At 43.7% G+C, this 115,614-nt stretch overlaps 4 protein-coding genes across 5 annotated transcripts in view; 2 read left to right on the top strand and 2 right to left on the bottom strand.

Moving 5' to 3' along the window:
• The window catches only part of KDM3B (lysine demethylase 3B), a 53,989-nt gene extending 15,084 nt beyond the window's left edge, over positions 1-38,905 (bottom strand). The window contains 12 exon segments of the mRNA XM_080920182.1: positions 1,991-2,098; positions 7,117-7,269; positions 8,246-8,460; positions 10,282-10,483; positions 11,244-12,480; positions 16,259-16,858; positions 20,429-20,503; positions 22,398-22,522; positions 23,428-23,533; positions 24,606-24,719; positions 25,965-26,132; positions 38,693-38,905. Coding sequence (XP_080776308.1) covers positions 1,991-2,098; positions 7,117-7,269; positions 8,246-8,460; positions 10,282-10,483; positions 11,244-12,480; positions 16,259-16,858; positions 20,429-20,503; positions 22,398-22,522; positions 23,428-23,533; positions 24,606-24,719; positions 25,965-26,132; positions 38,693-38,887 — 3,298 coding nt within the window. The 5' untranslated portion in view covers positions 38,888-38,905.
• A 3,406-nt stretch (positions 38,906-42,311) lies between these two features.
• On the bottom strand, positions 42,312-55,770 carry FAM53C (family with sequence similarity 53 member C). Of its 2 annotated transcripts, none has more exons than XM_080920180.1 (5): positions 55,722-55,770; positions 52,188-52,417; positions 51,780-51,837; positions 46,493-47,277; positions 42,312-45,313 (listed from the first exon to the last, which is right to left on the bottom strand). In XM_080920180.1, exons 2-5 carry the CDS (start codon positions 52,263-52,265, stop codon positions 45,056-45,058), a joined length of 1,179 nt encoding a protein of 392 aa, XP_080776306.1. In that variant the 5' UTR covers positions 52,266-52,417; positions 55,722-55,770; the 3' UTR covers positions 42,312-45,055. The 2 variants fall into 2 exon arrangements, with proteins under 2 accessions (XP_080776306.1, XP_080776305.1); XM_080920179.1 differs by lacking the exon at positions 55,722-55,770 and adding an exon at positions 55,268-55,325.
• Positions 55,771-63,280: 7,510 nt separating this feature from the next.
• CDC25C (cell division cycle 25C) lies at positions 63,281-81,095 on the top strand (the record flags this gene model as incomplete). Its single annotated transcript, XM_080920181.1, has 13 exons — positions 63,281-63,471; positions 64,623-64,702; positions 66,326-66,371; positions 67,586-67,619; positions 67,971-68,060; positions 69,786-69,881; positions 70,613-70,762; positions 74,970-75,068; positions 77,363-77,425; positions 79,115-79,213; positions 79,708-79,841; positions 80,645-80,756; positions 80,943-81,095. 13 exons carry the CDS (start codon positions 63,281-63,283, stop codon positions 81,093-81,095), a joined length of 1,347 nt encoding a protein of 448 aa, XP_080776307.1.
• A 7,903-nt stretch (positions 81,096-88,998) lies between these two features.
• GFRA3 (GDNF family receptor alpha 3) lies at positions 88,999-112,098 on the top strand (the record flags this gene model as incomplete). The annotated part of the gene is made up of 8 exons (XM_080920563.1): positions 88,999-89,080; positions 96,456-96,743; positions 102,052-102,144; positions 107,784-108,096; positions 110,990-111,093; positions 111,242-111,376; positions 111,737-111,825; positions 112,009-112,098. 8 exons carry the CDS (start codon positions 88,999-89,001, stop codon positions 112,096-112,098), a joined length of 1,194 nt encoding a protein of 397 aa, XP_080776689.1.
• Positions 112,099-115,614: the final 3,516 nt, after the last annotated feature.

Here is a 115,614-nt window from a genome sequence, read left to right as displayed (position 1 = left end):
GAAGAGGGGACAGTAAGCACCATTGGAACACTTGTTCTGTTTTGAGACCAGGACCCGTGGGCCTAGGTTGCCTTTGAAGTCCTGAGGAAGACTTGGTGTAGAGAGCTGGAATTATGACCTACACATGCCATCTTCATAGATTCAAGGCTTGGTTATGTGAGTGGGATATCCCCCATCCCCAGGAAGCTGAGAATTGAACCCAAACAGGCCTTGCATTGAGCTAAATTCCCAACCCGTTAGCCAGATAATTTTATATTGTTTTTGTGACCTGGATTTTACTATGGGAGCCTAGGGTAGCCTCCAACCCATTGTAGCCTCCTACCTACTTAAGCTTCCTGAGGACTAGCACAGTTTTGAAACAATCATGGCAGGTCTCAGTTGGGTTTTAAAAAAAATTATACATTTTGAAAATAATAATATTTATTATTATTATTATTATTATTATTATTATTATTATTATTATGACAGGTTTCCTGGCTGTCCAGAACTTACTCTACAGACCAAGCTGTCTTTGAACTCAGAGATCCTCCTGCCTCTGCCTCCTTAGTGCTGGGATTGAAAGCATGCACTACCACACCTGGCAAAACACATTGTCTGTCTGCTTTGATTTTAATTTACTTGAATGCCCGCACACATGCACGCATGCATGGTTGCCCCTGAAGACCAAAGAAAGAATTGGATTCTTTGGAACTAGAGATACGGGCAGTTGTGAGTTGTCCTGTGTGAGTGATGGGAACTGAACCCAGGTCTTCTGAGAGAGTAGCAAGTGGTCAAGCTACATTTTATAAGCTTAAAACTAAAAGTCTTTCCTAGTGTCTAGAGTGATGGCTGTCATGCTTAGCTTGAATGAATTTAGAATACTGTGCTAACATAGCTCTGAGTTTCTGAGGCATATTTCCAGAAAGATTTAAATGAAGAGGGAAGACCCATCCTCAAAGGTCCCAAACTGACAAAAATAAAATAAAAGAAAATAAAAGAATACCAACATTTCATTTCTGAATCCTGTCTTTGAAGTGACTTTTCCTGGGTATTCTGTCCCAGCAGTGAGCAATCTGTCTAGTGAATGCTTTCTTTCACTTTGGCCCAACTAATCGATCACTTGTCCCAAGTTCAAGGCCTGCTTATAGTATGTAAAACCACTTTCGGTGAGCTGATGTTATCTCAGTCGGCAGAGTACTTGCCTAGCTTGCCTGAAGCCCTAGGACCACCCAGCATGTAGACGACAGAGTGTGGTGGGGTAGTCTTGTAAGCCCAGGCAAGAGGATCCTAAATTCTAGCTTAATTACATAGTGAGTTCCAGGTCACTCGTGCTTTTGAGGCTAAAATAAGGCCTAGAGAAATGAACCAGCAGTTAAGAGTGCTTATTCTTCTTCTAGGGGATCCAGGTTCAGTTTCAAGAATTCATGTCAGTCTGTTACTCCAGCTCCAGGGCATTTCAAGCCCCCTTCTAAACTCCAAGGGTATCAACATACAGATGTACCACATAAACATAAATAAGATTAAATCTTAAACAACAACAGAAAACTCCAACCACAACAATGGTGCTGAAGAGTTAGCCCAGAGATTAAAAAGCATAGACTGCTTTTACATAGTCAAAGGGTTCAATTCCCAGAACCTACACAGTGGCTCACAACCCTTTGTAATTCCAGTTCCTGGGGTCTGGTGCCCTATACACATTCAAAGTAAACACTCACAACATAGAAAGTAAGCAAACAAAACAAGTGGTCAAGTGGTTCTCTGTTAGTTGAGGCCTACCTGGTTTTACATTTTGAGTATCTGGCCAGCCAGGGTTACAAAGTGAGACCCTGTCTCAAACACACACACACACACACACACACACACACACACACACACACACAGATGCACTCAGGCTAGGGAGTGTAGCTCTGTGGCAGAAGTGCTGCCCTGGCATGAGTGTAACACTCAGCACTACAAAATCAAAACAACACACACAACACTTCACCCAATCTCAAAATAGAAATTTATTTACCTGTGCCAGGGATGATCTGTGTAGGCATGAGGTTTTCTGGTTCATGGGACTGCCCCTTTGCACACTTTAGCCAGGAGAAAACTTCCTCATCGCCCATTTCTTCTGTCTCTGAAACAGAAATTAATTTCTGATTTTATGGAGTCACAGATGGGTCTCTTTCAGTGAGTGGAAGTTTTAGAAGAACCACAAAGTCCAATTTTCTCATGGCCAAAGAAAGCAACAGTTTTACTTAAAAAAACTAAAAATATGATCTGTTCTACTGTGCTATACATTATAAAAAATAAACCAACAATCTAAACTAGATACTTCATGTTTATTCAAATCAATCCTGACAAAGAACAATCCTATCCCACAACCACCTTGAATTCTTTGCACTTAATAGCCTTCTTTTGCTTTGGTCAGCACTGTTTTTGTTTTGTGCCATTCTGGAAAGGTTCTCATGTGTCTCCAGCCGGCCTCAGATTTGCTAAGTAGCCAAAGACAGCTCTTAACTCTGAATCCTCCTGCTTTCTTCTCCCGAGGATTAGGATTACAGGCATTTGCTGCCAGATTTCTAGTGTGTCTGTGAATGAATGCTGAATGTGTACAGGTGCCTGCCGTGGTCAGAAGAGGGCATCGGGTCCCTTGAATCTAAAGTTAAAGGTGGCTGTGAGCAGCTTGATATGGATGTTGGGAAGGAAACTACTTTGCAAAAGCAGAAAACACTCTTAGACAACAGATTGTTTTAGAACTTCCTCTAGGGTAGGCAGTGCTAATCTTTAACTTACCACAGTCTGTCTTAACTATAGCAGCACTAACTTTAACTAGTCACAGTATATCTGTAACTATAGCAGCACTAACTAACTTGTCACAGTGTATCTTTAACTATAGCAGCACTAACTAACTTGTCACAGTCTGTCTTTAACTATCATACTACCACTTCATAGTGGATGTCACTCAAACAAATGTCACAGTCCACGATATTTTTAGCCATTTTCTCTTTTGTCATTTTGAGTCATTGGTCATATCTCAATTCTGCTGTTTTTGCTTCCCCTTTATTTTTGACTTTGTTGACTAAATGCAGAGGTTTGTCACTATGTGTCTGGATACTGTTTTGTTTGTTTTTCAATCCTTTGAACACTGTTAAACTTTGTGCAAGAGTCAGCAATCAGTTTGAGTCTTCTAAAGTTTGCTTTACAATTCTCAATGGCAATTCTATAGATTTTATTTTACATGTATAGCTTGTTTGCCTGCATGGATGTATGTGGACCATCTGTGTGCCTAGTGCTAATTTAATGGAGGCCAGAAGAGGGTGTCAGATCTCCTGAAACTGGAATTACAGATCATTATTTCAGACAGACATATGGTTACAGACACCCATATGGGTACTGGGAACAAAACCTGGGTTACCCACTAAGCCATCTCTCCAGCCCCCAATTAAAGAAGATTTTAATACTAAATCCATGACACAGATGTGATCCTTTTGGACTCTAACAAGCATCTCTTTCTGTTAGTGTTTCAAAAAAAAATAAAAACAACATCTTTTTATAGTCCTGCCTGTCCTGGAACTTGCTATGTATAGTAGGCTGGCCTTTAGCTCACGAAGATCCACCTGCATTTGCTTCCTAAGTGTTGAGAGGCCAAATATCTCTTTAAAATTGTGGTTCTGACCCCAGGCATGGTGGTTCACACCTTTAATCCCTCCCAGCACTCAGGAGGCAGAACAGACAGATTTCTGTGAGTTTGAGACCAACTTGGTCTATAGAGTGAGGTCCAGGGAAGCCAGGGCTGACAGAGAAACCTTATCTTGTGGGGAGAAGGAAGGAAAGAAAAAAAAATTTTTTTTTTCTAAAATTATGAATTCTGAAAAGTACTTGCCAATGATTCTCTGAAGATCAGTTTTGGGCTTCAAGGAGTTTGCTCTAATACTCATATAGACCTGTTTCACAGAACTTGGGACCTCTGCATAAATAAATAAGCATGGTCTCTGCTGCTATGTGTACAGCCCTTTCCTACCCAGGTATTCCACCCGACTTTGCTTTGTCTCAGTCCAGTGGGGCTGCCAAGCTGGTTTTGTCTCCTCTGTACCACCGTTAGAAAAACTAACTAGGCAGTGCACAGGCAGGCCACTGTTGAAACCAGCTTGTTGCTTCCCATTTCTCAGAGGTCACAGTTCCATGTTGCATGCTGCAAAATCTGGAAAATTAGAGTTTTAAATACTTACTATTTCTTTCTGCTTATATCAGAAAAGCAATTCCTATAGAGTCAGGGTCGAAAGGCTGACTGTTTTATGCCATGCTTAGAAGGTGTCAGTCCTGCATAAGCACTTTAGATATAGTTCATTTAATTACCTACATCAATGTTGCTAATAATATCATATTTTATAGAAGAAAACTGAGGCTTGGAGTGATTGAGTCACTGGCCTAAGATACCACAGCTGGTGTATGATGTGGGCGCAGGTTTTCAAGTTCTAGCTGCTTAAAACTAATACACACACCCACCAGGTCAAAAACAAACAATAAATAAATAAGCTATGGGCCCTGCTGCCACCACCATAACACCAGATCAGGGGTGGTGATAAAAACCCACAATCTCAATGTCTAGAGTGCTTAGGACATACAGAACGGAAAATAGTGAGTTTGGCACTAGCACTGCCTATGAAGAGAGACCATTTTAACACAAACTAAAACCACTATCAAACAAGATACCTGTTAAGCAAATAGATGGACAATAAAACATAAAATGATATGCAACACCACTAGTCATATAGAAAAAACCCAACTCACAGGTTGCAGCTGGGATTATAAAACTTCAAGGCACTTTGGAGTTTACTCTGGAAGTTCTTCAAAAAAACCTTTATTTAGCCAGGGATGGTGACCTATACCTGTGATCCCAGGACTTGTGAGGTAGAAGCAGGAGGATTAGGATCAAGATCATCCTCTGTTGTGCAGAGCTTGAGGCCCACTCTGCTTGTATGGGACAGTCTCAAAAACAGAACAGAACAAAACAAAAAGGCTATTATTTTATCTAGTCATTATTTTTGCAGGAGGGCTCACTCTGCAGCCCTGGTCTCTACGTTCTGCACCTAAGCAAGTCTGTAGCCTGAGGCCTCAGCCCCACTCACAGGTGTGCGCCTCCACATCCAAGTAAGTTAAATAGACAATTACTGTATGACCAACTGGGGTGGGTTGTGTTCTTTTTGGGATGAGGTCTCATGTAACCCACACTGGCAAACTCACTGAGAAGCTGAGGCCAGTGCGAATCTCTATATCCTCTTTCCTCTCCCTTCCAAGTGCTGGGATTACAAATGCTTATCTACTACACCTGGCTTGGCCCAGAGATTGTACTCCTAGGTATAGAACCAAGAGAAGAACAAGCATACATCCACACAAAAACTGGCACACAGTGGCAGTATCCATACAGCCAAAATGAATATAACCCAGATGTACATATAATGTAATATAATATATATTCAATAGAGCATCACTAGACAATAGAAAGAAATCAACTGCTATGTACTATTATAGACAAAACTGAGTATAAATCATTATGCTAAGAGAAGCCAGTCAAAAAAGACCAAATATGGCAGGCACTGATTTGGGCACGGACTGTAAGGGCAGGAAGCCGTGGAGACCAGGCTCGAGGACCGGTGCTTGGCCATCAGGGTGCCCAGGAGAGAACTGAGTGGTCCATGGACCAGGCTATCAAACCTGTGAACTTGAAGCTCTCTCCAAGTGGACTGGTCACATCCCTAAAGAAATGGTGATGGGTATGGCCCAGATTGCCCCCATGCTGGCCCAGCTTGGCTACAATCGTGTGTGCATCTGCCCAACTCTGGGAACCCTGACCCCATTGTCATCAACAACACATACTGGGTCTTTGGGAAAAAAAAAAAAAAAAAAAAAAAAACTATAATAAGCCAGCCAATCTGAAAGGATATTTTTAGGTGAACCAGAGCACCTCCCCACACCTCGGAAGTTCATGATTCCCCAGGGTCGCCTGCACTGACACCACCTCCCCCTTCTCAGTCTCTCTCTGCAGGGCTCAGACACCTGAGTCCTCAACCTGCACATGGAAGCTGAACCGGAGCCTGCCAGGATAGAGCATTCATACATCTCGGCTTGGAACCTCTTACTTCAAAAAAAAAAGACACAATATCATCTATATGACATGAATAGAATGTGTAAATCTACAGAGACAGAAATTAATTAGCGAGAGCAAAAGGCCAGGGCAAGGAAGGGATGTTAAATGACAGCTAATAAGAACAAGACTTGCTAGGGTGGCCACATACTGCTTTTGCTAGGACCCTTTTCAGCTCCCAGTACCCACACCAGGCAGATAACAGCTGGAACTTCAGCCCCAGGATCTCACCTTTTTGATTTTACATTTTGTTTTCTTGAGACAAGTCTCTATATAGCCAGGGCTGTCCTACAACTTGCTATGTACATCAGGCTGGCCTTCAACTCACAGAGACCCTTCTGCCTCCTGAGAGCAGTGTACCCATTCCTCTTAGGAGTTCTATGTGTAGCCATAGCTGTCTTAGAACTCACATTGTATACCAGGCTGGCCTTGAACTCATAGAGATCCACTTGCCTGTGTCTCTGAGTATATGGATTAAAGGCACGTGTCACCATGCCTGACTTAATCTCTTTTTTAAAAGAAAAAGGTGGGCTGAAGATTTAGCTCAGTTGTAGAACACTACTTGCCTAGTAGAATAATCCTTGATTTTAGGCTTCCCTAATAGGCTAAACATTGGCAATTTTAAGACATTACAACAGCGGTTGGAATGATGGCTCAGCATCAAGAATATATATTAGTCTTGCAAAGGATCCCAGTTTGGTTCCCAGTACCTGAACTACCTGTCACTCCAGCTCCAGGGGAAGCCTCACCTTCCTCTAGCTTCTGTAAAAACCTGTGCTCACCTGTGCACACATACCGGAGACAGACACAGTCATGTAATTAAAATATAATAAAAACTAAACTTTAATAAAAAGATACTATGTGTCTAAAAAAAGAGTTATGACAAAGACAAATAAAGTTAGCAGCTCAAGAGGGACAGACACAAGCCCGCTCCCCATGACTGCCAAAGCTTATAAATATATGCCCACCAGTCATGCTAGAACTACCTGAGAGACAGGATTACTTACCACTCCTTGGACGGCTTTTCCTGAGCCGGTAACAGTCAAGACAGACCCCAAATCCACATTTCCGACAGACCCAGTGGATGTTGAAGAGCGTTGTCTCACACACATCACACATCTCCCGCACTCCACGCACTGCCCGCTTCCACGCCACTTTCTCTGGGGAGAGAAGAACACACATGGTAGTGACAACTGTGGCCCATGAGACCCATTTTACTGACTGATATACTCATGGCATCTTGTCCATCTGTAAAAATTTAAAAATATAAACAAGTGTGTGTTTCTACAATTATAAGAGAAACAAATATACGGACACTGAGTGTTGTTGGGGGATGATAACAATAGGTGATAAGATTCCTAGTGTCAGGAGAAAATTAATGTTATCAATTAAGAAAAAAACATTTTAGTTATAACAAGTCTGATATCCTATCTCAAAATATAACACAGTATAAAATCTTTAGGAGGAACTTGACAAAAGAAAAAGAGAATTTTTCTCTTGAAATGTAAAGTATAAATTTACAGTATAGTTTCCCTTGGTATAGAAATAGTATGGAGTATATTTGTATTGTTTCTCTGTAATAATGAGAATTCTAGGTAAGAAATTAAGCATTAAATAACACCATGTCAGGGGCTGGAGAGATGATGGCTCAGCAGTCAAGAGCACTGACTACTCTTCAGAGGTCCAAAGTTCAATTCCCAGCAACCACACGGTGGCTCACAATGATCTGTAATGAGATCTGATGCCCCCTTCTGTTGTTTCTGAAGACAGCTACAGTGTACCCACATACATAAAATAAATTAATTAAAAAAAAAAAATAGCACCATGTCTCTCAACAAACCATAGAACACTGTTACTGATGTGAATTTGTTCAAAGCAAACTGAGAACAGCTCAACCCCACACTGCAGATGTGTGACAGACACAAAGGCACAATGAGGAAGAGGTTCTGTTTACTAATTGTCAAAGATGGAAAAAAAAGCACGTGCTGGAAACAGTTCATTGATTATAGGCTGCTACAAAAACAAGTCTTCTCAGCCCTAATTCATTCATAGCAGATGCCTTTTCCTCCTAATCTTTGAGTAAAAGGAACTCAAGACTGCAAGAGGGAACACTGGGAACAGTGAAGGGTGCCTTACGGTGTGGCTCCACCATCATCATGGCCTCCTTCTCAGACATTACAAGCTGGCAGAACTGGTCCCCAACATTGGCCAAGATGTATTTTGAGGTTTCTAGGTCTATTCCTTCTGCTAGGGAGGAAGAGGGGATCCACAGGTTCATGGCATCCGGGTCACTCTGCTGGGGGCTCAGAAATCCCTCTACACGGAGTACCCCCTTTCGAGTGAAGACCAACCTAAGACATAAAAGGACACAAGTCAAATACAACCGTCCCTTGGGGTGTGAGAGAAATGGTTATAAGCCACATTTCCTGTTTCCCACATCCCTATCAAAATCTGGGTGGATCAAGTCCCTCATAGATTATGACACTATATGTATACATTTTTACATATTCTTTTAAGTCATCAATAAGTTACTTATAGCAGTTAATACAATGGAATTATAATATTTATATATTTCCTATAATACTTAAATACTCTTGACACTATACTGATTGTGGGTTTGAGAGGAAGAGGTAAAGGGGTGGACAAGACAGTGAGATGGCTCAGTGGGTAAAGGGACTTCTTACTGCACTCGACAACCCAAGTTTCAGTCTCAGTGAACTCCTATAAGTTACTCTGTGTGCCAAATGCTGAGTGTGCATGTGCATAGGCACATACACTTCCGAGGCCAGGAAAGGCATCTAATACCTGGGGCTGGGGTTACAAGTGGTTGTGAGCTGCTGTGTGTATGCTAAGAATCAAACATGGGTCCTCGGAAGGAACAGTCAGTGCTTATCCACTGAGCCATCTCTCCTGCCCCCAGACAGTGTAAAAAACAGAAATGAGGAAAACAAACATTCTGAGAACCCATCTCAAAACCAACCAGCAACAAATAAAATACAGGCCCTTCATGAATTCTTTGACCTTTCCTGCATCCTAGTCTATCAACTCTGGTTCTGCCACCAACAGTACAGCCTCAGGAATGAGCTTGTACAGATCTCTGGGTGGCATAGTGGCACGTGTCTTTAACTCCAGTACTTGGGAGGTAGAGGCAGGTGTGAATTCAGAGTCAGCCAGGACTATACAGTTACGACCCTCTCTGAACCAACCTATCTACCCACTTTTCCTCCTTCCCTCCCACCCACTGAGCAGCAGATCTCCTGGCACTGGAGTTAGAGGGCTGTGAGGCTCCTGACAAGGGTGTTAGGACCCAAACAAGGGTTCCCTGAAAGAACTGCAGTCTCTCAGAGCCAATGCTCTAGCCCCTTGGCATTATGGCTTTTTTTTTTTTTTTTTTTTTTTTTTTAAGCTTCTTCCTCTTTAAACCATGAGAGCTAAAATTTGTTTTCTTTGCTTCTTAATCTACAGGAACGGTGGAGGGCATGCGTGTGTCAGGGGAGAGGGTGGTTGACATAATTAGTTACCCAATAAATATTTGCCAAATAAAGAAATTCAGGTTAAACAATAAAAAGTTGGGTTTTTTACATTGATCTTAGTTAAAAAGCTGAGAAGTAACTGGATTTCTTTATTCAACAAGTAATTCTTCATCAATTGTGGTGGCAGACCTTGTAATCCCAGCACTTGAAGGGCTGTGGGCAGGATTGTTAAGAGTTCATTAGTTCAAGGCCACACTGGAAATACAAGTAAGAAGTTGTCCCCAGACCAACCCAACAGAAAGACAAAGGAAGGAAAAAGAAGCTTCACACAGTCCTAATCTTACTGCCCATCCATTATCTTACTGAGAGCACTTACTGTGGGAGGTGGTCAGGTGAATCTACAAAAGAAACTGAGTCTTCCTTGTACAACTGCAAATGGAATCAGACTTCAGAATAACTCAGGGACAGCACAGGGCTACAGCTAAAAATGTCCAACTTACATTCTCTAAGGACAAAGCCACAGGCCACCTCATAACCCAACTGAGCGACTGAGTACTCTGACAGCCAACACAGACTCTAAGAGCAGAGGTTAGGGAAAGGAAGAGAGATGGCAAGACACATCTGTGCATCTAGAGACAGAGAGCTGCAGTCACGTAAAACCAGTGAGGACTGGGAACTGAGGCAGGTAAGTGTCAGTACCTCCGGAAGTGAAAGAAGCGGCAGGCTACAGTAGAGTCGTCTTGCTCCTGTTCCTTAAACTTGCGGTACCTCTCCAGGCGGCACTCCCGGCACTTGTGCAGGTGAGGCGCCACGTTGATGCACGAGCCGTCCTGCAGGAAGGGCTCTCCAGACTGCTTCAGCTTCCTCACTTTACTCACGTCCTTCAGCACCGACTGGCCAACTGTTGTGAAGAAAGGAGAAAGGGCCTTCGCAAGAGCTATGAATAGGGCTCAACAACATGACGAGGCACCCCCTGACCTAAGCTATTTCTCTCTGTGCTCCTTGGGATGTACCCAGAAAAGAGTGCATGAAGTGAAAAGGCTTCAGTTGGGAACTACAAGCCATGCAGAACTCTATCAAGTAACCCAGCTAAGTGCAAACTCTAGGGATAGGTATGAAAAACCCCACAGGGAGAAAGCAGGCAGTCACTGCCTGGCTCTGGATCTTCCGGATATGGTTCCTTGACCAAAGCCTCTGGGACGCCTAAAGTCTCTCAGAGCCTGAAGGAAGAGGTGCTGTAACAGGAGACTCTGAGCAGGGTCCTGTCATACTTACTGAGCTCTGCTACATCTTGGGGGAAGAACAAATAGAGGCTGTCAATCTCGGCTTCATCAAATCTACCAAAGGTTGCTATGGGGACAGTGACTGTTTCTTCCTATCTCCCTGAAGTAAATTTAAAGATGGTCTAAAGTAAAGTAGAAAGGAATGAGATACATAACTTAATTCCTGATGTTTGAAAAAAAAAATCAGTAAGATCAAATTTTCTCTGTGGCTGATAACCCTATAGTGATAGCACAGAGACAACATGACCCAGAACAGGGTTTGAGGAGGGACAATGTCAAGACTCTTTGATTTGTAATTCTATGAGATCAAGAATTTCCCATCAAAGCATTTGATGTCAGTGCTAGAGCAAAGCCCATCTATGGTCCCAGCAGGATCACCTTTCAGGGGAGCAGTCCGGGGCCGGCCTTTTGGGGCCTGCTTCCCTTTGCCCTTGCCCAGTAGCAGCTCAGCACTACGTTCCCCGTTGGGGCCTAGCTTCCCCATCAGGTGCTCTGGAATCCCCTTCAGGCCACTCTTGGCCTGCAGCTGCTCCTCCGAGTCGCTCAGATCTGACAGGTCACTGTTGGTGCTGGAGTCCGAATCCTGCCTGCAAGCCAAGCTTCGTTCATCCAATGAGAACCTTTTTACAGCTTCAAAAGGAGCTTTGTTCTCCTGTGCAAACTCTGCTGGGGAGGACAGAAAGCTTCCTGAGTGCCTGCCAAAGACGGTACTGAAGGTTTTGAGGAGAGGATTGTCCTGCTGGCCAGGCCCCACAGTTGGCCTCTCTTCTGTGGGACTGGAGGAGAGAGTAGGCATCTCAATAGGTTGGGTGAGGCTGCTGGTGGGTGAGCTGGAGCGGCCATTCCCCATGGCAGAGAGGCTCGGGCCCCCAGTGCTGAGAGCTGAACCCAGAACACCAGATACCAGTTTGGAGGAGTCTGTAGTAATAAAGAGGGGCTTTTTCTTTGCTAAAGATGCAGAATCTGCAGAGGAGTGGGACTCGGGCCAGCTGGGTGTTGCCTTTGAGGTGACAGTGGTAGCAGAGGATGGGCTACCAGATGCCTGAGACGCAAAGCTGCTGAAAGGGCTGTGTTCGACTTTCTCCACGAACGCCAGGAAAGGGTTAGAAGGTTCTTCTCGGGATAGTTTAGGGGGCTGTAAAAATAGATTTTCATGATTCTCTGGGGTGCGGGTGTTCAGGAGACTCCGTGGAAAGGCTGGAGTAAGGGTGGGCATGGACTCTGCAGGCACTTTTCGGTCCACAGAGCTGCCAGCCTTGGGGCCTGGCTTAGTATCTGCTCCAGGAACAGATCTGCCTTTGCACAGGCTCTCCAGGCTTTGTCTGAATGAATCCCTGCTGGAGGAATCCTCAGCCATGCTCTCTGACACTGTGCTGAAGTAGTTACTGCTGGGTAAATTTTGGGACATGCATTGAAAAAACAAGTTCTTGGAGAGATCTGAGTCCTTCCGAGACTCTGATGCAGAGCCACAGCTGAAAGAGAAGCCCAAAGGCTTGTTTTCTGTGGCTAAAACTCCATTGGACTGGTTCCTCCCACTTCCAAAAGTCAACGGTTGTGACAAACTTGAGAGAGACACTCCAAATCCAGAAGAGGCCAGACTAGGATTTCTTGAATTCTGGAAGGAAGATTTTTGCTTCAGTTAGTGATGCTAGCCACAACCCAATGACCTTTATCATAGATAGCACATTATCACATTTCTATAAGCCAATCCATTTTTCTCTCCTATATTTTATGAACCAGCATTGGTAGGGAGACAACTAGCCACAGACCACAGAAGTCTTCTTTACTTTAGCAAGGTGAGCCAGAGATAGCAGGATGTCATCCAATCTGTTACTTAACTGGTCACTATCTACTTAATCAGAAGGCAGTATGGTGCTAGGATGTATAGGAGTCTTAGTTGGATGTATAGGAGTCTTGGTATCTACAGAGGTTGGAAAGAGCCGCCATTAAGAAATGGGGTTCTTACTTTGTTATGTAAATAGACCTTTGTAACGCGTATCTACTTCCTCAAGTTGCCCAGGTAGGCCTCAAACCCCCTATGTAGTTCAGAATGACCTTGAACTTCAAATGTTCCAGCCTCTACTTCCCAAATGCTGCCGTGCCTACTTTATGAAGTGATGCATTCGAGGCAAGCACTCGTCAACAAGCTACATATTCTTATTTAGTTAAGCTGCTGTAAATAGCCCATGTTACAAAGTTATTTCACTCTAATAACTCCCTGTACATTAAAAGAACTTTATTAATTTGAAATTAGATCTTTTTTTAAAAAAAATCAACCCCCTACTAATGTCATGTTCATGTCAACTTAATCAGTTAATTTTGAGACAAGGTCTATGGACCCCTGGCTGTCCTTGAACTCACAGAGATGCCCTGTGCCTGCCCTCCCAGTGCTGGGATTTACAGTCTGCACTAAGTGCCCTGCTCATGTCAACTTAAACTGAAAGATCCTTCTACTGTGCTACTCTTCTACTAACAATGAACCTAGAGATACTAAATTACTAATAGTGAGGCCGTTTAGTGAACCCTCTTGAAATAATCAGACTCTACTAAGGCTCCCCAAATGAAAACTGTACTTTGAAATATTTGTCAAACACAAACTTTTAGAACAACAAATTGGAATGAAAGAAACATTTTGGTATTTCTTCCTTTACTTTGAATGACTGCAGGATACTTTCATGTGCATTAGGCACCTAGACCTAATATATCAATAAACAGACATACTCATAGGAACCCTTTTTTATTATTGGCTTAATTTAGTGATACTTAGATCCTATCACCTGGCTTGCAAATCATGTATTATTACAAAGAGGAAACTATACCTCCAAAATACTGAAGACAAAAATTATCCCACAACTGAAATATGGTGTATTCTTTTGGTACGGGAAAAACCTCTGCAATTAGTAAGAATTCCAGCCTTATAACACTGTGAATGTACTAACTACCAGAGAACTAAACATTTTAATAGCTACAGTGGTACATTTTCTTTAGAGTAGTACAAAAGCCTAAAATACAAATATGGATTGTTTCCAGCTGACACTTGCTACCAAGACCACTTGAGGACATTTTAGAGTTAAAAAATAAAAGTTGTCTCTTCACTTCCCCACAGCTCATGTATGAAAGACATACAACATTGAGGCTCTCCTGGTTGTTATACTACCAACATCTGGCCAGGAGCCTGACATCTGCAGGACTGTAAGGAAATGACCTAAGTAGATCATTCTTTACTGCTAAAGCAAATAGCAAATGAGTAGTAAGTAATTTGGCTGCTCTTTCATTTTCTTTCAAGTAATTAAATTCCAAATCCTTTCTTCATAAGAAAGTGATGAAAACTGTTGCAACTCATTTTTTTAGGAAAAGTTTCTGATGGTTATTTCTCTATTTCAGATTGAGCATAGTAAGGGAAGCATTTATGGCTGTACTTTGATCCCAGAAACATTAATAAAATGCTTGATAATTTCTCCAACCTATTTGACTTTTGGGGGAGGTGAAGAGAGGGGTGGGGATGATGAGGGACAGAACCTACAAGAACTGTGAAGGCAAGTATTCTACCAATAAACTATATCCCCGGACCTCTAACTAAGGGGAAGAAATACCCATTAAACCCGCATTACCTATATTTATTTATTCAGCCTTTCTACTCCAAGAATAGAAGTATTTGCTACATACATCACTTCTGTAGCACATAAAATCTGGCTAGTTTTATAAGCCCATTTATAATCATACTACTTTTGACAGTGTTAATTTTAAATAACTCAGGTACTGTGAAGGCTTATCTGTACTAGAAATCCACTAGAGCCACCTGGTTGCTTTTACTAGCTACCTAACAGAGGAAAGCCATACACAGCATTACAATTATAGGCCTTCTCTTCTGCCTGTACATTTCATCTCCCTTCCTATCCCCAAATATTAAGGATTTATAAATTACATTTGCTAGAAAAGTAAAGAAGTCAGATGAATCGATAAGCAGTAGGTTTTGTTGAGGCTGGAGACTGAACCCTGGGCTTTCTTTATACGTAACTGTCAAGCGCTTCCTTTCCCACTGAGCTACACCTCAGTTAACTGTCATCTTTATCTACTATTCCTATACTCAAAATGATTCCATTTTATTTGGTACTTGAGCTTCTCCTGCAAATAGGGACTTTTCTTTTTAGACAGGGTCTCTTGTAGCCCAGGCTGGCCTCAAACTCTCTAAGTGCTGAGAATAACCTTGAACTTCTTCTCCAGAGTGCCAGGACGACAGGTGTACACACCTCCATGCCCGGTTCTCAGGTATAGTATACAGTACTTAGCACACAGCAGTTCCTGCATATCATTTTTTTGTTTAGGTTTTCTTTTGATTTTGTAACTAAGTCTTAAGTTCCCAGGCTAAATTGTCTCAAACTCCTGGTTCAAATTAACCCTTTGCTCAGTCTCTGTATCAGCTGAGACTACAAAACACCATATCCAACTTTCATATTTTTAAAAAAGATTTATTTACTTTTATGTCCATGAGTCTGAGTGTTTTATCTGCCTGCATGTCAGTGTATCACATGTATAGGCCTGAGGGGAAGGTGTCAGATCCCCCGAACCAGAATTACAGTCAGTTATAAGCCACCTTGGAGGTGCTGAGGATTGAAGCCAGGTCCTCTGTAAGAAAAGCCAGTGCTCTTAAATGTTGAGCAATCTTTCTGGCTCCCAAATTTTATATTTTTTTTAATGGTCAAGGATTTCATATTTTAACATGAGTTAACAGCTTGTTTGAAAGAAAAGTATGACTTAACACTTTAGTGACCAAACTTGGTTTTAATAAATTTTTATATTATCCACTTTACCAAAAAAAAAAAAAAAGTGTATATCTCAAATTAAGTACACAGTAAACTAGACACTATTGTAACTATCAAATTTTATAGTACTGCTCTTTAAAAGAACAAGATTAGCAAGAAAAAAACTATAACCATGTCAAATGACTGGAAGCAGGCTGCCCATGAGGAAAACTGTCACAGGAAATAAACTGAAAACGGCAATGGGAGCTGCCACACACATCCTTGTTTCGGGTGTTCACTGTCATCGCCTCTGTAAAATCCATTAGCTCTGCCTCTCAGACTCCTAGTCAGGCTCACTACAACGTGAACTAAACAGATAGCTGAAAAAGAAGATCCCCACCAGATCTTTTTTCACATCTCATTAGATTAAATAGTCTACTGGTTTTTAATTAGCTCAATGTCAGGTGACTTTTAAGAGCTGGTAGTTATTAATAAATACACATTTGCCAAATGAGCACAAATGGCCTAGAGAGAGCACAATTTAAGTCTGTATCAGAAATCTTCCTTCCTGGGGCATTTTTCAATGTACTAACAATGAAGGAGAGTGGAAGAGTTAACCCAAATCTGCCAGTCTGCCCTGAAGCAACTCACCTCTCCTGAGGCCTGCGACCAGCTGCCTTTCTGTTTTTCCGGCCCAGTCCCTGATGCAAGGCCAGTGTCTGAGATCCTCACCGTGGTTGGGGTGGAGCTGGCGGTAGTGACTACAGCTGCTGAAGCCACCATGCCCTGGCTAACTTGTTCCAGTGTTTTTCCTGCCTCTTTGTTTTCAGCTCCACCTACCTCTGGGGCCAAAGGTGTCTGAGCTGTGGCTGAAGCATACGGAGTGAAAGGTACAGGTGCGTCCCCACCCACAGGCTCATCCTGCACCACCAGAGTTCTGCCGTTTTCTTTGGTGTAAGTGGCAAAGCGAATGCTGCGGTTAATCTGGGGAACAAATGTAGACGGAGGCTGCTTGGCTCTTTGCTCCAGCCCTGGCTCTCCACTGGCATTACCTCCTTTCCAGGGCCCTCGGCTTGCCTCACCTCCATCACTCCCATTACTGTCTACTTCACCCCTGTCTCCTTTTAATTTCTTTGTAGCAGGGTCACACCCAGAGTCCGAAGCACTTTTCCTCCTCCGGCCATCTCTCCCCTCTATGCTCTCTCTCTTCTTCTTTCCTTTGGAAGACTTTACTGCTTTTATGGTACCCCCCTACAAAACAAAATTCAAAAAAGGTTTATTGTAAGGGATCTTCCATCCTGTGAAAACCATTAGCCATTAATGCTTTCCCATCCTAGAAGCATACAGAGCAGGTACTGCTCTGATGCTGCTCTAAGACACCAGACTGTTCCAGTTTTCAGTGGCTTCGTTGTATATACCCACAGTCGAGAGCAGTGACATTGGAGCTTTGCTGCCTTGCAACCCATGCACAAAACAAATTGTCAGAGCTAGGCTGGGAGTGCATTTTAAAATTTCCATTTATGTGTATGCCACATGTCTGCCATATGTATGCAGGTACCTTCACAGGCCAGAAGTGGGAGCAGGATCCCTCAGTGATGGAGTTACAGATACTTATAAATGGCCCAATATGAGTCTGGTTCCCAAACACCAGTTCTGGAAGTGCATCCCATCAAATATCTTCCCAGGGTAGGGTATTGATGCTGGTGGCTGGAGAGAAGACTCAAAAAAGAGCACTGGCTACTTTTGACTCTCAGAATCTACATGGTAACTCCACTTCAAGGATCTGACACCCTCTCCTCACATCCAAGGGCACCAGGCATACTCCAGTGCATAAGTGTACATGCAGACAAAACATCTGGACACACAAAAGAAGCACTGTTTTAAAAGTTAAAATTCATTCATTTGTACTCATTCTGAGATGGGGGTCTCACTGTCACCCCGACAGCCTACAACCCTGTGGAGACCTTAGGCTGCCTCAGATGAGCTCCTGCCTCTGCCCACCAGTGCTGGGGTTAATGTTGCTCTGTCTTATCTGCTCTTGATGCAAGTCTGCACTTTGAGTTCTGAAATATAAAAACTCCTAGGAATATGTGAATCATGACCAAAGGAAAAGCGAACCTGACAGGTTTGAGCTGCACATAAAACATTGTAAGACTCAGCTGATTTCCAGACGTTACTTCAAACCATTAGTCAAGGAAAAAGAAAAAAAAAAAAACAACAACAACAAAGGATCAATACAGGCCCAAACCACAAACCTCTTTGTTAGCATGTCATGCTGCCAGTGACATCTTGAGATTGTAGAAGCCAGAACTGATATGGGTCTGAGGGAACCTTTCCCAAGGAGTGGGTTTCAGAAACACTGAAGTACTGAGGTGGCAATAGCCTAGGTGTGTGTAGTGATGAATATTTACCATTTAATAAATCTATCCTCAATACATAAAATAAAAAGCTATATCTGTACTGTGACCATTGTATTTGTTTGGTATATCAACTTTTTAAAAATTTTAAATATTTCTTGGAGCCACGTGGAGTGGTGCATGCCTTTAATCCCAGCAGAGGCTAGGAGAATCTCTTAGTTGGAGGCCAGCCTGCTCTACTGAGTTCCAGGACAGCAAGGTCTATACAGAGAAACCATTTTGAAAAACAAACCAAAACAAACAAAATAATAAAAGAAATCTTTCTCTTCTTGCTAATTTCTCTATTTTTCCTTTTTGCTGACTAAATTTTTTACTCTCCTTTAATTTTCTTGTAAAACTCACTTTTTAAAAAAAGGATTGGTTTATTTTATGCATACAGCGTGTATAGCCAAGTTTATGTATATACACCACAACTAGACACAGTCCTGTGGAGGCCAGAAGGGGGAATCTGATCCCTGGAGCTGGAATTACAGGTAGTTATATGCCAGCAAGTAGGTGCTGGGAACTAAACCTAGGACCTTCCCAAGAACAAACTGAGCTCTTAACCTATACACCCTCTCTCTAGCTCAAGATGTACTTTCATTTCACCCACACTTTTGGTAAAATTACCCAAGTTTCCACAGAGATAAGTAACAGGTATAAATAAATAATAACATACTCATTATGACTAAGTACCTATCATATTTCTGGTAAAATTATATAAGTTTCCCAAATCTTTTATTCAAGAATTGGAAACACTTTGAACAATGTTTTTATTTCATCCTAATTTAAAACTATTCTGCAAGTTTTCAGTCTGAATGCAGACGAATGTTCAATGAGATAAGAATCTTTCTTGTTCATTCAATTATCCACATACTTCCTCATCCTCAGTTACAGATGTGAGGAGACTGATCCTGAATGTCTGAAAAGGTTATTATAAAACTTGGCACAATAGCAATAATAACTGCATTTGTTAGTCAAGAATACAGTCATGCCATGACAAGGCCAAAAAAGAACCAATATTTTTAACTAAAAACCACTGATCCATCCAGTTTCTAACACACCTGGGCTTGCAGACCTGGCTCAGAGCAGTTTCCTACCATTTCCTAAACAACTAATGTGTGTCCTATTATGTTGAGCTGATCAGATGTGACCAGACAGTATAGGGCAGTAAGAATTATACATGCTCTCCAGTTTTTAATATAACCAACAGAGCAGTACCAACTAAGCAATTAAGAAAACAAATGAAATCTAGAAAGGAACAAATTTAATACACCATTAAAGCAATGGGCATCCCCAGTCATGCACATACAGTAAGAGCTTATACTAGTCAGAGAAATATAACAAAGGAACTATTACATTTCAAGAATAACTTCACAGCAGTACATGGTGACATAAACCTTTAAGCCCATCACTTGAGAGCCAGAAGCAGGCGATCTCTGAGTTTGAAGTCAGCCCAATCTACATAGGGTGTGTACCACACACACACAGATCCTGTCTCAATAAAAAAACATGGACGACATACTTATCCAGCAAGGTGGAGAGTACATTTACAGAAGTGTTACTACTTTAAAGACTATGAGTGCTGTTTTGTTTTTTGAAGCAAGGCCTCATGTAGACAATGCTGGCCTTGAACTCCTAATATTGTTGCTCAGCATCAGTGTGCTCAGATTATAAGTTCACTGTCATGTCTAGCTAAGCTCAAGAAGATTTTTAACATAAACTTAAAAAAAAAAAGACTTATTTCTTTTATATGAGTACACTGTAGCTGTTTCAGACACACCAGAAGAGAGCACTGGTTCCCATTACAGACAGTTGTGAGCTACCATGTTGTTGCTGGGAACCAATATCTAGAAGAGTAGTCAGTGCTCTTAGTTGCTGACCCATCTCTCCAGCCCTAATATAGGTTTTTTTTATGTATTTGTTTGTTACCATAATTTTGAAAGAACCAAGAGTTGGCTTGGTTCATAGTAATTATAAAACAAACCACTGTGTGCAGAGTACTGAACTGGGCATTCATTTGATTTGATTCCACTACAAAATATAGAATTTCAAACTACCTTGGAGCTCAATAGGACCTCACTCAATAGGTAGAGAAGACATAGCTTTTCCTTTATTTCCTATTATAAGCATTGTTCATCCCAATTTTAACTTACTATTAAACTTGTCCTGAGATAATATAAGAAGAAAGAGACCATAGCTTATACAATTAAGAGACATTGCTTTAATTAAAAGGGCTTGCTCAAACTAGGTCTCTTTCATAAGATATGTTCTCTCTTAACTAGACAAATCATATAGTAAACAGAAAAAAAAATGGCAGAGCTGAACAGCTTAAGTGTATCCATGGAAAACACAGATACAAGAAATCCACATAACAGAATAATTAATACAAGCTCATGAATCTACTTAGACTCTATTACTATACCTCACTCTGCGGTGTCGAATTATCCATCAGCATCACATGGATGAGCCTGGGATCTACTGACTTGATCTCACCAGTCTAGGGTAGCAGGAAAGAAGAACACATGAAAAATAGAAAAAACAATATTTAATACCTTGACAACCAAGATATAATATTATACACGTTCCTTAACAATATAGGTATTTATTCAATTCCCTACAAGATGGAAAACTTTGTAAGAAGAGTGATCTTCAATAACAGTATTGGAAATAACACCTAGAATAGTGCAAACATTAATACTTGTTAAGTTAATGAATTAAAAAACTGAGTTTAAGATCTAAGTATATCTTTTAGGAATATTTATTTAAATTTCTATAGCTCGAAGTCAACAATCATTAAAAGAGGCACTCAACTATTACAGTTTGGGAGTGGGAAAATGTGATGTAAGTACAAATTCATTGTATTTTCTTTGACCTAGCAATTGCACACTAAGGAATTCACTTATTTTTAATTATGTGCACATGAGTGCAACTGGCCAGGAGAATGTGGGATGCCTTGTAACTGACCTACAAAGAGCTATGAGCCACCCAACCCAGGTGCCAGGCACCAAACTCAAGCACCAAGTGCTCTTTACTAAGTGTTTCCTCCCCACACTAAGGAGTTCATTCTTATGCAAAGGAATGCTTAACTGTGCTAACTGTGCCCATAGCTGTTAGTAAAAATACTGCACTATTTTTATACTAGTCCCCAATTTTAGACTAAACTATGATATACCACTTAGAATATACAGGTATTTGAAAGTTTTAACCATCTATGCCGACATATATATAGCACAACAAACATACAATTACGTTAAAATGTGAATTGTGTCTATGTACCATGTCATACCAATCACTAATGTATAACTTATACAACTAATAGAAATAAAGACATATCATGGACATGCTCATAGGAAATGCTAGGAAGAAAATGGAAAACATAAAATTGATGGCCCCACTGTGGGGGTGGTGGGTCCTTTGGAAAATGGCAGTTTTTGTCATCCACTGTACACATATTTATATTATTTGAAATTTTAAAACAATGTCTGTAGTGGGGACTGGAGAGAAGGGACAGCTCTGTGGATAAGAGACTTTGTTTCTCTTTTAGAGCAGCGGACTTGGGCTGACACTGGGCTTACCCACTGCCTACATAGTAAAGCATAACTGTCTGGAGCTTCAGTTCAAGGAAGTCCTACTCTCTGCTGGCTTCTGTGGGTACAGTAGGCACATAGTGTACACATATACATAACTTTAATTCCTTTTTTCTCTTTAAGATCCATCTTCCTAAGTTTCTCATGGACCAGCCTGATTCCATCTCAAAGATGAAAGCCATTTTGTTATAAGGCCAGAAAAAGGTTGTTTATGTTTGCTGCAAAGTTTTAGCTTGATTGTATTTTAACCTGTTTCTGGAATTTGGCATATTCCTCATCTCATGGAGTTGACTCAAATCTTGAACATACTCTGATAAGATGCTCTATCAAGTAAATTTGAAATTTCCCTTTGGAAACTCCATAATCCTTGGAAACCTCCAAGGCTGGCAGTTTTGGGGGCTATATAAACCCTAACTTCTCCTATGTTCAATGCTATTTCTCAACCTCTCACTTTAGGGAGATAGCCCTGTCTGACAAAAAAATAATAAAGCCTGCATAATTTGACTATAGAATTTGGGCAATGATCTTTAATCTCATAAGGTGGGACTAACACTTTCAGAGTGCTGGACCACACGTATGCACAGGCACACTCAGCTCACAGGTACTTTCAAAGATATCCCAAAGCTATGAAGTCAATAGGGTTTTGCATGTTTACCTCTAACTCACAATGACAGGCTCAGTAATGAAGAAAACAGGTAGAAACCAGTCTTCCTGTGGAATCTATGCTGAGGTAGTTAAGTTTTTTTTAAGTCTGTCATTTTCAGTAAGGCAATGGCTGTACCTCTTACAGAATAAGAGCCTCACCTCAGTTATAGACACTTCCATGAGACGGGTGATGGAGTCCTGACGGCTTACAACACCACAGAGCCACACTTCTTCTCCTTCTGGTTGGTATACTTTGACTCTGTGGCCCTGAACACTATAGGGACCTAAAGGAGAAACCAATCAAAACTAAATGTTTTGGGCTAAGCTATATTTCATAACTACATGAGTTAAAAACTTGGCGTTTTCTGTGCAGAACAGAAAGGAACAACTCCATACTCAGCATAAAAATGAAACAGATTTTTCCTAATAAATTTTATAAACTTTTTATTTCTAAAGAATCTCCCAAGCCCAATTTTTATTCAATCTTAAAAAAAAAAATCTGAAAGGCCAGCCTAAGCTTCAAAGCACAGCAAAGCAACCCAGGCCACTAAGAATGTGCTCTTAGATAAAATGGCCATGGGAATAAGTGACCATTAATGTTCTGCCACCTCAGTTTCAATGCCTTTGGGTGAAAGTTCAATTGATGCTGAAATTTGTGTGTTTTACAGAACTTCTAGTCTATCACTGATGACTTCTAGCATATACCCCACCCTTTGTTCTGCTGCTAATGTATAATAGGTAAATAAATGGATTGCTTTATGCAAACACTATTGGTATTAGCAAGCTTGCATATGGCAATATAAATATAGTTTTCTCTAAAGGCAGTAACCTCTATCTTAAACAAGACTTAACATTTTGTTTAGCATGTGGTTAACTCCTTGATAAGCACTGAAGAAAGAAGAGCTAGGAGTGCTGCATCTGTTGGCACTACCACTAGTGAGAAACTGGGAAACTTTATAAGCTGAATCCTCAACCTAATGGAAGAAAGTCACATAGAATTCCTAGGGTCACTGAACATTATTATGAGTAAGAGGCTATTATAGTTAACTATAGATAATCAAAACTTTACTCAAAAAAGAAAAAGAAAAGAAAAGAAAATATTAAAGGTGCCTGGGCTGCCTGGTGCTGCATTCTACCAACACTGACCACACACCTGATCTGAATCCAAGGACAGCAAACTTGTTCTTACCTCGACTGAAAATCTCCTGTAGCTTTTGGTCACTGATCAAAGCATTAACTGTTTCTCTCAATGCAACATGTTCTAAAAGAATCTGGTTTTGAACATCTGTTCCCATCTGGAAGAAATAAAGTACCTGGATGTTAAAATAAATGGTAATAAAACTTAACTAGATTAAAAAATCATACACTAAAAAGCTCTTTTACACACATACACAGCATAGAGATGAATAAAGTAAAGATTCTTCTTGATGAAAAGAATAGCAAAGAAGCTACCATTAATAAAACAAAGAACATAGTTTAGGAAATATTGGTCTCTTAATGCAAGAATAAATCGGGGACTGGAGAGATGGCTCTGCAGTCAAGAGCACTGACTGCTCTTCCAGAGGTCCTGAGTTCAATTCCCAGCAACCACATGTGGCTCTGAACCATATGAAATGGGATCTGATGCCCTCTTCTGGTGTGTCTGAAGACAGCTACAGTGTACTCACATAAACAAATGCAGAAAGAAAGAGTGAAATCTTTACAGTTTAAAACTTTCAGATAGCCCTTACAAGTATGTGCATGCAGTGCCCTCGGGGGGTCAGAAGATGGCATCAGATCGCCTGGAAGGAACTGGTGGAGCATGCTGTGGGAAGCAGATGTCATTCTTTCCTACTCCCTGCTACAGTGACTAGAAGCCCCACTAGGGCCCAGCTACATGAGCATCAAAGCCATCTCAGAGAAGCCTCTTTTCTATTGTGTTTGCATATATTTATTTTGTATGTATGTTCGAAACGTGTGCAGGTATCCCCAGAGGCTGGCCAGAAGAGTGTGCTGGCTCCCCTGCAGCTGGAGTTACGCTGTGTAAGCCTGAGAATGAACTTCACAGGAACCAAAGTCAAGGTCTCCAGGAGAGCAATGAGTTGCACCCCAGAAGCCATTTTTTTTTCCTGAAGAAACACTCAGAATCATGGTAGTTTTAAGTCCTGGGTGGTTTTAGAGTGTGTATCAGAATATGCAGAAGAGAAAACAGCTTCAGTCACTGAATGTACTTTTTAAAGAAGCAGAAAGCTTCAAAATGCACAGGGTAATTTATTAAAGGAAGCAAAGCGATGCTCAAAGAAAAGAGTAAATCCCCATATTTGAATTAACAAGGAAGTTGGCATGGAGGTAAATCATAAACCCAAGATTAGACAGAGGGCCAAGTACCTGGAACAGATGCAACCCATTAGCATCCGACATGAAACGAAGCTCTCGGTCCACAAGGTATTCAACCGGCACCACAGACCCCAAGCCCAGCTTATCTACTAGGGGGGTGAAAGTCTGTGAAGCACAATGACAGCACATTGATCAGAACTTGGAAGTAAAAACAGAACACCTCAACTAATCTTCAGCTTCAGAGAAGCACCATCTCTACTCTCTTCTCATCCCTGTGGACAGAGAAGCTAAAGAACAAGTCCTTGTGAATATTTTCAACACAGCCTCTGCTCCTCAAATAACAACAGGAGCAAACAAAGTATAGTTTGCTCAATATTTTCTAATTTTGGTTTGTTTGGTTTTGGGGTCAGATCTCACACTACAGATGAGGCCAGTATGGAACCTGAAGCAATCCTCCTTCCTCATCTACCAAATGCTAAAATTATTGGTCTAAGCTACTATATGTGGTTTTAATGCTCTTATGTCTAAAAATGACATGTGTAATAAGAAATTAACCATCATCAGGAGGGATCTGACTAATCATGCTAGGCTTTCTCAGCTAAACTATAAAAGTCCAGAGTAAGAGTTGTAGTGAAGGTGTGCCAGTCCATGTCCATAATCCTAGCACTTGGTGGTCAAGGAAGACACCCCAACAAACAAGTTACATAAATCTCTATAGCTCTTAAAACCTCTGTTGAGATTTACCAATTACTGGAATAAGTGAAGTATGATGGTACATGTCTTTAATCCTAACACTTGGGAGGCAGAGAGATCTCTGAGTTCAAGGCCAGCCTGGTCTATAAAGTGAGTTCCAGGACAGCCAGGGCTACACAGAAAAACCCTGTCTAGAAAACAAAGAGCTTTCTTCAGAACACAGAAAGGAAAGATCTATTCAAGTTTTGCTTTAGTAACTTTAGAAATAAAATCTGTTAAGGACATAGCATGTAGATTTCATAATTTCTGAAGGGTAGTTATGAGGTAAATATTTATAGGAACACAAAGAAAAAAGGTAAAAATGTTCCTATCCAATAGCAGTGCTTCATTCAAGGGAAGGAGTGAGGATATAACTCAGTGGTGGAGCACTTGCCTTGTATGAAAAGGTCTCAACAGGCCCTAGATTTGATACTCAACGCCATAAACACAAAGAAAATAGAAAAAAACAAACAAAGCCTTTTTGCAGATGGAGACATGGCTCAGTGAGAAAGTGCTTGGCTAATAATGTGTATAGCTGTAGGTTTAATCACCAGCACAGTATGAACAGGCTGCCAAACACCTGTAAGGTAGAAGCAGGAGGATAAGTCCAAGGCCAACCTGGAGTATACAGTATTTTGGAAGCCAGTCTGGAGTAAATGAATATAAGAAACTACTTACCAGGGCTGGCCACTGTGTGACTGGGACTCGAGTACCCTGTAGGAGGACAGGGTCCTTCCGGGGAGCCCAAACAAGTGACCCTTCCAGCAGAAGTGCAAGCACTTCTTCAGCGTGAACCTTAACCCAGGAGTGCTGCTTCCAGTTACAGCCATCAAATTCTACAAAGATCTGCAAAAATATCAAAGCCAGTTCAAATGTCACGTTTTGTAATACATAAAAATACATTTTCCTGAGGTGCTTCAGACTAAGAAAATTTCTATAAACTTACTTCTAAGATCATTTTTATTGACGTTTTCTTTTCTTTAAAAGACTAGACCAGAATCATTTATTTGGAGTGTGTGCCCCAGAATGCATGTGTGTAGAAGTCAGAGGAAACCTGTGGGTATGGTTCTCTTCTTCCACATGTGGGTTCCAGGGATGGAACTCAGGCTGGTGGCAAGTGTCATTACCTAATAAGACATTTTACCATAACTTTTATTACATTCATTTACTTATTTTGTGTGTATGTACAAGTGACAGTATACACATGGAGAGCAACCTGTAGAAATCACTTCTCCCCTTCCAAAATTTGGATCACAGGAGACAGAACTCAGGTTAACAGGCTGGGTTGCAAATGTGTTTTATCAGCTGAGCCACCTGAATGCTCCAATGTTTCCTTTTTAATTTTTAAATTACATACTTGTAAGGGCTATCTGAAAGTTTAAAATTGTAAAGATTTCACTCTTTCTTTCTGCATTTGTTTATGTGAGTACACAGTAGCTGTCTTCAGACACACCAAAAGAGGACATCAGATCTCATTGCAGATGGTTGTGAACCACCAAGTGGTTGCTGGGAATTGAACTCGGGACTCTAACAGTCAGTGCTCCTGAAGCTGGGCCATCTCTCCAGCCAAATGTTTCCTTTTTTAAGACATGGTCTCATGTTATCCCACACTGACTTCAGTTAGGATCACATGCATGTGTCAGCACATCTGGCTAATGTAGTACAAGGGTCCAACTCAGCTCTATGTATTCTAGGCAGGAAAAAGCATCATAAACTAACAAAATATGAGAGCTGGAAAGATGCTCAGTGGCTAAGAAACTCACAGGGCTGGAGAGATGGCTCAGGGGTTAAGAGCACTGACTGCTTTTCCAGAGGTCCTGAGTTCAATTCCCAGCAACCACATGGTGACTCAAAACCATCTGTAAAGGGATCTGATACTTTCTTCTGGTGTGTCTGAAGACAGCTACAGTGTATTCACTACACATAAAATAAATAAATAAATCTTTAAAAAAGAAAAAAGGACAAGCAACTCTTTCCGAGAGTCTGGGCTCTGCTCTTGATGCTCTATCTCCAGGTTCCAGGGACCTGACATGCTCTCCTGGCTTCAAGCAGACACATATGTGGTACACATACATACAAAAAAAAAAAAAAGGAAACACTCATACAAATCAAAATAAAATGAACCTTAAAAGAATTCAGGGCGCTTGAGGCAGAGGCAGGGCAGGTTTGAGGCCACCAAAACAAACCAGCAAAAACCCAAACCAACAATCAAAGTAGAAAGGAATCAATAGTAGTTTACATTCACTTTAGTGACCTTAAACCACAACTTTATAAACTCAAAATCAACAACAGTAAGGGATGGTGATGGGCTCAGTGGGTAAAGGACACTTGGCACCAAGCCTGACACCTGAGTCTGAGTCCCCAGGAGCACACTTGGTACAAGGAGAGAATCAAATCTAGCCAACTCTCCTGACTTCCACATAGGCATTTTGGCATACGTGCAATCTTCTCCATACAAAATAAATGTAATGTTAAAAAAAATTTGAGTACTACTCAGCCATCAGAAACAATGACTTAACCAAATTCTTAAGAAAATGGTTGCATCTAGAGAATATCATCCTGAGTGAGATAACCCAGTCACAAAAGAACAGACATAATATGCAGTCACTGATAGTGGGATGCTAAGCCCAGAGGCTCGCACTGCCCCAGAAACAACTCACAGATTGTGTGAAGTACAAGAAAAAAAGAAAAGAAAACAAAACAAAAATAAAAGTCATGCTCAATCCTTACACACCAAGAAAACGTTGACTAATTCCGGGTTACACCCTGTTTTACATGTACTTTTTGCTCATTGTAACTAGTAAGACCTTAATGCAGAGTATCAAACCTTAAAAAAAAAGAAAAAAAAAAAGCCAAGCACTGACACAATTGTATTTGTATACATTTATGCAAAAATGTTTAAAATTTTTTCTTTTATCTTTGTTTTTTAAAATAAAGTCTAAAAAAATTTTTTTAAGTACATGCCTTTAATCTTAGCACTTAGCAGGCAAAACAGGTGGATCTCCAAACTGGATTCCAGCCTGGTCTATGTAACTAGGTCCACACTAGCTAGCAAGGGCTACACACTGAGCGGCGTCTCAAAGCAAACAAACAAACGAAATAAAATTTAAAGTGGGTGATGGGGAATGAGAAGCCATAGGGACCTGTAAAGGCAGCACTAGAGATCGAAGCCATGCTTCGGTCCCGGGAACTGCAACAGTTATGAGTTCAAAGATGAGGGAGGACAATGCCAACTAGTCCTCGGAGACAAGCTGCATTTGTCTACTGACAAAGATTTATTATTTATTTATTTATTGTATATTATGTACACTGTAGCTGTCTTCAGACACACCAGAAGAGGTTTCATTACAGATGGCTGTGAGCCACCATGTGGTTGCTGGGATTTGAACTCATGACCTGGAAGAGCAGGCAGTGCTCCCAATCACTGAGCCATCTCTCCAGCCCCAAAGACTTTTTTAAAAATTTATTTATTTTATGTATGAGTATACTGTAGCTGTCTTCAGACACACCAGAAGAGGGTATCAGATATCAGATCCCTTTACAGATGGAGCCACCAGACAGCCAGGGATGTTGCACACAGAGACTGTATAGAAAAGAAAACAAAAACCAAACAACTGAAGAGCAGTGTACGGGTGGGTGGACAGAGCACTCCCCTGGGGCTAAGCTTCCGCAGTGACTAGCCAATAAGGATGCTGAGAATGAGCTCAAGTGCCCCAACCACTGAGTCTCTCCAGGATCACTTTTTGCTTCCTTTTATTTCGTTTTTCCTTTTTAACAAAGATTTATTTTGGGGCTAGAGAGATGGCTTCCTGGTTAAAAACAGTAGTTGTACTTCCAAAGGACCTAAGTTCAATTCCCAACAACTACATGGTGGCTCACAATTGTAACTCCAGTTTCAGAGGAATCTGATACCCGCACACAGACATATAATGCAGACAGAACACAAATGCACATAAAATAAAGTTTAAAAAAAGTATCTTTTCAATCTCTTTAATGAGTGTGGTTCAACTTCCTTGAGTGCAGGTGCCTATAGAGGCCAGAAAGGACACTGGATCCCTTGGAGCAAGAATTTGTGAACCACCTGATGTGCAAACCAGGATATGAACTCAGGTCCTCTATAAGAGGCTCACTTAACCACTGAGCCATCTCTCCAGCCCCCTCTTTAGTTTTTTCAGACAGGGTTTCTCTGTGTATCCCTCAGTAAGAGATCTACCAGCCCTGGCCTCCAGGATACCCACCGTTGTGTGTCACCAAACCCAGATTAGATTCCCAATTTCTCCTTATGGACATCTGAATGTCTTTATCAATTTATCAGTTCTCTCTGGCAGCTGCTGAAATCAACAACCCCTCAGGTGTTTCATTTGCATTTTGTTTTGAGACAGGGTCTCATGTGGCCCAGCTGTCTTTAACCTTGCTTGGCCTTAGCCTCACTACTTACTTGAGGCTGGCCTAAACATTATCTTCTTGAATCTACTACCACCTGAGTGCACTGACATTTAGGCCTGTAATGCCAGCACACTCATCTGTATTTTTGCTTTATATTATTCTTTTTTATACATATTTTCACTTTTATATATATATATTTTGGTCTTTTGATGGATGTATTATTCTACTCATTTTTTTTGTTTGTTTTTAACTGTCCAGCTAAGGATGGTCCCTAGATGATTCTAAGGGTAGGTTGCTTGTTTATAGAACTTCAAAGAACCATCATTCTCCTAGTTTTAAAGTTATCAAGGGAGACATCACAAAATAAGTTTTGGAAAAACAATGCTACCTGGCAAAATAAATTCAGTTTAAACAGAAAATCAAAATGAAATTACAATGCAGCTTATAATTAGATGACTAAAACAGAACAGATACTGTGAAATAAATAAATAGAGGAGATTTGTCAGGTGGTAGTGGTGCCTGCATTCAATCCCAGCACTTGGGAGGCAGAGGTGGGTGGATCTCTGTGTAGCCAGATTACACAGTGAAACCCTTTCTCAAAAAAAACTAAATAAGTAATCTGAGTTTCAGAAAGTGGTATCAAATAGACTACTGTGAAGACTCCCAAGACACGGGGATAAAGAAAGTTGCAGATTACTCGAGGGCAGGGAAATACAAGTAGGAGCACTGGACCGGACAGAGTGGGTTCACACGATTGTTTTTATTTGTTCTGATATTTCATCCATGTATATAATACAGCCTGATTCCTCTCCCCAGACTTATCTCCTAACCATCCCTATCACACTCCTCCCTAGCAGTGTTTTCCAGATTCATGACTTTTGTGACCCATTCATTTCAACCAGGGCCAAGCTGTTTGACCTCTGGTTTGGAACTATCTGGTAGGGTTACCAGTCAATAACTACCAAAGAATATGGCCAATATAAGCTCTAAGCTCCTCTTCAATCTACACCTGACTTCTGGTGCAGACCCTGTGAATTCATGATTGCAAAGGCTTGCTGTGTCTTGCCTGGGATGATGTTATTTCACAACCCTTCTCCCTGCCTTCAAGGCTCTTACATGCTTTCTGTCCCTTCTCCTACTATGTTCTCTGAGCTGGAGGGTGGGGAAGGACTGTATAAATGTCTTGTTTGGGGATGGATATCACCTTTGTTCTCAGCACCTGGTACAGCCATGAATTTGCACATTCACAGCCGTTCACTGCAAAGAGGTTTCTCTGATTAAGGCTGAGACAAGTAGTTGTAGGTATAAAACATGATTTTTATCAGATGCTTTTTTCTCTTCAATAAGTGTGTTCACTTGTTATTTATATAACCAATTTTTAAGGGAAAAGTTAAGTTTGGATTAGGCTCAAAAGATAAACTTTTAAGGGAGTATTAAAGCAGATGGAAAAGACCAGTCAGACATGTATACATGAAAATTTAGACAACAGGACATGACAATTACCAGAGGGCAAGGAAAATAAAACATTCATTGCTAAGTTTCCTGACTTCAAACTTTCCTTCTTCTAAATGTGAATTATGTATAATTTTACAAAACTCTGGATACGTGGACGGCTGAAGTGGGTGATGAGGCAAGTCTACAGGCTGATATTTTTAAGTAAGTAGTTTTTCTTTATAGTTTTTGAATTTTCAAGATGGTTTTTTTTCCATAAACACTGAGTGTATTAAACATAAGGTAGTTGGGTGTAACAGTGATAACCCAAGTAAAAACTCAAAACATGTAAACACTGAGAAGCTGTGAAGTGTAAGATCTGTACCAACTTCCCCTCGGTTATACTTCAGCATCTTTGAGCCTCATTTACTCTGCCTATAAATAGGAACAATAAGGGCCTCAAGGGATTGCCTTGGGGATTAGCCCTCATTCCCTAAACAAGTCAGTATCACTTACTGGTCATGGGCATTAATTGGGACTAGCTGTTTAAAAGAAGTGTTTAATTTATTTTATTTTTTGAGACAGGGTCTCCAGTAGCCCTGGGTGGCCTTCAACTCAATCTGCAGCTAATAATGACTTTAAATGTCTGCTCCTCCAGCCTCAGTTCCCTAGTGCTGGGAGTATAGGAGTATGCCACACCTCTGTGGAGTTGAGGATGGAGCCAGAGCTTCCTGATGTCCGGCACTCACTCTGCCAGGTTTAGCCACAACCCTAGTCGCAGATAGTTCTGTTGGACGTGAGGTAATTTATGGATACTGAAGTCACTAGCACTGGGTCCTGGACTGAACATGAAAAGACCCTTTTGGGGAAGCCATGGGGAACAAAACAAAACAAAGCTGGGCATGCCCTTAATCCCAGCACTTGGGAGGCAGAGGCAGGCAGATTTCTGGAATTTTTGGCCAGTCTGGTATTTGGAGTTTCAGCCAATCAAGTCTACACACAAAGAAAGTGTCTCAAAATGGGATTGGGAGGATGCATCAAAGCCAGAAAGAAAAGCTGAGTATCATTATATGTATAACCAGGTGCATACATATAATCCCAGCAACCAGGAACTGAAGTAGAAAGACTGTTCAGGGTTCACCTTGGCTAGATACCAAGGCTACCTCAAAAAGGAACAGGAATAAAGCACTGGAAGACAGAAGCACTAGGAAAGAGAAGACCACAAAATGAGGACTGCTTTCTATAAATATCTCTGGGCCACACCCAATCTTGTCTTCTCAAGGCAAAGACCCTTCTTATTGAGCAGATGAGAGGAGTCTCATCTCTATAGGTATATATCCTCTACTGTAAACGAATAACTGTGCATATGGATTTTCAAATCAGTCTCCTGAGAGTTTGGTTAGTGAGTCCGTCCCCTAGAGCCCCATTACCTATCAAGTCTCCAAAAATATGGAGCTTATGCTCCTGGAAACTAAGAGGCCATATCACGTGAGTCACCACTAAACAATCAGGGAGGCTTACCCATTTGTAGAAGAAGAGTAAAGGACACTTCAGCAGAGGGTGTGATGGGCGTAGGAGGGCTTAAAAGTCACCAAGTTACCAGAGGCACGGGAGCCGAGGAGTGAGTGACAGGTTTTAGGTAAGAGTGCTCAGACGTTAAAGCCAGTGTTATGTCATCAACAACAGAAAGGGTTTCTTATCTCCCACTCTGGGTCTATTTGTGAAGGGAAAATTAAATCGCAGAAACAGCTAGCAGAACATACAAGTGCACAAGTGGCCAGCAGATGAAGAGTTAAAGACATAAATCCCCGATGAACAAATAAGCAAGAAATATCTAGCTTGGTACTACACACCTATAACACCAGTCCAAGGCCAGCCAAGGCTTTGACTTTAAAAAACAAAAGCAAAACCTAGCTAAGCAAAGGTAGGCTGAAGCAGGTCAGCTCCGGGTCAGCCGAGACTGCACAGTGAGACTGTCTAAGTGCACAGAGGAAGGGACATTTTGGTGGTATGATGAGGTAGTAGCTGCAGGGACAGGTGAGTGCAGAGGCACACCACCTGATATCCACCCCAGCACTTGGAAAGAGCATCTCAAATTCCAGGATACCACAAGATCCTTAGTTTTCTATTGTGGGCCTACAATGCACTATAGTTCCAACTGGCCTGGAATTCTCTCTCCTCTGGCCTGGGTTTATAGCCGTTCACTACTATACCAGGCAAAAGAAATGCTTTTTGTGTTTTTGGGTTTTTAATGAACAGGGTGCTAGAGAGATGGCTCAGCATTCAGGGAAACTTATCTTTCAAAGGTCCTGAGTTCAATTCCCAGAAACTACAAGGTGGCTCAAAAGCATCTGCAATGGTATCTGATGTTCTCTTCTGGTGTGTCTTCAGGCAGTAGCAGTGTACTCAACACATAAGATAAATAAAAGAAAAAGGGTAATTTAGAACAAATATGTTTTAAAAAGTAAATTTTAAAAAAGTAGATCTGGGGGACTGGAGAGATGGCTCAGCGGGTAAGGGCATTGACTGCTCTTCCAGAGGTCCCCAGTTCAATTCCCAGCAACCACATGGTGGCTTACAACCATCTGTAGTGGAATTCCTTTTCTGGTGTGTCTAAGACAGTTACATTGTACTCACATACATAAAATAAATAAATCCTTAAAAAAAAAAAGTAGATCTGGAATTAAGATGATAGGTGTTCTTAAAAGGGATCTAATTAAACAGTATCTGTCTTTATTAAATAAGAACCTCATTGCACTTAAAGCTACACTCCAAAATGCTGGGAATTAGAGGCATGCAGTACCCACTCCCAGTTTATCTAAAATTCTCTAAACTAGGTGTGGTAGCCACACCTGGATTTGCAACTGTTACAAGGCCCAGGAGAGGAATCTCTGAGTTCAAGACCAGTTGATATGTATATCAAGTTCCAGGCCAAGGATCTAAAGTGAGATCCCACAGGAAAAAAAAATCAGGGGGTGGGAAAGATTCATTCCTAGATGACTTCCAGATAGTAATCATGGCACTAGCCAGAATGACACTACAACTATTATATATCTCAAATCACAACAAAGGAATTATTTAGAGCCACTCTTACCCTGAAACAGAAATGAAAGATTAAAAGTTAAAACATTAAGGCAAATACACTTTAATCCTTCTTGCAACTCTTGAAGCTGAGATGGGGGTGGGGTCCAATGCTACACCTACAGCACCAATTAATCCTACTGTACTGAAACAACAAAAGCCTTGGCAAATAAAACTGGTGATGCCACAATTGATTAGTCAGGAAAAAAAAAGGGTAGACCAGGTTGCCTATTTTATATCCAATGGAAAGAATATCAGGTGAATGGTAGACCCAAAGATTAAAGCAAGCAGGAGTACTGGAGAGAGTGCCTTTAATACTAACTTGCAGTTGAGTTCACCAGTCTGGTCTACATAATGAGTTCCAAGCATACCAGGGATATACATAGTGGGAATGTCTCAAAAAAAGAAAAAGAGGGGAAAAGATTAAAATGAAAATATTAATAATTATAAAATCTTAAGGCTTAATTCTTTCTAAGCAAGAAACTTAAAAACAATTGAGAGAGAAAAAAGAATGAGAGACTGACTGGGGGAGGGAGGAAAAAAGGGAGAAGAGAGAAAGAGAGGGACTGGGGGGGTGGACAGATAGAGATGGGGGGGACAGAGAAGAAAAATAAGACCTCCACCACTGTTGGTGACTAGAAAACAAAGTATACACACTCAACATGACAATCTCACTCTTGGATGCCTAAAATCACAAAAGAAACATGGATCACAAAACAAAAACACAAGAATATACAAAAGACAAATTAGTATATTCATTATTCCTCCAGAAAAAACAAAAACAAAGACAAAAAATTTAAATAAAGTAGATTCCACCATGAGAAATGAAAATAAATTACTAAATAATGGCACACCCATTCTATGAAGTAAGAAGTAGTTATTAAAAATGATGAAGATCTGAGAGTGTACAGTACTTGCCTAGCATGTGTAAGTCCCCTGGGAGAGCTGAGAATTGGGAAGTGTTTACAATACATATATAGCTATTATGTCTACGGTATATAGAATGTTCAACTAAATAAAGCAGGGCTGGAGAGATGGCTTAGTGGTTTGGACCACTGTCTGCTCTTGCAGAGGAACCCAGATTCTGTTCCCAGCACCCACCTGGTGGCCCACAGTTGTCTGTTAACTCCAGTTCCAGAAGATCACACACCCTCTTCTGACCTCAGGCATCAGGCATGCAATGCAGTATACGCATGTTTGTAGGCAAAGGAAAATTATTCACAGAAAATAAAATAGGCTTTTGTTTGTTTTTAGAACAGACACTGTGTAGTAAGCTAGCTTTTGTTTAAATTCATTGTGGAGAAGAATTTTGGGGGGCTGAAGAGATGGCTCAGTGGTTAAGAGCATTGACTCCTCTTCCAGAGATCCTGAGTTCAAATCCCAGCAACCACATGGTGGCTCACAATCATCTGTAATAAGACCTGATGCCCTGTTCTGTGTGTCTGAAGACAGTTATCGTATACTTATATATAATAAATAAATAAATCTTAAAATTTTTTTTCTAAGTGCGTACCAGCCTCAGTCTCTACAGTTTGACTTACCCCAAGCCTTGTGCATACTAGACAAACCCCTCCAATTGTTCCAACCCTATCTTTGTCCTCATTTTTTTTATATAAGTAGAATTTTTTTATAGAAAAAAAATTCTTCCTTTGTAAGTTGAAGCTGGCAGGGTCAAAATACCCTGCTCTCAGGTCTATAACTCTGATGTTTTGTAACTAGTTTTTCTATTATAACCAAAAGAACAATCCATGGTATTTTTTGTCTGTGTCTATTGCCCCTATATATGTAAAACTCTCAAAGACTCTGGACTTACAAGGACCAATAATGACTTAGGAACTCAAAATGTACAACTAGATTAGGAAATAAAATAAATGCAACAATTCAATAATCTTGCAACATAATAAAAAACCCACAAGACACATATTTTGAACGACAAAGTCACTACTCCAATAGAAAAAGGGGGAAATTGGGTTTGTATCTGGCTAGAAATATCAGTAGTCATTTGTCAAAGAGAAGTTCACTGGTGAAGACACCCACTCTTAAGACCTTCAGGAACAAAATTTTCAAGAAATGGAGTATTGGTTTTCTTTTTTTTTTTTTTCACATTACTTTTTAAGGCAGATTACATTAGTAATGAAATAAAAAATAGGTTCATTAAATGTATCACTAGTATACTGTTAAATATTTCTGGGTCAACAAGTATTTTGAAAAAGGGTATAATCGAGCCTAAAATCGAGCAACGTGTTTTCAATCACTTGAGAAACTCATTCATCCAACCCTCAATTACTCATCCTTACCAGGGGGCGCCCTGCTATGCATTACTCAAAACTAAGCACGCCTGAAAACCTCTTAAACTTAACTGAAAGAAAATCTGTCCAATCACAGGCCAGCAGCTGGTAAACTCCACCCTTAAGTACAGGAAGAACACTTTTGATTGGAAGACAGTTGTGTTTACTACAAAGTGTGGTGCAAATTGGAAAGGTCCACATGCCCAGAGTCCAACGCATTCTCGTCAATGAAAAAGGAAAACAAACTGGCAAATTATGATCCCTCGCTAGTCACTTCCATTAACAGAACCTCAGAACAGTTCTGCAAGACAGCTTTAAAAAAATCCTAACGGCCCACACTTGTGACTTTTCTTATATACGTGCCTGGAGAAAGTACAGAGCAGGCACAAATGTACCCAACCCAAAGTTACCTTTGCTTCTATATTCACATTGCGGCATACAAGACCAACACAGTTGTAAGAACCACCTGCTTTTTTCCAAGGACCACTGCAAGTTTTTAACTGGTTAGGGAAAACCCATTTCCTACTGGCCAAGAGGTTAACTTATTAAGAATTTAGCCCTGTCCAACACTCAGTGAACTTCAAAACCCCCTGCCCTCAGGGAGACCAACACCACCAAAGAGGAATGGGCAGCCATTTCAGGTGCACAGCTCATTAATTCAATTCTGCTGGTGCAGGAAACATGAAAACAACTATTCAAAGAATTGGGAAGTAACTCCCAGTCTAGAAGTCAGGAATGATATTGCCTCAGGTCAGACTATGCACATATGGGTGGGTCTGAAGAAAGCTTTGCTTCCAAGGTGAATTCGTGAATCTGAAAGAAACGGCCTCGACCTGAACCCAAGGGCAGAGTAATTTAGAGTCAAACTCCATCGTACGTACTACATCCTGAACCCCGTATATTTGTAGCATCTCTTAAAAAATGCACTTCACTAAAGCTTCATAAATACCCATAACAAGCCTTCATTATACACCCGGAGAATCATACAAGTCAACTGAAGCAGGGGATGTAAACTTGATCCAGGGAACAAGTCATAAAACAAACACCCTAAAGATTGCTAACTAGAAAGACAGTCCACAGAAACCACCAACACTCAACTATATTAATCCTAAATCTCACAAAACGTTTCAGTTTAGTGAATAAAAATGTCTACTGAATCAAGTTCATCGAGATTATTCACTTTCTGTTTACTGATCAGTAGATAATCCAAAAATATTCTTCCCGCCCCATTTTTCATAGCTTTATTTCACCAGCGAAGCTAGAGCCGTTATCAGAATGGAGAACATAAGAGGCCTGGCAAAATTCAACGGCAGCATTTTGCCGCCACATTAACAACAACAACTAAAACTAAGTATCTCGAATGCTAGTTAACTTCTTTCCGAACAACTTTCATCATAAAATACACCGAGGCAAGTGGCCAAACCCTAATACAAAGTTTCAAAGCAAAACCTCTCAAGGTTAGTTAGGGGAGTAACCAAGTTCGAAGCCAAAAAAGCACCACTCAGCAGCCCCATTCGGCTAGCACAGACCTCAAACTTAGCAAAATGCTAAAACTGCAGCTCCCGTTACCTCGAAGCGCCAAAGAAAAGGGCGTTCGAAATCAGAACACAGAACTGGCCTTTCTGGGGACCGTCAGGCCGATCACTGCTCCAACAAGGAGGAAGTAAGTGCCAGATTAAAAAAAAAAAAAAAAAAAAAAAAAAAAAAAAAAAAAAGAACCCCGAGCAGCTCCAAGTGCAGCCTCTGTGCCTCCCGCAACTGCCCACATTCCGGCCGCACTGAGGACTCCGGGAGGAGGGGGGCCCGGAGCGAGTCCCCCGAGACGGCCTGGGGACTACTGGTCCGCGTCTTCTAGCCGAATTTTGCGGGACCCGGGAACCCAGGGTTCGAGAGCCTGCTCCGAGGGCGTGTAGGGGAGGAGGGGTGCGCGGAGCAGGGTCGCCCAGGAGGCGGGGCCTGCCGGCTAGAAGCAGCAACAGCAGCTCTTCACACCCCGGCCGCCCCCCCAGGAGAAACTGGGGCGCGCACCCCGACGCGGAAGCCACGCCGGCCAGAGCCCGAGTGCCCGGGCGCCGAGGTGCCGGCGGGGGGCGCTCAGGAGAGCCGGGGGCACGGAACTGGGTCACCCCCGCCTCGCCACCCCCTCACAAAGGCCCCCGGGGAGGCCGCCCACAGGCCCCGCAGCCCCGGCCTCGCGTGCCCGCCTCGGCCGCCACTCACCGCTAGGTCCTGGGGCACCGCCCCGCTCATGGCCCGCACCGTGCCGGCCCTCCAGGCCCTAGTGCGCAGCGCAGGCCCAGGATCTCCGCTCGCCGCCGCCGCCGCCGTGGGGGCCGAGGCCGAAGCTGAGGCCGTAGGGTCCGCGAACAGAAGCAACAGCCGCTTGCCCACCGGGGAGGCCGCCGCGTCCGCCATCGCCAGGGCCGGACGGACCCGAGCTCCCGCCCGCCGCCTCCCACCACCTCCGCCGCCAAGCGCCCGATCCACCCGCAAGGCCTCCCTCCGCACCACCCGCGGCCGCCGCTCCCCCCCACCCCCCCCAACAGCCACCACCAACCACCGGCGCCGCGCAGCGCCCCCCGTGGCCGGGAGCGGAGGCACAGCCAGGGCGGCGCACAGCGCCCCCAGCGCTCCGGAGCAGGGCAGCAGCTCTCAGCCCCTCGCAACGCTCCGCCCCAACCTCCCCGGGGCCTGCAGTGCCCCCTGCGATCGGGAGGGGAATTGCAATTTTCGCTGGGGGGCGGGAAGGTGGGCGGGTCCTTCATTTCCCTCCCTTCCAGTAGCACCATCCCTAGTCCCAGTCTTTCTTCAAGAGGTCATGTGTTGAGTTTAAGCTTGCTTTCCTCAGACATCACCAAAGTCTTTTAAGAGGGTGGGGAGAGGAGGCAAGGTACCTAGAAGATGGATGTGTTGAGCGAAAACTACTAACCCCAATAAAAGTGAGCTATCCTAAAACGAGTTACCCACCCTGAATATGTTAGGAAATATCCACCACAATGTTCCATGGAACACCGTCTTCCTTCTCCTTGGCCCATCAGTAATTCAGTACTGGATAGGTTTCTTTCCCATTGACCAATGCTTAATATCCATTGGACAGGTTTGTGATAATTTCCATTGGCTAATGACCAACTGCGCTTTTAACTTCTTAGTGTTCTGCGTTGAACCTGTAGCGCTTCTTCCCTTTTCTAATGGTCCAATCTTACTGGGTTTTGAAGATTTATTTTAGCCAGGTGTAGCACATGCTCTTAACCCCAGCAGAGACAGGCAGATCTCTTCGAGTTCAAGGCCAGCCGGATCTATCTAGGGAGATTTAGGCCAACTAGGGATGACAGAGTGACAACCTGTCTCAAGGCGCGCACGCGCGCACACATACACACACACACACACACACACACGAACACCTTTTACTTATATGTGTTTTAAATATTTTGCCTGTGTGTGAGTGTGCACCACTGTGGAGGCCACTAGAGGGTGCTAGATCCTTGGTACTGGAGTTATAAAACAGTTGCCATGTGGGTGCTATGAACTGAATCCAGGTCCTCTACAAGAACAATAAAGCAAGTGCTCTTAACCTCTAAGCCACCTCTCTAGCCGGTCTAATGTTACTAAGCTCAGATGTTACTCCGTTTGTAGGGAAATAGGAAAGAGAACACCTGATTTGGTAGCATTTCATTTTGCCATGGAAATAATGGTGTTGCAGGCAAAGAAAGCACAGTAACATGGATTAGAACAATTTCAGGTGTGAGATACTCTTCAATCCCAATTAGAAGGGGGGTGACGTAGAGGGAAGTTGCTGACATTTGACTATGTTAATTTACAGTGCGCAGTGGAGACTCTCCAGCATTTAATGTTGGTGGTGCTAGACTACTTTCTAACAATCTCTTGAAGACACAGACTAAGGCTAGATATACAAGCCAGAAAGAAACAAGGTCTAGTAGTAAACCACAACTGTTGCTGTAAAAGTGACTAGTTCTTTCATCAGCCCAAAGCTTCTGTGACTAGTTATCTTCTTCCAAAACCTTGTTTGTACCTTTGACCTTTTCTTTTTTAAAGCAAACACTAGGATAGGAGACACAACTACCAACTTTCTATCTAGAGAAGTCTTCCTAACACCAGCCCCATGGAACTCCAAGGAAACAAAAGCTTCCTCCTTATGCCTTGCAATCCTTAAAAAAAGGAGGTGGGGGTGTCTCAATATATCCCCCAGACTGGCCTGGAATTCAGTATGTAGACCAGTCTACCTCTGAAATTAAAAGCATGCCCTAGCCCCTTATTGCTTGTAATTTCTCTCTCCCATAGCAAACCTGAGGTCTGGGCTGTGAATTCTTAGAGCACATGGTCCATAAATTATTCATAGAAGGAAACCGGTGAATTCATGTAGGACCTATCTGCCTTGCATCTCTTCTACCAAATTAACCACTGAAGGTTCTTCCTCCCATATGGAGCTTTAACCACCCCCCAGTATCTAAGGCTGGTTTTCAACAGCACCAGTGACAACTATATTTAAGCTTAGCATAGGCTTAGCAAAGGAGAGATTCATCCAACAAGTAAAATATGCCAGAAAAATTCCAAAGCATTGAGGCCATAACACTAAATAAAACAATCCCTGCTCTCATAAAATTTACTTCTTTCCTATAAGAGACTTGAGCAATGGAAGTGATTAACCCATCTGACCTCACAGAAAATGAACAGAACCATAGAGCTGGGGATACAGCTAAGTGAGAGAATATAATGTGTATTCCCTTCCTTGTTTTTGTCCCTAGAAACATACACGCACACATGGGTGCACACACACACCAAAGAAAATAACTAAAACCAACTATAAAGCTAAAAGTTAGAACAAGGGCATGCATGCCCATGTCATCTTAGATGTTCACATTTCCCCCTTGCTCAAGCCAAGGTGAAACAGAATAGTTGTAAAGAATGAAAAATCTGTTAACAGAAGCTTCTTCAACCCTGTAAGTTCATCTCCAAAATCCCTCCTCCTTTGTTTCTAGGGCAGGAGGCAACTCCCATTCTAGAGTATTTTCGTCCAAAGGTTCCTGCTGCAGGTAGCAAAGGCAATCCTGCCCTGCACATTTCATTGGTATTCCAAGATGAGTACCAAAAATGAGAAGCAGGAAAAAGAGGACGTAAGCTAAGCAACCTCTTCCTTCAGCCTGGTAAGAAAGGCTAAGCTTTATGGGCAGAGGCTCTTGCTTGGCTAAGTGACTATATTTCATCACACACATTAGGAAAATGTTAACATAAGAAGAGTGGACTAGGAAAGGCAAGGCAAGAACGCAGCAACACTGTTTTGGGAACCAATACAAGCATAAAGGAAGGTGTCCTTTTCTTGCTGTTAGGGTAATTCTGCAAACAGGATTTTTAAGAGGGAAACGTTACCCAGGTCTTTGGAATCTGAATTCTGATGACTAAATCTCCATCTCTCCAGTATATAGAATGTGAAGAGACTTTCTCTTTCTTATCCAAAGCCTATGAATCAGCCCAGTCAGGTTTCTAACTGTTCCATGAGGCATATCTCAGGGAATTGGAATGTATTAGTACTTGACTTTAACTAGCTGGAAAAGGGAATGTCAGAAAAGACGTGTGTTAAGTGTGAGGAAAATAGGGACCAAGCCATATTGCCAGAATCCCAGGCAACAGAACTGATCAGAGAGGGTCTAGTGACCCTTTTGGAATGGCCTAGCTCTTAAAGGGATTGGGAAGTTAAGTGACCTTCACTATTTCTTCCTCTCCCTCTTTGTGTGTGTGTGTGCGCGCGCGAGCTTGTGCAGGCACGTGTGCACACATAAGGGAAAAAGACACTATAGTACACAAGGTTGCTTGGGAAAATGGATTATTCTAATAAAACTTTATTTTTTCAAACACAGCCACAGAGGCAGAACCTCATATTTTAACACACACAGACTTATGGATTTTTTTAATATAAAACAAAGTTTACGAAAAAATTTTCCACTTTTTGTTTCTGTAATCCCATTAGCACAGGGACTTTGGCAGCAGGTGGGAATGAAGGGCAGCTGGAGCTGCTATTGGGCAGTCACCGGGCACAGGAGGAGAGCATCAGCCTGGGAGTGGCTTCACTCACACACGCAGTAATACTCACCTGCTGGCCAGCCACACCACACACGCAGCACAGATGCAGACATCTACACGGCATCAGCCACAAGCCCAGGAGGTGTGCTCCACTCTGGGTAAGCCCAATGTGTGAAAACCCAAATAATGAGACTGGCTAAAGTAGAGGGAGGTTGCTTGCTTTACAAAAGAAGCAATCAAAGGCTCTGCTTTTACATGGTCAGCAGTCCAAATGCATTAAAAAATAGCGTTTGGTTTACACAGAACTGTTGGAACAGATCTACTGTGTAAAACAAATGATTCACGTCTTGAAAAGGCTTGTTCCAGGGCCAAAGGCATTTAAACTGGGAAGCAAGATGATAGTTCTGCCTAGTTTAACATTCCAGACTTAAAGTAATGGAATTAAATATGACAATTGTAGGCCTCCTTCCCCAAGGGTGGTGACCTAAGGGCTTTGGGAAAGCCAGGTTGGAGGCAGAATCACTGCCATCACTTAAACTTAGGGCCTGCAGAGACCCCACTGGCACTGCCAGTGACCTACTGGAGGCTGGCACTACCATCTGCAGCAGAGAGCCCAGGGATGAGGATGCCCCAGGTGGAAAAGAAGCTGGCACCAGGGAAATTATGGACCAAAGAGGGAGAACCAGGGAAAAATGAAACCTACAATAATTACCGGGCTCAGTTTCCCTGGATTCTCAAGAGAGTCTCTGTTAGGTCCTTAGAGACTGGTAGCCCAGTGGTAAGATGTGGTAACTAGCCAGGAGACAGGGAGGAGCCTTGGAAAGGTAGAACCTCTAAGAGCCACAGGTTTAAGAAGACACGGCTACCTCCCCTGAAGTGGAGGCAGAGTCTGAAGCCTCAATAGTATTCCTATTAACATGTGGGAGACATTACACATCAGGCTCAATTCCACAAGGAAGAAAGAACATGACTTCGCTTATCTTCTCTAACATTAGGAACTGGGCCTTAAGACACCATGGAAATTGAACAGAAATATGCCCTTACTATAATAAATGGTTAGGGCAGGTCCAATTTCGTTACACAGGGTGTTCTAAACAGAGCTTCCCAGACGGCAATGGTGGCAGCTTCTCATGCATGCCCACAGGTGCCAGCCCTACCAAGGCATCTGCAATCTGTGAGTCCATCACTCTAGCCACTGGGCTCTGCTGCACTGGCTCAAGTTGTGGGTAAGAAACAAAAAAAAGAAATTCAATCCAATAACAACAAACTCCCAGCTGCTTCTCCTAGCCTTTGCTTTTACACATCCCCAGCCAACCCCTCAGTGAGCCCCAGCCTCTCTGTGGTCTCTCAGGGCCAATTAGAGGCAAATAAACATTTCCTGGCAAGTGTGGAAGACAAGCAAACTATTAAATGCTGAACACCCTTCATCTTTTTTCAAGCAGATCAGAAAGAGACTGGGCCTAGACCTTGCAAGAAGTTCCCCTACAGCCAGCTTCCAAAAGGCAGTGCTGGGGTGGCCTCAAGGATTTGTGGGATAAATGTCACGACACCACTCCTGCTGCCGGTCCACCTCAACATAGTCTGGAGATCAACTTTTTCTCTGACTTGTAAGATCAGAAAAGGAAAGGTCCCCTTGGTGAAGAAGAGAGCGGGGACCTCCTCAGCTCTGCCTCAGTTGTACATCTGTTGGCACCTTCTCAGAGAACGAGAGGCAGGCTGCATGCAGCTTAGACAATCTGATAAAAACAGTGAGTGTGGTGACTGCCTCACAAGCCCTCAACACTAGATTCATCTAGTGAGGGAGGGCGGGACGGAAGAAAAGACCATTAGCTGAAATCACAGTTCTCAAAAGATTCTGCTAGACCCCAAACCAGAGCCATGTGCAGAGCAGCGGTGCTATGAACTTAAAAGCCTGGCTCAGAGCAATTAACAAGAAATAAAAATAAAAAAAAAAGAAAACAAAACAAAAAAAGATTTCTCCTTTTGACACCTTGAACAAGCCCAATGTTATATTAAGAAAACAAGAAACCAAGATTCTTAGGGGCATCCTGATGCTCTGCTGTTAAAGGAGCAACTGCCTTCCTTCCCTAAGGCTATACAAACACACCTTTCCTCAAGTACACACCCATGCGCGCACACACACTCACACAATTTCTCCGAGGAGGCTGACCGAACCCCCCCCACCCTGGCCAAATTCTAAGACACAAGTGCCCTTTGAAGCAAAGGGGCTAGTGAAATTCCCCGAGCTGGGGTCAGCAGACCCCTTCCTTCCCTGCCCACTGCTGTCAGTGGCAGGAATACTCACACTCAGGGCCGCCATGGGGAGGGTCTGCTCTGGGGCTGTCCCTCCCGCCACCAGCTCCATTTATCTTGTCCCGGCCAGTCTCTTGGCATGGTCGAGTTTGCTGGAGCAGGAAGACTTGGGCTGCCCTGAGTCGGAGCCCTCCACTCATCCCCTTTCCCAGGCTGGGCCCTCAGCCTTGGGCCTTCACACGTGTTAGTAGCCATTAGACAGTCTGCACGGGCCCAGGAAGCAGCCTCTCACTTTTAGTTTTCCTCAATCAGATTGAGGTCCAGGTCCCCGAAGTCCTGCTGACACAGTGTCCGCTTGCTCAGTGCCTGCCGTCCCCACCGCACAGACCCCTCTTCCTCCTCTTCGCTTTCACTCAGCACCTGGGATGACCCCTCAACGGGACTGCAGGAAGCAGAAAGAGGTGGGGGACTACAGGCCATGAACCACGGTGGAGAGACGCTGCTGCCTTCTCGGGCTGTTTCTTGGAGACAGAGACCTCCTGAGTATGGTTTCTGCCGACAAAGTTAAAACAAAAACAGTGTTTTCCCAAAGTAACTTAAATTTAAAAAAACAACTTAAATTTCCTGTTTTCTGTGTATGAGAGTTTTGCCTACATGTGTGTACTCCGTGTGCTTGCAGAGAGCACTGGAGGGCACCAAACCCTCCGGAACTAGACAGCCACGATGCAGGTGCTGGAAAACAAACTCAGGTTCTCTGGAAGCTCACCTATGTTCTTACTACTGAGCCATCTCTCCTGGCCTACCAAAATGTAAAGTGTTCCTCTCAGTTACACTTGAAATTCTAGGCTTTTGAGTAAGACACCAAATCATAAAATGTGGAACATTTAGTGTGCAAAGAACCCCTGTCCTCACCTTTTTATTTTGGTTTTTAACAGGGTTTCTCTCTGTAGCCTCGGCTGTCCTGGGACTTGCTTTGTACTGGACCAGGCTGATCTCAAACTTACAGAGATCTGCCTGCCTCTGCCTCCCTGAGCAGGATTTAAAGGCCTGCACCACCACCCCCTGGCCCAGCTTCCAGCACCTGCGAGGTAGAGGCAGGCCGATCTCTGCAAGTTAAGGGGTGTCTTCCCACATAGTGCATTTGGGCCAGCTAGGACTGTAACTATGAGACCCTGTCTCAAAAAACCAAACCAAAGCAACAATGGGTTCTCAGGGAGCGATATTATTAACTCTGTGGCACAGCATGCCCAAGGACACAGTTCACTCACTCCCAAGAGCCATAAAAAAAGAATGGAAGCTGGGAATTATGACGGGTGTGGTAAAACCTGAAATCTCACAGCTCAGGAGGCTGAAGCCTGCCTGGGCTAAATAGACCTTATTCAAAACCAAACCAAAACAACAAAAACAAACAACAAAACCCCTCATTTATATAAGCTCCAGGGCAGGCAACACCACCATCTGCTTATTTAACCACTGTTGTCGCCAGTGCCTAAGCAGACTCAAGTACATAGACTTTGCCATGAACAATTCCTGAGGGGCTGAACAAATCCTCAGAGCCCTGTGACCAACACTAAGGACTAACTTGACAGGGCAGAAGACATTAAAGGTTAAAATTCAATCGTTCCAGGATGGTTTTCTTGTATAAACTCTAGACAGAAGAGTCCCCAGGGAGGCCTTGCCAGAAGGTATGAAACTAGGAGATGTTTACAGTTTCTGGTCTACTAGTCCCACCTGATTCATCTTGTCAAAGTCCAACGAAGGCCGCAGGCGCCGGGAGTCCTCCTCATGACGCCGCTTGACACCAGTTTTTCGGGCATCCAGATCACAAGGCTGTGAGCGGCTTCGGGGAAGGTTGCGGAGACCTCGGGGTCTCCAGGGCAGCTCTGGGGAAGATGCAGGGGAGCTCCGGGCAGAGGGCAGGAAGCGGCTTGCCTGTGGGCCCAGGCTGGGTGACAGGGAGAAGCGGCGCTGGGGTGGGCAGGGTGACAGAGACTCAGCATCACTCTCCCAAGAACCACTCTGAGGGGAGGTGACACAGGGTTGGGAGGAATCTTGGGCCAGGGCCAGGCTGAAGAAAGGAGGGCTGTAGGGTCTGTGGGCTGGGGCACACTGAGAAGAGGCACTGGGAGCTTGGAGGAACCTGAGGCTGGAGACCCGCTTCGGAGGGCTCTGGTGAGGCACCTGCGGCCCACCCCCTCCAGCATTGCCCCGGTGCTTGATGGGAGTCCACAGCTTGGAGGGGGCGGGCCGCCACACTGGCTGCCAGCGAGACAGGTCCACAGGCACCGAGAGTGAGCGGCAGTGCCTCTTGGATGGAGGGGCAGGGGGCACAGGAAGCTTCTCTGGGTCTGGGGGTTCAGGGCTCAGTACTTGGGAAAGGGGCTGCTCCTGTGGGGAGTTTCCCCGACTGGGTGGTCTGAGGTGCAGGCTTAGGCCTGAGGGATGGTAGCTGAAGTTGAGGCTGTCCTGGAACTCAGCACAGGAACAGTGGGGCAGGCCCCTCCAGGAAGCACCTTCTGAAAGGCATTCATAATGAAGTGTGTTAATGGCTAACACATTACAAGAGCTTCTGTACCACAGAATGTAATAAACACTTCATGTCGTTTCACAAAAGTCCCCATGAAGGTAGTACTGTGACTGTGCTTGTCCAAGGTTGACAGGCACAGCTATTAAAGGAACAAAACAGAATCTAAACTTAACTGCACTATGTTACTTTCATCTTAAGAACCCACCTGGCACAAGGAAGGTTTATACAACGTCTGTCACTCCCTCTCAAAAATGCAATGCCTCTAATCCCAGCAACTAGGGAGGCAGAGGCAGGTGGATTTCTGAGTTCTAAGCCAGCCTGGTCTACAGAGTGAGTTCCAGGACAGCTCAGATATACTGAGAAACCCTGTTTCAAAAAAACCCCCAAAACCCCAAACAAACAAACCTGCATGTCTTTGTCTATTCCCACTTACACCCCTCCAATGTCTTATCTCTGCCTACAACTTATTCTTCTCTGCTCCCAGCCTGCATTCTGAAAACCAGGCCTTTTCCCTTCTCCTGTGTCTCCAGGGGTAAGACAGGCAGAGCTGTCTGGAGAAGTAATCAGGCAGGTAAGAGATCATTTTATTCCTAGGAAAGGCAGGGTCTTTGTGGGTCTGATGACAGAGCATGTGCTTGAGAAACCCTAAGACTCTGGGCTGCCTTTGTTCCCCTGTATTTGTGTATATACACTCTGGTTCCCATCTCCTTAGGCCTTCATTATATACTTTTGAAATTTATTGAGACTATATGTTACTATATAGCCCTGTTGCCTTGAAACTTATTATGCAGACCAGGCTGGCCTTGAACTCAGACATCTACCTACTTCTGCCTCCCAAGTGCTGGGATTCAAGGTGTGCACTGGGCTGGAGAGATGGGTCAGTGGTTAAGAGCACTGACAGCTCTTCTAGAGGTCCTGAGTTCAATTCCCAGCAACCACAGGGTGGCTCACAACCATCTGTAATCTGATGCCTTCTCTGGTATGTCTGAAAACAGCTACAGTGTACTCATATAAGATAAATAAATCTTAAAAAATAAGTAAATAAATAAAGGTGTACACCACACTGCCTAGCTTATGGCCTTCTTTTAAAGCCAAACAGATCAGAGGACCAAGCCAGGTACAGTGGCTTGGGTCTACAATCCAGGAATCCACACAGATGAAGGCAAAAAAATAAGGAGTTCACAGGAATTGACAACTACATATTGAATTAAGGCCAACCTGGGTTACATAAATAACAAGAGGCAAACTCCCTGTACCTACCAAAAGTAAGAAAACAAAACAAAACAAAAACCAACAACAACAAAAAAGGAACCGGTTTAAAGGAGTGATCTATACTGCATTCTAACCAGAACTGCAACTTTTAGAGGATGAATGTGTTTTTTTTATTCACTTGTGTGCACATGTTCATGTGAGTATGGACAAGAGCCCACACATGTTGAGCCACACGTCAACAATATGATGTCTCTCGCTCATTCATTTTATTTTTTAGATTACATTTATTTATCGGTATATGCATGTATGTGTGTATATACATACACATCAAGACAATCATGTATGTGAAAGTCAGAGGTCAACTTGGAGAAATGTCTCTCCTTCTACCACTTATGGATGAAATTGAGGTCACTGAGAGCTTTGACATCCTGCCTGCTCCTTTTTTTTTTTTTTTTTTTTTTTTTTTTGGTTGAGATAGGGACTCTCACTGAACCTGTTGCTCATCAATTTGGGTAGGCTGGCTGGCCAACCTGTCTCTACCTCTTTAGGTACTAAGGTACTAGAATTATAGACTCTGCCACCATATCTGGCTTTTATGTGGATGTTGAGGACCCAAACAAAGCCAAATGCTTACAATACAAGCACTTTACCAACAGAGCCACCTTCCCAGTCCTCCCAAATTGTAACCTTCTTCGAGACAGGGTCTCATGTAATCCAAACTGGCCTCTAATTTGCTATACAGTCTTTATTGCCTCTGCCTCTCAAGAGCTGCTTCAACCTCTTGCCTCTACATTCTCATGCAAGACTGATTTAGGAAAAATTGTGAGCTATTCTTTCAAGAATTCTCTAGAAAAGTCACAAATCAAAGTGATATGAAGTGAGACTTGATGACAGAAGTGGTCAACAGTTCCTCACCTCACTAACCTTCCTAAGGCAGGGTCATGGATCCTCATGACCTAATACCTGGCTTTCAACAAGTGCTTCAGAGAAAGGGTGACAGTGGCAGCTTTGGCCCACATGCCTCCCTTGCCAGGTGCCCAGGACAGATGTGTGGCAGCCCAGCAACATGGGCTAGAGAGCTTCTGCTTTGTCTCAGTTATGCTCATGATCACAGGCCTTGGATTAATTCATAATGAAGGAATTGACATTTCAGATATATCTTCATATATCAGAAATGACCTGGAGAAGAAGTTATTCCCTGCAGTTCTGGAGAGGTGGTGAGGCAGGCGACAACTTGCTCACATAAGCATAAGGAGTAGAGTTTGGATTCACTACAGTTCTCGGTAAAGAATAGAAAATTTAGCCTGGAAGGTGGAGACAGGAGGCTGCCAGCCTACCTCCAGGGTCAACAAAAGACTGTCTCATAGGAATAAGATAGAGGGACAGAGCAGAACATCTGGGCCCTGCTCTAGAGAGGGACGGAGCAGAACGTCTGGGCCCTGCTCTGGCTTCAGTGCTTTTTGTATCCATACATACGCATGCACATATGACACATGCACATATATCTCCAAACTAGAAGACTGCAAACTGCCCACAGCCATATTAACAGGGAGTTAAGTAAACTAACACAGAGCCATGGTGCACTAAACTTTAACAAAACACAGACTAGTAGAAAACTTTCTGTGCCAAAAAAGTAACAATGAAGAAAGACTCATATTCGCTTCTACCTGTTACATAAATATCCAGGGGCTAGCATGCTGCTGAGCGTGATGACCCGAGCTCATCCCTGAGACACACACAGAAGGAAAGAACCAGCCTGACTCCCACAGGCCATGATATACACATACCCTGCCCCTCGATAAGTATAATTTTAAAAACTAGAAATTCTAAGCTAGGCCCTGTGGCATAGACTTGTAACCCCACAGGCTGAGGCAGGTAGTTACAAATTCAAAACCAGTCTGTGAAATTAAAAAGCAAAACCAAGCAAAAACTCTATTTCAAAATAAAAGAGCAGGCAGGTCAGCCACAGTGGCACACACCTGTCATCCTGATTACAGGAGGCGGAGGCAGAGGATCAGCATTCAACACCAGCCTCGAGTACACAGCAAGTTCAAAACAAAGGAAGGAGAGCTGCAGACGCAGTCCCACAAGAGCACTTGCTTAGAATGTCTTAGCCCTAGGCTCAATCTCAAGTACCATCAAAAAAGAAAAAATTCTAGTTGGATATGTGTATAAGAGACTAGTTAACAGAGTCTAATCCAGAAGTGATAAATGTACTTGCTGTGAAGGCTGATCACTTAGATCCCCAATCTCTAGAAGCTACATGGTAGAAAGAGAAAACCAACTCCCAAGGCTGCCCTTGTACCTCAGCATGCATACACAGCCTGCCCACCCCACCCCACCCCACGAATGGAAAGGAAGAAAGGTGTAGGTCAACAAAATGGCTCAAGGCGTGAATGCTTCAGGCCAAGCCTAATGACCTGAGTTTAATCATCCCTGGGACCCATGTGGTGGGAGACAATTCCTACAAATTGTCCTCTGACCTCCACACACTGTGGCACATTTGTACATACATTTTATATACTAAGTGTAAAAACCAAAAACTAGTGATAGGCGTTACCTCTCCATGCCATACACAGGAAGGGCTTGACTTGGCGGCCAGATGCCCTGTCACTGAGCTACTGCTTTCAGAAGGTACTTTCAGAAAAGAGCTAGGAGCTACATCCAGAGGATGACTTTTGCCAACATAATATTTTTGCTCTTTTTATACTATGTAAATGTTTTACCTCTTCAAAGCAATTACATTAGAAAAGTTAAACTGTTCTGGGCTCACATTGTAACCTAGCACTCAGTAGCAATACTGTTAAGAGTTCTAGGTCAGCCTGGGCTACAAGATCCTGCCTTAATTACAAAAGGACAAACTAACAAATGATTTTCCTACAGGACAATAGAGATAAATAGCACTCTCAGAAGTTGGCACTGACAAAAATCAAAAGATTAAAAAACAAAACAACAACAAAACCAAGCTGGTGGCCAGGCAGTAGTGGTGCACATCTTTAATCCCAGCACTTGAGATGGCTTGAAAAACAAACAAAAAACCCAAGCTGGTGTGGAGGCTGGATACCTTAATACTAGCACTCTGGAGGCAGAGGCAGGAGATCTGTATAACTCAAGGCCAGCCTGATCTACACAGTGAGACCCTGTCTCAAAACAAACAAAAAAAGACCACCACAAAAACTAGAGATAGGCTGATCAGGTGTGGTCATTAAAAATCAAGGAAAGACGTGAGGACAGAAGCACAAACAAACATATAGTACATAGAAACCGCAGATTCCTTACCAGACACAAGCTGGAAAGGGTTCCCACAGTTGGGTATGTCTGCATGATCAGGCAAAGGCTAAGAGAGAGACCATCCATCATTATTTGGGTTCAGGACAAGGACATTTTGAGAGACCTCTTACATTCTTCCTATAATTCATGGGCTACCAGGATATTAGACTCCTGTGTTCTCTTCCTAGTGTCTTCCCAAAGTTGGTGAGAAACAAGCCATATCTCAAACATCACAAAGCCCCTTTCACCCAAGTTTTAGCATCCCTGCCCCCTTCCTTTTGGGCTGGGTGTTGAGCTGTTAGTGGGCTTTTCCAGTACAAGCACACCATACAACATAGAACATGGGTAAAATCGTAGCAACAAACAGCCTCCAGAAAAGGGGGAAGATGATGAAGGAGCAGAAATACTGGTCTTTACCAGACTGATGCTGAAGCGCGTGCATTTCAGCTCATCCAGAGTCTGCTTCTGTAGCTGCTCAGTGATCAGGGTTATCATGTTTCTGCCCAGGACTTGACTCGCACACTTTGGAGCGATTGATGGATGTCTTCCCTGTCGTTGTTCTGGATCTCACTCATGAGCCACCTTCTGCCACTGCAGCACGGTTCTAGCACCATTGGGACCTCCCTCTCCAGTCATGCCTGCTGCGTCTGCCAATGACAGAGGGGTCAGCCCCAAGTAACATTAGAGATGGAGAAGGCATGGCACACATACCACAGGGTCCCTATGCCAAGCCTCTGGCAGACACTGTCAATTGATCATAGCACTTTCCTGGTAAGCTTAAAGACAGTCTCAGAAACACTCTGAACTTGGCACTCTTGATATCCAGTAAAATAAACTGGAGTTGGCAAGGAAAGTGAAGCCTACTTACCATTTCTAACCTGGCTTAAATTCTGTTGTGTCTACCTAGAGTATCAGCACCACTTAGAAAACAGCTCAAATGAGATAACCAAATGGTTATTTCCATACTAAATTAACACAATATTTTTCTTATCTTACAGCCAGAAGCCAAGAAAGAAACCCTTCTCCTAAACCACAGGGTTTATAGTACAGAGAGAGGAGCAAGGGCTGGGCAGTTACAGATCAGAATAAAGAGGATTTTAAATGAACAGCTGATACATCACTATTTCCCAGTAGATGCTGCTGGCTATTCTCTCGTCCAATGGGAATGATCCATCAGGTAGTCAGATAGTTCCGATCACATTTCAACTCTACAGATATTAAAAACAACTCATGACTTCATCTAACCAAGTTTTTTTTTCATGATCCCACTCAAAGACCATGGATATAATTAACAAAGATTCTTCCTTATGACTGAAGCAAACTGATTTTTATCAGCAAGCAGCTTCTAAACCCCACACGACTGCCTACCTAAGGGGCTTTGGCCTTGCTCAAACAAAGGAAGAGGAGAGGGGAGGGTAACAATGTCTTTTGTTCTACCTCGTCCCATAAATGACCAACTAGCAAGACCAGAGTCCTGGAGTATTAACTGGTACAGAAAACAACCAACCAAAAGAGCTAACTCTTGAGCAGACACCTGTAATCTTGAGAGGTGAAATCAGAAGCTTAACAGTTCCTGAAGGCCAGCCCGGGGGAAAAAAAAAGCTGCTACCATCACTAGTCTTAACCCAATTTGCTCAGGTAATTTAGGCTAACCATATAACATCCCTGCTTACCCATACGTAAAATGGGCATAATGACCTTACTCTATCACAGGAATGAGGCCACATGAAATATCAAAATAGCTTACCAACTGGCCTATATAAAGTAGTTCACACAGACAGTTTCTTATCTCTCCCTTTGCTGTTCTTCAAAGCCTTGGTATGCCTAAAGAGGTGGTATCATTAAGATGAAGAAAGCTAAGCGTCTATCTCTGGCTAGATGCCAACCTCCTTCACTTGCTCACTAAGTTGGAGCCTAAGGGTTCTTCCTCCTGTGACCTTTTGGCAAAGCCCACTCCCACCCATGCAAAAAAAGAGGGTATCACTTGAGAGGAGCATGACAAAGAAGAGCAAAGTTCCTTGTGATGCACATGGAGCTCTTTGGAAGAAAGGCACAGACGCCAATCATCACGATGGTTAACTATCGTTTCCACACATAATTATTACTACCCCTCCGAACAAAGTCCCACCTTCCTGCTTCCCAGGTTCTAGTGGGAGAAGCGAAAAAGCTTGAATCACTTCTGCTCCCATTTTCTAACTCTGTCCTCAAATATCAACAACAAGGGAACCGAAGTGGAGAATTTCACCCTAGAGAGACCCCAGGCTTCAAGCTGACCAGCCATGAGGAGCAGGGAGCAAAGAAACTTTTCAAGCATTTCATGAGGCTTTTGGACAAACAGCAAACTCCCAGCCCTCTCTAGGAGCAGCTGAAGAGGGTGATTTTCTATTTTTCTGCATTTTAATTGTTGGGATGTGGCCACACACAGCGGTAATTGGAACAATGCAACTACCACCACGCAACTGATACTCTCAGCCTGAGTTTCCTAAAACAGGCCAGGCTGAGAGGGGCAAAGGAATCAAACCAGGACACAAAAGAAGGCAAACCAGCTCTGCAAGGGGCCTCCTCTTTCTCAAGCAGACATTTAGAAAAGTGTGAGAAACCCTCTCTGGCGGCCTTCCTTCCCCTTCCATTTTGTGTATCTGAGGGGTAGACAGCTCTCAACATTTCACTAAACAAGTTAAAACTTCTCAGCTGAACATTTCTGGCACACAAGGCTCAACCCTTCACTGAGCAAGCAGGCCGCTCGGTCCTCCCAGTAACCCCAGGCCCAACTCTCAACCCAGGATCTCCCTCCACCACAATCCCCCTAAGATAACGACTAGACCCCCGACTCCTATTGGGTAGAAGCAACCCCTGACACTTGCATTTCAGGGATACTTAGGTTGTGTTGAAACCTGGACAACCTAAGATCCAGTCAGAACAGGAGAAAAGAAAGTCACAAATCCCCTGGGGGCATTCCCCCCAGGTCTCCCAGTCCCACACCTCTGGAAAAACTGAAGGAAAACATAAGCGAGGCAGGGAGAGGCAAGAAAAGGCAAATGGTTATTAGAATGCTTTTCTTCCATATGGTTCTAGTGAAGATAGGGGTGACAAGTAGGGTGCACCCATCCCCCCACGACGAAAAAGCAAACGACTAGGCTCCCTCTAATCTTCAGCCTCTCCCTCTGTTGCCCTGCCTGTCCCCGCGGGGTGGGGCATGGGGCATCTACTGGCCCCCCGGGGGGGCACTCCAGGGTTTGCTCTGAGAGACTGTCGCTCTCCTCTTTCCATACTGGTTCCCCATCTGACCGCGGGAAGCGAACTCAGGACGCAAGGGATGGGAAGGGTCTGGGACATGCACTCCGCCACCCCCTCCCCCACCGGGTCCCGTGCTCTCCCGCCGAGAGGGCCAGTGAGGCTCCGCCGCACCAGCGGCTGGACTGGGGGAGGGGAGAGAGGGAGGGACGGTCGCGGTGCCCGCCCCGAGGCCCCAGCACCACCTGCCCTCCTCTACCTACCGCGGCTCCAACAGCTCCCTGGGCCGCGGCCGGAGCAGCTCTGAGCGCTCCGTTCGCCCCACGGTGCCCTTAAAAGGCGCTGGCAAGAACCAACAGGCCTTTGAGGAGAGTGGGGGGGGATCGCGTCTATTCGCAGAATCCCCCGGAATCTTCCGAAGAGGCCCGAGCCCTACGTGGTGTCTCCCTCAATCTTTTTCAGATTAGTGTCGTCGGAAAGGAGCCTAGAGCCGTGGTTTGGGGACCCGATGGTTTCCTCACTAACTAATCACCCCCTCCAAAACGTCGAAGAAAGTGGACGGGCCCAGTTGGAAGCACATCACGAAGCCCGTAGGGGAAGCCATGTCGGATAAAGGTAAACAAAGCCATTGTCCGTTCCTTCCCTTACACCATTGTCCCAACTGAACTATCTGACTCAACTCAAACCACGAAACAGTATTAGGCAAAGTCGTCTCACCTGGTTTCCTGTCCCTTCTGACACAGCCACCTTTGTGTAAGCATCCCCCCACCTTCCCCCGGCAAGGACTGATCCTCGGCGTGAAGGCTGCTGGGAAATGTAGTCCAAGCGCCGGTCAGGGCCTGCTCTGAGTCTCCGGAGCCACTCTTCTAGATGCTCGATCTGCTGGACCTTTTTATAAACCTGACATATATAACGGTTGAGGACCTGTGTCCCCTTGCTCTGTAATTTGTTCTCGCCCAAAACACTTTGTAAAGCTGAGACGGGCCCGAGGCTGTTCACTCTCTCCCTTCTCTATCCTCCTTACGCCCCCCCCCCCAAGCAGGATGAGGTAATGGGATTGTGATTATGACATCATAGGTGGTTCAGTTGCGGGGTGTATGGGGGTGGAGCAGGATGGTTATAGCTGGACCACTTAAGATTGAGGGAGGGAGGAAGCTGACATAGGAGGAACCGATGTCAACATTACTGTATTTCCTCTTCAGGAACTGGAAACCACCTTTTTATTAAGTGTGCACCACTATCACCACCTCCCACCTCAGCCAAAGTTTTAAGTCCTTTTTCAATAGACTGAATGTTGATGTAATTAGGGAAGACAGCCCATAGAGGTTCCTGGCTCTTCTGTAAATTGAAGATCTCAGCTGAGAAAAAAAAAGTTTTCAATAAATACTTTCATGCTCAGATCACTATGTAGGGCAGAGTTTTAGATTCCTTTTTTTAATCGGTTAGAAAGTGGTAATTCCAGTCATTCCATTATTACAGTTGTAGCAGCAAATCCCTAAAAATCAAGTGTTTCCTCTGAATATTTTGCATCCCCCTGGTCTGGGAGAGGTAGACCAGTAGATTTAGTGATGGAGAAGTTCATCTTTCAACTGGGGAGGAGAGGAAGCAGGAACCTTCAAGTATGCAAACTGAAAAAGAAGAATGAAAAAAAGTATTAAGAAGTTGAGGTGGGAGGCCAGGGGAAGTGGGACGCATCTAAAATTCTGGCACTGAGGAGGCAAAGGCAAGAAGACTGCCTCTGCTTCCAGGCCAGCCAGGCAGCCTTTCAACTGCCGAGCCAGTCAAGGCTTCACAGTGAGACCTAAAAAAGAAAAATGTGTGGGGAGATTTATTTTGCATTGCACATGTTCCTTTGACAAAGAGTAAAGGGGATGTGGCTTCCTGCAACTGCACTGTGCTACATACTTTGCTTATCTTTGAGACAGGGTCCCATATAGTCTCAGACCTTCTATGTAGATAAAGATGTCCTTAAACTCTGTTCTTCCTGCCTCAGCCTCCTAGGTGCTGCGATGACAGACATAAGTTGCCATGTCTAGTTGTACTATATACTTTAAGTAAACATATATATTACTGTTTTCCTTTCAATCACCAAATGGAAACTCCTTAACCCCCTGAAAGGTTAAATGGCTGCCCAAGTGGTAGGTAAGTTATATCAAAATTAGAGACCCTTAACCCCTTGTTTTGGTGGTTTGTTTTGTTTCTGTTGTGAAATAGGTTCTCATGTGAACCCTGGCTGTCCTGAAACTTACTGTATAGACCAGGCTAGCCTTCTGGTCACTGAGCTCCTGACTTGTCTCCCAGTGCTGAGGTTATGGGTATGAGCCACCTTGTTCCTTTTTATTACTAACCATGCTTACTAAAGTTAAATGGTTGTATGAAAGTTAAGCTGACATTGGCTTATTTGCCAAACACTGAAAGAAACTGAGTCATGCTTTTTGGTTCAAAATTATAATTCCAGCATGTGAGACACTGAAGGAGGACTGCCGTGAACTCAAGGCTTCCCTGGGTTACACCACAGTCATTCTAGGCCAGCTTGGACCACAGAGTAAGGTGCTATCTTACCCCCTTACTGCCACCACCGAAAAATAAAAATAAATAGAAAATAAAAAACATAAAAAAAGACAGAAAGTAGAGAAGGGAGGAAGGGAAGGAGGGAGACTAAAACAAGAGCAAGGATTGCTATAGTTCACTACTGCATAAGAAAACCACCGCCAGTCATGTATGAGGACTCATTTGAAAGGCCCCACAGTTTCCTGAGTATATAATCTTCATGTGTGTGATCTTAGACAACTGTACAGAACAACACCACCCATAGTTATGCCTCTCGATTTTCAAGGACGTTTTGGATGGCTTTGCTTTTTTTTTTTTTTTTTTTTTTTTGTTCTTTGTTTGCAGGTCTTGTGTTTGTTTGGCAGAGGGATCTCATGTAGCTAAGGTTGTCGGCTTTAAATTCCTGACCCTGCTGTTAATTTTTGTAATGAACTCTTGTTTTAATGTTTTCTAAAAATCACTTTAAATGACACAAGTAAAACTCCTGCTGTGCCTGCTTTCCTCTTTCCAGTGTGGCACTTACAGGAGTGTACCACCATGCCTAGTTCCTTCATCTGTGGGGAAGAGAGGTCAGATCCAGGGAGGCTGGAGAGCTCCAGCCCCATCTCCTTTGGACTATTATCTTATTTGTGCCTACACAGCCTAGGCCCCATCTATTTTCCTGATCCAGTGGTTTTGCCAGAGAATACTACCTGGGCCTCTTCCTCGCCTCTGTTCCAATTCTCTGAGGATTCTGGGTCCTGGGGCCAGTTATCCAGGAGATCATCTAAAGTAGAATCCACTGGCCTTAGGAAGTTTTTTGTTGCCTCCCTAGAGGGGCAGCAGAATGAGAGAACACACACTCATGCAGATACTGCCCCCTCCCTCCACCCAGTAACACAACCTAAATCTCCGCACAGTGGACAGAGTAGAGCTCAGACCACACCACGCATAAGAGCCAGATTAGTAAACGCACCCCTCAGCCTGGCTGTCAGGGAGAGGCTGGCCTGGGGGGTCCCAGGTATGCAGGGCTCTTCTCCATTGCCTGATCTGGGCATCCCAGGATCGGCGGCTGTACCTCCTGTTTTTGTTTGGTGTTTGAGGGTGAAAACCCGGCTGTCGTTGTGCCCTGACAATGACAAATATGGGTCAGATTGAAGTGAAAGGAAAGGGACACTGCTCATTGCTTCTCACAGTAAATCAGAAGCCTAGACAGGATTAGCCAAGGACAGGATGATGCTCCAATCCAGCAAATACAATGAGCCAGGCCTGGTGGCACACAGTTAACATCCTGAAATGTTAGCCCTCAAAACAAAAGTTCAATGTCATTCTTAACTACCTAGAGAGTTTGAGACTAAGAGACACAGATGGAGAAGGAGAAAGGGGTAGGGGATCTTGTTCCCTTGTAATGTTTACTTCAGCCGCAATTTGAATGATGTGGGTCCTTGAGTAAAGATGATATCTAGGTTTTGATACATTTCACATATGTACATGGAAAAATAACAGGAACTACAGAGGAAGAAGAGGGGAGAGGTCTGAAGGGAGCAGAGGAGAGAATAAGAGAATATTGGAACTTATGGAAAGCAGAAGAGGGGGACTGAGATGGCTCAGAAGACCTGGATTTGATTCCCAGCACCCACGAGGTGGTTCAGAACTTTCTGTAGTTCCAGTTCCAGGGAATCGCACATCATCTTTTGGCCTCCACAGCCATGCAGGTGGCATATAGATATACATGCAGGGAAATCATAAATGCATAATAAAAACCTTAAAAAGTTAAATGAATGAATAATAGTGAAATACATTCATATAATGAAGGCATCCCAGTGAAACCATTCCTTTGTACAGCAACAAAGAAAATTAATAAGAAAAGGAACGTGGGGGTCAGCAAGATGGCTTAGGAGGTTAAAAAAAAAAACATTTGCTAGGAAGGCCTGATGACCTAGTTTTGTCCCAGAAGAGCCTGTCCTGGAAGTAAAGACCCTTTGACTTCCACAAGCACATCTGAACTCACAACACACACATTAAATAATTAAAAAAAAAAAAAAGAAACAAAACAGAACAACTTTAGGGGGAAAACCATGGATAAGCTTTGAAAGTCTTCTGGGCTAAGACTACTTCTACTTGAGAGAAATCTCAAATGTATTGGGGACTAGACTGCTGGAGAATCAGACCCTCTGTCCCTAGTCCCCAGTTTCCTTTCAGTACTTGACAATGCACTACAGCCACTTGGCTGGCATCCTTGTTGTGACTGCCTACAACTGCACTCACCTGGGAACCTGCTGCAGAAAGCTCTGGTACCCAGGTGTGCACTTGCCATAGTCTATCTGCTTCTGCCGCCGCCGCAAGACCGCTTCATCTGTCTCAACTTCCCACCTACAGGGAGGTATACATGGTGCCTCAAAAAGTCAAGGCAAAATAAAAGCTCAGACTACCTCCAACCCCAGCCATGTTTCCCAACTTACCTGTCACCACAAGGCTCTGTGGTGACTCCCACACTTACCATCTCTATCTTCAAGGACAAAGACATTTCACACACCTCCTTTCCGGGGAATCAGTTTCTACAGCTAAAAGAGATATTAATAAATCAACAGGTCGAAGATGCTACATTTTTCAGCCACTGTAACTGCCAAGATCCTCAGAGCAGATAATGGTTATGGGGTTTTGTTGGCATTTTGAGACAGGGTCTTCTCCACAACCTCAATTGGTGGCTTGAAAGGAACTAGCTTCCAAATTGTAGTGTTTTTATGTCAGCCTCCCAAGCTCTCAGGTTACAGGAGTGAGCCAAGTCCAGCTTCTTTTCTTTTGCATATGTGTGTGCTGTGTAAGTCTGTTCACATGTATGGGTGCATGTGTGTGCTTGTGCATTAGATCAGGTGTCTTAATCTTCACCTTTCATGTTGATGTAAGATCTCCACTCGATCCCAGAGAGCACAATTAGACTAGCCAGCTTGTTCCAGGTAGCCATTGTTTCTATCTCCTGAAGGCTAAGATAATAGGCAGGCCATCATTCTCAGCATTTACACAGGTTCTAGAATCAAATCTGGTCCTTCTGCTTGCCTTAACCCACTGAGCCATTTCCCTACGCCTGAAGTCCATCTTTAAAAGGTTGTATTTCTGACTTTCAGAAAGTGGTCTGCAAGCTATTAGCATGGGTAGCACCTGGTGGCCTTAACCATCCCTGGGCCTCTATAGATCTATTACCCTGCATTTTAAATAGTTACTTAAGCTTTAAATTAAAACATTTCCTTTGAGACAGGGTTTTTCTAGATAGCCCAGGTGGCATTGAATTTGGGATTCTCCTGCCTCAGCTGTATAAGGTTTTAGAAGACAAGCTCTCACCACCAAGTTCCCACCGTTTTCCTTGATACTGGGTCTTGTTATGTAGCTTAAGACTGGTAAGCTTATTATCCTTCCTTAGCCTCTGCAATGCTGAGATTACAACTGGGCATTACCATACTCAGCTCAAACATTTTTAGTTATAAAAAATATCAAGGTTAGTGTGTTAACACATGCCTGTGATCCCAGAATTTAGGTGGTTAGGGCAGGAGAATCATGAGTTTGAGGCTTACCAGACCCTGCTTTAACTAACGAAGGAAGGAAGGAAGGAGGGAGGGAAGGAAGGATGAAAAGGAGGGAGGAATGCTGGAGAGATGGCTGAATGGTTAGATGCACTGGTTGCTCTTCCCAAGGGCCTGGGATCAATTCCCAGCCCTCATATAGCAGCTCACAACTGCCTGTAACTCCAGTTTTAAGGGATCCCACACCTTCACACAGACATTCATTCAGGTAAAACATGAATGCACACGAAATACAAATAAAATACTAAAAAAAAAAAAAGAAAGAAAGAAAGAAAAGAAAAATGTATCCTGAAGAAGAGTAGAGGAAACTGGGTGGGTGTGGTATTACCCCTGTAATCCCAGACTTCAAGAGGCTGGGGGGATTTCAAACTGAAGACAAGTTTAGGCTACACAGTGAGATCATGTCTCAAAACACACAAAGAGTATATTATAATGCTTTGCTAATCAATAATATGGTCCTGGGACCAAAGACACCATCATCAACTGAGAATTGCTTACAAATCCAAACCCAAACCTACTAAATCAGAGTCCACATTTTTTTTCAAGATCTCCAGGTGGTTAGTATGTACATTATTTAAAAGTTCCCACCTAACCAGCACCCCACACTCACGGCCAATTACTTCATCTATACTCACACCCACTCTCCAAAGTTTTGAGAGAAAAAAAGTTTCTTGGATTGGGGGAGGGGTGTGTGCTGAGCTGAAGAGATGGTTTGGTGGTTAAGAGTACATACTGCTGTTGCAGAGAAATTGCCCATGTTGGGTACCTCACAACTGCCAGTAACTCCAGCTCTAAAGAATTGCCTCTGGCCTTCCAACTGGCACAAATGCTCATACACATATACACATAATTAAAAATAAATCTTAAAAAAAATAATTTCTTGGAGTGGGAACTAACAGCTAAATGACAGTGCTTGTCTAGTGTGCTCTGAGTTCCATTCCTATTACCACCACCACTACTACCACTAGTATACTCGCCCCGTTCTCCTTGAAGCAGGGTCTCGCTCTAGCCCACGGAGATCTGGAACTCACTCTGTAGGGCAGGCTGCCCTCAAACTCACGGTGACACTTCTATCACAGTCTTCCAAGTGCTGGGGTTATAAGCATGAAACCCTCCTGTCATAAAGAATACGTCACAAGGTTCCGTTCCTCTGCTCTCCCTAAAAAGGAATTTCTATCCTGAAAACCTCTCGGAAGGGGTCAGTGACAGCTCAGCATCAACACACACCAGTTGTGCCTCAACCACTGCCACACCGGCTGCAGGAGCTCTATTTCCAGCCGAAAGGTAACAAAACCCAAGAGTAACAACGCAGGAAAGAAGCAAGGAAAAAAAAAAAAAACCACTTGACTCAAAAACAGGTCCTCAAGATAGGCACCCTTAACGGAGCACAATTTAAATCTCCCGGGGTTGCTGGGGCGGAGAGAATTGAGCACAATTCTGGCGATTGGCCAGAGAGAGAGCCAATGTGCACCAGGCCAACTAGGTACGAGCCTAACGATTGGTCAAGGGGCGGGATCTGGTTCTAGTGCGATGATTGGCTGACGCTGCTAACAGGAGGGTGGTGATAGGTTGTTGAGAGAGCGGAAGGTTTGAATGGTCAGGCCTATAGCTGTTGGTTTTGCCTTCAAGCTATTTCCGGAGAGAAGCCGCAAAGCTGAACCTCGGGCTACTTAATGCTATTTTAACCCGAAGAACCGCTTCTGTTCCTCAGATTCCTTTTCCTTCGGTGGAGTCTTCGCTTCCATCCAGTCCTGCAGGATTTTTTTTTCTCACACAAAATTCAAGTCTGTCTTTAAAGTTAAGGTAAGCTGGGAGCGGTGTCAGTCCGGGAATCTAGGGTACCCGATTGTCCCTGCAGGGTTCATTCGGGACCGGAGGTCCGTGTAGCCTTTTCTTGTTTCTTCTGGTCAAGAGTGTGAAAGTGGGTGGTCCGGGTCAAGCCAGTCTTCTCTTCGTCAGACTTTTGAAGTCCTGAGCTTGCCCGACGCCTGTAAGCCCTGAGCAACTGCAATGTAATATTGCAGGAGGTTATATACTTTATCCTACGGGCATGCTCCTCCACCTGTGCTTATCCGCGCACTGAAAAGTGTGGAGAGACTGGAATTGTTGACTAACCGGAGTGTTCTTCTTCTAGATAGTCCCACCTCCCTCGGTGAAGACTCCGAAGTCATGTCTACAGGATCTTTTCCATCTGCAAGTGAAGAGGGAAGTTCTGTTTCAGCACCCAGTTTTAGGTCCAAACAAAGGAAAATGTTACACCAGCTTTTGGAGAGAAACTCTTCTTTTACCATCCATTCAGATGTGCCTAAATCTCCGAGTGACAAACTCCATGACTCGGCAGACCTAAGCATTCTGTCGGGGTAAATTCATTTAAAAAAAAAGATTTACTGTTTATTTGTGTGTGTGTGTGTGTGCTTGTGTGTGTGTGTGTGTGTGTGTGTGTGTGTGTGTACGCGCTCATGAGCGCTTGTAGGTGCCCTCAGAGGTCAGAGGCATTGTACCCCCTGAAGTTACAGGTGGTTGTGAGTGGGTGCTGGGTGGGAACCTGAGTACATTCTTCTAGAAGAACAGCAAGCTTTTAATCACTGAACCATCTCTCCAGTGTGTAAATTAATTTTTATGATTTTATAAACAAGTTTTTTTGCTGAATTATCCTGTTTCAAAGTTCAGGGTCTGAGTCTCAACTATCAAAGAGGCTGAGATAAGGATGATCAATGGGTTCAAGGCCATCCTGGGCTACTAGTGAATTCCAGGACAAAACTAGTGGGATACACACACACACACACACACGTATACGTATATATGGTGTGACACCCTATTGAAAACAAATAACAAGAAAAAATTAATTTTCTTTCTTACCAGGAATAATCTTTTCCTGTAATGTGGAAAGTGATGTGTTGTCTAGGAAATATTCTAAAAAACTCTATTAGTGTGTTATATGAGTTGTCACTTTAGGTGTATTAGAGTTAGTGTTGTACTTTAAATTCTGGTCATGCTGTCTTTACACCTCATTAGCAAGCAAGTATTTGGGGAAGAGTAGAGATTCCAGGGAGAAACTGAGTTTATGTGTTCAGGGTGAACAGGATAGACAATGGAGATTAAGATCCTATTCACTGGGCAGGTGAGATGACTCAGCATGTCAAGGCACCTGTCACTAAGCCTGATGACCTGAGCTAGGTCCCTTGTCTCTTGCAAGTGGTCTTCTGACCTTCACACACAAGTATATGTACACACAATAAATAAAATGTGGTAAAAATTCTTGAAAGTGATCCCGTTAGATTCTCATTAAATAAATCCTATTTCAGTATGTTAGTGAAAAGCGAAGTTCACAGTGTTGAAATAGTGGGAAAAAATGGGGGAATCTTCTCAATACAGTCTGAACTGATTTGTTTGGACACTGTTTAGTTTTTTTGTGATAGGAATTGAAAGAGATTCAAATAACAGCATGGTCTGTGCCTTTTAAGGATGGTACACTCTAATGGGAATCTTGATATATTATATGTCTCAACAGAGGAACCCCAAAATGTCGCCTTGACCTTTCGAATCTCAGCAGTGGAGACTTAGCAACTTCTGCTGACATTGAGGAAAATGGTAGGGGTATAGTCTTTAAAAGAAAGCCTAACTTTTAACCTAAAAAGGTATATTTATTTATTTTTTATGTATATGAATGTATTGCATGCATGTATACGTGTGTGCCTGGTGACCTCAAAGGCCAGAAGAACTAGATCCTCTATAACGGGAATTACAAACTGTTGTGAGCTACCATGTGACCCTGGGAAATGAAGAGCAGCTACCATGTGGGTGCTGGGTCCTTTGGAAGAGCAACAAGTACTCCTAACTGCTAAACCATCTCTTGGACTAAAGAGATGGCTCAGCCTTTAAGGCTAAGGCTTACAACTTAAGGAAAATTAACTTTTCAGAGAGAGGATATGGTAACAGGATAGAAATGAAAGATGGTGAAAGTAGGAAAAGACTACATAAAGTCTGTTATGGTAACTTATGTAAACCTAACACTTGGGAGGCTGAGACTAGCCAGAGTTACAGAGAGATTTCCAGACTAGTTAGGGCTACCATGTACTAAAACCCTGACAGAATACGGCCTGAAAGTAGGAATTTTGAGGTACGATATTTTTTTTAGTTAAATAATGAATGAAAAGAGAAATCACAGTAATAGAAGTTGTTTTGCACTAGAAAAACTTCAAGAAGGAATATATTTTGTTGACTGAGTAATGTTGGGGATGAAGGTAAAGTTTTTATTATTTATCATTATCATTATTGTTGTATTCCAATTTAATCTCAGTAGAAGCAAAGAAACTGGCACAAAAAATGCAAGACCTTACATTCAATTCTTAGTATCGTTCACACATAAAAAGAAATTACTTGTATGTGTATGCGTGTATGTTGTCAACACTAAGTGTTTTTTTTTTTTCCCTTTGTCTAAAACAAGAAAGCTTTGCTAGTAAACCATTCTAGCCCTTGCTCTCATTTCAGATTTCCTAGGTAATCCCTATCGTGTCTGTTTTCTTGGGGAGGGGAGACGCTGGAGGCCTGAGACTGCTTCCCGTAGCTTCAAACTCACTGTGTAGCCTTTGAACTCTGTCTACCTGATTTTACCTTGAAAGTGCTGGGATTACAGGCATATTTGTGCCACCACAACTGGCTTAAAAAAAAAAGGCTTATTTATTCTTACATGTATACTGCATATATACTTAATGTGTACTTGAGGCCTGAAGAAGCTAGAAACAGGTTCCAGATGCCTTGGACCTAGAGTTAAAAATGGCTGGGGAGCACCATGTGTGTGCCGGAAGCCAAACCTGGGTCCCCTGAAAGAGTAGTAAGTGCTCTTAACCTCTGAACCATCTCTCTGGCTCAGTTAATGTTTTTAAAATAGTATTTGTTAGCTGGGCGGTGGCTGTGTACGCCTTTAATCCCAGCAGTCAAGATGCAGAGGCAGACAGAGCTCTGAGTTCAAGGCCATCCTGGTTTATCAAACCGGATACCCAGAGTCACACAGAAAAACTGTCTTGAAAAACCAACCAAACAACAAAAATATTTATTATTAGTATGTGGTCGGTTAACAAACTATGGGAAACCGGTGTGTGCCACCATGGTTTTATACAGTGGGAAGGATTGAACCCATGGCTTTGTGTGTGTTGGGCAAACACTACCAAGTAAGCTATATCTCCAGCTATATCTCTTCATCTTTGATTGCAGGTTCTTTGGATTCCTCAGCATTTCAGGATGTACAGTTAACTGGCAAGTGAGTTCTGCTGTGAAATGGTCTGTAGCCTTTCTGTATGGGGATGTTATTCTATGTGGACTCTGCACACTATAAAGTTTTTTACTTTGGCTATTAGTGGGCTTGGAGGCCTCAATTCTGACCAGTTCTGAATAGTGTTGTGAAATCCAGGCTATTTTAAACCGGCATTCATGAAATGTATTGTTTTTACATGAAGGAGATGGTGCACTACACTCATGTTAGGGCTTCTCTTTGCATGTGAGAAGTGCTATATTCTAGTGGCTAAGGATACAGGGTAGAAAATGAGAGTATCTGGGTTCTGGTGGCTTACTACTTCACTAGCTGGGACTCACAGTTTCTTAATATGTTGGATTGCACTTTATTCATATGAGGTAACAGAAGCATTTATTAAGAACAGCCATTGCAAAGACTAAATAGAAATGAGAGGCTGGACACTGTCTCAAACAAAACACCACCTAAATCGAGAATAAAACATATGCTAACCAAAACCAAGTAATATGATTTCCATTTGTAACCCCAAGACGCGGCTGGAAGAGGCATGAAGATCAGGTCAAGGCTAGCCTTAGGTACATTAAAGGACTGAGGCCAGCCTGGGCTCTGTGAGACCTTGTCTTAACACAATCTCCCACCCCACCTCCATCCTCATCTACCCCAGAACAAAACAAAAAACATGTAATTAGTACATGCTAAACATTTTTATGTTTGTTGTTATAACTATTGTGGAGTCTCTTCTGGATATTCTAAAATAGTCGGCCAGGGGGTATACGGAAAGTAAAACCTGATTTGAATCCAACTCTTTCAAAACTTAAATAGCCTATTTTGTGCAGACTAGGTAGAAATTTGGGAGGTAAAATGAAATTTTAAAAAATATACATATAAGCCAGGGGTGGGAGGTGTCCTTTGGTGAGTGTTTACCTAGCTTGTACAAGGCCCTAGGTTCCATCCCTAGCAATAAAACTGGAACAAAAGACATAAGACAAACTTCCTTTGGTATATGTTTATCTTGTATAGTTATGCTAAAGAATTGAGGGCCTTTTCCCCAGGTCACCACTAAGTCTTGCATATCTAATACTCCAAATATTGTTGGAAGACACATAGAATCACAAAGACTGGGGCCCCTTGAACAGAAGAAACTAGGGTGACCCCAGCCACTGAAGAACCAAAGTGTATGTGGTGATTTGCTGACTGGTGCTTGTTTTTGTTTTAATCTTCAGAGATTTTCACCAGGACCTTATGAAAGGCATCCCAGTAAGTAGACCTCCCTTTCTCTTCCTTTCTCTTTGTCTTTCTTTTTTTTATTTTTGAAACCCCCAAGTTTAATACAACAGGACCCCAGACTATGCTTGCTTACTGTCCTCTGTCTGCCATGCAGTTACAGGCCCGCGGCCACAACAAAACCTTGTCTTTCTTTTAAGAGAGAGCCTCACTGTGTTTGGCTGGCTGGACAGAGCAGCTGTTGAACACTGACTAAAGGCACGTGTCGCCAAGCCTAGATTTTCTTTCTTAACTTTGGTTTGCTTCTCAGGCCAGAGGCAGAGGGTTCCCAGCTGGCCGCATGGCTGTGGCTGTTGAATGCTTTCTGTAGACAATGTCTTTTAGGTGCAGCTTCTCTGTAGTACTCCAAATGCTTTGGATTATGGCCACAGAAAGAAGGATGCAAAATATATCACACCTGCAAATAAAGAGAATGTGAGTATTGCTTTCTGAAACGTGAAATGTCAGTTATGTTCAGTTTATCAGTTTAGATATTCAAGTTGCTGATACTATTTTGTAAATAATTGTTTGGAAGTCATCATGTTGTGTGTAATACAGGTTCCTGTAAGGGACTCCTGGAAGTCAGTTCTTGCCTTTCTACATGGATCCAGGAAAGGAATTCAGGTAGTTAGGCTTCTTTCCCAGCAAGCACTGTTTCCCACTGAACCCTTTTGCTGGCCCTAAATAATGTTGTTTTGTAAGAACATACATAACATAATTTGTTCACAAATTCTTTGGAGTTTTTTGTACCTTTATTGCTAAGGATTGAGTGTAGTCTTCAAGCAAACAACCCTTTCACATCACTGAGGATGGAACACTGTATAACCCTTGGGCATGCCAGAGAAGCAGCTTACTTTTCGTGTGTTGTTTTTAAGACAGAGTCTATAGGGCTGGAGAGATGGCTTAGCGATTAAGAGCATTAACTGCTCTTCTAGAAGACCTGGGTTTAATTCCCAGCACCCACATGGCAGCTCAAAACTTTTTGTAGCTCACAACCTCACATAGACATACATATAGGCAAAATACTAATTTATATTAAATAACAAGTAAATAAAAAATACAGGGTCCAGTTATCCAGACTTCCCAAGTGGCTGGGATTACAGACCTTCACCAGAAGCCTAAGCAAAACTTTGGTATTTCATTCTTTCAATATTAGGGATTGCATAGAAGACAAACATTCTGTCACTGGACTGACTATATGTCTGGAACTGGAATTGTAGGTGGTTGTTGGCCACCATGTGGTTGCTGGAAATTGAACCTGGGTCCTCTCTAAGAACAACACGTGCTCTTAACCCCTGAACCTTGTCTCTGGCCCCCACTTTTCTTTTATTCATTTCTTATACTAGAGAAGATATGCTTGTTTTTAGCTGTATATAATCAACTTTTAAAAATACTACTATCTTTGCCCCTTAAATTTTTTTACTGCATTTATTGTGTGTGTGTGTATGTATTTGTGTGTTTGTATGTTTGTGTTTGCGTGCTCATGTGCCCATAGAAGTCAAAGGAGAACTTGTAGGAGGCAGTTTGTTCTGTTTCTTCTGCCAGTTCAGTTCCAGGGATGGAATACAAACTGTCAGGCTTTGTGTTGAGTACCTTTATTAGCTCAATCATCTTTCTGTTCCTGTTATTGCCGTTTTAATCTCCCCTTATAATCCTTCTTTAAAAGTCTCAGAATCCCAGAACTACAGTGATGGGTCAGTGGTTAAAAGCACTGCTTTTTCAGAGTTCTTGAGTTGAGTTCCTAACACCCACATGGAGGTTCTATACCCATCTGTAAGTCCGGTTCCAGGAGATCTAGTGCTTTCTGGCCTCTGCAGGCACCAGTACACACATATGTGAATAAAACACTCATATACATAAAGTAAAGTAAATAAACTTTAAAAATAATAAATATCTACAAATAAAATTGCAGGTCCCTTTCCAAGCAAGCTTTCTTTCATCCCTGCCCTTTTGCTTACGATGATAAAATTTGTATTCTCCAAAGCAAATCTGTGTGTCAGACATCAAACCCACAGCATTACTTATATTTTCAGACATGATTTAATGATTGCATTTCTGTGTTTGATGAGAGTTATTCATAGTTTGATCAGATAAGATATTTTTGGTAGGCAGCACCACTTCTCTTCCTCCAGCTGACTGATGCAGGTTTTTCTTATGCAGATAAACACCAGTTTAAAAACGTTGGAATGGGAGGCACCCAGGACCCCGAGGTTTCGAAAAAAGCCTGGAGATCCTCTGGCTTCTCTCTGTGAGCTGGTGAGTTGCTGAATATCATCAAGTGGTGGCTGAAGTTTCTCGGGCTATAGAACAAGAGCTGTGGACTCCTGGCTGTTGACTTTTCCTAAGCTGCCTCAGTGGAGAAGAGGATGGGAATGGTAAACTTAAGCACGGAGGAGCCATGTGTCTTGTGATGGTTTTGGTTGTTTAAACTGAGGGGTGAGAATTTTTCTTAGCCTTTGGTTCCTTCTTCTTTTCCTTTTCTTGTGAGGATTTGAGACAAAGTCTCACTCTGTAGCCCAGGTTGTCCTCAAGCACACAACAATTCTGCTGTCTCTGTCTAGGTGCTAGGTTAACAAGCATGTGCCACAGTGCACAGCGTCTTTCTTTTCTCATTTTGAGATGCGGTTTCACTGTGCTGCTCAGGCCAGCCTTGAACTCCTTTATTGAGGCTCTCCTCCTCCTCAGTCCCCTGAGTCCTGTAGGTTTCTGCCACCGCATGCAGCTTCTTTCTTCTAAGGATTGTTGCTATATTTTGAGTCAATCTTTGTACATGATGTATGTGTTCTGAATAAGGTAAGGATTTCTTATTTTTTCTATTTTAATTTAAAATTTTTTTTTCTTTTATTGAGTCAGAATTTGAGTATGTAGCTAAGGCTTGCCTCAGACCGCAAATTCTTTTGTTTCAGCCCCTTCATTAGTAGGATCCTAGACATATGCTTCCATGCTGGGCCCTGAATAGGTTTTAATCCTGTCAGTATTCTCGACAGGAAAATGGAATCTTGGTGGAAAGTGGAACGAAGCACCTGGGCAGTCCCATTACTACAGCTCCAAAACCGAGCACAGATCTAAAGCTAGAAGACCAGGAAGGGACTTCAGAAGACGCAATGGAGTGTTCCCTGGAAGACCAAGATACCAAGGTGTAGTGTTCTGTTACTTTTCATTTCTCAACCTTTCTTTTGCACTTTACTTACTTCATGCATGTGCCTATGTTTCTGTGTGTGCATGTACATGCATGGCATACATGTGGTGGTCAGAGGACAATTAGTGAAACTTAGTTTTCTCCTACCTTGGGTCCAAGCATCAAACTCCATCATCAGGCCTCACAAGCTGAATCATCTCAGTGGCTTTTGGATTTTCGTTACTGTTTTTGTTTTCTGTTTTCTTAAACATCGGGGTCTAATGTGTAGTCCAGGCTGTTTAGCCCAGAGTGGCTTTGAACTGGCCCTCTTCCTGTCTTAACCCTGAATGCTAGGATCATAGGTGTGCAGTCATGTACACACCAACTTTTCTTTTTCTTTTTTTGTTTTTTTGTTTGAGATTGGGTCTCACTATGAGGCCCAGACTGTCCTGGAACTCACGTGTAGACAAAGCAGTTCCAGAATTCACTGTAGTAGCCTAGGCTGCCTTGAAACTCTTTGAAATCCTCTCCCCTTGGCCTCCCAAGTGCTAGGATTAAAGGCATGGGCTTCTACAGTTGATCTTAAGTAAACAATATTGTTTGCCTATTGTACTAGGGCCTGACAAAACAAACAAAAAAGCAGAGTTGTAGTGGTGTTAACATACCTGTAATTCCATTACTATGTAGGTAGAGGCAGAGGGTTGTGAATTAAAGGCCAATCTTGTTTACACAGTGAGACCTGGTCTCGATGAGAACAGTAAAGTTGAAGAGGTGGCTCTGCAGTAAAGAGCCCTGGCTGCTCTTCCAGAGGACCATAGTTTCAGTCCAAAAATTTTTTTACTTAATAAAAGAAAGTTTTTAGATTCTTAAGAGATACCTGACAAACAGTGTCTCATCACCATGGAGATCATCCTGTTTGTGGATAAGGAGTTTTGGTCAGTAATTTTAGTCACTATCAAAGCAATGGCTAGAATAACCTAGCAGGTTCTTACAAATGTCTTTCCAGGCACAGGGAGATAATCTAAGGCTGTACGTGCCTTGTTGTTGTATCTTGACACCAGAGATAGTTTCTGAGGTGTTAAGCACTTCTGAGTCAGCTTTGTTTGTTTGAAAACAAGGTGGACAAAGATGACTTTAAATGTATTCATTTAAATGGAGTAAGTTGTGAAGGGTACAAAGCTGACTGATGGAGATGTGAAGGTCACAAGAGGCAGGGTGGGGGTTGGGGAGGACTGCGTTAGCCATACAACACACACCTTACAGAAATGTATAAGTCAGAAGTAAGTGATTTTGCCAGCCTTGGTGGTTCATGCTTGTAATTCTTGCACTTGGCCATTAAGGCAAGAGGGTCCTCAAGCTTGAAGTTAGCCATGGTAACAGAGGAATGCCCTGTTTCAACACAAGGCAGATGTAGTCTCATGGAGGTAGGTACTTAAGCTCCAGTTCTTGTCCACTAATAGTAGACTATTTGCCAGACTACTGTAAACTTCAATTTTCCCTTTTAAATTGGACAGCAGGGCGGGGCTGAAGGCTCAGCTCATAGAGTACTTGTTACTTAAGCATGCAGACCCCAATTTGGGTCTTCAGAACCCACACAGGTTCCAGAGGATACAGATTTGGTTCCTAGCACCCACACCAGTACTTGATGGGTCCTCTGTAATCTCAGCTCAAATAGGTGAAGCCAGCAGGTGGAGATAGAAGCACGCTGCCTAGCTAGACTGAACCCTACCAGCAATTTCAATAGACAGACTCTGCCTTAGTGAACAAGGAGAGGAGGGACTGAACAAGACTCCTGGTGTCCACCTGGGGCCTCCACACATTTGCATACATACATGCATGCACATGGATTACATGAATACACGTACAAAAATGAAATAAAATGGAGAGGGCTGGAGAGATGGCTCAGCAGTTAAGAGCACTGGCTGCTCTTCCAGAGGTCCTGAGTTCAATTCCCAGCAACCACATGGTGGCTCACAACCATCCGTAATGGGATCTGATGCCCTCTTCTGGTGTGTCTGAAGATAGCTACAGTGTACTCATATACATAAAGTAAATAAATATTTCTTTTAAAGTTACGGTGTTAAAAAATAATAAAAAGTAAAAAAAAAATAAAATGGAGAATATAATAAACCTTTCTAGAATTGCTATCCATTTGGTAAAGTATTAAAAGCAGTTTGTATAGTTCCAGCATTCAGGAAGCTGAGGCAAGAAAGGCCAAGTTCAAGGCCAGTCTGGTTACATAGCAATGCCCAACCTCAGTCTCTGCTTCACTCTAAAATAAAGCATCTCACACTTTCCCCCACTCTCTCTCTGTGTCTGTATCTGTGTGTGAGTGCACATGCGCATGCACAAGCAAACACAAGGAAGCAGTGTTTGATGAAGGGCATTAATTTTTATTGTATATCTTGAATGTTTACAATTTTTTTTTGTTTATGAAATATGCCTCAATAAAATAGAAATTTTTTTGCTGGGAGTGATGGCACGTGCTTTTAATATCAGCATTTGGGACGTAGAGACAGGTGAGCTGGACACTAGTGCCAGCCCAGCCAGGGAGGGATTCCTGGGGAGACCTCTTTTCCCCCACCTCACCCCAGCCACCCCCCAAAAAAAGAGAAAGAAAAACTTGAAAAGTAGTTTATAATTTTCCACATACTTTACTATTTTTTAAAGGTTTATTTTATTTTTATTTATGTGTTGTGTAAATATCTGTATAGGCCAGAAGATTGTCTCCGATCTGCTAGAGCTCCAGTTAGAGACTGTGGTAAGCCACCATGTGAATGTTAGGAACCCAACTCTGCTCCTCTGAAAGAGCCGCAAGTGCTTCTAACCACTGAACCATCTTCCCAGCCCTACTTTCTTACTGTCAGTAATAACTGATGTAAGTAGGAACAACATGCAATAAGCATTCTGGTACTAGTATGTGCTATATTACTACAGCTAAAGACAGTCATCACTTAGAGACGATTCCTTGGGCCAAAAACATAGTTCTGTTTCGGCCTAGAGATAAGGCTCTGTGGTTAAGAGCACTGGCTGTTCTTCCAGAGGACACAGGTTCCAGAGGATACAGGTTTGGTTCCTAGCACCTACACCAGTGGTTTACAACTACCTGTAACTCTGGCTTTAAGGAATCTGATTGTAACTTCTGGCAATCTATGAGCAACAGGCACAAACACCTCCTTATATTCAGGCAAAATATACATAAAATAGAAATGAAATAAATCTTTAAACAAACAAATAAACAACAAAGAAAAGGTAGCTCAACTGGTAAAGTACTTGCTGTGTAAGCATGGGGACCCCACCTCCAGCCTCAGTACCCACATGGAAAGCCAGATCTGGTAACCCATGTGATCCCAGTGCTGGGGAGGCGGCCCTGAGAGGATGCCCAGCCTTGTCTAATCAGCAGCTTTCAGACTTCTTTGTGAGGCCCTGTTGCAAAAGCCAAGGAGGACAGCTGAGGAATGAGACTAGGGTTGACCTCTGGCCTTCACCCACAGGAGCACTCACATATACAAAGAGAAGATCCACGTTTGTACAGAAAGTCCTGAGTTCAATCCCTGGCTGGGGTGGGGAAAGAAGGAAAGGTATATCTCTGGAGTGTCAAATGTTTTTGTTTTTAAGGTAGAGCCTTATTATGTTGCCCTGATTGGCCTTAGCATTCTAATTTAAATGCTGAATTGCAAGTGTGTACCAGCACGCCAAGTTTGTGCAGTGTCTTGACACTGTTTTCAGTGCTGAACTCAGGTCCTAGTAAATGTTAGGTAACTGCTCAGCCCTTGAGGTTTATACCCCAATCTATATAATGTTCAGATATGACAATTTTATACTTAAATTTTAGGAACTGCCCTACTGAAGTATATCATTTTAAATTTTACATTCTCACCAGCAATACACAAGAGTCCCAGCTTCTCCACATCTTAAAAAAAATTATATTTATTTAAAACTTCTTTTAGATTTTTATTTTAGTTATGTATGTATGCATTTAGGTGTGTGTGTGTGTGTGTGTGTGTGTGTGTGTGTGTGTGTGTGTGTAGGCATGTACATGTATATGGAGATCAGATAACAGTTTTAGGAATTGATTTTCCCTTCCACGTTTATATAATTACTGGGAATTGAACTCAATTCACCAGGACCCAGCAAGTACCTTATTTACTGAGCCATCTTGCCAGTTCAGATCTTTACGTCTCTAACCTGAGAACTGGGAGTAAGTGAGAGTTTTGTCTTTTCAGGGCTCAATTCTAAAGATGGGTCCTTTCTATGACATGAATGCCATTCAGATGGAGGAGGAAGATTCCCACTCGGATCGTCTGATAGGTGATTTCTCAAAGGTGAGTTTGGTTATATCTACTCTCTCTCTTCCTCCTCTGTATGGTTAATACAAAAAAAAAAGGTAGAAGATGATAATGTTTATCCCAAATCTTATCAACCAGAAAAAGGTTTTGTATGTACTTTTAGACTTTTCTACACAATATATGCAAACGAGTGAGTTTTGTATCCTCCACCTTGCAACAACAACAAATCCTCTTACCCCACTGTGGGTTTGAGGTTTTGTGTTTCTCTGTTCCTTTGTATCATCTCACCAGGATAAGATACAGTAATAGAGTGAGTATATGTGTGTTCATATCATACAAATGGAGAGCTTGTGGGAGTTGGTTTTCTCCATTCACTATGTGGGTCCTGGGGATTGAACTCAGGTTTTCAGGCTTGGTAGCAAGTACCTGTACCCAAAGTGCCCTGTATCTTGGTTTTGTTTTTTAAAGATAGTATTTTGTAGCTCAAGATCTTTGTGCATCAACCTCCCAACTGCCAGGGTTATGGATGTATTCTGATGTGCTTGCATATTTAATCTTTTGTTTGGAATATGAGGGGTGCTATATATGCTTCAGTGTGTATATGCATGTGGCTTAGATGGTGTTCCTCCAGAGCTGTCACCTTGTATTTTAGACAGGGTCTCACTGGGACCTAGGGCTTGCAGATAAACTAGACTGTCTGGCCAGTAGCCCCAAGGATCCATGGGCCCATGCTTCCCAGCTTTGGGATTACAAATGCGTGCCATCCTACCTAGGTTTACTTGTGGATGCTAGGGACCAAACATAGGTCCTCATACTTGCGTGATTTCACCAACTGAGCAGTTTATCAGCCCTATATTATCATTAACAGTAGTAAAAAGACTTGTTTATTTTTATTTTTTTAAAGATTTATTTTATTTTATGAGTACACTGTTGCTGTCTTCAGACACACCAGAAGAGGGTATCCGATCCCATTACAGGTGACTGCGAGCCACCATGTGTGTGCTTGGAATTGAACTCAGGACCTCTGGAAGAGCAGTTAGTGCTCTTAACTGCTGAGCCATCTCTCTAGCCCTATTTTTAGTTTTTTAATTTTAATTCTTTAATATATATGAGTGATCTGTCATCATGCACACCGGAAGAGGGAATCAGATCCCATTACAGATGGTTATGAGCCATTTCTCCAGCCCTATTTTATATCTTTATGTGTTTTGCCTAAATATATGTATGGGCAAGTGAGCCATAATATGTGTGTTGAGAAATGAACATTGGTCCTTCAAAAGAGCAGCAAGTGCTCTTAATCACAGAGAGGTCTCTAGCCCCTCATTTCATCATTAAAGAAATAAGAAAGACATGTTTGCCTTTAATGTAAACACTTGGCAGGAAGAGGCAGGCAGATCTCTGTGAATTCAAGGTCAGGCTGGTCTACAGAGTGAGTTCCAAGACAGCCAAAGTTACATAGTGAGACTCTCAAAAGGCAACAGGAAGATACTTTTGTTGTATATGTGTGGGTGTTTTGCCTGCATGTATGTCTGTGCACATCTGTGCAGTGTCATCAGAGGCCAGAAGAGCGTGTCAGACCTACTAGCACTAGAGCTAGAAACAGTTTCCATTCACCATCTGTGTGTGCAGTCTGAGCCCAGGTCCTCTGGAAGAACAACTAGTATTCGTAGCCTTCTCCACAGACTCTTATTTCATCTTTTTTTTTTTTTTTTTACAAGATTTACTTATTTAATGTACTCAGTCACACCAGAAGAGGGCATCAGATCCCATTACAGATGGTGGTGAGCCACCATGTGGTTGCTGGGAATTGAACTCAGGACCTCTGGAAGAGCAGTCAGTGCTCTTAACCACTGAACCATCTCTCCATCCCTCATCATTTTCAATAGCTGTTTATTAGTTAATATTGTGGCTACTCATAATTTCTCTATAAATCCCTTCTTGTGGGATATTTAGCTTTATAATTTTCCTTATGAATAATATGGACAAATTTGTTAAGAAACATGAAATCTTGCATATGTCCTTGATAAGTTCCTTGGGATCAGTTCTTAGAAACAGATTTGCTGTTTTGTTTTATTTTATAATATCACTTGGAAACCAGATGCAGTTTCACATGCCTTTTAACCTAACACTCAGGAGGCAAAGGCAGGTGGATCTCTGAGTTCAAGGACAGCTTGATCTACAGAGCTAGTTACAGGAAAGCCAGGGCTACACAGAGAAACCATCTCAAAAAACAAACAAAAGAACCATTTGGAAAAGATAATATGGGAGTGTTTCTTGTGATGCTTGGGTGGGAAATTCCTGCTGTTATTTCAGTTCTTGTATTTTTCTAGGTGTGTGTGCTGCCAACGGTGCCAGGGAAACACCAGGATCTAAAGTATATCAGCCCAGACACAGTAAGCATATTTCTGGAGATGTGCCTGGTTAGAGTATATCATCAGCTACTGGCCTGTGCTCCCAACACCTTCTTCAGGCTTTTGTCTTTCACCCTGTCCACTCTCTTGGCTCTTATTCAACTGAAGCTATATTGAAGGTATCTTTGTGTGTGTGTGTGTGTGTGTGTGTGTGTGTGTGTGTGTGTGTGTGTGTCAGTCAAAATTTCTCTGTGTAGCCCTGACTGTCCTGGAACTCACTCTATAGACCAAGCTGGCCTTGAACTCAGAGATCAGCCTGCCTTTGCCTCCCAAGTACTGGGCTTAATGGTTTGCACCACCACTGATCACTCATTTGGGGTCTCAAAGCAGCCATGGATTCTGATTTATATGTTAATACTCTCTTTCTCTCCTTCTTTCCCCCTCCTTTCTTCCTCCCCCTCTCCCTCTGCTTCTGTCTCTCTCTATTAACACACACACACACACACACACACACACACACACACACATACAGGATGACTCTCCTCTTGAGATAGAGTGTCTGATTCTCCTTCATCCAGACTGGTTGCAGATCACTATACATGTGAAATGAGTGACCTCGGATTTTGTGCCCTCTGCTGGACCTCCCCAGCCTGGGATTCAGGCTTGCGAATGCACTGTACCACATAAGGTGTTCCAGCCTCCTACTTTCCTCCTTCAGACAGGATCTGGCCTGGAACTTAAAGTGTAGGCCAAACTGCTCATGATTAGAGATCAACCTACCCAGTTTATAAAAAATGGAGTAATGATGAACTTGTGGTGTTGTAGTTAATTTGGTGAGATATGCAACCAAGGTGAGGCCAGCCAGGGCTACATAGTAAGACCTAGTGTCAAGAAAATTAAAAAGCCAGGTGGTGGTGGCAGCACATACCTTTAATCCCAGCTCTTGGGGTATAGAAGACAGCAGATTCTGTGAGTTTGAGGCTAGCCTGTTTTATGGAACAGTTCCAGGACAACCAGGGCTACACAAAGAAGTTCTTTCTGGGGAAAAAAAAATCTATATTATTTTAATAGCTATGTAATCCGTTATACCAGAATATACAGTTTGTTTAACTAAACCCTTCTTAATTGATATTTGAGTTGTTTGTAATATTTTAGTATCCTAAAATAATGCTAAAATGAATATCAATTTGTGAACATTCACTTAAGGTGTTAGCAGAAACTGGGGGTGGTACATGCTTTTAATCCCAGCAGTTAGGAGTGGGGCCAGGAGGATCAAGAGTTCAGAGCCATCATCTGGTACATAGTGAGTTTGAGGACAGCTGGGCTACTTAAGACTTTATGTCACAAAACAAAGATTTTAAAGTGGGAACTATAATTCCATGTATTTTTGTATGTACTTACAAAGTTGTTTCTCAGAAGGCTGGACCAGTTTGTTCTAAAGGACTTGGTGACTGGGGAACTGTCCCTCATGTTGTCTAACCACTGCCTGTGCTACTGCTCTACTCCTCAACTGTCACCCGAGGCTGGATTTAGTCGCGCTGTCTTGGGTCGTCTACACGAGCCATTTCCCTCTCAGGCGCATATGTGAGATCAGGCTTACTCCACTTGCTAAATTTGGAGGTTGTGCATACAGTGCATCCTGGGTGACTAATGGGATATGCTTAAAGGAGCTGTGTGGCTTCTTTCTCAGAGCAAAGGTAGAGAGGATGTTTAATCCTTCTTTGTGTGCAGGTGGCTGCATTGCTGTCTGGAAAGTTCCAGAGTGTGATCGAGAGGTTTTATATCATTGATTGCCGCTATCCATATGAGTACCTGGGAGGGCACATCCTGGTGAGGTTACATCGTGGGCACTGGGGGAGGAGAGACTGCAGAGTCAGTTTTGTTGAGAAGAGTGTGTGGGCAGAGGGTCCTGTGAACTCCAGCACAGACCCCATCAAAGGAAGCCCTATTCCTGGTGTAATCCTGTGCACCTTGAACAATCCCTTTCCCTTCTTGACAGTCTTCCTCTTTCCTATGAGAGCCTAGAAAAACCTAAAAACCTTCCAGGAACCAGGAAGCACTTTGCAAACATTTAATGTTCACAAACAGTTCTCATAGTTTATTCTGTTTTCTGGGTGGCTCAGTTCTGTGAATATTTATTGAGCAGCTACATACCAACTTCTTTGCCAAATCCTGGCATAGATAGAGGGAGGCTTGGGTTCCTACCCTGGAACTCCTTGTTGCTGGTTTTTCTGGCCTCAATGTCCCAGAAATGTATACCAGTCATTCCCAAGTACTGACTGTACACAGTCCTTGAGAAATGCTTGTAACATTCTTTTCTGCAGGGAGCCTTAAACGTGTACAGTCAGAAGGAACTACACGACTTCTTTCTGAGGAAGCCTGTTGCCCCTCTGGACATCCAGAAAAGAGTCATCATTGTGTTCCTCTGTGAATTCTCCTCAGAGAGAGGCCCCCGAATGTGAGTGTCTGCATGAGCTAAAGCCGATGATGGAGACAGGTCTTGAGTGAGCACTCCAGTTTGCACAGAGATAAACCTGAAGGAACGTCTTCTGCTGCAGTTCGATGGATGAGTGTTAGGTGATCGAAGGAAGATGTTCCTACAATTCAAAAGTTTGAGTGCTAAAGCAAAGAATTGGCATTGGAGATGTAACTCGGATGGCAGAGTGCTTGCTTATACTCCTTGGGTTTGATCCCCAATATTACATAAAAGTGGGCATAAGTATACACACCTATAATCTCAACACAATAAAGTAAGGTAGACATGGTGTTTCAGGGATATACAAGCAGGAAAATCAGATATTTAAGGTCAGCCTGGGCTAGAGTCCCTGTCTCAAAAAAGATCCAGATATGGTGATCCATGTCTATAGTCCCAGCACTCAGAAGGCAGAGGCAGACAGATTACTGAGTTTGAGACCAGCCTAGTCTACTTAGTGAGACCCTGTCTCAAAAACAAAACCAAACAATCAAAAACCCATATTAACACACACACACACACAAAGGGATGAAGCTTCAACAAGGGAAGGGGAAAGAATGTCATTTGGACCTTGGTTGGTAAGTGTGGTGAGAGGTTGTGTGTGTTGGGGGTGGTGGCTGTAGATTAAACCTGTGTCTCTGTGTGCTACACAGTACTCTTCCATCCCCGGCACTGAAGGTCCTTCAGGGGAGTTACTCACGGTCTGTTCCTCCCTCCCTCCCACTGGACAACCATAGAGTTGTGGTTTTGCTTCCTTCATCTAACCCATCTATGGGTTTTCTTTACAGGTGCCGTTCTCTGAGAGAAAAAGACAGGGCTCTGAACCAGTATCCAGCACTATACTACCCTGAGCTGTATATCCTCAAAGGGGGCTACAGAGATTTCTTTCCAGAATATATGGTAAAAGGATGTGGAAGATCTCGGGCATGGCGGGAGGGATGTTCCAACTCAGCTTTAGTGTGCAATCTTCACGGACTGTAAAGCAGTCTAAGAGAAAACTTGTTACTCAGCCACAGCGGGCAGTATCTTTTCTCCCTAATAGGCAGAGCTTAGGAGCCTGAGAAATCTTTGTCCCGTACCTTTCAGGAGCTGTGTGAACCACAGAGCTACTGTCCTATGCTTCACCAGGACCACCAGGCTGAGCTGCTGAGCTGGCGAAGCCAGAGCAAAGCCCAGGAAGGGGAGCGGCAGCTGCGGGAACATATTGCCCTCCTGGTGAAGGATGTGAGCCCACAATAGTGACTATGATGGTGGCAGTAAAGACACTACAGACCCTGAACAGAAGGAGTTATCTTCTATGTTGCTAACCCTATGATTGTATCTGCAAACATGGGCATAGCCGGGCATGCTGCAAACGCCTTTAGTCCCAGCACTAAGGAAGCAAAGGCAGGAGGATCTTTAAGTGTGAGGCCAGTCTGGTCTACATGTGACCCTGTCTCTAAAACAAAACCCATCAAACAGAAGCCCCTAGATGTCTGTAAGCCCACAGCCTGTCATGCTGATGAAGTGCTCCTGAGGATGGGCTTGTGGTCCTGCTGTCTGGACTCTAGATGGTGAGCAGAGATACTTGCGTGGCTGTAGAGTTCAGAGCTCTCCTCCCAGTCTCCCATATCTTGCCACAAGCTGAGCAGTTCCTTTGCACAGGCCTCTGGCTTTTTGAGAACATTGCAGACCCTCTTTGTGTTTTCTTCCCTTTCTCAGCCTCTTTACTCAAAAGTAAAATCAAAGTGACTGGGAACCGCGTCTCTTCCTGGAGGATCTGCATAAGGAGAACAGTCATGAGAGGAGGCTCCTTTAAGGGCTTGCCTGTTCACAGGAGCCCGAGTCAGAGCGTATACACCACAAACAGTAAGAGATTGAGTCAGGCTGGGGGGTTGGCTCTTTGGGTGAGTAAAGGTTGCATAAGGGTCTGAGTTCCAAATCTAGGAAGCTAATATCAAGCTGACCACTGCTGTGCATCTGGAATTCTAGTAATCCTTACCATGAGAAGGGAGGTGAGGACAGTAGCCATGAAAACTCTCAGGCCAGGTAACCTGGCCCACCAAAGAGATCCTGTCTCAACGTGGAAGATGAAGACCAACACCTGAGGTTACCCCTGACCTCCTCATACACAAACACACACACACACACACACACACACACACACACACACACACATGTCTGTGAGACCTAATGTATAACCTGATAATGCCAAAGTTCTTTAGTATTCAAGTTTTAGTGCCTGGACCCTCAGTATTGTATAAATCTGTCTGAACTTTTAAAAAGATTATATACACACACATATCTATGGTTACATAGTACATACATCAGCAGCACATACACTAAAAGTGGAACAAGAGCATGACCTCTGCAAGCATGATACCCAAATTCATTAAGGTGCATGTATGCTTGTGCACCTGTGTATTTAATTCATGTCTCCAGATTCTAAGCCAGAACTGAGGTTCTGAGTTTTAAAACTTTCTGCCAAGTGTAGAGGAAGTACCTATAGTGAGTACTTGGTGAGTCAGACCCAGGAAGAGCTGGGGTTAAGGTCACACTCAGCTCCCTACCAGTACAAAGCCAACCTCAGCTACGTGAGACCCTGTCTTACAAAAGAAAATCCAAACAAAACAAATCTTCCCTTTTCAGGTAATTTGATGCACTTTGGGGCATAATAACAATCACTCTGGATGTCAGGCTAAGTTTTAGCTGTATTCTTGAGCTGGACTTAGTGGTGCATGTTTGTATCTCTAAAAGGCCAAGGCAGGAAGATGCTGAAGGCTAGGTCTCAAGCCAGGAACAGATGTCCTGGGATTAAGACCTAACAGTGAGTTCTGTGGTGAACTTTTTCACTGACTTAATTATAAGATTAATGTGTATGAGTGTTTTCCCTGCATGTATATGTTTGTGTGTGTGTGTGTGTGTGTGTATATATATATATATATATATATATATATATGTATGTATATGTATATATATGTATGTATACACACATATACATACCATGAGTCCCTGGTTCATTTCCATGCACCATAAATCGGCATGCTGGTCAATCCCAGTAGTCTGTGCCTTCCCTCAGTGATCGAGTGTAACCTGAAAGTTGCATGCTAAAATAGATCCTTTCCTCCCCAGTTGCTTTTGCTCATGGCGTTTATCACAGCAATAGAAAGCCTAAAATGCCAGCAAACCAAAACTTTGAAAAACTATTCTTCAGCTGGGCAGTGATGGCACACACCTTTCATCCCAGCAGACAGAGACAAGTAGATCTCCGTGAGCTCAAGGCCTGCCTGGTCTTCAGACAGCTGCAGGTCTTCAGAAACCAAAAGGAGGGACGGGTTGGGGAGTGCAAGGAGAGAAGTCAGTCTTAAGACCAAGCTGCTCTGAGGTGGGCAGGTTCTTGGCTGTACAGTAAGATACGCAGCTCTGGTTTTAGTGAGCGATAACCCAAGATTAGGAAAGGAGGAAGCACTGAGTCATAAACAACTGGGTGGTGGGGAGGCAATCTCAAAATCTGGAATCGTCTAACATTCTTGATGTAAGTGCATAGGGAAGAAGGCTGCAGCCATGGAGTAGCCCATGAACTAGTCTCTTGTTAAATGCAAGCTTCACAGCAGAGGGCACTGCTGTATTCTCAGACAGCCAGCAGCCTCTACTCTGAATTGCCCTCAGAATGAATGCCACCTTGCTTGCCACTAAACCTTGAGCTCAGCTTGAGAGAGAGAGAGCAGAGAGGATGATGGTACTGCTCCTCAGTTATACCCACACAGGCCAGGACCAAGCAGAAGTACCCAGTTTGCCTAAAAAACAAAAAAAAAAAAAAAAAAAAACAAAAAACACTGGGACTTTATCTTTGTGAAAACTTGTACTTGTGTAAAAAGCAAAGGGCTGAGTATTGAACATTATATGCTAAGCAGGTGTTGGATGGGCGAGCTTCAGCTTTCTCCAGGATTTATTTTGTGTAAGTACCTGATATAAGTGTGTATGCTATACACATTTCTGTTGGAAGCCCAAATGAGTTATAGCCACTGTGTGAGTCCTAGGAACTGAACCTGGGTCCTTTGCAAGAGGAGTCAGTACTCAACTTCTGAGTCATTTCTCTAGCCCCAAGATTTCTTATCTCCCACTGTATTGGGCCTGGGTTGTTTAATTCATAGAAATGGTTAATTTACAGCTGCTTGCTACATAAACTCATTTACACATGAGCACACACACACACACACAAACTATTCCCAACAACTGCCTAGCATTCACAAGGCCTTGGGTTTGAACACAGCTGTAATTTCAGCACTATGAGTGTGGAGACAGCATTGGAAGCTCAAGATTATCCTTGGCCACTTGGTGAATTCGTAGGTAACCTGGGCTACTTGAGGCATGTCTTGAGCATGCACACATACACACAGAACAAAAACGATCGCCCAGGTACTAGTAGTTACCTCTGTGTCTTGTTCATTTGCTTTCAGGTTTTTATGCAGCATTGGTAAGAATGTAAAAATCTTGTTCTCTGGCTTTTTCATACATACATATAATACGTTGTGATTACTTTTCCCCTTACCCATCCCTTGTATCTTTCCCCTACTTCATGGATTTTGCTGTTCCAGAATCCTCATCCAATAACAATGTGGCTTTGGGGAGTGGGTGATGTATCAGGCTTTAAGTCTGTATTACATTTTTAGGTTTTTGAGAACTGGGTGTATAGGGCAAGGGCAGGCACTAAAACACAGAGCTGTGTAGGGATATAGCTCTCACTGGTGTTTTAACTACCTGATATTTGTCAGGCAGCAAAGAATGAAAATGGCATAGTTATCGGTTTCAACTCTGTACCTGGCTAACCATATTAGGAACATAGAGTGGGAGACATAAGGTAAGTTCTCATTCAGTTCAGGCAAACTATTACCCTGAGTACCACAAGGTGGACACAGTGGTACATGCCTATAATCTCAGCACTCAGAAGGTAGAGGCAAGAGAATATTTGCAAGTTTAGGCCAACCTCTTCTGCATAGCCAGTTTCAGGCCAGCCAAGGCTACACTGAAAGTCCCTGTCTAGGAAAAAAGAAAGGAATTCCTTCAAGTGTTTATATATAGAATTGACTTTTGGTGCCCCTAGTATTGAAACTTGACAGAATCCCTGCCCATAAGAAGTTGGCAATGCCTTTAATCCCAGCAGAAACAGAGGCAGGCTGAGTTTGAGGCCAGCCTGGTCTATAAAGAGTTCCAGGATAGCTAGAGTTATACATAGAACCCTGTCTCAAATAAACCCCCAAATTGGCTATGCAAGTCTGACCAGGACCACTAAGGAAGAAGAGGATGCCTGAGAGTCATTGTGGTAGTTTAGATAAGAATGGCCTCCATGGGCTGGAGAGATGGCTTAACGGTTAAGAGCACTGACAGCTCTTCCAGAGGTCCCGAGTTCAAATCCCAGCAACCACACAGTGGCTCACAACCATCTGTAATTGGATCTGCTATGTCTGACAACAGCTACAATGTACTCATATACATAAAATAAATAGATTTAATATATTAAAATATTTAAAAAAAGGCCCATTTGTTTGGATATTTGGTCCCTAGTTGGTAGGACTGTATGGGAAGATTAGGAGGTGTGTCCCTGGGGATAGGTTTTGAGGCTTCAGAAGCCCACAGCATTCCCATTTAGCTCTCTGTCTCCATGTTCTCTCACCATTTCAGCTCTTAGCCACTGTTCCAGCACCATGCCTGCCTGCCTGCCTTCATGTTCCTCACCATGGTGGTCATGGACTCTAAGGACTCCCTTTGAAACTGTGAGCCCCTACCAACTTGTTGTAAGCCCTTACAAACCTATAGAAGACATACCTTGGACATGCTGTCTCCACAGCAATCAAAAAGTAACTAAGTTGTTCGTTGACCTCCACACATGTAACGTGGTGCCCTCTCACCCATACTCACACACACAATAAATAACAGGTAATAAAATTTACAAGGGAAAGGTCAAGTCAGGTATGCCTGGGCCACTGCCACTCCAGTAACCTGGGCACTTGGGAGGTGGAGATAGGAGAATTTGGAGTTCAAGATTATCCTCAGTCACAAATGGAGATAAAGGCCACCCTGGGCTATTTGGGATATTGTCGCAAAACCAAACCAAACAAAACCCCCAAAAAATCAGCAGGTCAGATGGTGTGAGCTAGCAAAGTCCACAGGATGACTAACTTCTCTACTCCACTTGAGATCATACAATCTGTTCAGTGCTCACTGTGTCAAGGGCATTTACTGAACTCCATGCCTAAAGTGCACTTAACTCTCCAACATTTTATAGTATATTGTCCTCGATTTCACATACAAAGAAACGGAGTACAGAAAACTGACATTGTCACCCTGCAAGTGCTAGAGAGACTATCAAACTTAGGCAATCCTATAATGTGTGCTCTTAACTGTTGACTATACTGTCATTCCAGTTTAGAAATTAAAGCTCAGTAGGAAGGGTAGATGACAGAAGACAGTCCTTTAGCCTAGTCAGAAGAGGAGAAAATCAACATTGTAAACGAAAGTGCAGTAAGATACAGGGACTTTGGACCTTTGGGCACCATCAGCAGCTTACAAGGCCTCCCACAGCCGGATTTGTGTCTTAATCACTTTGTATTAGCCAAAGCTGTGCGTATAGCCTGGTATTGAATTGGATGATGGCTGAGTAGCATCTTAGAAATGACTGGCTCATTTATCGTTATGTACAAGTTTCAAAAAGGCTAGGCCATACTTAGCAGGTGTTGGCAGTCTGAGTTGGAGAGAGTATGCTGGAGGGCTGTCAATATTAGCCTTAAAGTCATATTTAATTGCTTCTTCTACCCTCCCTAACCTTGGTTACCAATCCTCATTAAACCCCAGTGATGGTAAGCTCAGACAGAAAGAATGCCTTAGGTACCCCCTTTACCATAGAAGGCTGCCCTCTTCAGGTGGAAGGCGGCAGCTCTAGTCAAATCTTCTTGACCTTGTTCGTACATTTTTTTAAAAAAGATAATCTCTCACTATGTAGACAAGACTGGCATTAAACTCATAGAGATTTACCTGTCTATGCCCACTTAGTGCTTGAATTAAACGTGTGTAATCACCACGACAGACAGTCCCCAAATTCTTGGTTCATTCTAGGGGATCGGTATTGGAAAGATACTTTGGTGCTGTTCTGCAATGACGTAGCTTGGTTTCTGAGGAATGGGTTACTCTTTGACTCTGCCACATCTTGGCGAGTTCCTGGTACATTCCCAGCCACCTGAAAATCGTTTCCTTTCGCTCTGTACATTTTTTTTGAAACTCCTTCAAAAATTAGGTGAGATGTTGAGCCATCAGCTCCCCGCTGCAGGTTTCCTGATGTCAGTGGAAGGCTTGGGTACTTAGGGATGGGGGTGGAGCTGGGAGCAAACAGGCCCTGTACAATAGCTGGGTAGCCAGATGTTCACTTTCACAGCTCTCCTGTAAGCTGGCAGGGCAGATATAGATTAAAATGCAGCACAAACTCCATTTAAAGTGCATTACAGATCGGGAGCCAGCTCCCCGCTGGGCAGGAGAAGGGAGGGAAGGGCACAGAGGCCATTTCAATCCTCTCCTTATCTAGGGCCACATGTCTCTCTTCCAGCTTCGTGAAGGGTGATTTACACCCCTGGCTGGAATGACTCTTCTTTCTGGGCTGATTACATCTGCAAATGCCCCCCAGAGGCCACAGCAGGATGGCCATATTCAGACTAAGCAGCCAATAAATCTCAGGTTTATATTCTACTTCACAGTACCCTCCCTCTTGGCCCTCTGCCAGTCTGTGGAAGGTGCGGGGGTGGGAGTGGGGCATGGGGTGTAGGGGTGGGGGTGCTGGAGGTGGAAGGTTAGGGGATGAACCCTCCTCTTGCACCACCCTTTGCTCTTGTCTTCCTTTCCCTACTCTGCTTGGTTCTAGTTTTTCCAAGTCAGTCTTTACTCTGAAAGCTGGTGTGAATCAAGCCCAGGCCCAATAATTGTCTATGTCTTCACAGGCTCAGGCTGCAATCTGGACGCAGCCGTTTCTACCTAGTTTAATCCTGGTACAGTAGCTTGCTCAGGAACTCTCATCCTCTGACAATGGGCTGGGAAGGGTATCTCACTCTTTTGAGTGACTGAAGGTGGGGTGGGGGGTAGGATTTGATGGGGAGAGGCGTGAGGGGGGTTGGGGATATGGTCTCTAGTCCAGACTGGTTTAGGTTTGAACTTTCGGCAGTCCTGCCTCTTCCTCAGAGTTTTGTGCTGGGCACTCTACTAAAATCCTAGTTTTAGTCAGTGCTTGCTCTTCTTAGCTGGGACTGGGGAGAAGAAGGCATTAAAGTGAATGGAATATCCTTTTGACTGCTCTCAGAGGTCAAAGGAGCATTAATCTGGAGTGGCGTGATTTAGCAAAACTCCTGAGAACCACCCTGGTTATGCTCCCTCGGTAATTTCATCGCTGTGGGGACCAGTCTCCATAATCTCGATTTTAATAATCGTAAAATTTTACCCTTAGAAATACTTAAGGACAAAAGAGACAATAGATGTGCGCGCACGGACGGGGACACACACACACACACACACACACACACACACACACACACACGAAAACTAGATACTCTGGTGATGGTTCAAGGTTTCTCGGTTTGGTTTGATTTTGGTTTGTTCCCAGACAGGTCTAGAGCTTACTATGTAGGTCAGGCTAGGATCAGTCTTCCTGCTTCCACCTCCCTGAGCCAGGTTTCAGGAGTGAGCCACCACACCTGGTTGATTCAAGCGTTGTTACAATATTTCATTAGTGGAGCTTATTGTTCCTGGATGGGCAGAGGGGGTCAGAAAGAGGTGCTTTGTCTGACATACACTAAGCAGCAATCTTGCTGGAGGTAATGGGCAGCAGTCAGTAGGTGGGCAGACTCTCGTGGCGCTCGCTGTTGACCCCAAGCGGCCCTAAAGTCTCTCTCGTCCCATTCTGGGTCCTGGATTAATAGACGCCCGATGCTGCCCGGCGCTTCAGAGTTGGAGGGCGGTGCCCACGACCCTAGTGGGAGAGTGGCGGCGCCGCGAGGAGGGGCGGGAGACGGCGGTGGGAGGTGTCGGCCGAAGGAGCCCAGCTCGCCTAGTCCCGAGCACTACGGCAGGGGAACGCGGCGTCCAGCGCAGGCTGAGCGCCGCTTCCCAAGCATCCACGCCCGCCATGGGACTCTCCCAGAGCCCGCGACCGCCGCCGCTGGTGATCCTGCTACTGGTGCTGTCGCTGTGGCTGCCACTTGGAGCAGGTAAGTGTCGCCCGAGCATTCGCTCAGCCAGAAACCCCTGGGGCTGTAGGGCAGGTGGTGGTGAGAGTGTTGGCGGGACACTGGTTGCTGCTGCTGAGAAAGGTGCATCTAGCTGCCTTCTGGTCGCGTTTCTCTGTCCCTCGGGTCTGGGGAACGGAAGTAGGAAGCCCAGAGTGTCAGAAAGGGTCTGGTTTCCAAGACTATGCAAGAGTATGGACTCATGTAGGTGGAGTCCCAGGAAATCCTGGCTGCCCAAGCGTCTCTGCGCCCCGTTTCTACGTCTTCCCTCTTTTGAGGTGCATCTAAAGCAGTCATTGGACAAACTGCAGCCTAGACACTACCAACTCAGTTTTCCGCAGGAGATGAGGAGAATCTGATCAGAGGCTGCCACTGGCCCTGAGTGGCCTTCAGCTCTTCTATACCTCTTGAGGGAAGCAAAGAACTAGAGAAGTAAAGGGAATTTGCACAGACTTGCACAGCATAGGCTTGTAAACTGCCTAGAATTTGCTAAGCTCATCACCTGTTTTTATTGTTGAGAAGTTTACCGCCAACCTGCCCTCTTCCTACACTGGGATATGCTTTTTAATTAATTAGTTTTGGAGACAGAGTCTCATTCAGTGGCCTTCCTTCTCCCTCCCAAGGGCTAGGATATGTACCGCTGAACCCTCCTGGTTTATGATGGAACCAAAGGTGTTGGGTTAATAGAGCACACAACCGAGTTACACCCTCAGTCTTGCTGGGTATAGGGGGTGGTTGTTGTTTGTTTACTTGTGGACTTCTTTCTTTCTCTTTTTTCTTTCTTCCTTGGTTTCTTTTGAAATCCATTTGTTTGATATGCTTTTTTTTTTAATTGAAAATAGATTTTTCTCTCTCATTATACAAGTTTCCTCTCCTCTCAACTTCCCCTTACTTTTTCTCTCCCCTGATCCACTCCCCACTCCATTTCCCTTCAGAAAAGAACAGGCCTCCAAGAGAAAACAACCAAACGTGACAAAGTATAACCCAGTAAGGCAAGGTAAAAGCCTCATATTGAACAAAGCAACCCAATAGGAGAAAAAGAGTCCCAAGAGCAGGCAAAAGAGTCAGAGACACCATGATTCCTACTGTTAGGAGTCCGAAGATTCAGTAGGGAACTCCCCATCAGGTCATATGGCTTTCCTCTTGCAAGGTGCCCAGTATAATGCCTTCCCCAGAGGATAAGTGATCTACAGCAAGAGTTTGTGGCATTAAATAGTTTAGGCCCTGTTGTAGAACCGTGTCTACCCCAAGGAAGAGAAGCCTAAGGACCACAATCCATGGAAAGATTTTAGGAATAGGAAGGGCACTTGGAGTCTCATTGTGGGTCTCCTGCCAAAACAAAACAATCAACCCAAGCAAGAGAGCAAGCAGCGCATGAAGCTGTAACTCCAGCACTGTCTGGGCTAGCCTGGGCTATGTACACAGCAGCACCCTGTCTCCAAAACAAAACAAAAACAAACAAACAAACAAAAAACAAAGGGGTAGAGAAGGGTAGCAAATGTGTCTGGGAGATGGCTTCAATAGGTAGAGTTTTTCCTGTGCAAGCATGAATTCTAAACCTCCAGCAACTGCGTAAGAGCTGGGAGCAGCAGCTTACATATGTGCATCAGCGTAGGGTAGGCTGTGGAAGGTGGAGACAGGGGCTTGCTGGACAGTCAGGCTAGCCAAAAGGGTGAGCTACAGGTATGGTGAGAAAACCTCTCAAAAAATAAAACTGGGGAGCCAAAAAGGAAGGTACCTAACATTGACTGTTGGCCTCCACAGGCACTTGACACACAAACACATTCATGGGCATCCAGACATACATTCATACGTGCACATACAACAAACACATGAGAAGTGGATGAGAAGAGGAAAGACTAGTCTATACAGCCTGCCTCCGTCTGTGAACGTAGGCAGGAAGAGCTCGTTAACCTGGCTTGGCTGCCACCAGGACTCTCCATTACTAACCTGTGGCTGCATGCTCAGGTCAGAGACATGCGTTAAATACCTTCCTCATTAACTGCTGAAGCAGAATGAATGGCAGGTTCATCCCACAGTAATATGCAATAATTTCTGCTCAAGTGGCCTTCCCAGGGCCTGAGGATGGAGCTGAGGTGTAAGTGTAACCACTCTACATCATTTATGAGGCTCTAGAGCTTACTCCCCAGCATCACACCCCCATGCACACATACACATGCATGTGTGCATATGCACACACACACACACCACACACACATACAGATACACATATACGACATACACAATCACTCAGACACACACACTCACACAACATGGATACCACATAGTCTCACACCACACACACACACTTTCACACAACACACACACACACAGATACACATGCCACATATCACTGTTTATGAGCAGAGATCAACAGGGAATTGTTAACAACTGAGTAAAGAATTCCACTGTTCACCCTTAACCACACATAGAGGTTCTGACTTTGAGCCAGGCTTGGCTGGCTACATCCGCCATGTTTGTTCCTTCTCTTGGCTCATTCATCCATAAATGGGTGTCCATGCAGGGAAACACACTGGAGAGAAACAAATGAGGCCTATTCTGTTCCAAAGCAGAGGCTGACCATTAATCCTTCTCTGATGATTCCAGTTAGGGCCAGTTAAAAAAGGCACAGCATGCTTAAATGGGGCTGCTATTGCTTAATTCTGGATGTAATATTATAGGCATGGAGCCCAAGGGTACTCACTCCTTCAGGAGAAACTGGGACACCTTAGTATAGAACTATGAAGTCATCTGGCTTTTTTAAGTTTTCTTCTCCAGGCAGTGTCTCACTATGTAATCATAGCGGGCCTTGAACTCTCAGAGAACACCTGCCTCTCCAGCCTGAGTCCTAGGAAAGGATATGTGTCACCATGCTGTGCAGCATCAGACTTTTTGTTGTTTTGTGTTTTTGAGAGAGGGTCTCTATACCCAGCCCTGGCTGTCTAGGGACTTACTGTGTAAACCAGGCTGGCCTTGAACACACAAAGCTCCACCTGTTTCTGCCTCCCAAGTGCTGGGATTAAAGGCAGGAGTCACCATACCTGGCTTTTCTGGCTTTTAAATAGCCACTAATTACATCTCTAAAAGAATGTTTTTTTTGTTTTTGTTTTTGTTTTTTTAGGTTAAGAGTGAGGAAAAGGTGGTGTGGTTGCACACACCCGTGATCTTAGTACTCATCAGTCTGGTTTGGCTGCCACCAGGACTCCCCACTACTAACGTGTGGATGCTAAGCTAAGATCAGAGATAAACATAATAGCACCTTCCTCATTAACTGCTAAAGTACAGCGAATGGCAGGTGTATTTGACAAGGTCAGCCCGGTTTACATAGTGACTTCTAGAGCAGCTGGGCTATATAGCAAGTTCCAATCGGTCCTGGATACCTAGGAAGACCCTGTCTCAAAAATAAATAGTCTGGGTAGTGGTGGCACACCTTAATCCCAGCACTTAGGAGGTAGAGGCAGGCAGATCTTTGTGAGTTCAAGGCCAGCCTGGTCTACAGAGTGAGTTCCAGGACAGCCAAGGTTACACAGAGAAACCCTGTCTTGAAAAACCACACGTAAATAAATAATATTAAAAATAATATTTAAAAGGAAAGAGAAGAATATGGATCTGTGGTAGCACTCACCTGGAATGGGTGAGACCCTGGGTTCACTTTCCAATCATCAGCGTAGAACTTTAGATAAAAAATGGAAGAGAAAAAGAACAAAGTCTACTGGGCCCCTGCCTAACCTGAACAAGGCCCTAGATTCAGTTTCCTAGTACCAGCCAAGAAGAAGGGGGAACGTACGTGTCAATTAAGGCAAACATCTGTGCTTTGTATACATTTATGACCTTGCTCTGAGTTAAGCCCATGCTTTACAACCCAGGAAGCAACCTCTACTTGAAAAGCAAAGTGTCTTCCAAGTTCCTTGTGTCCTGAAGCTGGTAAATCCATCAGGGCTAGGAGGAGTCCTGAGGGAGCTTGTTTTTTTTTTTTTTTTTTTTTTTTTGGAATGGGTTAGGACTCCACATATTTAGTTCAGTAATTGAAATGAGCCACTAACCCATGTAATAAGTATCTCTAAACTTTCTAAATTCTCAGCTTGCTTAAATCCATGACCCTCGTTTGGTATAGATTTCTTTTCTTCTTCTTCTTCCTCCTCCTCTTCCTCCTCTTCCTCCTCCTCTTCCTCCTCTTCTTCTTCCTCCTCCTCCTCCTCCTCCTTCCCACCCTCTCTCTCTCTCTCTCTCTCTCTCTCTCTCTCTCTCTCTCTCTCTCTCTCTCCTCTCTTCCTTTTTTTCTCTTTAAGAAAAGGTCTCTCTATGTAGCCCTGGCTATCCTAAAACTCACAGAGATCTTTCTGTCTCTGCCTTCTAAGTGCTGGGGTTTAAAGTGGGTACTAACAAGCTTGTGTCTAGCAAGCTTTTCATCTCTTTCAACTTCCTTAGTCATTAGGAAAATGCACCACACATTTTACACACACAGTGCACATACACAGTGAAGGCAGATATATGCACAAAATAAATAAGGTAAATCCGGGGGCTGGCAAGGTGGTTCAGTGGGTAAAGGCCTGAGATCAATTCCTTTGATCTACATGGCAGAAAAAGCGACCCAAACCCTGTGAATTGTCCTCTGACCTTCACACATGTGTGGGCAGAATCAACAATGACTGCTAACATTTTCACTTAAGTTTTCAAAAGTGTCCTAGGGTTGGGACATTTAACATTTACATTATATTGTAATTTTATGTATATGAGTGATTTGCCTGTGTGTGTGTGTGTGTGTGTGTGTGTGTGCACCACATGCCTGCTGTTTGGTGCTGCAGGAGGTCAGAAGGGAGTGTTGGATCCCTTAGGACTGGTGTTACACATGGCTGTGAGCCACAGTGCTGGGAATTGAACCCAGGACCTCTGAAAGAGCAGCCAATGCTCTTAACTACTAAGCCATCTCTCCAGCCCCAAATTGTGACTTTTAACCAGTGGTTCTCAACTTTTTTTTTTAAATTTAAATGTAGCTAATGTAGAGGGATGGATTATTACAGACTTGGATCTTTTGTTAGACATATGTAGAAATTTGTGAAACTGTTACCAAGTTTTAAGCTAATTTACTTTTTAAAAGTTTTATTTAAATTGAACAACTTTATTTTAAAAAACAAAGATAAATGTACAGATTTTAAGCATTTTTGCATAAAAGTATATGAATACATTTTTGTCAGTACTTAATTTTTTTAAAGGTTTGATAGTATGCATTAAAATCTCACTAGTTACAATGAGCATAAAGTACATGTAAAACAGGATGTAACCTGGAAATAGTCAAAATTCTCTTGGTGTGTAAAGATTAAGCATAATGGTTTTTCTTCTTTCTTTTTCTTTCTTTTTTCTTTTTTCTTTTCTTTTCTTTCTTTTTTTTTTTTTTTGGCCTTTGTTTTTTCTTGAACTTCATATAGTCTGTGAGTTGTTTCTGGGGTGTTCAGAGCTTTCTGGGGTTAGTATCCAATTATCAGTGACTGCATATTATGTCTGTTCTTTTGTGGTTGGGTTATCTCACTCAGGATGATATTCTCTAGATGCATCCATTTCATAAAGTCATTGTTTCTGATAGCTGAGTAGTACTCCATTGTGTAAATGTACCACAATTTTTGTATCCACTCATCTACTGAAGGACATCTGGGTTCTTTCCAGCTTCTGGCTATTATAAATAGGACTGCTATGAACATTGTGGTGCATGTGTCTTTGTTGTATGTTGGAGCTTCTCTGGGGTAAATGCCCAGAAGTGGAATAACTGGGTCTTCAGGTAGTACTATGTCCAATTTTCTGAGGAATCGCCAAACTGATTTCCAAAGTAGTTGTACCAGTTTACAACCCCACCGACAGTGGAGAAGTGTTCCTCTTTCACCACATCTGCTGTCATCTGAATTTTTGATCTTAGTCATTCTGGTTGGTGTGAGGTGGAATCTCAGGGTTGTTTTGATTTGCATTTCCCTGATGGCTAATGATGTCGAGCACTTCCTTAGATGCTTCTCAGCCATTTGATATTCCTCAATTGAGAACTTTTTGTTTAGTTCTGTACCCCATTTTTAATAGGGTTGTTTGATTCTCTGGTGTCTAACTTCTTGAGTTCTTTGTATACCTTGGATATTAGGCCTCTATCAGATGTGGGGTTGGTAAAGATCTTTTCCCAATCTTTTGGCTGCCATTTTGTTTTCTGGTTTTCAACTTTCCTAATAAGTCAAACCCTTTAATACAGTTCCTCATGTTGGGGTGACCCCCAACCATAAAATTCTTTTGTCACTAGGTCCTAACTGTAATTTTGCTACTGTTATGAATTGTGATGTGAATGTCTGATATGTGACCCCTGTAAAGGGTCTTTGGACTCCAAAGAGGTCTCAACCCACAGGTTGAGAACCACGGCTTTAAACAGCTATCAGGAAATAATGTGCCCTGATGCATAGTAGGTACACTATGTCCTAGAAGCAAGAGCTTCTTCCAGGACTGAACTGTAACTGATCTCAGCATTTCTGAGCAAATAATTGGATCAACCCCTCCCCCCCCACACACTTTAATAACAATGTTTGGTTTAATGATGTGTGTGAGGATGCATGCCATGGCACAGCTGTTGAGAGTCGGTTCTCTCCCCACTTGTGGGTTCTAGGGATTGAATTTAGGGTACCAGGCTTAGCAGCAAGCCCCCTCTACTCACTCTTGCCAGTCAACCTTAAGGTGCTTCAAACAAAAGACTCAAAGTTGTTGCCTCATTCGCTGCTCCCTTAACACCCTCAACCCTGGTTATGATGGAAGCCCTGCTGGTGGTATGGCTCAACCTAGGACCACCTTCTCCCGTCCAAATACCTGGCCTACTCTGCCTCCTTAGAGACTAAGTAACCTCTTCCCATCCTCATCTATTCTTGGGCCTTGTCTGCTTCATGTCTGTCATGATGTCTGCAGATTGTTCAGTATACACACACACACACACACACACACACACACACACACACACACACACACACCAATTCAGGATGCATATATATATATATATTATTTTTATGTATATAAGTGTTTTGGCTACATGTACATCTGTCCACCACACATGCCCGGTGACCTTGGTAGTCAGAAGAGGGTGATGGATGCCCAGAAACTAGAGTTATGGACAGCTTTGAGCCCACCATATGTGGGCTGGGGGTCGAACCTGGGTCTTCTGGAAGAAGCAGCCAGTGCTCTTAGCTGCTGATCTCTTCATCACCCTCTACACTAGTTCTTAAGGGCTTTTGTGATACCCTTAGATTTTCTCATGGCTTCATCGAGAATTTCCCCTACCCTGCCTCATGACTTAGTATTCTCAGGCAGATTTTGTGGGCTCACTTGATTTCTGCCTTTTCAGGAGACTCCCTTCCCACAGAACACAGGCTTGTAAATAGCTGTCTCCAGGCCAGAAAGAAGTGCGAGGCTAATCCTGCTTGCAAGGCTGCCTACCAGCACCTGGGCTCCTGCACCTCCAGTTTAAGCAGGCCATTGCCCTTAGAGGAGTCGGCCATGTCTGCGGACTGCCTGGAGGCAGCACAACAACTCAGGAACAGCTCCCTGATAGACTGTAGGTGCCACCGGCGCATGAAGCACCAAGCTACCTGTCTGGACATTTATTGGACCGTTCACCCCATCCGGAGCCTTGGTAAGGCCACTGTCCTACAGTGAGCTAAGCAGGGAGGGTGGATTTGGGGAAGTCATTTCTGGATGGTTAATATTTCGTGGGGATAAATGAATTTTGCATGTGGCATCAGTAAGAAATGGAGGGACAATTTGGCATTGTCTTCTTGCTCCTTAAAACTTTGCCTTCTCCTATATCTTTTTCTACTCTTTTTTTTAAATTAATTTATTTATTTTATGTATGTGAGTACACATGTGTCTGTCTTCAGATACACCAGAAGAGGGCATCAGATCCCATTACAGATGGTTGTGAGCCACCATGTGGTTGCTGGAATTGAACTCAGGACCTCTGAAAGAGCAGTTAGTGCTCTTAACCACTGAGCCATCTCTCCAGCCCTTTCTACTCTTTTTTAAAACATATTTTCAGCTGGGCACACATGCCTTCAGTCCTATCCATCGGGATGCAGAGGCAGACAAGTCTCGGAGTTCAAGGCCAGCATGGTCCACAGAGTTTGTTCTAGAGCAGTCAGGGCTACATGGGGAAACCCTGTCTCAAAAATTCATTCATTCATTCATTCATATATGCAGATATATTCTCATATGCATGTCAAGGTGTGCATGTAGCGGTCAGAAGACAGTTTTGTGAAATTGGCTCTCTTCTTCTACCATGTGAGGTCTGCGAATCGAACGCAGTCTGTTAGGCTTGGCGGCAAATGCTCTTACCTGCTGAGCCATTTTGCTGGCCCTTCTGTCCATTTTCCTTACCTGTATCTTTGTCTTCACAAGCTCCAGACCAGGGAGAATCCCAGCCTGAGAAGTTCCTGAACAGGGTGTTGAGAGAAAATGAGGAGATAGTCTCAGCTCATAAATAGGTTTAGAAAACCAAGGAATTGACTTGTTCAGAGAGAGCAGGAAATAGTCATTACAGTCTTTAACAGAAAGGCTATCACTCACCAGTCAGGAGACAGTAAGAGAGAAGGCACATCTGTCTCTTTTCATAGGCCCCTGTCTCTGTTGGTCAGCTTTTTAATTAATTAGCTAATTAATTAATTTTTGATTTTTCAAGACAAGGTTCCTTTGGGTAGTCCTGGCTGTCTTAGAACGCCTCTGTAGACCCGGCTGGCCTCGAACTTAGAGATCCACCTGCCTCTGCTAGGATTAAAGGCATATGCTACCACTGCTCGGCTTACTGGTCAGCTTTTAATGGACTATGTTATGGTAACAAAAAAGTAATATGGTAAAAAAAACAATTTTCATGGGTGAGCTTGGAGAGGCTTATAATCCCAGTACTCAAGAGACTGGGGTAGGGAGAGTTCCCCACAAATTTGAGAATAGCCTATGATAGTGAGACCCTGTCTCAACCAACAAAATAAAAAATCCAAATAAAAAGAATCCAAAAGGGCTGGGGAGGTAGCTCAGGCAACCTTACAAACATGAAGACCTAAGTTTGATCTCAGAGCCCGCGTAACAAAACAAAACAAATGGGCAAGTAATATTTGTAATTCCAGTGCTAGAGAAGCAGATAGACAGACCCCAGGGGTGTGTTGGCCGGACAGCTGAACCTGCTTAATTAATTCCAGGTCAGAGAGATGCTTTGTCTCTAAAAAAATGGGGTGGGTATAGGGAGGAAGGCTCCAGAGTTGGCTCAACAGTTAAGAGCACTGGCTGCTTTTCTGGAGAACCGGAGTTCAAATCCCAGCACCCAGGAGGAAACTCACGACTATAACTCCAGCTCTGGGGATCCAACACCATCTCTGACACTTGGACACTTTAATATTTTTGCCCAAGGGTCATGCTCAGACTGGTCTCAGATGTGTGATCTTTCTGCCTTCAACCTCTGAGTGTTGAGAAGATAGGCATATGTCCAGGTCATGGAATTTTCTCTGCTGGGTCTGAATCTGGCTCCTCTTGATCTAGAAACCTGTAAACTGAAAAGACAAGCCACCTGCCTTCCATGCCCGAAGCAAGGAACAGAACTGAGACAGATAACTTTTGAAGAAAGGGGTGGATGGGAGGCATGAGGTGCATGCAACTCTCAGCTGATGCTGAAAGGCCTCTTCCCTTTGCTGGCAGTGGAGTTGCCAGTCTGTTGTTCTCTGGGGCTCTCGGCCCAGTCCTCTGCCAGGTTCTTGCTGTTCTATTATTCTCTTTGGTCATGGTTAAAATGGGCCCGAGAGACTGCAGCCTCCTTGGGGACTGAGCAATATTCTCAGCCTGCTTCCTGCCTGAAGGATGTTGGTCTCATGGTCTTTTTTAATATGGTTTGGTAGCTCTTGGCTGAACAACACATAATTGCTTTTTATATTTTTGATTTCTGGTATCTCATGAGCCCAGTAGTCTTTCCCACAGTTTAAGATATGTATCTCCTTCTCAACCTAATTAAAAGATCCTTGTCTTAGCCGAGTGGTGGAGTGATGGCATATGCCTTTAATCCTAGCACTCTGGAGGCAGAGACAACTGCATCTCAGTGAGTTCAAGACCAACCTAGTCTATAGTATGAGTTCCAGGACAGCCAAAGATACATGGAGAAATGCTCTCTTAAAAAAACAACCAGAACAAAACAAAAAGTCTCTTGCCACTGACCTCCAAACACACACATACACATATATGGGTACTCATATAAATAAAAAAATTAATATTTTTTAAAAGCTGATCATGGAAGACTTCAGTAGAGACAGGCAGATCAGTGTGGTGTGTCTAGACAAATCATCAAGATCCAGGTTTAGGAAGAGACTCTTATCTCAAAACATAAAGTAGAGAGAGAAAAAGAAAAAGGAAGATCTTTTTTATTTACATGAGCACACTGAAGCTGTCTTCAGACATACCAGAAGAGGACACCAGATCTCATTACAAATGGTTGTGAGCCACCATGTGGTTGCTGGGATTTGAACTCAGGACCTCTGGAAGAGCAGCCAGTGCTCTTAACCACTGAGCCATCCCTCCAGCCTCCCAGGCCCAGCTTTTAATGTGATGCTGGTAATCTAAGCTCAGATTCTCATACCTGCACTGCAAGCACTTTAACTGATCAAGGTTCAATTATTATTGTTCTTGTTGTTATTGGAGATGAGATTGATTGCACTATGTTACCCAGGTTGGTCTCGAACTCCTGGGCTTAGGCAATTCTTTTGCCTTAGCCTCCCAAGTGGCTAGTTCCTTTAGGCCAAACTGGACAGTTCTTTCCTAAGCTTCAATTAGTCTTACAACACCTTGCCAGTCACAGCCAATAGCAATCCATACATAGCAATATTTATTGCCTTCTCCGCCCCCAAAGTACAAGCTCATTCACAGTCTTCCTCCTGTATGATCTTCCCAGTCATCGCAGGTAACAATGTTACCAAGTGCTTTGGCTTTGTATGGGGACTGTGGGTTTTTAGCCTAAGTAACAGCCTCCTTACCTCATATTGCCCAATCACAAAGCTAAGCCATACATTTTTTAAAAAATGTTATTACCATAGAAATTTATCTCTAGATACTAATTGCATTGTTTCTTTTTCTCCCCTAGTTGAATTTTCCCCTTTTCTGGAGCTAGGGATCTCACCCAGGGCCTTGTTATGCCAGCTCTGAGACACAGACCTCCCCAGAGCACTAGCTTTAGAGAAGGAAAGTGTGTTTCTTGCTCATGTGTCACATCTGATGCCAGCTTTCTAACCACGGACTTTGTTTTACCTTTGGTCCTCAAGGAGGGTCCAGACTGGTAGAGAGAAAAGAGGAGCAGCAGAGACATGTAATGGTTCTCATAACTTCTGCTCCAATGGGATAGACATCATTTTTGCCTAAACTCCATTGGCTAAAGCAAGTCACTTGGCCAAGCTTGATACCAGTAGGCTGAGCATGTCTTCTCACAGATAGCATGGAAGTTGTGGTGGTTTGAATAGGCTTGGCCCATGGGAAGGGCTACTCTTAGGAGGTGTTGCCTCGTTGGAGGAAGTGAGTCACTGTGGGGGTGGGCTTAAAGGCATATGCTTAAGCTCTGCCCAGGGTAGGAAAAGTCAGTCCTTTCATAGCTGAAGTTGGATCGAGATGCAAAACTCTCAGTTCCTTCTACAGCACCATGCCATGCCTGTCTGGATGCTGCCATGCTTCCGGCCATGATGAAATGGACTGAACCTCTGAAGCTGTAAACTAGCCCCAATTCATTGTTGTCCTTTATAGGAATTGCCGTGGTTGTGATGTCTGTTCACGGCACTAAAACCCCAAGACAGAAGTACCATGGCAATAGGTGGGAGGTGTAATGCTCCCACCAGCTTGGGTGCCAGGGCAGTCACTGGAAGTGATATCACCATCTGCCACATTCCTAGTTCCTGCTTTCCACTCCTTGGCCTAACCGCTCCTCTTTTTGATTTTTCCCAGAGGCATTTTGGGGTTCTCCCACCTCCCTCTTGTCCTTTAGGAGCTCCCAAGTTCTCCTTTTTTGAAGCCCATCCTCTTCGGTTTGTCTGACATCACCCATGTCCCTCCAGTCCTCAAGATGCATCTACAAAGGCCTCTTGGGTGACACCCAGCAAATCCACCTCTTTCTTCCAGTCTGATTGATTTCAATTTATTATTATTTATTTGGTTTATTAATTAGTATTTATTTATTTATTAACATTTATTGAGCACCCGCCATGCTTCTAACTTAATTACAGCCCCACCAGGAGCCTATAGTCCCATGGGTGACTGGGAGAAATGTATTGGTTAAAAGGTCACTGTGTCTTTTCTTCCTCTGGCTTTTCTCCTTTTGGTCCAACTCAGTACCTGGCCTTACTTCCATTTTTGTGCTAAGGCAAGCATGTGTCTCCATGGCCAGTTGTTAAGCCTAGAACACAATCCATTCTGGCTCTTCCCGAATGGCAAGAGAAAGCATCTTCTTGCTTGATTGTGTGCCTTCAGGCAATGTCTACTCTTAGGAGCAGAAATTCTGGAATCAGTGTAGATTTTTATAGCCCACCTACAGTCCCTCCTCTTTTCTTTGAGACAGAGTCTTGCTCTGAAGATCTAGTGGGCATGCAGTACCAAGCCTAGCCTAGTTAGTTCTCCTTCTTATTAAGCTAATGTGAATCAAAGCAAGTCACCCCTCATCCTCAGTTTCTTCTTACCAACTCAAAGCCTTGTAGGAGAGGAGAAAATGACATGCATGTGTGCATGTGTGTGTGTGTGTGTGTGTGTGTGTGTGTGTGTGTGTGTGTGCTCTGGATTCCCAACTCTGCATGGCTTGCAGCTTTAGGTAAGAAGGGGCTATATCTTTCCTTTTGCTGTACGAGGTGTTGCATCCTGACCCAGCAGGTTCGGGCCCCCCTGTTCCCCTTCGAAGGTCCTGTTCTTGGCATTCACACACTCCCTATTTTCTCTAGGCGACTACGAATTGGATGTCTCACCCTATGAAGACACAGTGACCAGCAAACCCTGGAAAATGAATCTCAGCAAGCTGAGCATGCTCAAACCAGGTGCAGATGGGGAAAGGGGGGCTAGGGCTGGGCTCTGAGGGAAGGGCACCTGAGAGGAGCACTGCCCAGGACAAGCCTTGGCTTGGAGAGGGGCTTCTGAGAGAAGGGGGAGTCTGGGAGCATCGAAAACAAATGACTCAAAGTCAAATTGTGGGCCCAGGCTGGCAGGCTAGGTTCTGCCTGACACAGCTTTCCAGCCTGTTTTCTCTCTGTGAGACCCAACCCAGAGTACACCAAGCTCAGGCTGTCTTTTCAGATGCTGCACGTGGCATGGCTCTCCCCTGGCCAGTCAGCTGCAGATGACTGGTAGTTTCCAGAACTTCCTCCATTCTATCAGGAGAGTCGGGGATCTCCACCCGTATTGTTCTTGATGACTGATCACAACTTCCTTTCTTCAGAACAATAAGCTTGTGGCATAGTCACTACGGGGCGCAGAGGGGGACAATGCTCATGTGAAGCCTGTAACAGCTTTATTGGCAGCATATCAGTGGTTGGTTGTTATAGGCCCAGAAATGAGACCAGGGTGTTAAGGGAATCTAGGTCCCGAAAGTAGGTCCTTTAAGTGGGAAGTCACCTGTGTTGCATTAAGAAAAGCAGAGGGAAAAGTTGGGATATTTGTTTCACCTGCTGAAGGAAGAGGAACTAGCTGAGGAAGAAGATGCCATATTAACTATGTATCTGGGATAGGCAGAAACAGCTTGTCTGTGAAAAAGCTGACTTAAGTAGATACTGTTATTTTATTACTAAAGAATTAAGTAATAGTTATTAACATTATAAGTTTAACCTGTAGGAGGTAGATGAGTGGAGTCCTTGAAGCTTATAAAATTTTTAAAAAAGATTTATTTATTTTATGTATATGAGAATATTGTCACTGTCTTCGGACACACCAGAAAAATATCTGATCCCATTATAGATGGTTGTGAGCCACCATGTGGTTGCTGGGATTTGAACTCAGGACCTCTGGAAGAGCAGTCAGTGCTCTTAACCTCACTGAGCCATCTCTACAGCCCCCTATAAAATTTTGTTTTAAGTTTAAAAAAGATAAAGCACTTTCCTGTTATAGTCTAAGTTGGTTTGTTTTCCACATCCAATATGATTTTCTGAGGCTCAAGAGAATTTTAAAACCAATTTTAAAAAGTTTTAAACAATTTTGGGTTAAAAGGCACGAACATTGTTTCAGGCGTTCCTGTTCCGGGGGAAGAACAAGCATTTAAACAAATTTTAGACAAAAAAAAAAAAAAAAGCCTGACATTTTAAAGTTTTGGATGAGCTGTGTTAAAAGCCAGTCTCCCCTGGTGGCTCTCTGCTGGGAGGGGTCAGGGGACTTAGGTCCTTCCCTGTCCTCCCCCACCCTCCATGGCAAAAACTGGCCTGCAATTTGTCCCATTACATCTTCTCCCCCCACACTCAATGGTGTGGGACAACCCTCCAATGCTGTGCAAAGCCCAGCCATTTTGCATTGGGAGGAACAAGAGAGTAGAGAAACTTTCCAGCCTTATTCAATACCCTCCCTACCCTTTACACTGTGGGGCCAGTCACGCGGGAACTTCCCTGATGACTCCCTCAGATCCTGTAGTATAGCAGATCCTCATAGAGACCCTGGAAAAGGCAGCATGGCACTTGTGTGACTGACCCCTAACACGGAATGGCAACACATTTGAACATCCCTTGGTCCTGCATGAATCTGTTCTGTTTCTGTGGGCGGCTGCAACATGATCTTTACTTCTCCTGTGTACTTAGAATCAATAACTCTTGGAATTACACGTATCCCTTGTAGGGAGATAGTGCTTCTACCTAAAAATAGCCCTACTGTGCCTGTGGGCAGTGGACACTGGTGGAGAATCAGGAGTTAAAGTGACTGAGGTGGTAGAGATCTAATCCTGCACCCTCTTGGCTGACCGAAAAAGTCAACTTGCATGCTTGGTTAATTGGAGCAAAAGGATTCCTGCTGGCCCCCATTGTTTGAAGAGCCTGGGGCTGGGCCCTCTGAAAGTTTCCCTGCTGAGGACAATTCCCTTTAATGGGGAGTGGCATGCTGTTTTTTGTGATATTCTTCAGATCTACATTCTCTCTGCCAATGGTAACCTTTCTGGCAGTGTGGATACAATGTAGCGGGAGGGTCAGCACCTGCTCAGCACATAGAACTCTGCACCGCTGTGTCCTTGAGGGTTTTAGAGGTCTATGTGCCTAGGCTGTCCACAGCTGGAACAAAGGCCAGAGCTTGGATCCTTTTTGAAATGGGAATGCCCCTGGGAAGGTGCCTCCATTGGAAGGTGCCTCAATTGCAAGGCCTTGGAGCAGCAAGGGTGTAAAGTCAGCACAGAGGCGGACAAAGTGTGACGTTTCCAGAATGCCTTGCAGGATTCAGTGGTGTTCCTGCAAGCTAACTGTCTCAACAACACACTCGCCACCTCTTCATTTAGGAATTATTTTTTGTGACTGCATTCATTTAGACAAGCCACAAAATCAGCATAAGGCTCCTCTCTGTCCTGGTGGACATCTGCCAAAGCTGAGGTGTGTGACCCAGAAGAGGGAAACTTCCTCCAGACTGTAATAGCAAGGTCTGAGATAACCAAATCTTCTTTTGGTATTTTTAATTGTGCCTTAGGATCCAAAAATGCTCCTGTTCTAGTCAATAGCTGATGTGTCTCATCCCCATTCTCTTCTCTTGAAAATCATTTCTTTTCTGACCTCCTCATACTTCATTTTCCACAACAAAAAAACTGTCCCAAGAGGCAAGCCTTTGCTACCTGCTGCCAGGCCTGTGGCGTCTGGTACTGCTTTTCAGGAGAGGAGGCCACTTCTCCTTCTGATAGTTAGAGACCTCCTCTTCTGAACCTAAAGCACTGCCTGGATTGGGGGGAGGGGCTCTTCCAATCCAGTTCCCCTTTCAGAAATAGCAAGATTAGCCAGTAAAGCCTTCAGCATCAAGGGGGCTATTGGTGGCAGCTGTGGTAAAGGTATAGTTTCCCCAAAATTAACCAAAGCGGAGCAAGCTGATTCCACCGAGGCAGGGCTGGAGTGAGGTAGATCACTAACCACCTCAGTCCCGAAGGCTCTCTCTCCTCTGAGCTCCACAAGAACAGAGCTGCTCAGACATTTCTTCATGCTGCGGTTTGTATCTACTTGTGAACGTCTTTACCGACCTTTCATTGTGTGTCAGGGCTCAATGACCCTTCCTCAGGGAACAATGGATTAACCTTCTGTATAATCTCAAAGAAAGCTTGCAAAAGCCTTGTGTACATCTTGACATCTTTCTTAGTAACTACTTGTTTTAAAACCCTGACATCTATTTCTCCGCTTTTTTAGTTGGATTTTTGTTTGCCGAGTCTTTACTCCTTTACCCAGTTCTATCTTACAAGAAGGAGGGGTGTTATGATACCCTAAATGAAATCCGTTCCAAACTAAACTTGCCCAGTACTTACCTACCCTCTCCCTGTCACTGTTTGAGCACCACCTGCCAAGGACCAGCCTCGGCTCATCTGCTTGGAGAGGAGGTTCTGAGAGAAGGGGTGTCTTGGAGCACTGAAAACAAAGGGTCCTAAGTCAAATCGTGGGTCCATGCTGGTGGACTGCGTTCTGCTGGAGACAACTTTGAGATTACTTTCTGTGTCCTGCTTCCTCTGGAGATTTCTGGAGATCTCCCTGTGAACCAACTTGTCAGAAAGATATTAAGGAGAAAGAGATTTAGGGCTTGCAGGAGATCCCACCTAGCTGTAAGTTTTTGGTTTTCTGTTTTGTTTTGCTTTTTTATGCTTACAAGGGTGGGCAAATTCCTGAGTTCAAGGTTAGCCTGGACAGAATGAGCTTAAGCCTAGGCTTGGTAGAGATAGTAATTTCTGTGCTTAACAGAGGCAGGCAGATCTCTGAATTCTTCTGCAAAGTTAGAAAAGAAAAATGTGCTAAGAATCAAAGGGTTGAGTCACGGGATGCTTGATCCACAGGATAATGAAAAGGGAACCTGGAGTCAATGGCTGGATATGTAAAATAAAAGACTGGGCTTATAATCTGCAAGAGATGAGCTGTCCAGAGAATGTTCAGACCAGCAGGAGAGAACTGCTTGCTTGCACAACTGTCTTGAGCAGGAAATAGAGAGAGCGCTGTTTGGAGATCTCCAGAGAAAGCAGATCAGAGAGAAAGCAGGCTGGGAAGGTGTCTCCGGCAGAGCCTCTGTCAGCCTGGACCCACAATTGACTCTGAGTCGTTTGTTTTCGCTGCTCCCAGACACCCCTTCTCTCTCCAAGCCAAGGCTGGTCCTTGGCAGAGCACAGACTGAGGGGACTTGAAGGGAAGTTTCTAGTCCTGCTGCATTAGGATGAAAGTCTGAGCTGTAGTGTGTTATCTACTTTCACAGAAGTCATCAAAAGGCAACCATTACTAGGGAAACCTCCAGAGCCCATTAGGGCCCCCGATCATCAGAAAGGGTGTGTGGGAGCAGCAATGGCAAAAAACACACTGAAGTGGAATATTTACCCACATTGAAGGTGGCCAGTAAAGTAGTTTTTCAAAAGTCCCTGAGGACTTTGAAATTGCTTGTTATCAACCATTCTAATGGGATGGGTGGAGTGTTGGGCAGAAAAAGAACCAAGCATTTCATTCCCCACAGGGGTCACTCAGGGTGGAAGCCATCAATCCAGTAAGGGGGTGATACATTTTTCCCCATGACAATGAGGCTGTGAACTTATTGAGAAAGAATACACAGTGCTGGGTGTGGTGGTCCACATTCCTAAGAACTCAGAATCCAAATTCTTGAAAAGTAGAGGTGGGATGATCAGGAGTTTAAGGTCATCCTCAGCTACAATGTGAATTCTGGGGCCAGCCTGACCTACCTATCTAAAAAAAAAAAAGAAAGAAGGAATACGTACAGGTACTAGTTTTTAAGATATTTCTTATTTTTGAGACAGGGTCTTGATATATAGTTCAGATTGGCCTTAAAGTCTTGTTTCATATTCTTTTTTTAATTAATTATGTATTGATTTAATGTATATGAGTGTGCTGTAGCTGTCTTCAGACACACCAGAAGAGGGCATCAGATCTCATTACAGATGGTCGTGAGCCACCATGTTGCTGGGAATTGAACTCAGGACCTCTGGAAGGGCAGTCAGTGCTCTAACCACTGAGCCATCTCTCCAGCCCCCATCTGTGATTTTTAGCGGTCGGAAAGTTCTCTGGATGTTGCAGAGCTTCTGATTTGTGATTCCCGCCGTCAGGTCTCACTGCATAGGATCCAGGAACATGGGGGGTTTTTTTGTTTTGTTTTGCTTTTGTTTTTTGTTTTTTGTTTTTTGTTTTTTGTTTTTTGTTGGTGGTGGTGGGGTTTTTTTGTTTGTTTGTTTGTTTTGTTTTTTGTTTGTTGTTTTTTGTGTTTGAGCTGCCAACTGCTTGCATGCCAGATAAGTGAGTGTTAGATGTATGTTGCTGGTGATGGTGATGATGATGGTGATGGTGGTGGTGGTGGTGATGATGATTTGACAAGATAAAGACAGGGAACCTGATAGAATTTGTGTGAGGAGTGTGGGCAGGAGTGGCTTAATCCAGGACAATCCTTTTTTCCTGCTATCTCAACTACTTGTCACATCAGGGGTTTGCTGGGTTTCCTAGTGAGACTGCTCAGTGACTGGTTGCTACTCTCCCCACAGACTCGGACCTCTGCCTCAAATTCGCTATGCTGTGTACTCTTAACGACAAGTGTGACCGCCTGCGCAAGGCCTACGCGGAGGCGTGCTCGGGGATCCGCTGCCAGCGCCATCTCTGCCTTGCCCAGCTGCGCTCCTTCTTTGAGAAGGCAGCGGAGTCCCATGCTCAGGGCCTGCTGCTGTGTCCCTGTGCGCCTGAAGATGCGGGCTGTGGGGAACGCCGGCGCAACACCATCGCCCCCAGTTGCGCCCTCCCATCCGTGGCCCCCAATTGCCTGGATCTGCGGAGCTTCTGCCGTGCGGACCCTCTGTGCAGGTGCCCTCTGCAACTGGGTCTGGTTCCCCAAGGAACCCCGAGCCCACTGGCTGTTCCTCCTGCGATATTTCATCCTAAGATGAAACGCACCCTCCTGCCCTTCCTTCCTTCTGTAGTACAAGCTGTCCACTACATTATGTGCCCCAGACTTCCCCTCAATTTCCTGAGAGGGGGTGGGGGATTATAAAGATGGCTCAGCAGTTAAGAGCACTGGCTGCTCTTCCAGAGGTCCTGAGTTCAGTTCCCAGCCACCACATGGTGGCTCACAACCATCTGTAATGGGGTCTGATGCCCTCTTCTGGTGTGTCTGAAGATAGCGACAGTGTACTCACATACATGAGATAAATAAAATAATCTTTAAGATAAATAAAATATTCTTTAAAAAAAATTCTCAAGAAAAAAAAAGAAATCCTCATATATAGATTCTGAACTTGAGGCCAACAAGAGCTCAAATATAAGCTTCTCTTTTAAAAAAAAAGATTTATTTACTTATTTTATGTTTGTGAGTACAGAAGAGAGCATCAGATCCCATTTCAGATCGCTGTGAGCCACCATGTGGTTGCTGGGAATTGACCACTCTTAACCACTGAGCCATCTCTCCAGGCCCCTAAAATCAACTTCTTAACAAGCACTGTGTTCACTGAGAGCACGGCTGGTCTTCTGTACTTGGCCAGAATCCCATGGGATCTGTTTGTCATCCTAGTTTTTTGCAGAAAACTAGATAGAACTTTAGAAGCCCAAGGCATGAGGAAATTTAAGATCATCTTTGAAAACACAGCAAGACCACCTCAAAAGATGAAAATTAAGGGTGTAATGGGATGTCACTACAAGCCCACTGCAATGTATGATTAATATATTCTTAAAAAATCCAAACATATATATGCTAAAACATCATTCAACATTCTGCCTCTGAAATCTGGAGAGCATTTCCTGCCAAACAGTTTTCTATTTGGACAACAAGCGTAGGCACATTTGTGTCTTGAGTTTTTTACAGATGGTGTGTATCTCACCTCATAAGTATGGAGGCGGGGTGAGATGTTTCAAAGTCAAACAGATGTCACTTAAGACCCAGGTTAGGTGCTAGGGAGATATCTAGATGTCCGAGGCTGCTGTAGAGGACCTGTACCTCCTGTTCCGGGGGATCCAACTCCATATTCTGGTCTCCATGGACGCGGAGCATACGTGTGGTGCACATACATACATACAGGCAAGCACCCATACACAGAAAAACAACGAATCTTTGTTTTAAAGCTTATACTGGGAGCTCTCAATGATAACACTAACATTTCCAGCCATTTCTTAAGGACACGGTGCTGCTTTAAGCACTTACTGTTTACTTATATAAGCCTCACAAGAAACCTGTAAGACAGTTGCTTTTACTGGTTTGTCTTCTCCTCAGTTTACAAATGAGCGGGTCATAGAAGAAAGAAACGAAACAATGTGAGGGTTTATAGGTAGAGGGTCTGCTCTCTTTTTCCTATTCTTTTCTTTTTATTGAGACAGGATCTTTCTATGTAGGCTTGCTGGTCCGGAACTTCCTATGTGGACCAGCCTAGCCTCAAACTCCTAGACATTTGTCTGCTTCTGCTTGGAGTTAAAGGTGTGTGTCAACATGTGTGGCTGGAGTCAGCTTTCTAAGATGGTTTTAGAAGGCAGGATCATGACTTAGTCTTCACCCATTTTGTGCTCCTAATGATTCCTGTTCTAGCCATTCCTATCACCTTATACATTTTCTAAAACAAATTTATTTATTATATATTAGTACACTGTCACTGTCTTCAGACACACCAGAAGAGGGCATTGGATCCCATTACAGATGGTTGTGAGCCACCATGTGGTTGCTGGAATTGAACTCAGGACCTCTGGAAGAGCAGTCAGTGCTCTTAACCACTGAGCCATCTCTCCAGCCCCATCTAAACAATTAATTTAGCACAAGACAAACTGTCATTTAAACTGGAAAAATATGTACAGAAGGGCATAGTCAAAATCTTAGCACCTAAAGACAACTGATAGAAGCTGTTTGTTTGTTTGCTTGTTTTAAAGATTTACTTATTTTAATTTTATATGTATTTTGTCTGACTGCATGTATGTATATGTACATGCTTGGTATCCTGAGAGCCAGGAAAGGCATTTACTCCCTGGGACTGGGGTTACAGATGGTTGTGAGCCACCATGTGGTGCTAAGAATCCTTGTCCTCTAGAACAGCAGCTACTGCTCTTAGCTGCTGAGCCATCTCTCCAGCCCTGGGAATTACATTTAATTACAGTAATGGGAGGAGCCACCATTGTGAGTATTCCCTAGGCTTGGGGTCCTGGGCTGTATAAAATGAGGGTGAGCTAAGTCCAAGCATGCTTGAGTTTACTCTCTCCCTCTGCATGGCAGATACAGCTAACTTCTGTTAGTCACAGCTTCTGCTGATGTGGGTTCCTTGTGAGGTTGGATTGTAACCTGGAATTGTGACCTAAAGTAAACCCTTTCTTCCCTAAATTGCTTTGTTGGGGTAGCTGTATTCTCTTGCAGCCACAGGAAGAGAAACCAGCTTACCTAATACAGGATGAATATTAATGATCACTGTATCTGGCATTGGCTAAACACTGAGTGTGGCCGGGTGATATGCCAAATGTCATATGTGCACCCTTGAAGTTCATCCTCCTGAAAGGCAGCCTGGTCCTCCTCTCTGGTTTATGTCAGAGAGACTTGAAAACGGCTGTTTGAGATCATGGAACTAGGGTCTGTGGAGCTCACAGTCATAGTGATGGGCTGTGGGGCTTGCACAACTGTGATGGGGTAGCTGAAGGCAGGGGAGGAGCTGGCATGAAGACAGGCGTGGCCAGCTGAAGGACTGGTGATCCAGATCCTCAGTGGGGACCCTGGAAACTCCCTTTCTTCTAGATCACGCCTGATGGACTTCCAGACTCACTGTCATCCTATGGACATCCTCGGGACTTGTGCAACTGAGCAGTCCAGATGTCTGCGGGCATACCTGGGGCTAATTGGTGAGGCTGGGGCATGTATAGAGAGTCAATAGGCTGGTCAGCTCTGAGACGGAGCCCAGGATGGTATAGTCCTGAGATAGGTCGAAGGAAACAGAGGCTGGAGTTGGACTTTGTCTTGCCGTTGACGGCCCCTCCCTTCTCCCAACAGGGACTGCCATGACCCCAAACTTCATCAGCAAGATCAACACTACTGTTGCCTTAAGTTGCACCTGTCGAGGCAGTGGCAACCTGCAGGATGAGTGTGAACAGCTGGAAAGGTCCTTCTCCCAGAACCCCTGCCTCAGTGCGTATGCTCCTCTCACGCCCAGACCCTGTAAAAGGTCATCCTCTGTCAGAGAGAGAGGGGGGAATATTCAGCTAAGTGGTCCACATGGGCCCTGTCCATCTCTTCAGTCGAGCATCCCTCCAGCCTGAACCTTCCTCCCTTCTACTCCTTCTCCCCCTCTCAGAGTGACCTCAGTGCTACCTGTTCAAGATCGAGTCCATATTCCACTCTAGCTGTATCCCGGGGACCCTTGGCATTCCCCTTCTTACCCCGGAGTCTGAGAAACACAGGCACACTGTCCCTTCCCCTTCTTGCCCCGGAGTCTGAGAAACACAGGCCCACTGTCCCAATCTTTTTCTTTTTCTTCCCTCTACGTAGTGGAGGCCATTGCAGCAAAGATGCGTTTCCACAGGCAACTCTTCTCCCAGGACTGGGCAGACTCTACTTTCTCTGTGATGCAGCAGCAGGTAGGACTTTCTCTGTCACATACCTCAAGCTTTTGCTGCACTGCTTGGAGAAAATACAAACCAAGCATACAAAGAGACAACGTACTGGAGTTGTGTCACAGGAAGGGAACAGTCATGGCTCTTCCCTTAGGCTTGCATGATGAAAGGCTGTCCTGAGTTGACACTATTCCATTTCTTCCACAGAACATCAATTCTGCTCTGAGGCCGCAGCCAAGGCAACCCACCCTCTCTTTCTTCATCCTTACCTTGATTCTGCTGCAGACCCTCTGGTAGCTGCGCTTCCTCGGGGTCCTTTGTCCTCCCTAGCACACCCAGACTGACTTGTAGCCTGTGATGGGAGAGAAAATGTCAGCCTCTGGAAGAAGATGCAGCCAGGCATCTCACTGCACATCCTGTCTGCTCCAGATGAGGTCTTAGAAGAAGCAAGGGCCGTGACCCTTCAGATCCCGAGTGGCTGGTTTTCAAACTTCCCGTGCCCCTGCTTCCGGCTCAGGCTGCTGCTCCTTAGGACTTTGTATTCCAGTTTGGCTGTGTATTCTGGTGGTGACTAGCTTCCCACCTTCGGCTCTTCTTCCTGTTTCCCAGGACCACCCAGGGGCTAACGACTCAGTCATTCCCTGTTGTCTTTTCCAGGAAGGCAGGCTGAGTGTTCTGAGGCATGTAGAAAAATGTTCCTTTTATGAGGAAGGTTGTTGCTCCAGCCCCCACTTCCCACTCCCACTGAAGTCTTGACTGCTCAGCCAGGCAATCCCGAACATTTGGGCATGAAGAGCTAAAACCTTTGGGTCTTGCTTAACTCTTATTACTGTCCCCAAGTACCGCCCCCTCCCGCCCCTCAGGTCGTGATTAAACATTTTGACTTAAGACTTTGATCTTCACCCATTTTCTTAAATGGTAAGTTTTTACAGAAGGAGTGATATGTTACAAAGGGTATTAACAGGGCAAGGAAGAGACACAGTAACCCTACTGCTAACTGCTGTGGGACTTCAGGCAAGTCTCTTGGCCTCTCTTGACAGAGCTAGAAGAAGAATAGTATGATAAAGATGGCATTTAGCCTAGTTCTAGATGATTCTGGGATCCTGCTTGGAATCTGCCACTACAGCTGGGGGTGGGGAATTAGTCAACCACAACAGGTATTGGACCCTCACGTTACTGATCTGTTCTAGATCATAATACACCCAGAAGGAAGCAGAGGCTGTTCCTAGCTCTCAGGGAATTTAATCCTACTGGAGTAAAGAAATGTTTACTATATTTAGAGAGCGGTGAGTTTGCTCATTCATTCAGTCACTCTTCAAAGGGCATCAGGTCAGCCCTGTCTCTGTAAGACACTGTGCAGGATGGAAGAGGTTCTGAGGTGGCAAGTCTCAAACCTCTCATACACAAGAGTAGAGACACAGAGAAGACGGTCAAAGAAAACCAGCAGTGTGCGGTATGATAAATACAGCAAAAAACAAAAAAACAAAAACAAAAAAAAACCCCCCAAAACCAAAACCTCATTCATTGAGCCTATATTGATTCATTTAACCATCTGTTTTAGTTCTAAATTATTTTTTAGATCTATTTTTAATTTTATGTTTATGAATGTTACAGATAGTTATAATTACCATATGGGTACTAGGAACCAGACCTAGGTTCTCTGTAAGAGAAGCAAGTGCCCTTAACTGATGAGCCAACCTTTCAGCCCCACTGAGTTATGGTTTAAATGTGAAGTGCCCCCTCTAAAGACTACAGCCGTATTAGCTTGTACATACTTAATCTTGGAATGCCCCCCATAAATTCATATAATTTTTTTGTCTTGTTCTTGTTTTGACACAGTGTTTCTCTGCATTCTTGACTGCCCTAGAGCTCAGTCTCTAGATCAGGCTGGCCTTGAACTCAGATCCCTCGGCTTTTGCCTCCTGAGTGCTAGGACCAAAGGTGTGCCTGACTTGGTTTTGATACAGGATCTGTGGTAGTTTAAATAAGAATGGTCCTATAGGCTCCCATATTGAATGATCTGTCCCTGGTTGGTGGAACTATTCAACAAGGGTTAGGAGGCATGTCGCTGGGGGGTGGGCTTTGAGCTTTCAATAGCCTGTGCCATTCCCTGTTAGCTATCTGCCTCCTACTTGTAGGTCACATGTAAGCTCTCAGCTAGTGCTCCAGTACCCCCTGCCTGCTGCTGCCATGCTCCATGTTAAGATGGTCACGAACTCTCTGAAACTGTAAACAAGCCCCCAATAAACTCTTCTATAAGTTGCCTTAGTCATGGAGTCTCGTCTCAGCAGTAAAAAGAAAAAAAAAAAAAAAAAAAAAAAAAAACTAAGACATTCATTGTCTCACATAGCCCAGGAGGCCTTAAACTCATGACATACCTGAGAATGACTCGGAAATCCTGGTCCTCCTGCCTCGACCCGCCAAGTGCTGGGGTTATATGTACAGCCGTTTTTGTTTTATTCTGTTTGAGACAGAATCTCACACTGTGATGCAGGCGGGTCCGAAGCTCACTATGTAACCTAGACTGGCAATGAAGTCCTAACAATCCTCCTGCGTCAGCCTCCCCTGTGCTAGGATTGCAGGTTTTGATCACTGTGCTTTCTCTCTGTCTCTCTCCCCCCCGACCCCTGTCACCAATATTCAATCATGGGGGCATCCTCTTTCAAAGGCCTCACCTCTAAATACCAAAGTTAGATTGTTTCCACTTTCTTTTGGGGCAGGGGCTGAGACACAGTCTCAGTATACAGACCTACCTGTCTTGAAATTTATTATATAGACCAGATTGGCTTCCAACTCAGAGATCCTCCTGCCTCTGCTTTCTGAATCCAGGGACAGCTGTGCAACACCATGCCCGACCTCCATATTGTGAATACCTCACAATGGGGATTAAACGCCAAACCAGAGTACTTCCTGTATCTCTGATACAGGTAGAAGTGTGTATGTATGTGTGTGTGTGTATGTTGCTGAAGATTGAACCTAGAGCCTCTCCCATAGGTAAGTACTCTGCCACTGAGGCAAACCCCAGCCATTGTTTTTGTTGCTGTTTGTTTGTTTCTACCTGAAAGTATTTTATGGCTGAAGAGATGGCTCAGGGGTTAAGAGCACTGACTGCTCTTCCACAGGTCTTGAGTTCAAATCCCAGCAACCACATGGTGGCTCACAACCATCTGTAATGGGATCCAATGCCCTCTTCTGGTGTGTCTGAAGATAGCAACAGTGTACTCATATACATAAAATCAATAATTAAATTTTAGAAGTATTTTATTTTATATGTATGAGTGCTAGCATGTACATCACATGTGGTGTGACTGGTACTACTGAGGTTGGAGAGGTCAGATTCCCAGAATTAGAGCTTTAAGCATATTTTAATCACCATTTGGGGAAACCAAACCCCAGTTTTCTAAAAAGCAAATGGCTCAAGGAGTAAAGGACTCAGGTCAAGCCTGGGTGGTAGAATTTGAGAACCAACTCTGGTAAGTTATCTTCTAATCTGAGTGGTCGTGCATGCTCCTGTACACACACACACATGCATGCACACACATTAATGCCCGAGTGGTGGGAGAACGGGCAAGCCACTCTGCGTATTCTTGTATCCTCACAGCCTGCCCAGCCCAGGAAATGCTCAGCCAAGCTGCCTCCCTGCAAACTCCAGTGGGGGCGCAGGGTCTATCCACCTTCCTTCTTTCTCTCCTCCCAGAGAGATTTCTGAGTAGTCAAGACCTCTCCATTTGCCTTGGCTCCATTAGCCTGGGCCTGAGGGTGTGAATGGTACAGTCATTCCTTGCTAAGTGCTTGAATTAGACTAATAGGTCA

This window comes from Micromys minutus (genome assembly GCF_963924665.1).
Source record: "Micromys minutus genome assembly, chromosome: 8".
Taxonomy (NCBI): domain Eukaryota; kingdom Metazoa; phylum Chordata; class Mammalia; order Rodentia; family Muridae; genus Micromys; species Micromys minutus.
The sequence above is the reverse complement of the archived record's forward strand: the minus strand, read 5'-3'. Positions and strand labels throughout refer to the sequence as shown.

Bases quoted from the DNA above. Each gene is read 5' to 3' on its own strand.
- FAM53C (XM_080920180.1), bottom strand. From the start codon at position 52,265: ATGATAACCCTGATCACTGAGCAGCTACAGAAGCAGACTCTGGATGAG. The intron at 51,838-52,187 runs GTAAAGACCAGT...TCTCTCTCTTAG, and splicing joins CGCGCTTCAGCATCAGTCTG to CCTTTGCCTGATCATGCAGA. The intron at 45,314-46,492 runs GTGGGACTAGTA...CTTTGTCGGCAG, and splicing joins ACTTTGACAAGATGAATCAG to AAACCATACTCAGGAGGTCT.